This window comes from Hyla sarda, chromosome 3 (genome assembly GCF_029499605.1).
Source record: "Hyla sarda isolate aHylSar1 chromosome 3, aHylSar1.hap1, whole genome shotgun sequence".
NCBI lineage: Eukaryota > Metazoa > Chordata > Amphibia > Anura > Hylidae > Hyla > Hyla sarda.
Window position 1 is genome coordinate 342406410 of NC_079191.1, and position 144179 is coordinate 342550588.

Consider the following 144179-nt stretch of genomic DNA (forward strand, 5'->3'; position numbering starts at 1 on the left):
GTAACTGCCAGATGGTAATGGACATGCTTGGGAAGGATCTGTGCTTGTCTTTGGGCTAAATGGCTATGTTGTGAGATTACCATAAAGCTTAGGCTATCTTTTTGTGAACTAGCTGTTTCCAGTTGGAGTTGGTCCCCTAAAACTAAAAGTTCCATGATTCCTTGTTTGTATGTGTGAGGTCACTTTTTCCCTCCCACACATCAACCACTTCACCCATTGAAACCCACCTGTGATCCCTCTCATGCAATAGACCAGTGTTTTCTAACCAGGGTGCCTCCTGCTGTTGCAAAACTACAATATTTGCAGAATTATATTCCACCCACCCAGCGGTCACTTCACACATTGAAACAAAGACAGGCTCCCTCTGAACACCTGACTAGTGATGTAATGTCTTGGGATGCATTGCATTTTGCATATTGTGGAGAGTAAGCCTGAACTTCTCCCAGTGGCACAACAGGGCACCCTGAACTTATACACAAACAAAAGACCTTAATTTTAAGCGTACGCTGAGAGTTTCCATCCTCTGTGGAGCTGGACTTTGTTATGGGCACTGTCTATTTCATGTGCACTATCTGAAGGTACCCAGCGGGTACTAGGACGAACATTGAGGGGGGCCACAGGTGTTCTTCTGGGAGTCTCATATACATATTACATTTATCTGATTTTTGTGCTATACCGTACTGTTTGTTATGTTATGCATGGTTGTTTCTCAACGCAATACAAAGTTAGCTCTGTGTTGCTTTTAGTAATAATCTCAGAGATGTTCCCAAATCTATGCATTGGATGTTTTGTTGGGTGAAGGTACTGTTGCAATTATATACCCCAGCTCCCAGGTAGCAGAGTTAAAGGATTGGCCTGAAGAGTGCAATAAAGTAACTAAGGAAAGGAACCACATGGATATAGGTGAACACCTATACCACAACCTGTTACACATGCATTACAAATATATATAGATATCGAACACATAAGCGCATATTATACCCAAAAAGTACTTTGCACACACATACACATTCCTATATATTTGACACATATGTGTATTGCAGTTATATACACATATACTCATATACCACACTAATTTTAATGCAGAGTAACTGGATCAGTCATGTAGTGGCAAGGGAAGCCCAGAGGTTTCATGAAAAAGATCAGACTGAGGGGTGGGCACACAGCAGGACTTTGAGACGTCATGATGTGTCCTGTCGCTCCCCTCCTCTGTCCACCTCTACCGGCGGGGCTGGGAACCTCAGCCCATCACTCACCTCCTGTGTCAGCTGTCCTCTCGCAGCACTGGCGTGTGTGCCCCCACCTGCTAGGGCACGCACGCCGGTGCTCTAAGATTTAAAGGGCCAGTGCGCCTTTAATTATTAATTACACCTGCACATTTTCTATAAGTATCTGCACCTCCCACTAATCCCTGCCGGATCTTTGTTTGCCATTTGTGCCTTAGAGAAAGTGTTTTGTCCTTGTCTTGCTGTATTTCAGACCCCTTTTTTCCGTGACCTGACCTTGCTCCTGTGCCGCCTGCCCTTTGACCTCCTGCCACGTTCCTGACCTTGCACCTGTGCCACCATCCCTGACCTACTGCTTTCCTGACCACGACTTGCTGCATCCCTCCTGTGCCTCGTATCTCCTCAGTCGCCTGTGTGGTTGAGTCGTGCCAGGGGTAGTGACCTGGGTGCTGCCTGCCGCAGCAAGACCATCCCACTTTGTGGCGGGCTCTGGTGAAAACCTGCGGCACCTTAGACTACGCTCCCTGGCACTGCCCACGTTATCTACCACATAGGTCCAGCAGATCCACTACTTCCATGTGTGTTACAGCCTTCTGCCCTGAGTCATACAACCATAGTTAAAGGGCACAGTGCTCAGTTAAAGTACAGTAAACCCCTGACTTACAATAGCCCTGATATATGACAATTTCAACTTATTATGAACTCTCTTAGAGGAAGGGGGATATGGGTCTGAATGCCCCCACACCACTCTATCTCCAGAATGGGGCCCCCATGCTGTACTCGGGTATCTCTGGCACTCTTATAGACAATGTACAGAGCACATGCCAACACAGCACTCAATGCAGCGGGGGGAGTCCCAGCAGTCAGATTTCAGCACCATGATCAGATACTTAACCTCTGTTCTGTGGATAGGGGATAGTTGTTAAGTTCCTGAGTACCCATTGCAGAGCAGCAGGGCCGGCATAAGGGCGGGGCAAACCAGGCAATTGCCTAGGGCCCCCATCCCCATTTAACATACAATGGTCATCCCGGAACCAAATAATATTGTATGGTGAAGGATTACAGTATTAAAGTGGGCCCCTACCAGTTAACTGTGCAGAACCTTAAATTTTTAATGCCGACCTTGCCCTCAAGACATATCAATGCTGCCATACCAAACTACCATAGTGCTTTAGCCAGAAATATTGACCATTAACACATTTATTAAGAGTAGTGTTGCTGGTGAATATTCGCAATTCAAATTTTATTCGCAAATATCGCATATTTGCGAATTCGCAAATATTCGCGAATATAGCACTATATATTCGAAATTAGGAATATTCACTTTTTTTCACAGTACACATCACAGTGATCATCCCTCTCTGCTTCCAGCTTGTGTGGTCTAAAGAAGGCTCTAATACTACTGTGTGAGACCGCCAGGCGAATATTCGCATATGTGAATATTCGCGAATATTGATCCCTCCCTTCTTTTAGCTTGTGGGCCAATGAGAATGATGCAAATACAGTTGTCAGAGATTAGCAACATACCCAGCAATCAAGAGGAAAGTATCCCACCCCTTCGCTATGGGTGGGTTCACACCACTTTTTTACCCATACGGGAGCGCATACGGCTGCGGGGAGCTAAAACCGTGCGCTAACGTATCCCGGCCATACGCGCTGTATGGTGATTCATTTTAATGAGCCGACTGGTGTGAAACGTTCGCTCCGGTTGTTGGCTCATTTTTTCCCCGTATGCGATTTTCCAACCGGACCTGAAACCGTGGTCGACTATACAGTGGTCTCCAAACTGTAGCCCTCCAGATGTTGCACAACTACTATTCCCAGCATGCCCAGGCAGTCAGTGCATGCTGAAAGTTGTAGTTTTGCAACAGCTGGAGGCACACGGGTTGGAATCAATGAGCTAGAGTCTGTTTCCTAAATCAGTGGTTCCCCACCAGTGTGCCCACACCAGTGTGCCCAAAACTGCAACTCCCAGCATGTATGGTCTGTCAGTGCATTCTGTGAGTTGTAGTTTTGCAACAGCTGGAGGCACACTGGTTGAAAAACCTTCAGTTAGGTTCTGTTACCTGACTCAGTATTTTCCAACCAGTGTGCCTCCAGCTGTTGCAAAACTACAACTCCCAGCATGTACTGGGATATGTAGTTATGCAACAGCTGGAGGTACGCAACTACAACTCCCAGCATTTGGGCATGCTGGGATTTGCAGTTTTGCAACAGCTGGAGGGCTACAGTTTAGAGACCACTGCACAGTGGTCTCCAAACTGTGGCCCTCCAGATGTTGCAAAACTACAACTACCAGCATGCCCAGACAGCCGTTTGCTGTCTGGGCATTCTGGGAGTTGTAGTTTTGCAAGATTTTTTCATGCGCGAATATATCAAAAATAAATTCACAAGATACAACTACAAAAGTAATGCGAAAATACTTACACTGAAGATGATCCTTTCTTTCTTCCTCGCAAATTGGCTGCGAACCATGTTGATAGATGATACTTGTATGACTTGTACTTCTACTGCTTCTATCAAGTTACACTGGTATACTTGCTATAAAGTTCATAAATTTTCACATATGCAAATTTTCGCATATGCGAATAAAACGTGAATATTACAAATATGCGAATTTAGCGAATATATGACAAATATTCGTCCATATATTCGCGAAATATCAGGAATTCGAATATGGCCTATGCCACTCAACACTAATTAAGAGTAGCATTTCCTAAAACAGTCCTAAGGCAAATGGCACTGAAGAAAATGTGCCTCTTAATAAGTGCAGCTTGTTTGTGATTGTCCATGTTCAAAAATTAAAAATATAAATAACCCATATAAAAATTTAATTAACTCCTTTTTCTATTTTACTAATAAAACAAGTAAAAAACAAATGAAACACATTTGGTAGTGCTGCGTGTGGAAATGTTGGAACTATAAAAATATAATGTTAATGATCCCGTACGGGGAACAGCATAAATGTAAATAGAATAGTCCAAAAGTGCTTGGTTTTGGTCACATCACATCACAGAAAAAAAGGAAATAATAAGTAATCAAAAAGTCACAAATAGGCAAAAGTGCAAGATCATGGTGGAAAAAAATTAGCCCTCAAACAGCATAATATATGAAAATGTAAAAAAGTTATAGTCAGAATGGGGATTTTTTTTTAGCATACTCAAATTCTTACAAAATGTATTACTTTTTTTTTAAGTAGTACAGTAACAGACAAACATGTCTACATAGATATAATCTTTGTATTGAACCACAGAATAAACTAAAATGTGTAAAAAAAAATAAAACTCCCCCAAAATTAGCAAAATTGCTTTATTTTTAACAATTTCCCCCCTCAAAAAATAATTTTCTTGTTGTGCGTACATTTATAGGCAAAATGAAAAGTATTATTACAAAGTACAATTGGTCTATAATAGATGTATCTATGTTTTAATGTAAAATGTTCATTTAGGAGCCCCCCTCCCCCATCTGTTCTTACCCATCTTGCCCCCACCATCGTGTAGAGGAAGCAACATACCATTAGGACAAGGCTACTCCCCAATCTGCTCCTTCAGGTCTCCCTCCTCCCATCGTGTGAAGTCTTTGAACAAAAGAAGCCTGCAAAACAGTTCAGGAATGGCATATCTTTCCCCTAGCAGGGGGTGGGAATTTATGCTAATTACAGAGGTGATATAACCAAGTGAAGGACTGAATAAAGGCAGAGAAGCATTTGAAACATGGCTCTGTTTGATTTACTTCACTATACTTCGGTATATAAATTCTGTATACGGATTTGGCCGGGAGGAAGAGAGCTACAAGAACACTGATATTATCTATAGCAGGTGGTGCCCAATCACCGTGGGGCCTGGGCTATAGGCCTCATGTGCAAGTCGCAATACCCAGACCAAATGGATTGAACAATGGCGGACACAGACAGGATTTGATCAACTCCAGGCGTATGGTAGGACATACTTGTACCTAGCCAAAAGTACCCATGTCTACCCTTTGCTTTGTCTTGCTGATCTAGTCGACTTACACGTGATCTACCAGAGACAGACAGGTAAATTCTCGCCCAGAGCCAATTACCCATATACCTGTCATCATAAAGTAGCTAACTACTGCCCAAGTGTGTATGAAATGTAAGTGAGTGAGTTCGCAGGATCCTGGCGGGAGGGACTGGGTCATAATCGGGGAATGAATTGCAAAGTAAATTGGCGTAAGTAGCCAGTTGCGTATCTGAAGATTGTGTACTTTTTATGGTGCACAGGTAATAGGGATATTTCAGCGCTGTCCACAACCAAGGTAAATGGTAAAAGTATTTATTTTTTACATGTAACGCGTTTCAAGGACGCTCCGTCCTCTTCCTCAGACCTAGCAGGAAGATTGACAGAACAGCCTTGGTCTACTGAAACACAGTCACATTAGATTGAGGAAACTACATATCTACTGTTTAAACTTGAATGTGTTATAGTACCCGCATACAAAATGTGATATACCTATACATTCTACATTGTATTTATTTGAATAACATCTGTTTTGAGTGGATTACTTTATAATGATAATTTAGTGTAACACGAAGATGCTGATTGTCTTAAACTTATAAGGTAACAAAAAAAATTCAAGAGCCATGATAGGTAGAGATGTCACGAATTGTTCGCCGGTGAATAGTTCCCGGCGAATTTCGCATGTTCGCATTCGCATCGCCGGGCGAACATATGTGAAGTTCGATCCGCCCCCTATACTTTAACATTGCAGTAAACTTTGACCCTGTGAGTCAGAGTCAGCAGACACATTACAGCCAATCAGCATCAGTCCCTCCCTTCCTGACCCTCCTACCTCTTGCACGGATGCCATTTTTAGCCTCATTCAGCATGCTGCAGGCTTAGGAAGTGGAGGGTTTGAGAAGCTGCTCCTGCTGTATAGGTTGCTGCTAGGTGGTGTATTCAGGGTCCAGTTTAGCACTAGTGTAACATCTTCTTTAAGGACAGCACCCAAAAAAGCCCTTTTTAGGGCTGAAAGATATCAGTTCTGGTTGGGAGGGAACCGCTGGTTAAAAAAGGTACTCCAGAATCAAACTTAAGTTCCTTCAAGCAACTATCTACTACAGTATTCAAAGGGCTGAAAGAGATCAGTCCGTTAGTCTTGCAACAGCTGGAGGCACCCTGGTTGGGAGGGAACCGCTGGTTAAAAGGGGTACTCCAGAATCAAACTTAAGTTCCTTCAAGCAACTAACTACTACAGTATTCAAAGGGCTGAAAGATATCAGTCCGTGTGTTTTGCAACAGCTGTAGGCACCCTGGTTGGGGACCACTGCTTAAAAGGGGAACTCCGCTGGCAAGCTTTTTTTCTTTAAAGCAACTAACTACTACAGTATTCAAAGGGCTGAAAGATATCAGTCCATTAGTCTTGCAACAGCTGGAGGCACCCTGGTTGGGGACCACTGCATAAAAGGGGAACTCCGCTGGCAAGTTTTTTTGCTCATTGTCACACTAGTGCAAATCACATTAGGTGTGACAGTTGTGCAAATTAAAAAAAATTACCTTTTTTGGCTGTTAAATAAAATCACCCATCACTGTTAGTTCACGTCACAGTTGCCATTTTTCCTGCCTGCAGGGCAAATTGTGTCACCCTAGTGCAAATCACATTAGGTGTGACAGTTGTGCAAGTAAAAAAAAACACCTTTTTTGGCTGTTAAATAAAATTAGTCGTCACTGTTAGTTCACGTCACAGTTGCCATTTTTCCTGCCTGCAGGGCAAATTGTGTCACCCTAGTGCAAATCACATTAGGTGTGACAGTTGTGCAAATTTAAAAAAATACCTTTTTTGGCTGTTAAATAAAATCAGTCATCACTGTTAGTTCACGTCACAGTTGCCATTTTTCTTGCCTGCAGGGCCAATTGTGTCACCCTAGTGCAAATCACATTAGGTGTGACAGTTGTGCAAATGAAAAAAAAAAACTTTTTTGGCTGTTAAATAAAATCAGTCGTCACTGTTAGTTCACGTCACAGTTGCCATTTTTCCTGCCTGCAGGGCAAATTGTGTCACCCTAGTGCAAATCACATTATGTGTGACACTTGTGCAAATTTTACCAAAAAAATTACAGGCAGAGGAAGGCCACCCCGCAGGGGCCATCGTGGTGCTGGGATTCCCTTTGGCCCTAGAATGGCCAGTGTTCAGAGGCCACGTACCCTGAACCCCAAAGTTCTGAGGACTTAGTTGACTGCTATCACAAGACACCCAATCTACTACTAAAGCTTCTGCTCGGAACATTGACGCACCGTCCTTCACCTCCTCTAGCTTAGCCACCACCAACACTAGCACCACAGCAGCTTTACTTGATCCGTCAGAGGAGTTATTTACACATCAGTTTGAAGACATGAGTGATGCACAACCATTATTGGCAGAGGATGTAGTTAACAGGGATATGTCTCAGTCAGACAGCATTACACACATGGACGTACGGTGTGATGATGATGTTGTACCCGCTGCTGCTTCATTTCTTGAGGTGTCAGATAGCGGTGAAGGTGTTGATGATGACGATGTGTCCGTGGATGCCATGTGGGTGCCCGCTAGAAGAGAAGAAGAGGGGGAAAGTTCAGATGGGGAGACAAAGAGGAGGAGGAGACGAGTTGGAAGCAGGGGGAGGTCGTCGCAAGGAGCTAGTGGCACAGTCAGACAGTATGCATCGGCACCCGGGGTCAGCCAGACGGGACGCCAATCAACGCATGCTGTTGCCACCACCAGAATGCCGTCATCGCAGAGCTCAGCAGTGTGGCATTTTTTTTGTGTGTCTGCCTCTGACAACAGCGAGGCCATTTGCAACCTGTGCCAGAAGAAACTGAGTCATGGGAAGTCCAACACCCACCTAGGCACAACTGCTTTGCGAAGGCACATGATGCCACATCACAAACGCCTATGGGATCAACACGTCAGTACAAGCAGCACACAAAGTTAAAGCCGCCATCCTCCTCCGGGTCCAGCATCTTCAGCCAGGTCAACCACTGCTGCCCCCCTTGCCCCCTCTCAACCATCCGCCTCTCCGTCTCTCGCCTTGAGCAGTTCCTGCTCATCTGCCCACAGTCAGGTGTCTGTCAAGGAGATGTTTGAGCGCAAGAAGACAATGTCTCAAAGTCACCGCCTAGCCCGGCGTCTGACAGCTGGCTTGTCGGAACTGCTAGCCCGCCAGCTTTTACCATACAAGCTGGTGGAGTTTGAGGCCTTTAAAAAATTTGTAGCCATTGGGACACCGCAGTGGAAGGTACCCAGAATTTTTTTTTTGCACAAAAGGCAATCCCCAACCTTTACTCCATTGTGCAAAAGGAAATTATGGCATGTCTGGCACACAGTGTAGGGGCAAGGGTCCATCTGACCACTGATACCTGGTCTGCAAAGCATGGTCAGGGCAGGTATATCACCTACACTGCTCATTGGGTAAACCTGGTGACGGCTGCCAAGCATGGAATGCGTGGCTCTGCAGAGGAGTTGGTGACACCGCCACGACTTGCAGGCAGGCTTGCTGCCACCTCCTCTACTCCGCCTACTCCATCCTCTTCCATAAATTCCTCGGCCGAATCCTCTTCCCCGCTGCATCTTGCTCCACATCACCGGCACCCCCCCAGCTCCCCAGGTGCTATTCCACATCCCAGATACGGCAGTGTCACGCCATATTGGGGTTGACTTGCCTGAAAGCGGAGAGTCACACTGCACCAGCGCTCCTGTCGGCCCTGAACGCACAGGTCGACCAGTGGCTGACTCCGCACCAACTGGAGATTGGCAAGGTGGTTTGTGACAACGGAACAAATTTTTATTGCTGCCTTGAGGTTGGGCAAGTTGACACATGTGCCGTGCATGGCACATGTGTGTAATCTGATTGTACAACGCTTTGTGCTCAAGTACTCAGGCTTACAGGATGTCCTGAAGCAGTCCAGGAAGGTGTGTGGCCATTTCAGGCATTTCTACATGGCCATGGCGCACTTGTCAGATATTCAGCGGCGAAACAACATGACAGTGAGGCGCTTGATTTGCGACAGCCCGACACGTTGGAATTCAACACTCCTAATGTTCGACCGCCTGCTCCAACAAGAAAAAGCCATCAACGAATATTTGTATGACCGGGGTGCTAGGAAATCATCTGTGGAGCTGGGAATTTTTTGCCACTTTACTGGAGGCTCATGCGCAATGCATGTAGGCTCATGCGTCCTTTTGAGGAGGTGACAAACCTGGTCAGTCGCACCGAAGGCACCAACAGCGACATCATACCGTTTGTTTTCTTCCTGGAGCGTGCCCTGCGAAGAGTGCTGGATCAGGCAGTAGATGAGCGTGAAGAGGAAGAGTTGTGGACACCATCACCACCAGAAACAGCCTTATCAGCATCGCTTGCTGGACCTGCGGCAACGCTGGAAGAGGATTGTGAGGAAGAGGAGTCAGAGGAGGAATGTGGCTTTGAAGAGAAGGAGGAAGACCAACCACAGCAGGCATCGCAGGGTGCTCCTTGTCACCTATCTGGTTCCCGTGGTGTTGTACGTGGCTGGGGGGGGGAAGAAGATTATACCTTCCCTGACATCACTGAGGAGGAGGAACGGGACATGAGTAGCTCGGCATCCGTCCTTGTGCAAATGGGGTCTTTCATGCTGTCGTGCCTGTTGAGGGACCCTCGTATAAAAAGGATGAAGGAGAACGACCTTTACTGGGTGTCCATGCTACTAGACCCCCGGTAGAAACATAAAGTGCCTGACATGTTACCGCATTACAGCAAAGCGGAAAGGATTCAGCAGGTCCAAAATTAATTGAGAAGTATGCTGTACACAGCGTATAAGGGTCATGTCACAGCACAACACGGATCTAACAGGGGAAAAGGTGAAAGTAATCCTCCTCCTCCTCCCACGAACACGCCGGCAAGGACAGGAAGCTGTACAGACATGCTGTTGATGGAGGACATGCGGAGCTTTTTAAGTCCTATGCATCACCACAGCCCTTCTGGGTCCATCCTCAGAAAACGACTTGACCGACAGGTAGCAGACTACCTGGCCTTAACCGCAGATATCGACACTCTGAGGAGCGATGAATCCCTTGACTACTGGGTGTGACGGCTTGACCTGTGGCCTGAGCTATCCCAATTTGCGCTCGAACTTCTGGCCTGTCCCGCTTCAAGTGTCCTGTCAGAAAGGACCTTCAGTGCAGCAGGAGGTATTGTCACTGAGAAGAGGAGTCGTCTTGGTCAAAAAAAATTCTGGATTGCCTCACTTTTCTTAAGATGAAGGAGCTATGGATCCCAAAGGGACTGACACTGGGCGATACATTTGACTGAACAAGGCCTGATCAGATGAGCTGCCTTGGCCTAAAAAGGGTCCACACTCTGCTGTATTTGAACTCTGAATGCCGGATGACTTGCGTGACTTATCCGCCACCAACTAGGGTTCAAGCCGCAATGTTTTAGGGCACTTTCTGCCTGGCAAAACAAACAGAAATTTTTCAGCCAGATGCTACAGCAGCGGCTGCGACAATACCAAATTTTCCAGCCAGGTGCACATGCCTAATTTTTCTGGCCTCTGCTGCTGCACTTGTTATTGTGCTGCAATTTTTATTGCCCCTGCTACAGCTGCAACAATACCAAATTTTCCTGCCAGGTGTACATGCCTAATTTTTCTGTCCTCTGCTGCTGCACTTGTTATGGTGCTGCAATTTTTCTGGCTGCCGCTACAGATGCGGCTGCGACAATACCAAATTTTTCATCCATGTGTACATGCCTAATTTTTCTGGCCTCTGCTGCTGCACTTGTTATGGTGCTGCAATTTTTATGGCTGTTGCTACAGCTGCGACTGCGACAATTCCGAATTTTTCATCCATGTGTACATGCCTAATTATTCTGGCCTCTGCTGCTGCACTTGCTATGGTGCTGCAATTTTTATGGCCGCTGCTACAGCTGCGACAATACCAAATTTTCCAGCCAAGTGTACATGCCTAATTTTTCTGGCCTCTGCTACTGCACTTTTTCTGGTGCTGCAATTTTTCTGGCTGCTGCTACATATGCGGCTGCGACAATACCCAATTTTTTATCCATGTGTACAGGCCTAATTTTTCTGGCCTCTGCTGCTGCAATTGTTATGGTGCTGCAATTTTTCTGGCCGCTGCTACAGAAGCGGCTGCAACAATACCAGATTTTTCAGGCATGTGTACATGCATAATTTTTCAGGTACTCTCTGCTGACATCTCTGTCCATTTTTGCAACTGTGGATATTAGATGTATGCTAAGGGTAGCATGGTGGCTCAGAGGTTAGCACTGCTGCCTTGCAGCTCTGGGGCCTTGTTCAAATCCCACTATGTGCTGCCTCAAGGGGGGCTCTAACTATGTGCTGCCTAATATGGGGGAATCTTATGTGCTGCCCAGAGGGGAGCTCTAACTATGTGCTGCCTAAAGGGGGAATCTAACTATGTGATGCCTAAAGGGGGGATCTAACTATGTGCTGCCTAATGGGAGGCTCTAACTATGTGCTGCCTAATATGGGGGAATCTATGTGCTGTCTAAAGGGGGCTAAAGCACGTAATTCCAAACCATTTAGGAATAATAGGTGATTTATGCCCTTTATGGATTAAAACCAGACTCTGCATCAACTATGTAATTTTCCATGGGAGTTTTGCCATGGATCCCACTCCGGCACGCCACAGTCCAGGTATTAGTCCCCTTGAAACAACTTTTAACCCCTTAAGGACTCAGGGTTTTTCCATTTTTGCACTTTCGTTTTTTCCTCCTTACCTTTTAAAAATCATAACCCTTTCAATTTTCCACCTAAAAATCCATATTATGGCTTATTTTTTGCGTCGCCAATTCTACTTTGCAGTGACATTAGTTATTTTACCTAAAAATGCACGGCGAAACGGAAAAAAAATCATTGTGCAACAAAATCGAAAAAAAAAAACGCCATTTTGTAACTTTTGGGGGCTTCCGTTTCTACGCAGTGCATATTTCGGTAAAAATTACACCTTATAATTATTATGTAGGTCCATACGGTTAAAATGATACCCTACTTATATAGGTTTGATTTTGTCACACTCCTGGAAAAAATCATAACTACATGTAGGAAAATGTATACGTTTAAAAATGTCATCTTCTGACCCCTATAACTTTTTATTTTTCCACGTACGGGGCGGTATGAGGACTCATTTTTTGCGCCGTGATCTGAAGTTTTTATCAGTATGATTTTTGTTTTGATCGGACTTTTTGATCACTTTTTATTCATTTTTTAATGGTATAAAAAGTGACCAAAATACGCTTTTTTGGACTTTTGAATTTTTTTGCGCGTACGCCATTGACTGTACGGCTTAATTAATGATATATTTTTATAGTTCGGACATTTACACACGCGGCGATACCACATATGTTTATTTTTTATTTTTTTTTACACTGTTTTATTTTTTTATGGGAAAAGGGGGGTGATTCAAACTTTTATTAGGGAAGGGGTTAAATGACCTTTATTAACACTTTTTTTAACTTTTTTTTTTGCAGTGTTATAGCTCCCATAGGGACCTATAACACTGCACACACTGATCTTCTACACAGATCACAGGCGTGTATTAACATGCCTGTGATCAGTGTTATCGGCGCTTGACTGCTCCTGCCTGGATCTCAGGCACGGAGCAGTCATTCGCCGATCGGACACCGGGGAGGCAGGTAAGTTCCCTCCCGGTGTCCGGTCAGCTTTTCGGGACGCCGCGATTTCACCGCGGCGGTCCCGAACAGCCCGACTGAGCAGCCGGGTCACTTTCAGTTTCACTTTAGAAGCGGCGGTCAGCTTTGACCGCCGCTTCTAAAGGGTTAATACCGCACATCGCTGCGATCGGTGATGTGTGGTATTAGCCGCGGGTCCCGGCCGTTGATTAGCGCCGGGACCGACGCGATATGATGCGGGATCGCGGCGCGATCCCGCTTCATATCGCGGGAGCCGGCGCAGGACGTAAATATACGTCCTGCGTCGTTAAGGGGTTAAATCACTATTGTGGCCAGAAAGAGTCCCTGTGGGTTTTAAAATTCACCTGCCCATTGAAGTCAATGGCGGTTCGCCCGGTCCGCGGGTTCGCGGACGATCGCGTTCACTGTTTGCGAACCGAAAATTTTATGTTCGCTACATCACTAATGATAGGATATCAGAGAATCCATGGTTGATGCTGAGTTATAAATGTAAGCTTGTTCCAGGTAATGTAAAGATGTAATACATAAGACAGGATATATGTTGACTATACGCAGAATGAAGTTCTACTGCAATAAACCACTCGATCTGAGCTGGTGGTTCGGAGAAGTAGAGTTGAAAGTATTCACTGAGATGTGTAAGATATCTAAAGGTATGACACAATAAGTACGGGTACACTTTAATTACCGCCCACAAGTATGGCCCTATTGAAGTAAAAGTGTTATGAATCCTTGAGCGAACCAATCTGTAATTTGTAATTCAAGTGTTCAAAGTCTGAGAGCGGCCAGAGAAAGTGGCCATTGTAAAGATCAGAGCCCCATGAAGGAAACAGGCCCAGATGCCAAGGGGACTGAATGGTGAAGGACGCTGCCAAGACTGCAGCGCTCCTGTTCCCCCACAATGATGGTACAAAGTGTTGAGGTGGATGGGCAATGTGGAATTTTCTGGTTGGGTCTCTTGCAGGAACCAGCAATGCATGCTGAGAGAGACGAATGGTAGAAGAAAGAGGTGGTAAAGGGCAAAGACGGCATCCGGAGAGAGTTGGTAAGAAAATGTATGTGCCAGCAGTCTTGTTCCCCATGGTAACATATATTTGACCCCATACACTAAGCAACGGGGAGCTATGTGTGTAGTAATGTCAGTACATTGGGTCGTCTCAGGATTCAACAATTCAGAAAGAAGGTTTGTACAGACGTCATCATTTACATCTGACATGTGACCTAGGTAAAAACAATAAAGGTACCTGACCAACACGCTCCATAAACATCTTACCTGTTTCAGAGAATATGAGTAGACTTCATCTAACTGCCTGGGTTGAGCCAATATCAGTATCTCCTTGTCTGATTGTACTGATCCCTAACCATAGATACAGTGAAGTATATAATTAAGAATCTTTTGTAAAATTGTACCTAGTTCAGATTCTGTAATTGTCACCCATTTCTTCAAAACCTATGCAGGAAATAAGTGAGGAAAGAGACGATTGCATATGATGATCCCGTATAGATATATCTCTGACAACTGTTAAATCTATGCCTGTGCATAACCATGGATGTTCCAAAGGGAAAGATAATCACAACGGATTGTTAGGAGGGGACTTTGTATGAGGAGAATCAGTAGGTGAACATGTACAAATAGCGGGATGAGTAAATGGTAACTATCATAAAGTGTGGGATACTTGGTGATATGAAGCTAAGAGTCAAATTAGAAGGGGATTAAACTGGGGCATACCCATTAGTCAAGACATGCCTGCCCATACATACTTCCATTACCGAACCAACAAAGGAATCCAAACCGCACTCTAGAAGTAAACGTGCAGCCCCTGCTTGGAGTTTCTGATCCCTTTTTTGTATATTGATGTTATAAGAGTCCCAATTGGGGTTCCAGATGAGTTTAGAGCTATAGGTCAAGTAAAAGCCGGAGTTAAGTCAATAATATCCCAGATTTCCATGAGTAAAATTAATTATATCTATTATAACCAACAAAGATTAATACATTTCTTTGTAAATGCTCTTTAAGGTCAGGCCGAACAACTAAGAGCAACATCCGCTATAACATTCCAAAATGTTACGGCATTAGATATGATGTATGATGTAAGAGGAAAAGGGGGGTATATAAAATGTTTGGGAGACTTGTTGCGTATATATCTCAGCCAATATAGGACCGGTAAAATAACCATACTCATAATTCTAATAATCTTGCTTTGTTGTGTGTTGTGTTTTGCCTTGCCTAAAGAAGAAGTGTGAGACGACCGTCGAGAATGCCACACCAGTGATAACAAATGTGGACTTTGAGATTACAGATGAAGCCTATACCCCATTACAGAGCTTTAAGGCCATTTATTATACCAGTGACCCATAGGGACAGCATCTGACTCCATATGTGTAAATTCTGAGGCTAAGGGGGTCCATGGAAAAGCCATGGGTCGTCTAAAGTACAGTGAAGCGTTTGAGGAAACACATTGGGGCAGATGAGTTAGGATGATGGAAATTAGGGAAAGGGAAAATGATCATTTTAGGGGGGCTTGTAATAGATGTATCCCAGCGGCTAACGATAGCCGGGACCTGTGACTAATACCAGACATCACCGATTGCGGTGATGCCCGTTTTTAACCCTTCAGACGCGGTGATCAAAGTTGATAGCCGCGTCTAAAGTAAAAAAAAAGCATTCCAAGCAGCTCAGTTGGGCTGATTGGGACCACCACTGTGTCCCGATCAGCTGTTAGGATGCGAGGAGGGGCCCTACCTGCCTCCTCGCTGTCCGATCGTCGATTCACTGCTCCGTGCTTGAGATCCGGGCAGGAGCAGTGGAGCGCCAAAAACACTGGCATAGCATTGATCAGTTTCTGCAATTGATGTACTGCATGCCCCCCTATGGGGGTTATAACATTACAAAAAAAGTGTAAAAAAATTGTTAATAAATGTGACTTAATTGTTAATAAATGTGATTTAACCCCTTCCTTAATAAAAGTTTGAATCCCCCCTTTTCCCATAAAAAAAACTATGTAAATAAACATAAATATAAACATATGCCATATCACCGCATGTGTAAATGTCCAAACTGTAAAAATATATTGTTAATTAAACCACACGGTCAATGGCATACAAGTAAAAAAAATTCCATAGTCCAAAATAACGTATTTTGGTAACTTTTTATACTGTAAAAAAAAAAAAAAAAGCTATCAAAAAGTCTGATCAAAACAATAATGGTACCAATAAAAACTTCAGATCACGGCGCAATAAATGAGCCATCATACATCCCTGTATGCGGAAAAAAAAAGTTATAGAGGTCAGAAGATGACATTAATTTTCGTGCATGTAGTTATGATTTTTTCCAAAGTAAAACAAAATCAAACCTATATAAGTAGGGTATCGTTTTAATTGTAGGGACCTACGGAAGCCCCCAAAAGTTGCAAAAGGGCATTTTTATTTTTCAATTTTGTCCCACAAATATATATATTTTTTCGGTTACACCATAGATTTTTGGGTAAAATGACTGATTACAAAGTAGAATTGGTTGGACAAAAAAACAAGCCATCATATGGGTCTGTAGGTGCAAAATTGAAAAGGTTATGATTTTTAAAAGGTAAGGAGGAAAAAATGAAAGTGGAAAAACACTGAGTCCTTAAGGGGTTAAGGGTTAAAGGAGTATTCCGGGATAGAAACATTTATAAGGGTCAGATCACAGTGGGTATGTTTACCCCCCCCCCCCCCCCCCGCATCCTGGCTCTCCTCCTAAATGGGCCGTGTCAACATCTGCATAAAGCGATGGCTGGCATGCTCCCTCCATACATCTCTATGGAAGACAAGAGCACTGCACTCAGGTATCACTGGCGCTCTCATGGAGCAGCATGGAGGGGGCATGTCAGCTACAGCTTTGTTCGGTGGTCGACACAGGTCTTTTAATGCAGAGACCCGGGGCACCGTGCGGGAGATTGCGGGGTCCCAGCAGTCGGACCCCCGTTATCTGACACTTATCCCCATCCTAAGAATAGGGGGTGCATTTTTCTATCCCAATCACCACTTTAAGATAAAAATTCTGTTACAACACTTGACTTCTCTGTTTACTTCTAAAGATGAATCTATTGTGAATGTAACATGATAATAATAATTGCTAAGTGTATACAACATTCAATACAGCTTTTTGTTTGTCAGAAAAAATTTAATTGTCCAGTGGCTCCATTTATGAACCAAGACTAACTACAGGAAAACCTCAATTGAATTTTGTCTATCTGATTTTGCAATATGTTCATAACACTTATACGGCTGTTTTCCGCCAATGCATTTTGAGCAGTAAAATAAGTCAGATGCATGTCAGGTAGTAAATATTCTATTTGCTATTTGAAGCTGGCTAGCTGCATACAAAGAAGGTTCTTGGGGATATGATCAGTATATCATCCAATGTGAGTTCCTTCCCTGAAGCTGTTGATAAAAGGATTTCTGGTACAATTTAGCCAGGTGATATATTGCCCCAATTAATAACAAGAGCTGAAATTTAATTTGCCAGAAAAAGCACTCAAATTTTCTGTCATATTTTTTGCTGGGCTGTTAGGCAAAAAAATACTAATTTTTCAGATGACTAATCCTTATTGCTTTTTTAAATGTGTTGTGTATAAAGCATGAAATTCTTGTTTTTGCAAAAAGAAATAAAGCTTGCTCAGTGATTTATTTCATGAATGAATAAAATGTATGATGGTGTTTAAAGGTAGTATGATAGCTGAGATTTCCTACAATACATCATTAAAGAACAACTCCAGTGTGTTAACTTTGTCCAGAACACTGTATGTGTGGCACAATAAAGCTCTATTTCAAAGCGTAAAACGTTACTTTTGATACAATTTTATATAAAACCAGAAAAACATTTAAACACATTCTTGTTTAATTTATGCATCTTTTTTTTTATTTAGTTTTCTTTTAGCATGAGAGTTTCTTGAGTATTTTTTTAAACTTTTTCTATGATTTTTCAGATCGTTTCTGGGCTACAGTAAAAATTTCCAACATATTTATGTACCAGTGGATGTATTTTAGCGTAAAACAATCCAACAGAAATCCCTGGCACTTCATTTTACATTCATTACAATTACAGACATAAAATAACCCTTAAGGGCACATACCCTTTTGGCCTTAAAGGGGTACTCCGGCCCTAATACACCCTGGGGACCCCCACAATCTGTCACTCCCCACCTTTGTGAGCTCTCCGCGGTGCTGGAGGCTCCGAGTGTGAAGCGCGACGACCACGGGGCCGGAGTATTGTGATGTTACGACTCCGCCCCGTGGGAATTCACGCCCCGCCCCCTCTATACAAGTCTTTGGGAGGGGGCATGACCACAATTTAGCAAATTTTGGAAGGTTTTGTTTTAAGCTGTACACTTTATGATAAAAATTACATGTGTCTATGTCTCAACTGCTTCTCCTGGCAGTATAAAACATTTAGAGGGGGTCTGGACATTCAGTTTTTGTATTTTTTTTTGTTGTTGTTTTTTTTTTTCAAATTAGAATGAGACTTTGTGAAATGGCCTACCCTCAGGATAGGCATTCCACATCTAAATCTGGCACCCCCACCATTTAGCTGTTCATCAGAGCTACTGTGCCCAGATGTAGACAGTGAATAGAGTTGGAGACAAACAACAGGGTTACTGCAGAATTCTCTTTCGTTTCATTGTTAATAAATCTTGAAAAAATCCTATAGGGGATACAATTAAAATTAAACTTTTTATTACTAAAACAATGGGTTCAAGAAAACAACCATGTCTAAAAATGAAACTCTTTTTCTGTGAATTAATATAAAGGTTTTATTGACTTAAAGATATGGCTAAAATATATCTATTTCTATACTGAACACTCAATTATTCAAAACCACAACACCACATTGAAGGCTGCATAGAATATTAACACCAGAAAATGTCTGCCCTCAAGTAGGTTTCTTTGATTAATTTCAATGCACATAATCTGTTTCTAGCCATCGAATCTGAACTGTCCAGGAGAACAAAACACAGTGCTATTCATAAAGTGGATTATGGTATTTTATGTGCCAGTGCAACTCTTCTAAAAAAACAAATGCAATTCCAAGGTCACAGTACTGAAAATAAGTCATAATGTAATCTATATATGGTCATTTTGCTGCTGATGTTTTCTTCCCCCAAAAAACCCTCAAAATCTTCTTCAATCCCAAATACCTGATAAAAATATAAAATTGGCACTCTTCAAGCAGGTGTCTTTATGTGTCAACTGTTACTCACCTCTCACAGGTTTAAAAGGAGATCTGGTTCTTTTTCTATTGCCTGTGAATGATGGTAAGTTATGTCTTGTTTCTGGATTGTACCAGGGCTTTGTATTAGAAAGAGGCAAAGTTGAATAGACCTTTTATGCAATGTTACATGTATTTAATAGAAAAAAAAAAAGCATTTCTATTGATAAGAATGAAAGTTAAATGAGTCTATTTATGCCCCTGTTACTAGCAGTTTCTCCAGCACTTGACTACTTAATGATTGACAAAACACCCCAAAAACAGGAAAACCTCCAAATGCTTTTCAATTAAAACCTCCAAATACTTTTCAATTAAAACCTCCAAATACTTTTCAATTGAAACCTCCAAATCTTTTTTTATAAAAAGAAAAAGAAAAAAAAGTTCAATAAAGGAATGGTTAGACGAGGACAGGGTAGAGGAAAGAGCTGCCACCAACATGCTTACTGTTCTCTGCCAGTAAGCATGTTGGTGGTAGAATTATATTACTGAATAGCTACTTGGGTGTTACCAGTAGGGTGTGTGTCCCTACATAGTAAGGGTGCATTCACACAACGGAAATTTCACTTGCAGCTGATTTTATTGTTTTCAATGGGAGACTACTGCTCAGTCCATACAGCAGAATTTCAGCAACAGATTTACCACTGCAGATCGGAACAAAGTCCAATTAATAAATGGGACTTCTGGCGCTTTAATTTAGTGGCAAATGCCGATTCAAATGGCACAGATCCACTGTGGATATTCAGCAATATGAACATAGGCTAACAACCAGTTGGATATTTAGCCATATATTTCTAGTACGAATCACAGATGAATGGCAAAACACAGAGCTAAAAGAATTTGTAATCCCCATATTCATGGTGAATAAAATACTGACTAAAACAAACATGTTAAGAGTGGCCACAGGTCCTCTTTAAATTACATACCTCAATTAAACCAGCTTCAAATCATCCACTTCTCTGGTGGGAGATATCACGGGTCATTTTATGAGTCAAGCCACTCTGCAATTGTGTATCCAAGGACACTATTTTTTATCATTATTTTAAATGACTTACGTACAAAATACATCACATAAAAAATTATAAAACATGAATCATTTTAACATGAAAACATGAAACATGAAAACATGAAACAGAAATCACTTTACAAACAAGTGACAAAGTTGAAAGGACCTTAGAGTAGAAGCATCGTAGTTGTTCAACATTGCACAAACAGTATCTAGCAATGTATAATATGGGCTATAAAATTATTAACACCCATATTTAAACATAATACATAGGTAATCACAGTTATTTAGCATTATTTTGAAGGAAGAATATAAAGAAATAATAAAAAATTTGCATTATAAATTTCAGTAATTTGCTGGCATCTTGGATGTCACTAATATTAGATAGTAGCAATACTTTCATATCTACTAAGCTGAATATACATATTATTGAATATTAAGCCTGACCATGTATAATTTAATTTCTTACTTACTCTAACTTACTCTAAACAGTGACAAGACATTTCTAGCAGTGTAATATTATAATTTATTGTGGTTCATATGATAGAAGGAATAATAAATATATGTATATTTTTGTTATTTAAAAATACATGAATTATTCATTACTCTTTATACATAAATGAATCTGCTTTTGCTGGAGGCAATAAATTACTATGAAAAACTAAGAAAAATGACACCTTTGCAAACTTTTAATTAGCTTTAGTCTGCTCTGATGTTCGTGGTTACATGTCATAAATTTACAGATTATTACAGTTACTATTATTAGTGGTAAAATAACACCGCAACACTTGAAGGGATAAAACAAGAACACATTTATAAGCCTTACATGCCTAACTTCGCTTGTAAAGTTTGCATGGTACTGAAATACTATATATTTATGTTGACAGACCTAAATTTTTTACTTGCCACCTAAAGTGGCCTCAGGATACAATGGGGGGGGGGCAGGAATGAAAAAAATATATGAAAACAAAAAACAAAGAGTTTTTATTGAATGGGAAAGTGCTCTAGGCAAAACCAGACAGTTTTGGTTTTCACATACAATGGTCAATGGTCATACAATGGTCCCAGGACACAGTAAAGCCCCTTTACACAGGCCAATTATTGGGTGAATAAGCATTCATGGGAAGGTGTGCGTCTATTCTCCGCAGGCTCAGAGTCTTTGCCATTGAGTTGTTCTCCGAAGCATTGCAGCAAGTTTGCAATGTGATTAAAGGGAACCAATGGCAAGATTTTACCATATATAATGTGTGGCAAAGCATTATATATTGTAAAATCTGCTTCCTCGCCATCCTCTGGGAATCATTTCTGCTGGCAGTTATGAAGATATGAAGTTAGTAACTGTCCCCCACCGGCCCCGAAAGTAGTCCCTTGGGCAGAGAGCTATACTTACCTACTCCCATCTTCTCTTGCTGTAATCATGCCCCCAGCATGATTGACAGCCTGGACACCGTCCACGTCATCACTCTGCTCCGTCTGCTTAGAGAGCAGAGCAGTGACACGGGCTGTCAATCATGCTGAATGGGCATGATTTCAGCCGGAGAGGCTAGATAAGTATAGTTCTCTGCCCAGGGGACTACTTACAGGGCCGGCGGGGGGACTCTTATTAACTTCATATCCTCACCATCCCTGTAGGCAGGAACTTATCCTGGGGATGGTGAGGAAGAAGATTTTACCATAAATAATGCATTGTCACAGTTATATATGGTAAAATTTCATGATTAGTTAAATGAATAACAACAGGAAATACTCCCAAGGAGAGAATATATTCTTGATGAACTACAACATATAAAATGACAGGTTTCAGAATAGACGAGGGTAGGAAGAAAAATGCTGCGGTGGCACTGCCCAGTGGGCAGCGCCACTGCAGCATTTTTCTTCCTACCGTCATCTGGACCTCCACCGACTCCCGCAAAGAGCCCGGTTATCCCTGCAGGCTGCAGCCAAGGATTTCTCCGACCACCCCAGAATTCAGGGGTTCAATGCACAAAACCAAGTGTCACCTAAGGTGAGCAATATTTCTGGGCATACGGGACATTCAGCCCACGGAATTATACGAGGCGCCATCCTCTCTTTCGACCTAGGTTTCGGATTAGACTCCTTTGTCAAGGTCTATGGTAATTTTAACTCTCCAATTATATAAACATATTCCAATAATTCACTCTACAAGCAAGAAAAGCAAACGGACTGGGCACCGCCAGCAATAATAAATGCCTGTGTAACAGCAGATTGTAGACAAACGGAGATATGGAAGTCCCAATGCAGACCAGGGTAAAGGGAGGTGCTCACCGTATAAGAATACTGTATGTAACGAGAAAAAGAACAAAATAGGAGCACACACCTAAGTCCTGCTGCTGTGTCTTTTATTGTGTCAAACTTCACATAAAAGGAACATCATTCCGTAGATGGTATGCAGAGCGGATAGGCAGGAGCACACACCTCATATTCCTATAGTTCCACACTATATTCCTATAGTTCCCTATAGTACCACCCACTAACAACACCTGTCTAATAAATAACTTTGCCCTCCCCCCCCCCCCCCCCCCCCTTCCTTACTACTTGGAACCAACAATACTAATACTGAGGGTTAGACAGGCTAGACAGCACACAAAAGAATAGAAGAGCATCAGTATCTTGGCTATCTGATGTGCTGTTAACATGGCAATCCCTGTATAATGGAAGGTTGATGGGCCCATTGCAGTCACACAGGTCACTTCCCTAAGGGTAGCCCTCTTTTAAACCAGCAAATGTTAGTGTGTTGTTACAAAATGATGTATAAAAGACACATATTACTTATAATGCACTTTGTTTTCCAGTTTGTATATAGACATTTTGGCTGTCTGTGATTCTTGGCTAAGATGTCCAGAAAAAAACAAAAGGGAAGTTGGCAACCCTGCAAAGAACTGATCTGGGTTATGTAAACTGCATAAAACAGAATGAACAAGCAGAAAGCCAAGCAAATAATAACATACAGAAGCATCTTTAAATCACCCCTGAACAATAAAGAACCAAGATTTATGATCATACAGCTTTTAAAAACAAGGAAGATGAAGTGAAAAAGAGGCTTTTATATATAAGTTGGCCAGCACCATTGATTCCAAACTATTACATGGACCTGGCTTACAGGTGCAGGCTGCTGGGCTAAATATACAGCAACAGGAGAATACAGCAGCACACTGCTAGCACAACGATATAGATAAAACATGAGTATATAGATGAAACATGAGTATATAGATAAAACATGAAAAGCTATACAGCTGTAGTGCAACAAATGAAAATATGAAATTATGAAACAGGGAGGTACTTAGCTTGCAAATTTGGCAGCCAAATAGCTTGGACTGTCCCACCACGGTAAGGTGACCTCATTTTGGGACGGACCCTACACTATGAATATGCCTCTGTGTGAACAGTTCAGCAGGCATTGCAGGATCTGATACATCGAAGGCACCTTATATACACCTGATAGAGGTGGGTGGGGTGCAAGAGCCAACATGGAGGTAGCCACTCCCCCGTATGTGTAATACAACCAAAGAATAAGTTGGCCAGCACCATTGATTTCAAACTATAACATGGACCTGGCTTACAGGTGCAGGCTGCTGGGCTAAATATACAGCAACAGGAGAATACAGCAGCACACTGCTAGCACAAAGATATAGATAAAACATAAGTATATAGATGAAACATGAGTATATAGATAAAACATGAAAAGCTATACAGCTGTAGTGCAACAAATGAAAATATGAAATTATGAAACAGTGAGGTACTTAGCTTGCAAATGTGGCGGCCAAATAGCTTGGACTGTCCCACCACGTTAAGGTGACCTAATTTTGGGACGGACCCTACACTATGAATATGCCTCTGTGTGAACAGTTCAACAGGCATTGCCGGATCCAAGGCACCTTATAAACACCTGATAGAGGTGGGTGGAGTGCAAGAGCCAACATGGAGGTAGCCACTCCCCTGTATGTGTAATACAACCAAAGAATAAGTTGGCCAGCACCATTGATTCCAAACTATTACATGGACCTGGCTTACAGGTGCAGGCTGCTGGGCTAAATATACAGCAACAGGAGAATACAGCAGCACACTGCTAGCACAAAGATATAGATAAAACATTAGTATATAGATGAAACATGAGTATATAGATAAAACATGAAAAGCTATACAGCTGTAGTGCAACAAATGAAAATATGAAATTATGAAATTATGAAACAGTGAGGTACTTAGCTTGCAAATTTGGCAGCCAAATAGCTTGGAACGTACCTCCATGTTGGCTCTTGCACCCCACCGACCTCTATAAGGTGTATATAAGGTGCCTTGGATGTTTCAGATCCTGCAATGCCTGTTGAACTGTTTACACAGAGGCATATTCATAGTGTAGGGTCCGTCCCAAAATGAGGTCACCTTACTGTGGTGGGACTGTCCAAGCTATTTGGCCGCCAAATTTGCAAGCTAAGTACTTCACTGTTTCATAATTTCATCAAATTATAGTGACCAATCAGCGGAGAGCCGCTCGTAACGTCACTACTGCTAGAAGCCAATGGAGCATGTTATCGGCTGGGAGAATGTACGTCGTAATAGTCGCTCTTGGTTTGGTAGGTACGACGACCAATCACTATGAAGTATCAGAATCACTTGTATCATGTCAATGGAGAAGGACGCGAGCAATCGTGGAGATGCTGGTACGAGATCTTCTAGATCTAGTGCGAAATTCAAAAAAGTCCAGAGAAGGGCTCTTTGAGCCAATCAGATTTTGTGCCGGATTATTAGGTTCTCTTCTACGTGGAGCTCGTATGTGTACGCATCCAATCCTAGGTATGCGCCATTGGTTCAGGTGATTAGCCAATCAGTGACAAGCCGGCATCTGTATAGTTTTACCTACTAGAATGCACCTGCGGTACCCAATATGTTGGTAGAAAAACACAAATGCTCAGCACAAGACTCAATAACCATCGATCTAACGGGAAAAAAGGCTATCAACCTCCATGCCGCACTACGACATGAATGCAAATTTTCAGATTTTTCCGTAGTGCCTATAGAACATATTCCGGCCACCAGCCATCGTTGCTACACGCAGCTGTGTAGTAGGGAGAACTATTGGATTTTTAAATTGAAGACTTTAAATCCACTGGGCTTGAATTACTATATTGAGCACACGATATCATTCATCCAAGAAAGAATGCTCCTAACCCACTAGTCCCTGAAGAAAATTTCTTTCCTTCTATGGTCCCTCTGCAAAGTTTCAATCGGAATCCATTCCGATTGGTCGCTGCGGCAGGAGCAGCTCAGGGATTGGTCACCAGAATTACAAAACACCTAGTGTAGAGAAAGGAAGGAAGGCGCCTCATGTGCGGGATCAGTAGATCTTGCAGGTGGGGGTAGGGGAAGGTGATTCCCAAGCCGCTTACCGAAGTTGGTTGTGCGCCCACACACAACAAGGTTAGGAGCAGAAGAGATATGAAGGCAGGTCCACTGCAGCCCTCCTGGATAAGTGTAGAATCAAAGGCGAAGGGAGTCAGGAGTTTGTCTGGCGCAGAGAGGAACCATCAGACAGCGAAGTAAAATCAATGGATTTATTAGATGCAACGCGTTTCGCTGCGCATGCGCAGCTTCATCAGGCATGACAAGGGGAGGCTGATAACAGGTATATATACCTCCAGGAATTAACCATTAGAGTGCTTTTTGGAAAGAGTTGTTACATAGAATTACATATCCATATGACAATGTATGAAAAATATATAAATAAATATAAACAGAAATCACAAAAATAGTAATAAGACAGCAATATGAAAGCACAATGCAATCCTATAAACATATGTATATAAATATATATAATATAATATAATTGTAATTATCGCATGTGATGTGAATGTAACACCACAAACGACTCAAGAAATCGCACTGCTAAATCGCCGGTGCGGCATTCAACAACACAAGTTGGATATTATTTCAAAAAATATATATGATATAAAGAGTCATGTCAATTGATTCAAGAGATAGAAAAATTATTATTTAATTGTATATCGCTACCTTATTAAAAAATAAAATAGTGAAAAATAAATGACAGTGCGATAAACCAAACCGCAACTGATCAAAAAGGAAATGTATGAACACTACTTAGAGATTAAAATGAACTCAATTAAATAATGCGGTATTGAATACAGCAACCGGCGAAAACGCAGGGTGTGAATATTCGTACAAAAATCCAGATTAACAAACAATAAATAAATTAAAAATACAAAGATATTTATATGTAAAAAAGAAAGGAAAATAAACAAAACTTAGATAATAAAACATAAGGAATAAATAAATACACCGTGGGGCGCTCCAGGGTGAACAGTACAGAAGGAACAAAGAAAAAATCAAGGTATAATATTTTCGAAATTAATCCATATGGAAAGATGGGAAATTTTTAAATCCCAAATTATCACATTATTTAACTGTATCGATACATTCATTAAAACCTTGAGGGTGCAAAGTATGTAGTTTGTGAATCCAGAAGGATTCACGATTATTCAGTCTTTGTATTCTATTAGGTAAATGAATGGGGATAGTTTCTAAAATAATTAATTTTAAAGTTTCAGTGTTTTTTTGATGATAAAGAGTGAAGTGACGGGAAAGACTATGCAACAAAAAACCATGTTTTATGTTCCATCTGTGTTTGTTCATCCTGGAGCGCACCGTTTGTGTGGAACGGCCAACATATTGGCGATCGCAACCACAGGTTAATAAATAGATGGCAAAAGTGGCGTCGCAATTTAGTGAATCCTTAATTTTAAATGTTTGTTGTGTAAAAAAGGAAGAAAAAGTATCAGTTTGGATAATCCATTCACAACAGAGGCAGCGACTTTTTTTACACGGAAAACAATATGGTTTAATAGAACAGGAATTCTGTGGTGTACGATATTCGGAAAATCTGCTGGGAGCTAATAAATTGCTGAGATTTTTGGAACGTCTGTAGGTGACATTAGGGACTGGGGGAATTAATTGGTTTAGAATGTTATCATTTTGAATAATGGGCCAGTTTTTAGTTAATATTTTTCTAATATTAGATGCCTCAATATTGAAATTCGTAACAAAATTGTATCTAAAGGGATTATGAAGCTGATTAGAACTGGATTTTTTAGAAATAGATGTAACCAGATTTAGGATAGCCCTTTTGTATAAAGCGTTGTTTTAAAACCTCAGCTTGAGAGATAAAATCTGAATCAGAGGTGCAATTTCTACGAATTCGTAAATATTGGCCGAATGGCACCCCTCTTAGCCAGCTTGGATAATGTGCACTGTCGAACTGTAAAAAAACTGTTAATATCGACAGATTTGAAAAAAGTCTTCGTAGAAATAGTGCCATCGACTGTTTTATGGATGTCAAGGTCTAAAAATTGGATGGAATTTTCTGCATAATGCATGGTAAATTTTATACCCCATGTGTTAGTGTTCAACTCTTGTACAAAGAGGTCAGCTTCATGTTTGGTACCTACCCAGATCAAAAAAAGGTCGTCTATATAACGACGAAAGAAAAAAACGGACTTAAAATACAGGGACTGTGCCATGACAAGGGACTCGAATCGCCCCATGAACAAATTAGCGTAACTAGGGGCGAATCGAGTCCCCATGGCACAGCCCCTATTCTGCCGATAAATGGTATGATTGAATTCAAAAACATTATTGAGAAGAATAAATCTAATAGACTCCAGTAAAAATTCTGACTGACTGGGGTTAAGTGAAGGGTCCTCTTGTAAAAAATGTTTAATTGCAGGAACACCTAAATCAGTGGAGATGTTAGAATAAAGGGAGCACACATCCAGGGTAAGAAAACTATAATAAGGGGGTAGGGATAGAGCATGTAATTCGGAAATAAGTTGGGCTGAATCTCTCAGATAAGATGGTAATTGTAAAACAAAGGGTTGAAGAAATAGATCTATAAAGTGAGAAAGGTTTGCAGTAATCAAACCAATACCTGAAATAATAGGTCTACCAGGGGGATTGGTTAAACATTTATGTAATTTGGGTAGATAATAAAAAATAGGTAAATTATAATTTTTAATATTGAGAAATGTGTGCTCCCTTTTATATCCAAAACAATTGTTGGATAAAAGGGAGCACACATTTCTCAATATTAAAAATTATAATTTACCTATTTTTTATTATCTACCCAAATTACATAAATGTTTAACCAATCCCCCTGGTAGACCTATTATTTCAGGTATTGGTTCGATTACTGCAAACCTTTCTCACTTTATAGATCTATTTCTTCAACCCTTTGTTTTACAATTACCATCTTATCTGAGAGATTCAGCCCAACTTATTTCCGAATTACATGCGCTATCCCTACCCCCTTATTATAGTTTTCTTACCCTGGATGTGTGCTCCCTTTATTCTAACATCTCCACTGATTTAGGTGTTCCTGCAATTAAACATTTTTTACAAGAGGACCCTTCACTTAACCCCAGTCAGTCAGAATTTTTACTGGAGTCTATTAGATTTATTCTTCTCAATAATGTTTTTGAATTCAATCATACCATTTATCGGCAGAATAGGGGCTGTGCCATGGGGACTCGATTCGCCCCTAGTTACGCTAATTTGTTCATGGGGCGATTCGAGTCCCTTGTCATGGCACAGTCCCTGTATTTTAAGTCCGTTTTTTTCTTTCGTCGTTATATAGACGACCTTTTTTTGATCTGGGTAGGTACCAAACATGAAGCTGACCTCTTTGTACAAGAGTTGAACACTAACACATGGGGTATAAAATTTACCATGCATTATGCAGAAAATTCCATCCAATTTTTAGACCTTGACATCCATAAAACAGTCGATGGCACTATTTCTACGAAGACTTTTTTCAAATCTGTCGATATTAACAGTTTTTTACAGTTCGACAGTGCACATTATCCAAGCTGGCTAAGAGGGGTGCCATTCGGCCAATATTTACGAATTCGTAGAAATTGCACCTCTGATTCAGATTTTATCTCTCAAGCTGAGGTTTTAAAACAACGCTTTATACAAAAGGGCTATCCTAAATCTGGTTACATCTATTTCTAAAAAATCCAGTTCTAATCAGCTTCATAATCCCTTTAGATACAATTTTGTTACGAATTTCAATATTGAGGCATCTAATATTAGAAAAATATTAACTAAAAACTGGCCCATTATTCAAAATGATAAAATTCTAAACCAATTAATTCCCCCAGTCCCTAATGTCACCTACAGACGTTCCAAAAATCTCAGCAATTTATTAGCTCCCAGCAGATTTTCCGAATATCGTACACCACAGAATTCCTGTTCTATTAAACCATATTGTTTTCCGTGTAAAAAAAGTCGCTGCCTCTGTTGTGAATGGATTATCCAAACTGATACTTTTTCTTCCTTTTTTACACAACAAACATTTAAAATTAAGGATTCACTAAATTGCGACGCCACTTTTGCCATCTATTTATTAACCTGTGGTTGCGATCGCCAATATGTTGGCCGTACTACACAAACGGTGCGCTCCAGGATGAACAAACACAGATGGAACATAAAACATGGTTTTTTGTTGCATAGTCTTTCCCGTCACTTCACTCTTTATCATCAAAAAAACACTGAAACTTTAAAATTAATTATTTTAGAAACTATCCCCATTCATTTACCTAATAGAATACAAAGACTGAATAATCGTGAATCCTTCTGGATTCACAAACTACATACTTTGCACCCTCAAGGTTTTAATGAATGTATCGATACAGTTAAATAATTTGATAATTTGGGATTTAAACATTTCCCATCTTTCCATATGGATTAATTTCGAAAATATTATACCTTGATCTTTTCTTTGTTCCTTCTGTACTGTTCACCCTGGAGCGCCCCACAGTGTATTTATTTATTCCTTATGTTTTATTATCTAGGTTTTGTTTATTTTCCTTTCTTTTTTACATATAAATATCTTTGTATTTTTAATTTATTTATTGTTTGTTAATCTGGATTTTTGTACGAATATTCACACCCTGCGTTTTCGCCGGTTGCTGTATTCAATACCGCATTATTTAATTGAGTTAATTTTAATCTCTAAGTAGTGTTCATACATTTCCTTTTTGATCAGTTGCGGTTTGGTTTATCGCACTGTCATTTATTTTTCACAATTTTATTTTTTAATAAGGTAGCGATATACAATTAAATAATAATTTTTCTATCTCTTGAATCAATTGACATGACTCTTTATATCATATATATTTTTTGAAATAATATCCAACTTGTGTTGTTGAATGCCGCACCGGCGATTTAGCAGTGCGATTTCTTGAGTCGTTTGTGGTGTTACATTCACATCACATGCGATAATTACAATTATATTATATTATATATATTTATATACATATGTTTATAGGATTGCATTGTGCTTTCATATTGCTGTCTTATTACTATTTTTGTGATTTCTGTTTATATTTATTTATATATTTTTCATACATTGTCATATGGATATGTAATTCTATGTAACAACTCTTTCCAAAAAGCACTCTAATGGTTAATTCCTGGAGGTATATATACCTGTTATCAGCCTCCCCTTGTCATGCCTGATGAAGCTGCGCATGCGCAGCGAAACGCGTTGCATCTAATAAATCCATTGATTTTACTTGGCTGTCTGATGGTTCCTCTCTGCGCCAGACAAACTCCTGACTCCCTGGTCATTCGCCTTTGATAAAACACCTAGTGGGAATCATCACTATATACTACTATGTATTCTCCCATTGAAAAACTATACAGATGCCGGCTTGTCACTGATTGGCTAATCGCCTGAACCAATGGCGCATACCTAGGATTGGATGCGTACACATACGAGCTCCACATAGAAGAGAACCTAATAATCCGGTGCAAAATCTGATTGGCTCAAAGAGCTCTTCTCTGGACTTTTTTGAATTTCGCACCATCTAGGAGATCCCGTACCGGCATTTCCACGATTGCTCGCATCCTTCTCCATTGACATGATACCAGTGATTCTGAATGGCCACTTCACCCCGTACTTCATAGTGATTGGTCGTCGTACCTACCAAACAAAGAGCGATTATTACGACGTACATTCCCCCAGCAGATAACATGCTCCATTGGCTACTAGCAGTAGTGACGTTACGAGCAGCTCTCCACTGATTGGTCACTATAATTTGTGAATGAACCAGCGTACCAGCACCAAGTATGACGTACACATCCGACTCCAAGCCTCGTCTTGGTTAATCCAGAGTCCAACCCTGTTCTTTGGATCTATATACTGTAATACAATGTACGCTCAAAAAAGACTATATAAACCTATACAATATATACATGATTTTGTTTAACTACATGGTTTTTATACATGTCTTTGTTTTTATACATGTCTTTGTAAAATATGCTTAGGGAATTGCTCATATGCAATTCTAACAGTTTATGTGATTTTATTTGCAACGCCCCTTTGTGGGCAGTACTGAGTTTGGTTTTAGCGCCTTTTTTTCTTGTATAAATGGCGCCTCACTGTATGCACCTTATACTGTAATTCCTGCAATTGAGAAAGGGAGAACTTAACCTCGAAACGCGTTTTGCATGTCCATATCTCAGTTTATGTTACAATAAATGAGATTTTAATTATAAGACTGAACCTTCATTCCGATCTCTACAAGGCAACACCACCGCAGACCAATTTTTTTGCAATCTTTTTTGCACTATTCTCAAGTCTACTGCCGACCTCTTATCGAGTACCCGGCTGGATCCTGCAGGCTGCAGCCAGAGACCATCTGACCCCACACGGAGGGGTGATATGCACATATCGAGCCATACCCCAGGTGAGTACCACTAGCATTGGGGTTGTGGACCGGGATTATCCCACTGAATTACGCGAGGCGCTATCCTCTCCCTGTCTCTTTTTTCTGTTTTCTACATTTCACAACTCAGATGTGACAAACTCCTCCAAGATAGTTTTACCAAATGCTACTCTTTATTACCTCATGTTGGGTCAAATTTTCTGGGCTGTTATATTTTAAAATTTGCGATGTTGTGAATACCAAGACTCATTTCAAGTATGCTTGTGTTGGAGAAGTTGTACATCTTACAGCTGATCATGACTGCTCAGCCCAGGGTTTGCTTAGAGTAGGAGTTCCTGATTTATTACCCTTTCTTTAAAAATCCCCAACTATGGGGTGTTGATATATATTCTCTAGTACCTTGTTCTAAACTAGTTTGGTTTCTCCTCAGCCTCATTGGTTCTAATTATTTATTTCTGTGTAGTCCTTGTTTCTGCATCTTACAGTTTCTGTTCTGTTTTAACTGGTTTGATCTTGTTACTTTTAGCAGTTTAATACTGCTCAGACTTGATTCTTGTGTCCACCTGTTGCTTTTTTTTTCGGTCAGTTTAAAAAATTTGGGTTATTTGCAGTAACAATGAGAATCAGAGGTGTCCAGTGTCAGGGTCAGTGTTCAGGGATAGATCTAGGGAAAGAATTACAGATAGCTTGTTAGGGTCAGTATTCGTAATTTGCTCCTTGGTAACACGTTCTTGCTTCAATTCCTTACGGTCAGCTTCCTAGTTAGTGCCATCATCCATTCTTATCATCATTAAGTTACTGTCATCAATTGATTCATATTCTTATTTGTTACCCCCTTGCATTGATTTGTGTTTTCATGTATCAGTTATTGCAACTGGCTGGTTGTGATACATTTCAATCCTGCTGTATGTCCTTATTTATATACAAGGAGGTACTGTCAGGACCCAGGAATGGAGACTCCACTCATGGCCACACTTCCCCCTATCTCCCAGTGAACACACAAGGGAGAGTATTTTGCATGGATTTGTTGTGGTGATCCCTACCATTATGTTAGTTGGTGCCATCACCTGTATCTTTCAGATATGCTACTTGGTTTCCATGTTTTTTATGTACAACATGAAGCCTTTATCATTTTCTGGAAAGTTCCCTATAGGTTTCTCTTAAAACTAGATCTATAGATCTATAGGCAGGTGGTCATTTAACATCTCTTGTCAAAATTAAAGCAAAACTGGCATCCGTTTCACCCACACTTAACCCAATACACAGGGTTATAGTGTGTGAATAGGATTTAAATGAGGTATAACTTACCCAGATCCGTGGTCCAGTTCCAGAGACAGACCCATTATTATCCTCTAATGCTAATATATTAATCACTGAATGTGTGCAATGAAGGCGGAACCTGGCATACCCAGCATCCCTGTCTCTACCCCCTCTGCTCTGTTATTCCCCCCAACAGAACGCTCACATGTGCAAAGGGCTCATTATTAATATTCATGAGGTGGGATCAGTGGAGAGGGGATGAAGACAGGGTTGCTGAGTATGCCAAAGAAAGACCTACTAACAATGGGAATCGGACCACCAATCTGGGTAAATAATATATCATTTTCATCCGGTTCACCTGCACTATAACCCTGTGTATTGGGTTTAGTGTGGGAGATCCAGCTTTCAGTTTCACTTTGACAAGGCTCAAAGATAAGGGATCCAGATGTTTCTTGTAGAGCTAAACATGTATGGTTTTCAACAGCACTAAAATTTAGATGCCTTTGACAACCAATGGCACATGGTTAAACAAAACACAATTTCCTTCATAGATATTTTTAAAAACAGCATCAAAAAATAATTAAAGGCAACTGAATGTTTCTATGAATTAAAATATCTCTGTCTAACACCATATGAATATTCTGAGAAACTCTTCATATACTGCATGACATATTTATTACAATCATAGTCATTCGACTGCCGGCCTTTCTCGCAGTCTATTAGAGTTAATCATTTTGTACACTGCTAAGTTACTGGAGTTTCCTTGTGGGCATTCATTTAACTCCCTATCCTTGTGTACACATGGATGCCCCAGGCCCAATACATTTTTACTGTATGTAGCAGTATTGTTTATTTATTTTGTTGCAATATTGAATGCTGTTTAGCATCCTCTCCTTTGGTTTCTTTTGTTAACATTTTGGATGCCATCCAACAGTCCCACAGATGCTCGGAATGAACATAATTGTTTTTTTTATCTCTATCAACCAGCTTACTGCATTTATGGTATCATTCCTCAACCCCTGAGATCTGTGATCAGGATAATATGGCTGCAATGTACTAAAATCAAAGAACATTTCCCCCCTAATTATAAAATCACCAGTAAATATAATCTGGATTGTGTTCTATTAAGTTGTTACAATCAACCCTTATTAATTTCTTTGTTATATGTATTTGCAGTAAAACAGCATGATACCCTGCATGTCCAACATTACAGCTCTCCTAAATGTTTTGCTTGTTTAGCACTGAAGAATATTGGGGGTTTAATGGAGACTGCTTACAAAAAAACATGTGACATCTGATTGTAGGGCTTAGTTTAGCAATGCTGATATAAACTATATGATCCCTTTAAAATAATTCCCCTTGCAAATGACTTGGCTCTTTAGGTGCAGTGTCAGCTAGCATCACCACTAAACACTGACATTATTACATTTTATAAGAATTGTTCTTTACTTGCCTGCTCCAAATGACTGCTTTTTATCTTTCCTGTTGTTTTATTCAGGAGCAGCATAGTCAATGAGATCAGGAGCTGAACATGTTCTGAAGTTTAAAATATTGTGTCTAAATCGCTGCAGAAAACTCTTTGTTAATTATCTGTGCAAATGTCTTCAAATTAGTTATGTATCTACACCACTCCGAAGAACCTTTATTCACTGAAAAGTGCACGCTTGTTTAGAAAGATTGAAGACAATAGACACATTTTTATGCAGAGTTTTGTTTCAGCTTTGTGGAGCTGAACAGTATTATGTATGCACCGTTATCCAAGAGTACCTGCAAAATTCCCAGAAGGTGTAGTCCCTGAGACAGTGTTTACTCCTCATACTAAAATGGAAAGGCTAATTTAAATGATACTAGTGAATGCCTTGTAGCCAGATGTGGGTTATATGACTGAAACATCTGTTACACTTGACTATGCCTCGTATAAACACTGAAACATAGAGAGAATTAACAAGGAAGCCATATCCCATATCAACCACTATACTAAGAAGATTGCCTGAATTACTAAACAGCAGTTGGCCATTTAATGCCTGGTGTCAGAAGATAATAATAAAACTAAAAGAGTTCCCTGTCCTGTAACAGCAAGTTATAACATATTGGCTTTGTATTTTTTATCGGCATGCAATTAATATAAAACAAAAGTTTACTCTAAGTCAAGTTTGACTGCACTAAGACTAGAAATTATGATTTTAAAGTGACATAGAAATGTAAATAGTTAATCTTATCTGCGTTATAAATGAGTGGCCAATCATGTAAGTTGTTGATGGACCAGATTTGTCCCAGCAGTTTTTACAAAGCAAGTGAGGGCCCCCACATGAGGGCCCCCATATACTCTTTTTGGGCAATTGATTTTAAAAATAGGAGAAAGAGAAGAGCATAGTTCCATTAGTGCAGTGGATTTGTAAAGGTCAGGTCAGATGAATTGCATCCATGTGTGAAGAGTAGAGTACATCCATAGGTCATGTACAGAGGTTGTGTCACAATCAGTGCTTAATACAGATGAAACTCTGTAGGCTTAATGGGATTTGTAGTGCCACAGTTGTCATGATCAGGTGAGCTCAAGTGATTCCACAGGCTTTCACACACTGGCCCAGCAACAAAGTGGGGGTGCACTACTGGTGCTGATCTTGGTTACCCTTAGGCACAACCTAGTGCGGCTGTCAAGTATGATACAAGTTGGGTTACCCCAATGTACCTTAAATGGGTACCTTAAATCAACTGGTGCCAGAAAGTTAAATAGATTTGTAAATCCCTTCTATTAAAAAAATCTTAATCCTTCCAGTAATTTTTAGGGGCTGTATACTAAAGAGAAATCTGCAGCTGCCCTCTGCTGTCCATTTTAGGAACTGTCCAGAGCAGCATATGTTTGCTATGGGGATTTTCTCCTTCTCTGGACAGTTCCTAAAATGGGCAGCAGAGGTCAGCAGAGAGTACTGTGGTCATGACATCAGAGGAAATGCATTTCTTTTTTGGATTTCTCTTTAGCATACAGCGCCTATTAAGATTTTTTAATAGAAGTGATTTACAAATCAGTTTAACTTTCTGGCATCAGTTGATTTGAAAAAAAAAGTTTTCCATGGGAGTACCCCTTTAAGATATGGATAGAAACACCAGACACTTGTCTCAAGACCTGAGTATTCTCAAAACTTTGCAGGGCTTCAGCTCCAAACTTACTGGTGGTCTGAAGCCTGCCTTAAGGGAGGGGAAGCAAGGCTGTTCCACTCACTCCTTACATTTCCCTAAGCTGCCCAATTCTACACAGACTAGTTCAAAACCGGATTCCCTCTTTTAGGCTTAGGAAAGGATGGGCTTCAGCATTGGGCAAATGCAAGTTTATAGTTAATATTCTGACAGTTTAAACACATGCAAACAGTGGGTGACAGTATCTTTCAAATGCAGAGAGAATAACCTAAATAGCGTAGCAGTTTGAGGGGATATGGTACTTGTTCAAAATGGAACAACCCCTTTAATTTTTTTAAAGTAATAAAACATAATTTTTTTTTGCATTACATTTTATTGTAAAATTAAGCCCTCCTATGGCTCCATTACTGAAAAAAAGAGTTATGACTCTTACAACTCAAAGAAAAATTACATTGACCTGGTCTTAGACTTGGTTCACATTACGTTTTCAGAAATACAGGGCCGTATACGGCTGGGGGGAGCGAAAACCAGGCGCTCCTGTATCCCAGCCATATGTAATTAATTTCAATGAGCCGACCGGAGTGAAACGCTGACACGCTGATTTTTGCAAATGAGCCAACCAGAGTCAGCATTTCACTCCGGTTGGCTCATTAAAATGAATTAAATACGGAGCGCATACGGCTGGGATATGGGAGCGCCCGGTTTGCTGTATATGGTCCCTTATTGCTGAAAACGTAATGTGAACCCAGCCTACAAGAAGAAAACAAGATTTAAAAAAAAAAAGTATAAGAGAAAACTTACATATCTAATGTTACATAGTGTGTGTGTGTGTGTGTGTGTGTGTGTACAAACAATTATTGGGAAAGAGCCCTCTGTGGATGACAAAAATACAATTACTCTAAATACTGCATCACATACCACACTACCAAAATAGGCTAAAAATAGTCAGCCAATTAGTCAGGCAGTGTCAGGCCCCAGCCTCCTGAACCCCAGATGATCAAACCATCAGCAGAAAAACAAATCTGCACCACCATATTGTTGACGCAGTAATAACTACATGGATCTTTATTTTCACTGTGTTATAACAATTTAACAGTACTTTATGTAGGATTTGGTGATAGCTTTTATTGCATCAACAATAATGGGGTGCTGTGTTTTTTTTTCAGTACACCAATAACAAAAGAACTGGGGTTTATGTGTAGCAGATTGCAGCAGACAAATAGTTTCTCTAAATTTAAAACTTTTTCTATTCTACAGGGTGGCACACCAGAGAACAAGTGTATTGATCAATAGGCTCTTGCTGTGACCCATTCAAGAGAGCCTGCAATGAAATCCAATACAATATGAATTGAAGATATAATATGAAGATGACTTTGAGGGTGAATGAACCACGACTTCAGGTTTGCAACTTTTTGGATACTTTACAAACAAACTGTCAAGCTTCAAGGTTGGCCATCAGAGCTTTTTCCTTTGATACATCCTGTATATAAATATACAGTATCTGACATAAGTAAGCCTCTTACATTTTATAAATATTTTGTCTTATCTTTTATCTTGTGTCAACACTGAAGAAATAACACTCTGCTACAATGAAAAGTAGTGAGTGCACAGCCTGCATAAAAGTGTTTTATACACTCAAAGTACAAAGTACATAAAGTACACCGCCATTAATGTTTAAACCTTGACAACAAAAATGAGTACACCCCAAAGTGGAAATGTTTAAATTTGTCCATTTTCCTTCCTCAGTATCATGTCAAGCATTAGTGTTACAAGATCTTAGATGTAAATGGGGAGCAGAAATCTTATCGCTTTCACACTCTCGAATACTGGTCATTTTTTTTTTTGTTTGTTTTATTATTAAATTGTTTCTCTTTCAATGTATTTATATAAACAAAACAAGGCAAAAGAGTGAGGAAATTACATAAGAAGAAATGTTTATGGTACACAGCGTACGGTAGTATCATAGAAAGGACTAAACCTAGGACACTAACAAATAAGTGTAAGCCTGTGTGCACAAGGGGGGACATGTATCAAAGATTTTACCTCTGTTTTGTGTTTGCAAAATTTTCCACAAGCTGTTTTTTGTGTGTCTTTTTTTGCGTACATTCTAGTGGAGCATTTCCTCCAGATGTGTATGTTTCGGTGTACCTTGTAGTGAAATATTTAGTACGCACAAATTTATTAACTGCGTACCTTTCATTTACCTGAAGAAATCTGGCATAATGACCATATTTTTTACGCAAATATAAGCCATCTTGGACAGCACGAAGCAAGATGCTCTAAATCATCGATTAAATTTTTCTAAGAGTGGCGGTATGAGGAGATTACTATATTTGCCCTCAATTTATGAAACTCATTGCGCATCTGCGCATAATTTAGAATTCGGCAAAAGGGGTAAACTGCTTCTACCATACACAAATAATGATACATGTCCCCCAAGATGTATGTGCATGGCAACCTGTAGAAGCTATGTACGTGGGTCAATTGCTTGTGTACAAGAATGGCCAGGCCCCAAACCAATATGGTAACAATAGTTGACATTTACACAGAAGAACATGAGAGAGGGTAAGAACAAAGGTGGAGAAAAGAAAAGCAGAAAGAAAAAGAAGAACATCCCACTCAGATTGCCATTTGCCTGGCACTAATAGAAGAACTATTCTAGGTCAGGGTAGATCGATCTTGGCATACTATATCACATGAAAACATTCCAGCCAGTTATTAACACCAGTCAAAAGGTACTCCATGTGACGGGCTGCAGAAATCCACTCTACTAGCTCAAGAGTTGTAGGTATATCAGTATGCTTTCACCAAGATGCTATGAGACATTTGGTTGCCATGAAGAGGTGCATGGACAACTGGAAAGAAACCTTGCCAAAAGTTTGGGACAAAACATTGAAGAGGAACACCATGGGATATTTTTTTCTAATTTTGTAAATAACTGATAAGAGTACTCTTTAATCTTTAAACTGTGTCACAATGTGAGCTGTCTAAGGACTAGTTCTATGGGTAAAACTCCTGGGGTTTTAAAATTTAATTCACCCTGATTTCTGCATTTAAAAATGTATGGCCTTACATTGAAAACCATCTCATGCTGACTTTCAGTGGGAGACATGGAAAAAAATATGTTTAAAATTTTTTTTTCCTTTGTAAAAAAAAAGTAATATTTTTTCCTTTGTGGAAAAGTATTTGACTAAAGATATGCGAACCAAACTATAGAACCCGAATTTAGTCAGAACTTTGCAAAAAGTTTGGTTCTGCAAGAACCTGATAAAATAACCTAAGTCACATGCAGAAAGAAGAAGGAGGAAGGATTACATAACCTCAAGGAATACCATAATGTCTTTTTTAAAAACTAGCATAGAGGGTTATGTGTCATGTTTGTGCACTTTCTAGGATGCCAATTGTTGCTACGATGCTATATGTTGGAAACAGCTCAGAAGTACATAGATACTCTCCTACATGACCTAACAGTGTTACAAAGGTCTTTTAGGGCTCCTAAACAGTGTTCTGCACACATTTTGGGATATTGGTCAAGTATAGGTTCAGCAAGAACTAGTTCGGTCAAAACCAGAACTTTTTGCCAGAGTTTGACCAAAGGCAATACCGGACTTTTAAAAACTTCACTCATCTCTATAAGCAACATGTCCCATCTTCCATGTGAGCTTCATAAAGGCCCCATTGAAAAATCTACATCCAAAACAGCACCAATATCTGCATTGTGGATTTTGAGCAGTTTTTCATGAGTAATTTTCAGCACAGTTTTAGTCCAAGCCATAACCCATGTTACAAAAAACACACATACTTAAAAACAATCAATAAATACAGCTACAGAACAGCAGAATTTGTATTTTACACTCTTGGGTGATTACAGCTAGAAGCTGTTCTACATGGCCTGCACATGTATTTATCACTTGTTGTATATTGTAACATTTCTTTGTTACTCGGGTTCCTTCAGCAGTTCAAGAATTTTTACAGCTAAGTGATAACTCTTGTAAGGTACTTTCATTCTGAAATCTGTTCTGGGACACACTCCGAAATCATGTATTTTTGTTTTTTTTACTTATTCTATACTGTGTCAAAATATGTTTTTATTTTATTTATTTTATAATATCAGTATAAGCCATCTCAAATAAGCCTGAAGTACAATACTGTAGCTGCCTTTACAACTCATATCTTGGGAAAACAAAAGAGAGATTTAATAGTATTTTAAAACAATTCCAATCATATAAAATAAAACATGGGATTCCTTAAGTACCAATTCTTTCAATTATCATCAACATTATTATTTATACTTTTCCCAAAATATATTCACTTTTACTAGAAATAGATAGCAAACTTTAGAAAGCTGTTTCATGGTCTACTCACCAAGGAGTACAGTTAGATACAAGTAAGCTAAGGGCTTATGGCCTGATATGGGTCGATACTGTTGGGTCAATAGGATATGGGTCCATACTGTATGCTCCCAGCTTTATACTGAAAGACATGGATATTCTTTTCATAGATTCTGAGATTGGGGGAGCCTATAGGTCTGCAATACAGATGTAAATACTTCTTGTGCAGGGGCTATGATGATATTTGCCAATTGAAATTATAAATCATTACTAGTGATGAGCGGCATTGCCCATTTGTGATATTTCATGAATATATAGACGAATATTCATCCTATATACGCGAATATTTGCTTATTCGTTATATTCGCATATTTGAATATTTACATATTCGCGTATTCTAGGAAGAAAACAATGAGGGGGTGGGCAAATGTACTATCGGTTGCTAGGGATTTTGTTGATAACCTCTGAAAAGTATATTTGCATCATTCTAATTGGCCCACAAGTGAAAAGAAGGAATATGTGAATATTCACATATGCGAATATGCGCATATACGAATATTCACATAAGCGAATATGCGCAAATGTGGGAAAAAAGCAAATATTCACAAATTCAAATATATAGCAAAAATATTTGCAATATTCGCGAGTTCGCGAATTTGCGATATTTGCAATAAAAATTTCAAATGCAAATATTCGCGCCCAACACTAATCATTACTTAGATTAAGTGTCCATTAATACCTTAATAACAAGGACACTAATATCAACTAACCTACACATGTAAACTTATTAGTCATTACAATTAATGTATTTAAAGGTCATTCAACTACACACATTTTTCTTATTATTTATCATTAAAGTATAAATACACATTACACAATATCAGCGGCTCTCCCAGAGAAAGATATCCACTCCACTATAATAATGGAACAAATATCAGGGTATCATTCATCTCAATGACACAACAATAATGCATGGAATGAGCCTTTCCACTTCTAAAATACTGGAATAAGATAAATATACATAAGATCCCATAAACACAATGTAAAACAGTTTACATTATTTAACCATTTGTCTGAATAAACCATTATTACAGCCCCTCTAAAAGGGGCTGTACTAAAAGGGGCTGTAACCATTATTACAGCCCCTCTGTGTTTCACAGCTGCTTTTTCAGAGGGCATGGGTAAGAACTGCCCAGTGTGAATGTTCTGTCAAATAGTCTCACACCTTTACGCTGATATTATCTTTAAGTGCTTAACTATGAATTCCAGTTTGCATTGAGTTCCTTCAGGCTTGTTAATCATTATCAGTGTAAGGAATAAACATTGTTTCTGATTTGTATGATCACATTTATCATGCAAAACAAATAAACTGTCGTCTTTAGAACTTCAACACATAGCAAGACCTTTGTGGGCCATAAACTTTTCACATAAGAAAACATGCAACCATTAAAACGCAAGTTCAGGATTGCTCCCCCGTCAGCTCTGAAAAGTTCAGCGTGAGGAGGCGCTGGGCAGTTCCCAAGGCAACCATACCAATGCTCTGTAGGTTTCGTGCACAAGCCCTTTTCCAACTTATATGCATTAGACTTGCTGAGCGTCGGTACAGTGTCTGTACCACCCAGCATCTCTTCACTCCAAACTTTACAGAACTTTCAGGAGAGCAAGACTGAGCTGTATACCTGTTGTTACGTAGTTATATAGTAACTTAGTTCATAACGTTGAAAAAAGACCTGAGTCCATCAAGTTCAACCTGTATTACTATTGAGTATTTACTGTGTTTATCCAGTAACATTATTTGCCCCATTATTTGCCCCATTTCCTTCCCATTTCCAAATATGCCAATTAGAATAAATCCCTGGATGAACATTTTATTCCCATAAATCTAGTATCCATAACCTATAGTATTATTACCCTCCAAAAATGCATCCATGCCCCCTCACCATGACTACTTCCTCTGGCAGAGAATTCCACAGTCTCACTGCTCTTACAGTAAAGAATCCCAGTCTGTGCTGGTGTAGAAACCTTCTTACCTCTAGACATAGAGGATGCCCCCTTGTTATAGATACAGTCCTGGCTATAAATAGGTCATGTGAGAGATCTCTGTACTGTCCCCTGATATACCTTTACATAGGTGATAAATCGCCCCTAAGCAGTCTGTTTCTAAAATGAATAACCCTAATTCTGATATTCTTTCTGGGTACTGTAGTCCTCCCATTCTTCTTATTACTCTGGTTGCCCGTCTTTTAACCCTCCATGGGTCCACTATATCTTTATTGTACACTGGTGCTCAGTTCTGTACACAGTATTGTATGTATGGTCTGACTAGTGATTTGTACAGCGGTAGAATTATTTCCTTGTCATGGGCATCTATGCCCCTATTGATGCACACTACGATTTTATTTGCCTTGGCAGCAGCTGCCCGACACTGGTCACTGTCAGGATCCGGATAGGTAGTGGGAAGAACACGGGAGTGGATCCTCTGTGTCAGTGAGGCGATGGCGTGGGCCGTACCAGGGGAACGGTATCTAAGGGGTTGCTGGTATTCACAAAGCGGGATGGACTTGCTGCGGCAGGTAACCCCGAGGTCGTTCCACCCGGTAGCGACTCAACCTCACTGACTGCTGAGACAGGCATGGTACACAAGGACTAGACAGAGGCGAGGTCAGACGTAGCAGAAGGTCAGGGCAGGCGGCAAGGTTCGTAGTCAGGGGCAACGGCAGAAGATCTGGAAACACAGGCAAGGGAACACAGAAACGCTTTCTCAGGGCACTAGGCAACAAGATCCGACAAGAACAGGAAGGGGAAGTGGGTTTTTATGTGTAGGGAGTGATTAGGAACTGATTGGGCCAGGCACCAATTAATGGTGCAGTGGCCCTTTAAATCTGAGAGACCCGTGGCCATGCGTGCCGGGACTGAGCAGGAGGACAGGGCAGGTGATACGATCGGGACGCGACCCCCGGGCAGGCACATCCCGCCGCGCAGATCGTGTCCCCACCGGGGGACACAGAGCAGCGCTCCCGGCCAGCGAGTCTGACCGGGGCGCTGCAAGGATGAACCGGACGCTGCGAGCGCTCTGGGGGAGGACAGCTAAATTTACTGTTAACTCAGACTCCTAAGTCCTTTTCTACGTCAGTCTTCCCAAGTGTGCTCCCATTTAATACATAATCCCAGCCCGGATGTGCATTACCTAACATTTATCAGTTTTCAACCTCATCTGACACTTCCCAGCTCAAACCTCCCACCTATCCAGATCCATTTGTAACAGGTCACTGTCCTCTATTGTGTTTACCGCTTTACAGAGTTTAGTATCATCTGCAAAGATTGCTACTTTACTATTCAACCAATCTACAAGGTCATTAATAAATATATTAACTAGAACAGGACCCAAGACTTACCCCTGTGGTACCCCACTAGTAACAGTCACCCAAACAGAATAAGTACCATTAATAACCACCCTCTGTTTCCTTTCACTGAGCCAGTTACTTACCCACTTACACACATCTTCCCCAGCCCAATCCTTCTCATCCTTTATGCACCAACCTTTTATGTGGCACCATATCAAATGCTTTGAAAAAATCAGCGATTCCCCCTGGTCCAATCTGGAGCTCACCTTCTCATAAAAGCTGATAAGGTTAGTTTGATAGGACCGATCCTTCATAAAGCAATGCTGATATGGAGTCATATATTACATTTTATCAAGATACTCCAAAATAGCATCTCTTAGAAAACCCTTAAGCGATTTACATACAACAGAGGTTAAACTAACAGGTCTATAATTCCCGGGCTCACCTTTTGTCCCCTATTTAAATATTGGCACCACATTTGCCATGTGCCAGTCCTGGGGAACAGTCCCTGTTACTATAGAGTCCCTGAAAATAAAAAATAGAGGTCTGTCTATTACATTACTTAATTCCTTTAGAACACAAAGGTGAATGCCATCTGGACGTGGTGATTTGTCTATTTTGATTTTTTGTATGCGGTACTGTACTTCTTCCTGTGTTAGATAGGTGACCTGTACAGGGGAGTTTACGTTATTTTGCTATGTTTCACCTGGCATTTCATTTTCCTCGGTGAATGCAGTGAAGAAGAATTTGTTTAACTCCTTAAGGACTTAGGACGTATGAGTACGTCCTAAGTCCAGTCCCTGTCTATAACGTCATAGCGGGATGGTCCCGGCGCCTATTCACAGCCGGGACCCGCGGCTAATAGCGTGATAAAATCGCGATGCCCCGATCAGCTACCCGAAGAGAAGAAGGTCCCTACCTTCTTCCGTTGGCGTCCCGGCTCTGATTGATTGCTCCATGCCTGAGTTACAGGCTGGAGCAATCAACCGCCGATTACACAGCTTGTTGTCATGCAACGGCAAGGCAACAATCTGTGTATGCAATCAGCCATTGCAAGCTCATAGGTCCGTATAGGAACTATGAGCTCACAAAAAAAAAAGTGTAAAAAAAGTTAACCCTTTCAGGTATTCCCTTCTGAATTAAAAGTTTAAATCACCCGGCATTTCCTAGTAACAAAATAAAACAGTGTAAATAAAAATAAACATATGTGGTATTGCCACGTGCGGCAATGTCCAAATTATAAAAATATACCGCAAAAAAATTCCAAAGTCCAAAATAGCGCATTTTTGATCTCTTTTTATACCACAAAAAAGTGAATAAAAAGTTACCAAAAAGTCTGATCAGAACAAAAGAAAAATGTAAAAGTTATAGGGCTCAGAAAATGACAATTTTAAACGTATACATTTTCCTGCATGTATTTATGATTTTTTTCTGAAGTAATATAAATTCAAACCTATACAAGTAGGGTATCATTTTAACCGTGTGGACCTACAGAATAAAGATAAGGGGTCATTTTTACCGAAAAATGTACTACATAGAAACGTAAGCCCCCAAAATGTAAAAAATTGCATTTTTTCTTCAAGTTTGCTGCACAATTAATTTTTTTTCCGTTTTGCCGTGGATTTTTCGGTAAAATGACTAATGTCACTGTAAAGTAGACTTGGTAGCGCAAAAAAAATAAGCCATAATACAGATTTTTAGGTGCAAAATTGAAAGGGTTATGATTTTTTTTGAAGGCAAGGAGAAAATGCAAAAACGTGAAATCGCTGTCCTTAATGGGTTAATATATTTGCTTTTTCCTGATCCCCATTTATAATTTCTTCCTCATCATTTTTTAAAGGGCCTACACTTTCATTTTTGATCTTTTTGCTATTTACATAGTTAAAGAACATTTTGGGGTTAGTATTACTCTCTTTTGCAATGAGTCTTTCTGTCTCTATTTTTGCGGCATTTATCAGTTTTTTTTTACATATTTTACATTTTTCTCTATAGCTTTTTAATGCTTCTTCACTGCTATCTTGTTTTAGTAGTTTAAATGCTTTATTTTTGTCATTTATTGCCCCCTTAACCTTTTTATTCATCCATATTGGTTTTCTTTTATTTCTAACCCTTTTATTCCCATTAGGTGCATACATCTTACAGTGAGAATTTAAGATATTTTTGAAAGTCCCCCATTAAGTGTCAGTATTTTGTTTTTGAGGACACTATCCCATTTTATATTGCTAAGGGCTATACTGAGTTGATCAAACTTTGCCTTCCTAAAGTTCATTGTATTTGTGGCCCCTCGCGAGATTCCCTAATTGAAGAACAAGTTATAATGTATTATATTATGATCACTTTTTCCTAGGTATCCTTTTACTTGCACATTAGTTACTCTGTCAGGTCTGTTGGTGAATATTAAGTCTAGTAGGGCGCCCCCTCTGGTCAGGCCATGCACCATTTGAGACAGATAATTGTCTTTAGCCCTAGTCAGAAACCTGTGTCCTTTATGAGATTCACAGATCTCAGTCTCCCAGTTCATATCAGGAAAGTCCCCCATAATTATCATCACATCATTTTGATTTGCTGCCTTGTTAATTTGCCTCAGTAATTAAAGGGGTATTCCAGGAAAAAACTTTTTTTTTTATATCAACTGGCTCCAGAAAGTTAAACAGATTTGTAAATTACTTCTATTAAAAAATCTTAATCGTTTCAGTACTTATGAGCTTCTGAAGTTAAGGTTGTTCTCGGGAAACGCCCGGTTTAAAAGAGGTTTGCTATGGGGATTTTATTCTAAACTGGGCGTTTCCCGAGATACGTGTCATCAGAGAGCACTTGGACAGAAAAGAACAACCTTAACTTCAGAAGCTCATAAGTACTGAAAGGATTAAGATTTTTTATTAGAAGTAATTTACAAATCTGTTTAACTTTCTGGAGCCAGTTGATATATAAAAAAAAGTTTTTTCCTGGATAACCCCTTTAATCTTCTGCCTCTCTCATTATGTTTGGTGGCTTATAACAAACCCCTATCAGAATTTTTTATCTTCATCTCCATATATTTCTACACATAATGATTCCACATGATTGTTTCCCTCCCGTATATTTTCCCGCAATGTGGCCTTCAGACTGAACTTTACATGAAGACTAACTCCTCCCCCTTTCCGTTTTGTCCCATCCTTCCTGAATAGACTCTAACCGTGTATGTTGACCGCCCAGTTACAGCAATTATTGAGCCAAGTTTCTGTTATACCCACTATGTCGTAATCCTCCTCAGACATTTTTAACTCCAGTTCATCAGTTTTATTGGTCAGACTTCTGGCATGAGTAAACGTGCAATTCAAAGGTGTATGTTTTTTCTTCCTGTGAAGCCTATCCCTATTAACTATTTTAACCCCTCCCTCTGCTCCACCCCCAAGGATATTAATAAGTTCCCCCCTCTCTATCTATGCTATCTTCCCCCTCTATGTTGTAGGTTCCCTCCCCCCAGTACCTAGTTTTAACACTCCTCCACCCTTCTAGCCATCTTCTCCCCAAGCACAGCTGCACTCTCCCCATTGAGGTGCAGCCCGTCCCTACGGTAGAGCCGGAAACCAACAGCGAAGTCGGCCCAGTTCTCCATGAACCCAAACCCCTCCTTCCTACACCAGCTTCTGAGCCACTTGTTTACCTCCCTGATCTCCCACTGCCTCTCTGGTGTGGCTCATGGTACAGGTAATATTTCAGAAAATATTACCTTGGAGGTTCTTGTCTTAAGCTTGCAGCCTAAGTCCCTGAAATAATTTTTAAGGACATTCCACCTACCTCTTACTTTGTCATTAGTGCCAATATGTTCCATGACTGCTGGGTCCTCTCCAGCCCCACCCAGCAACCTGTCAACCCAATCCGGGATGTGCCGAATTCGAGCGCCAGGAAGACAACACACTGTTCGGCGATCCTGGTCTTTTTGACAGATCGCCCTGTCTGTCCCCCTAATAATTGAGTCCCCCAATATCAGTACCTGTCTGGCCTGCCCTGCACTCCCCCCCCCCCCCCTCCTTACTGGAGAAGACACCCCCCTGGCGGTCAGAGGCAGTATCTTGCTGCAGTACTGCTAGCTATGAAATGGCATCCCCCTCATCTGCAAACCGGGCAAACTTGTTGGGGTGTGCCAGTTCAGGACTAGCCTCCCAGACTTTTTTCCCTCAACCCCATTTTCTAACTGTAACCCAGCTAACTGCCTGACTGTCCTGCACCTCCGTCCCACCATCCTCCCCCACCTTTACCCCAGAGAGTACTTGCTCCAAGTTGTCCATACATCTGAGTATTGCCAGTTTCTTCTCTAGATCCAGGATCTGGGCTGCCAAATGAACAACTCGCACACATCCTGCACAACAATATGCACCCTCAAACTGCTGTTCAAGAATTGCGTACATTGAACAGGATGTACACTGGTCTGCATTTTCCAACATGGAGGCCATACTATGTCATGCATTTTGTGACACCCCAAAAATGAATCACTATGTTTAATATGTTTCATAGCAATGATGTCAGCCATTTTGCGTATAATCAAAATAGGCCAATTTCTGAAGTTTCATCTCTACTGCATCTCTAATAACTGGGAGTACAATGCTCCTTGTATCTGTAGTTTATTTATGGTGTTTGATATAAGGGACTAATAAGGGGTCTGGTAACACTCTCTCTAGACATCACTACTAAAATTCACCCAAGTAAAGGGGGGTGAGACAACGACTAGTGGAGTATTCCTAAGACTTTGTGAATGTTATCCTGTTTAACAGTTAATTACCCATTTGACTGGACATAAACATTCACACATCTGTGTTAGAGACCTCCATGATTTTTATCTTTCCAATAAATTTTGGATGTCTAATGGCGACTCCATGTCTATGAGAATCCAGGGTTTGATTACTTTATAGATGTCAAAAGTAAGACCTGTCTGTTATTTATTGGTCCATTTGTCAAAGTGTGGAATGTTGTTTAAGACCAATTATTTACAGTTAACCCTTAATGGTAATGATGCTAATTGCTTATGCAATAGCAACCCCTAGTGTATGGGTAGGGGACATTACACCACAGGAAAGGCATTATGGGTAATGTGCTCAATGCATTCTGGGTAGTATAGTGATGTCATAATCATTACCATATGTACAAGCCCAACCTACATTTATTGGGGAATTACAATTTAGGAGGGTTTGTCTAACTAATTAAAAAGTCTGGTAAACCAGATGTTAGCTCTCTGAGAGCTAATACTGAACTGGAGGCTGAACTGCTGTAACTGAGAACACAAAGACAAAGGGAAGAGGTCCACAAGATGGATGCCATGGAAGCCATGTGAGATTCCAGATGCCGGACTGATTACCAACCCAATGGCTGTCCCTGATGTTCAGTGTTCCTCAGAGCAGAATTAAGGTTCATACAACGTTTTGATAAGAGACACAAAAATGGTATTCCATTTAATTAAGACTAATTGGGATAATGTGGATGGAATTATACCATTTAGATTGGCGACTAAATTAATTAAATAAAATAATGAATTATCTCGATATTGAGATTATAGTTCTACGATATTGTGAGATTTCATTCTACCTGCAGAAGAATCAAGGATCATAATCTATCAAAGCATTAAATAATTGCTTATACATATTGATAGAATTCCTACTCGCCAAGCTAAATGTTATAACAATATTTCCCACACAGGAAACTGGTTTCAAGTTCTTCCTCCTAAAATATAGAGCAAGATCATGTATCTCTGCTAATTGTCTTACTGTCTTACCAAAATAATGTATAGAAAATAGTCCAGAATGGGGGGAAGTATATCATAATTTTTCCATATTTATATCCTTAGATGATTTCCCCATTCATGGAGTCATGTGATTTGTAGTGGTTAGAAGGGGGCGGGGAGTGAATTTAGCATTCCATATTGATGTCTAATGATTAGATATTGCCCACCTTAATATCATGAGGTTCCTCTAAATAGAGTGATATGTAACCTTTTTAAATGATATTCTAACCTGGTAGCTTTTGTTTATTGTAACAAGATACTAACTACTTCCATGTATTGTTCTACTAAATGTAGTCAATTAATCTTATACTGTTTACTAATATCTAATTGATATTCATTTGCATATATCATTGTGTTTATTACTCATTTATGTTTATAATCTTATAACCAATAAATTTGCATACTTTATAATACCTGTGTATTACTGTATATTGCAAAACTACATCCTTAAGCGTTACTGTCATCCCATCATAAAAATAACTTGTTAATATCTGAGGAACTAGTCGGACTCAGATGTGAATTGTATTGATTAGCTTTGTCTACAATTCCCCAGGTCAAAATTTTTAGATTTTTAATAATTTTCATAATTTAAAATTTTTCATAATCATTTTTATGCCCATAATTCATAATTGAGTTATTACCGCACGACAACTAGTTATGGGTATTTCAAACTCTCAGTTTTCTAACTCTTTTACAAGTGCCTCTCTTTCCAAAGCCCACTCAGAGCATGCTCAGAACTGAGTCCCAAACTAAGATTTAAGCATCTGTGTGGGACCAATCTACCCCTCCTGCTAGAGGCAGAGTGGAGAAACAAAGGTGAAAAGTCTGTTTAAAATTCTAGCAGTTATCCCTAGTACTCACACAAATCACTCCAGCTTCACAAATTCATGCCGCACAGCAGATATCTCTCAGTTTTCTAACTCTCTTGCAAGTGCCTCTCTTTCCAAAGCCCACTCAGACAGAGCACACTCAGAACTGAGTCCCAAACTAATATTTAAGCACCTTGTGTGTGACCAATCTACCCCTCCCCCTAGAGGCAGAGTGGAAAGCATATAGAGATCCTTCCTATCTGCCAATATCCACACCCCTAGCAGTTTTACAGCTTGTTTAGCCCAGCTAAGTTTAAAGGACCCCTGCAAAAGGCTACTGTTGCCTTCGCTAGAGATATATTCAGTGCTACTGATTTTTCAAGATTAACTTTAAAATCTGACTGGGCGGGTATATTTTTCAAATTTCTGCATCAGTATGGGTAGTGTAACTGATGGCTCTGTAATAAAAAAAATAGCAACAGCTGCTACTTTGTGTATTGTTCCTTGTACTGTTATTCGCCCAAGATCTCCATTCGCTCTAATTCTGCATAAAAAGGACTCCAAAACCAGAATCCTCCAGAAGATCAGGAGGGAACAAGGGCACCCTTGTCTAGTTACATTTCGTATCTCTAGCTCTTTTGATAGAATGCCATTTACCCGGATTCTCGTGGGATATCTATATAGCTCCAAAATCAAGTTTAAAAAGTTGTTCCTTAGCCAGATGCCTTAGTGTTGCTGTCATATAGATCCAGTTCACCCGGTCAAAACCTTTCTTTGTGTTTGTGGACAGCAGCATTGATGGAATCATTCTAGTCCGGGTGAACTGGATCAGATCTATTACCCTGGTGGTATTATCCTTTGCCTCTCTGGAGGCCATAAAATCCACTTGGTCCATGTGGATCACTTTCCCCAGCACAGAGGACAATCTACATTTAATAATGAAATTGGCCTGTAGTTTGCGCACTGAGCTGTATCTTTCCCCTCTTTGGGGATCCCAACAATAGTTGCTCTACTCGCGTCCTTGGGCAAAGGCACTCCTTGGCTAACCGCATTGACCGCTTTTAGAAAATAGGGGGCCAGAATATCTTTAATAGTTTGTAGTACTCCAGCAAGAACCCATCGAGACCTGGAGCTTTTCTAACCGAGGTTGTCCTTATTCCGAATTTTAACTCCTCTAGGGTTATTTCTTTCTCCAGTGTCTCCACTTCTTCCTTATCCAGCTGCGACAAACCTGATTCTGCGATGTATGTTTTAACCTTCTCTCTAAACTTCTTGCACAGTGTTATGGGGTTATGTTTATCAATATTATATAGATCTTCATAAAATTTTCTGAAGGTCTCAGCAATCTCAGAGGGGCAATACCTTATACCATGTGTTTTTTTTCTGGATCTTTAGTATGTAAGAACCTCATTTGCCTCTTCTCAGCCCAAACCTCCAACCTATCCAAATACATTTGTAACAGTGCACTGTCCTTTACTGTGTTAAGGGTGTACTCCAGTGCAATAAAAAATATCCGCGATCTCCTGCATGGCACCCTGGCAGTCACGCCCCCCTTGCTGGGGCTGCCGGAGTGCTTTTCTGTAGATTGTGGGGGTCCCAGAGGTTTAACCTTCCTGCAGTCTAAAATTCCTGCCCTATCCTTTGGATAGTGGATAAGTGTTATTTTACTGGAGTACTTCTTTAATTACTTTTCAAAGCTTAGTATTACCTGCAAAGATTGACACTTTACTATATAATCCATCTATAAGATCATTAATACATATATTTAAAAAAAAGACACCAAGCCGACCCCTATAGTATTAGTAACAGTCACCCAATCAGAGTTAGTACCATTAATAATCACCCGCTGATTCCTATGACTGAGCCATTTACTTACCCACTCACATACATTTTTCTCCAACCCAATTGTTCTTATTGTATGTGCCAACCTTTTTTGTGGCATTGTAACAAATGCTTCAAAAGAAGAATGCTTCAAGGTATATGAAATGATATGCAATTTACCCTAGTCTAGTCTTGAGCTCACCTCCTTATAAAAGCTGATCAGGTAAGTTTGACAGGACTTTTCCCTCATAAACCCATGCTGACATGGCATCATACATTTGTTTCCATTAAGATACTCCAAAATAGCATCTCTTTGAAAACTCTCAAACAATTTACATACAACGGAGGTTAAAATAACAGGCCTATAATTCCTGATGCCATTCCTCGACATGTCCTCTTTGTCCAGCTATCACCCGTCTTCACTATTCCCACTTTCCCCAAACACCTCTTGCGACATGTCTACCTTGAATTGTCCTCCCACATGTTATCCAACTTACTATTAACCAGCTGAAATCTGGCTTCTGATCTGATCAAGGAGTGCCTATGATCTATATTATCCTTCTCCTCCAACTTTTTAAAACTCAACATGAAGAAAACAAAATTAATAAAATTTCAACCAACTCACTCAACACCACAAAAAAACTTTAAAGGACTGTCAATGGCACTATACTTTCTCCAATCCCACAAGTCTATTGCCCTTAATTCTGCCATGTTTCCAACCACACATCCAAGCTGTTCCAACTCAAAAACATTTAAAAAATCCACTCATTTCATAGACTTGACTCACCAAATTTTAGTGCATCAATATACACATTCAAATTTTTTTGAAATTTTTGAAATTCAGATAGATTCTATTTTTTGCTGAATAAGTTTACTCATTTCTAATCACATAGTTGATCACTCGGGGATTAGAAATACGTAAACTTATTCAGCAAAAAATTGAATCTATCTGAATTTAAAAAATAAATAAATTTTTAAAATGTATTTGGCGGTTAATCTGGTTTGTTTCATCCCTGCACTTGTAAACTAAGTGTCCCAGAGGTAAGCATTGATGTTATTTGCCACACAGCTTACACTCACTACATTCACTGAGCAAAGTGCTCTGCACCCAGCCCAGCCACTTAGTGTACTGTACAGAAACAAGAGCCCCTGCCCCTGACAGGAGTCCCTTCTCCTGTAAATACTTTGCATGGGCTATCACATGGTAATCAAGGCACTTCCAATTCTGAATCGGGATCCAAATCCAAAACAAATTTGACAGTAAAATTTACTGAATTAGAAACTGAACAAATCTATGGAGATTCATTCATCTCTATCTGTAACCTCCTATCTAATAATCCTCCACTTCAATTCACCCACAACGCATATTAACAACAATCTCCAAAAACTCCTTCTTTGCTCTTCTGTTGTCCAAGATTGTTCCTGTGCATTCCCCATACTCACTACTGACATCTGACTCTAACCTACCTTTGAAACCTCCAGAAACCTCCAAAAAGTCCATTGCTGTAGCATCCAAAGCAGAAATACAAAAATAATAGTTTATAGTTGCTGTTAATATAGTTCTAGATATATTTCTGTGTGTCTGATATTCACATGCACACAGTTGCTTAATTTCCTTCTGTTTACAAAAATAGTGGTCAAATACTTCCCAGAAGCCAACAGATTAAATGAAGTACACGCCTTTCAGTTAGGCTCTGGTGTTTTAATTTTTTTGGTAAACAAGTTGACAATAAACACATCCGTGAGACAATTATATCACTCATGTACTAATTGAAAGTCGGTGCTTTCCACTTGCCCATATGCTACATGAATTCCATATGTTGCTAGCTTGCAGCAATAACAGGAAAAATTCTTTGGGGCATAATGACTACGGATGAGTTAACAAGCCATGTCAGAGATACACACCCTGTGTTCCAGGGATTTTGTACTTAAAGTTAACATCTACTATATTAATCTAAGCTGTATTTGTTTTAGCCGGTTACTGCACTCAAATAAACAGCTGCATTGTATTCTTCGCAATGTTAGAATAGCTCCCACCATCCTTTTTGGTGGGAGTACGCATAGATGAGCAACCGATAGCATGGGGTCTCCTCCGCCCTGATTAGCAGTGCGAGTGCTATCCAGGGAGGAGGAGTATAGGAGCATCGTCCACCTGTCATGCTATTCTACGCCGCCGAGACCCGGGAACGAAATGAAATGTAATATGCTTTGTTTTTAAAACAAAAACTATATAAAAAAAAACTCTGCGTGCACCCTCTGTATGCCGCAGTGTAGTATAGTAACAGGTGGAAGCATACTGTTAGTTCCAATCCTCAGTGTGCCTCCAGCTGTTGCTAAACTACAACTCCCAGCATTCCCTGACAGCCAATAGATGTCAAGGCATGCTGGGAATTGTAGTTTAGCAACAGACTGCCGCCAGACTGTACATGCCGGGGTGGGGGGACGGCTGCCCCGGCTTTCTGATTTACAGGGAGGGACTGACTGAATTCGGACTGATTCCCCGGCCGGTATCAGTCCTAATACAGCTGTGACATCACCCATTCTGCAGCTGGCCACTAGGTGGTAGTGTTGAGCGGCATAGGCCATATTCGAATTCGCGAATATTCGCGAATATATGGACGAATATTCGTCATATATTCGCATATTCATAATATTCTCGTTTTATTTTCGCATATGCAAAAATTCGCAAATGCGTAAATTACCATATACGAAAATTAGTATATATAAAATTAACATAAGCGAAAATTCGTATATGCGAAAATTAGCATATGCTAATCTTCGCATATGCGAAAATTCGCACGCCAGTCTCACACAGTAGTATTAGAGCCTTCTTTACACCACACAAGCTGGAAGAAGAGAGGGATGATCACTGTGATGTGTACTGTGAAAAAATAAAAATTATAAAAAAAAAACAAAAAAAAAAGAATATTCGTAATTCCGAATATATAGTGCTATATTCGCGAATATTCGCGGATTCGCGAATATGCGATATTCGCGAATAAAATTCGCATTGCGAATATTCGCGAGCAACACTACTAGGTGGGAGACCCCAAGTGGCCAGATTTTCAAGAGGGAATTAAAATAATTTATACACAGAAAAAAAAATAGAAGTATAGTTGCGATATGGTGTAGTACATAAAAAAAAGATGATGACAGTGCCCATTTAAAGACAAAATTCTGAATAAAAGCTGAGAATCACTGTGAATGTAGTACCTGTAGTGAGTGAAGTACATGATAAAACTCAAATTAATGGAATACAAGATTTATATGTGTTATTAGATATTTTTTATGGTAGATAGATAGATAGTAATCCAAAGAGAAACAGCACTCCCTTGAGCTCAATATCTGTGGGTGCACGCAGAATCAGACCTTGGTCAGGGGTCCCAATTCACAGAAAGTTCATATAAATCTGCAGCACACAGGTCCAATATGGTGAAAAAGAAAAAACTTTATTCCATCATGTGAATGTCATACAGCTACGTTTCTGCTGGCTCTCCCAGCCTTTCTCAAGCTCGAGAAGCTTGAGAAAGGCTGGGAGAGCCAGCAGAAAAGTAGCTGTATGACATTCACATGATGGAATAAAGTTTTTTCTTTTTCACCATATTGGACCTGTGTGCTGCAGATTTATATGAACTTTCTTAGATAGATAGATAGATAGATAGATAGATATGGTAACACCAAGGTTGGGTCTGTTAGCTTGCAGCAGCAATTTCAGACAAAACAGAGTCTGATCTCTTTAATATACAGTTGCATAAAAGGTAAAACTACAAAAGGTTTTGTTGATTTGTGACAGCCGGACTATATCATACCATCTACCTTAACAATGTTTAGGTAGATGGTATGTGACAAAGTAACATCCACATGAATAAAGGAACAAATAAAGTTTTGCCTAAAGCATCACAATCCTTGCCTTCTTCCCAAGGTGAATCTCTGTGCCATCTCTTACCAAGCTAAGTAATATACACTAATCTAACCATCTAGGTCATGTAAAAGAAATGTGATTCATAAGACCAGGGCATGTTCTCATATTCCATTATCTAGTTTTTATGCTGTGTTTCCATTGTAGGCACTTTCAACAGTGGACAGGGTCCAGTGTGGGCCATTTTTTAACAGTGTTCAGCTACACAGCAGGCGCATAATGTCCAAGCCCTTCTATTTTTTCTAGATAAGAAGAATCAACCTCAGCTGTTTTAGGTTCGGATTTGACTTTTCATACCGCCCCGTATGCAGAAAAATGTAAAAGTTATAGGGGTCAGAAGATGACAATTTTAAACATACTAATTTTGGTACATGCAGTTAAGATTTTTTTAAAGTAGTAAAATAAAATAAAACCTACATAAATTTGATATTCTGTATGGACCTACAGATTAAAGATCAGGTGTCATTTTTACCGAAAATTGCACGGTGTAGAAACGGAAGCCCCCAAAAGTTACAAAATGGCGTATTTGTTTTCAATTTCACCCCACAAATATATATTTTTGGTTTTGCAGAAGATTTTGTTATTAAATTATTGATGTCATTACAAAGTACAATTGGTGGTGCAAAAAACAAGCCCTTATATGGGTCTGTAGGTGCAAAATTGAAAGAAGTATGATTTTTAGAAGGAGAGGAGGAAAAAAATGAAAGTGCAAAAACAAAAATTGGCCTAGTCTTTAAGGTCAAAATGGTCTTGGTCCTTAACCCCTTAAGGACCCAGCCCATTTTCACCTTAAGGACCCGGCATTTTTTGCACCTCTGACCACTGTCAATTTAAGCATTAATAATCTGGGAGGCTTTTACTTTTCATTCTGATTCCGAGAATGTTTTTTCGTGACTTATTCTGCTTTATGTTAGTGGTAAATTTTCGTCGATACTTGCATCATTTCTTGGTGAAAAATTCCAAAATTTGATGAAAAAATTTAGCATTTTTTTTTTACTTTGAAGCTCTCTACTTATAAGGAAAATGGATATTCCAAATACATTTTATATTGATTCACTTATACAATATGTCTACTTTATGTTTGCATCATAAAGTTGACATGTTTTTACTTTTGGAAGACATCAGATGGCTTCAAAATTCAGCAGCAATTTTCCACAACATTTTAAAAATCGAAATTTTTCAGGGACCAGTTCACTTTTGAAGTGGATTTGAGGGGGCTTCATATTAGAAATATCCTATGAATGATCCTGTTATAAAAACTGCACCCCTCAAAGTATTCAAAATGACATTCTAAAAGTTTTTTTTAACCCTTTAGGTGTTTCACAGGAATAGCATCAAAGTGAAGGAGAAATTTCAAAATTTTCATTTTTTACACTCGCATGTTCTTGTAGAAGCAGTTTTTGAATTTTTACAAGGGGTAAAAGGAGAGAAATCTTCCTAAAATTTGTAAAACAATTTCTCTCAAGTAAGGAAATGCCTCATATGTGTATGTCAAGCGACAAAGGGATTTTGGAGAGTGAGTTTTTCTGAAATGGTTTTTGGGGGGCATGTCACATTTAAGAAGCCAGAACAGCAAAAAAAAAAAAAAAAAAAAAACACATGGCATACTATTTTGGAAACTACACCCCCCAAGGAATGTAACAAGGGGTACAGTGAGCCTTAACACCCCACAGGTGTTTGACGACTTTTCCTTAAAGTTGGATGTGTAAATGATTTATTTTTTCACAAAAATGCTAGTTTTACCCCAATTTTATAATTTTTACAAGGGGTAATAGAAGAAAATGCCACCCAAAATTTGTAACCCCATCTCTTCTGAGTATGGAAATACCCCATGTGTGGACGTCAAGTGCACTGTGGGCGCACTACAATGCTCAGAAGAGAAGGAGTCACATTTGGCTTTTGGAAAGTAAATTTTGCTGAAATGGTGTTTGGGGGGCATGTCGCATTTAGGAAGCCCCTATGGTGCCAGAACAGCAAAAAAAAAAACATGGCATACTATTTTGGAAAATACACCCCTCAAGGAACGTAACAAGTGGTACAGTGAGCTTTACACTCCACAGGTGTTTGACGACTTTTCGTTAAAGTTGGATGTGTAAATTAAATTAAATACCACATGTGTGGATGTCAAGTGCACTGCGGGCGCACTACAATGCTCAGAAGAGAAGCAAATTTTGCTGAAATGGGGGGGCATGTCACATTTTGGAAGCCCCTATAATGCCAGAACAGCAAAAAAAAAAAAAAAACACATGGCATACTATTTTGGAAACTACACCCCTCAAGGCAATATAACAAGGGGTACAATGAGCCTTAACACCCCACAGGTGTTTGAGAAATGTTCATTTAAGTGGGATGTGAAAAGGAAAAATTTGATTTTTTACACTAAAATGCTGGGGTTACCCCAAATTTTTCATTTTCACAAGTGGTAACAGGAGAAAATGTCACCGTAAATTTGTGAATACATTTCTTTGGAGTAAGGACATACCTCATATCTGGACATAAACAGCTCTGTGGGTGCACACCGGTCTCCAAAGAGCAGAAGTGCAGTCAGGGGCCTTGAGCATTTACATAGCTGCCTATGGAGCCCCCATCATGCGGGACCCCCCATCAAGGAGAGTTACATGGGATAAATTACTAAAATGGGGTACAGTGGGACGTAAAATGATAAAACGGGTTATGTTCCCAGAATGATGACCCAGAGCATAGCCAAAACTATAAAATATACCCACCCCAAACTCTGAATCATCATTCTGGGAATGTGATGTGTGTGGCCAACCCTAACCTGGTGCCTCAAATTTGCACCCTGCTCAGGTGCAGAGAGAGCGCTGCGCATTTGAGGCCACATAAAGAAGTCCCCGATGATAGTGACTCAGTGACCCATGACCCATTTATGGAAAAAATACCCCCAGAGGTCTTATTGTTTTTTTTTTTGTTTGTTTGTTTTTTGATGAAAGAGTTTTTTGGGCAATTTAGTGGTTTTATGGGGTTAAAACTTGGAATGTACTCTGGACTTGGTACATTGGGGTCAAATTATGGAAAATGAAAAATTTAGTACTGCATGGAAGTGTGATACTCCCTGAAGCAGTTTTTAATGCAAAGGCCCGTGTGATCGGGGCATGTCACATTGAGTGGTGGTGTCCTTCCGTATCCCCTTGTGACACACTCTGCATGTTTTCTGGGATTGTCCCTTCTTTCCAGTGTGGGGGACCTCACCTGGAAAGTGTTGGCCGGGGACGATCCTGCCACTTATATTTCCAGTTTCTTGGGAAGTCCGGCCTGCTCTTTCCTGGTCGCCAAAGATCAGGGCCCTTAGGACTTCTTCTTGGAACTGGAGAAATGTCCCTGTGTTGCCAGCATACTGGGACAGTACAAAAGAGTTGTACATAGCAACCTGTACCAAGTAGACCGCAACTTTTTTATACCATACCCGTGTTTTCTGCATGGCCATGTATGGCTTGAGGACTTGATCAGAGAGATCAACTCCCCCCATATACTGATTGTAGTCCAGAATACAATCAGGCTTGAGGACCGTTGTTGTGGTACCTCGCACAGGGACAGGTGAGCTGCCGTTACCATGAATTGTGGTCAGCATGAGGACATCCCTCATATCCTTATACCTGACCAGCAACAAATTTTCATGGGTAAGGGCACGGGACTCACCCTTGGGCATCGGTGTCTGCAGAAAATTTTGAGGGAGGCCTCTCTGGTTCTTCTGCACAGTCCCACAAGCAGACTTGGATCTGGCAGCAAGGGATGTGAACAGAGGGATGCTGGTATAAAAGTTGTCCACGTACACATGGTAACCCTTATCCAGCAATGGTTGCACAAGGTCCCAAATGAGTTTCCCGCTAACACCCAGAGCGGAGAGACATTCTGGTGGTTCAATACAGAAATCTTGTCCCTCATATTCTCTAAACTTGTAAGTGTTCCCAGAGGTACTCTCACAAAGTTTGTAGAGTTTCACGCCATACTGTGCCGGCTTCGAGGGAATATACTGCCAGAAGATGAGTCTCCCCTTAAAACTTATAAGAGACTCATCTACCGAGAGCTCCCTGAGGGGTACGTAGGCCTCCAAAAATTTGGCCCCAAAGAGATCGATGACCGGCCTCACTCTGTAAAGCCGGTCATAGGTGGCCGGTTCTGAATGGCCTTGAACCGCTTCCGTGCCATGACCATACTGTATAGCGGGGTCTGGTAGAGGACGTCACTGCTCCAGTACTGCCTGACATTGGGTTTTTTGGCAGGCCCATATGCAGCACAAGGCCCCAAATTATGTAGGGATTATGTAGTGTGTGTGCTTAGAGTAACTTTTGTATATAACGATGTGTGATTATAAGTCACACACCGTTATATGGAAAGAAAAAATGCTGTGGGCAAAAAAATGGGGGCAAATGCAGTGCCCTGAACCCGGGCCCGCATCACGCTGAAAAATGTGCGGCGGACCCTTGAGGACCTATTAGGGAGTCGGATGGGGGGGGATTTTTAACTTTTTTTAACCTCCAACCTGTCCCTTTACTGTAAACTCTACACTACGTAAACCCTGCCCTACAGACAGTTCTTCAGCCCTGAGGGGCACAGATCTCGGCAGAGGAGGGGTCACTGGCTCTCTGTCACAGCTCTGCCCACTGACTGAATGCAGTGGGCGAGCTGAGCTGAAAGAAGGGGACATTAACCCCTCCTCTGCCGGCTACTATTGGTCGGACCAATAGCAGCACTACTGGGGGGGTGATGGGATCGCCACCTCCCCCTAGCTACAGGAGGTGATTAGCGGTATATAGTACACCACCGATCACCTTTTAATTCCTGGTCATCGGGTCACACGTGACCCGTATGACCGGAATCGCCGCAGATTGCCGGTGTGAATTTGCCAACATGGGGGGTCCCAGGACCCCCCTGGGCATTGTCACGGGATGCCTGCTGATAGATATCCCACTGTGCTATTCAACCTATTTGACTTTGAGCTTAACTCAGGAGCGGAGTCTAAGCACCCTCTAGGTACTTATTATCGCCAGGATGTAGGCGTTGAACTTCTGCTGCTAGATGGTACCAGATTTCTACCCAAAGAGTGTTCCTGTTATCGTTAGCAGTCTCAGTGTCAGGCTCTGGTGATATAAGCAGAGATGGAGACTAGTGCAGGCATTAATGGTAGGCAGGCAGCCAAGTAGCAGGAGTCAGGTCCAGGCAGAAAAGCCATCAGGCTTTGCAAATGAGTCATGACTGGTGGCACAGGTTCAGCATCAATGATTCAGGTCATACACAGGAGAGTCAGTGTCACGATTCGGCTGGCTGGAGGTGGATCCTCTGTGCCAGAGAGGGATTGGCGTGGACCGTGTTGGTGGACCGGTTCTAAGTTGCTACTGGTATTCACCAGAGCCCGCCGCAAAGCGGGATGGTCTTGCAGCGGCGGTAGCAACCAGGTCGTATCCACCAGCAACGGCTCAACCTCTCTGACTGCTGAAGATAAGCGCGGTACAAGGGAGTAGACAAGAGCAAGGTCGGACGTAGCAGAAGGTCAGGGCAGGCAGCAAGGATCGTAGTCAGGGGCAACGGCAGGAGGTCTGGAACACAGGCTAGGAACACACAAGGGAACGCTTTCACTGGCACAATGGCAACAAGATCCGGCGAGGGAGTGCAGGGGAAGTGAGGTATAAGTAGGGAGTGCACAGGTGAGAATACTGATTAGGCCTGCTGCGCCAATCAGTGGCGCAGCGGCCCTTTAAATGGCAGAGACCCGGCGCGCGCGCGCCCTAAGGAGCGGGGCCGCGCGCGCCGGGACAACACAGACGGGGAACGGGTCAGGTATGGGAGCCGAGATGCGCATCGCGAGCGGGCGCGTCCCGCATCGCGAATCGCATCCCGGCTGGGAGTAATATCGCAGCGCACCCGGTCAGCAGGTCTGACCGGGGCGCTGCAAATGAGAGAACGCTGCGAGCGCTCCGGGGAGGAGCGGGGACCCGGAGCGCTCGGCGTAACAGTACCCCCCCCTTGGGTCTCCCCCTCTTTTTGGAGCCTGAGAACCTGAGGATAAGACTTTTGTCCAGGATGTTGTCCTCAGGTTCCCAGGATCTCTCCTCAGGGCCGCAATTCTCCCAGTCAACCAAGAAGAATCTTTTACCTCTGACCGTCTTGGATGCTAGAATCTCCTTCACAGAAAAGACGTCAGAAGATCCGGAAACTGGAGTGGGAGAAACAACTTTGGGAGAGAAGCGGTTAAGGATGAGTGGTTTAAGGAGAGAGACATGGAAGGCATTGGGAATACGGAGAGAAGGAGGAAGAAGGAGTTTGTAAGAGACAGGGTTGATCTGGCACTTGATTTTGAAAGGACCAAGATAGCGTGGTCCCAGTTTATAACTGGGGACACGAAAGCGGACATATTTAGCGGAGAGCAGTACCTTGTCTCCGGGAGCAAAAATGGGGGGAGTTCTTCTTTTTCTATCAGCAAATCTTTTCATCCGGGATGAAGCCTGTAAAAGAGAATTTTGGGTCTCTTTCCATATGGTGGAAAGATCACGAGTCACTTCATCCACAGCGGGCAAACCAGAGGGCAAGGGAGTAGGGAGGGGAGGAAGAGGGTGACGGCCGTACACCACGAAGATTCGGAGACTCTGAAGTTGTATGAGAATTCGGCCCATGGTAGAAGATCTGCCCAGTCATCCTGGCGGGAGGAAACAAAATGCCGTAAATAGTCACCCAGGACCTGATTAACTCTTTCTACTTGCCCATTGGATTGGGGATGATAAGAAGAAGAGAAGTTTAATTTGATCTTGAGCTGTTTACAGAGGGCCCTCCAGAATTTAGACACGAATTGGACGCCTCTATCCGAGACGATATGCGTGGGCAAACCGTGAAGGCGAAAAATGTGTACAAAAAATTGCTTTGCCAACTGAGGCGCTGAAGGAAGACCAGGAAGAGGAATAAAATGTGCCATCTTGGAAAATCGATCAACGACCACCCAAACAACTGTGTTGCCACGGGATGAGGGCAAGTCTGTAATAAAGTCCATACCAATCTGTGACCAAGGCTGTTCAGGAACAGGCAGAGGATGAAGGAGACCAGCAGGCTTCTGGCGAGGAGTCTTATCCCGGGCACAGACAGTACAGGCCCGCACGAAATCAATAACATCAGTCTCCAGAGTCGGCCACCAATAAAATCGAGAGATGAGTTGCAAGGATTTTTTGATGCCCGCATGGCCTGCGAGGTGGGAGGAGTGTCCCCATTTGAGAATCCCGAGACGCTGGCGTGGAGAAACGAAGGTCTTCCCTGGAGGAGTTTGCCTGATGGAAGCTGGAGAAGTGGAGATCAGACAGTCCGGAGGTATGATGTGTTGCGGAGAGACCTCTACTTCAGAGGCATCAGAAGAACGAGAGAGGGCATCGGCCCTAATGTTCTTGTCAGCAGGGCGAAAATGGATTTCAAAGTTAAAACGGGCAAAGAACAACGACCACCTAGCCTGGCGAGGGTTCAGTCGTTGGGCAGACTGGAGATAGGAGAGATTCTTGTGATCAGTGTATATGATAACTGGAAATTTTGATCCCTCCAGCAGGTGCCTCCATTCCTCGAGCGCCAATTTAATGGCCAGTAGTTCTCGATCACCAATGGAGTAGTTTCTCTCCGCCGGAGAGAAGGTCCTAGAAAAAAAAACACAAGTAACAGCATGCCCGGAAGAATTTTTTTGTAGAAGGACAGCTCCAGCTCCCACAGAGGAGGCATCTACCTCCAATAGAAAGGGTTTAGATGGGTCAGGTCTGGAGAGCACGGGAGCAGAAGAAAAGGCAGACTTGAGATGTTTAAATGCGTCTTCCGCTTGGGGAGACCAGGACTTAGGATTGGCATTTTTCTTGGTTAAAGCCACGATAGGGGCCACAATAGTGGAGAAGTGTGGAATGAATTGTCTGTAATAATTGGCGAACCCCAAAAAACGTTGGATAGCACGGAGTCCGGAGGGGCGTGGCCAATCTAACACGGCAGATAGTTTATCTGGGTCCATTTGTAGTCCCTGGCCAGAGACCAAGTATCCTAGGAAAGGAAGAGATTGACATTCAAAAAGACATTTCTCCATTTTGGCATAAAGTTGATTGTCCCGAAGTCTCTGAAGAACCATGCGGACATGCTGGCGGTGTTCTTATAAGTTGGCAGAGAAAATCAGAATATCGTCCAGGTAAACCACAACACAGGTATATAGGAGATCACGAAAAATTTCATTAACAAAGTCTTGGAAGACGGCAGGGGCGTTGCACAGGCCAAAGGGCATGACCAGATACTCAAAGTGTCCATCTCTAGTGTTAGATGCAGTCTTCCATTCGTCCCCCTCTCTGATGCGGATGAGATTATAAGCACCTCTTAAGTCCAGCTTGGTAAAGATGTGGGCGCCTTGTAGGCGATCAAAGAGTTCCGAGATAAGAGGTAAGGGGTAGCGGTTTTTTACCGTGATTTTATTAAGTCCGCGGTAATCAATGCAAGGGCGTAGGGAGCCATCTTTTTTGGACACAAAAAAAAATCCAGCTCCGGTAGGAGAGGAGGACTTGCGGATAAACCCCTTTTTTAAATTCTCCTGGATGTACTCCGACATGGCTTGGGTCTCTGGAGCAGACAGAGGATAGATTCTGCCCCGGGGTGGAGTAGTACCCGGGAGGAGGTCAATAGGACAGTCATAAGGCCTGTGAGGAGGTAAAGTCTCTGCTTGCTTTTTGCAAAAAACATCAGCATAGTCCAGATAAGCCTTAGGAAGACCAGATACCGGGGGAACCACAGGGTCACGACTGTGAGTACTGGGAACCGGTTTAAGACAGTCCTTGTGACAAGAAGTACCCCAGTTCTTGATTTCTCCTGTGGACCAATCAAGGGTTGGGGAATGGCGTTGAAGCCACGGTAATCCAAGAAGAATTTCTGAAGTGCAGTTGGAGAGGACCAAAAATTCAATTTTTTCGTGATGGGGTCCGATGCACATTAGGAGAGGTTCCGTGCGGTAACGCACGGTACAGTCCAATCTTTCATTGTTAACAGAATTGATGTAGAGGGGTCTGGCGAGACTGGTCACCGGGATGTTGAACCTGTTGATGAGAGAGGCCAAAATAAAATTTCCTGCAGATCCGGAATCCAAGAAGGCCATAGCAGAGAAGGAGAAGGTAGAAGAAGATATCCGCACAGGCACAGTAAGGCGTGGAGAAGCAGAGTTCACACCTAGAGCTGTCTTATCTTTGTGCGGAGTCAGCGTACGTCTTTCCAGGTGGGGAGGACGGATAGGACAATCCTTCAAGAAATGTTCGGTACCGGCACAGTACAGGCAAAGATTCTCCATGCGGCGTCGTGTCCTCTCTTGAGGTGTCAAGCGAGACCGGTCAACTTGCATAGCCTCCACGGCGGAAGGCACAGGAACGGATTGCAGAGGACCAGAGGAGAGAGGAGCCGGGGAGAAAAACCGCCTCATATCCTGGCGGAGCTCCTGACGCCTTTCGGAAAAACGCATGTCAATGCGGGTGGCAAGATGAATAAGTTCATGCAGGTTAGCAGGAATTTCTCGTGCGGCCAGCACATCTTTATTGTTACTGGATAGGCCTTTTTTAAAGGTCGCGCAGAGGGCCTCGTTATTCCAGGATAATTTGGAGGCAAGAGTACGGAATTGGATGGCGTACTCGCCAACAGAAGAATTACCCTGGACCAGGTTCAGCAGGGCAGTCTCAGCAGAAGAGGCTCGGGCAGGTTCCTCAAAGACACTTCGAATCTCCGTGAAGAAGGAGTGTACAGAGGCAGTGACAGGGTCATTGCGGTCCCAGAGCGGTGTGGCCCATGACAGAGCTTTCCCAGACAGAAGGCTGACTACGAAAGCCACCTTAGACCTTTCAGTAGGAAACTGGTCCGACATCATCTCCAAGTGCAGGGAACATTGCGAAAGAAAGCCACGGCAAAACTTAGAGTCCCCATCAAATTTATCCGGCAAGGATAATCGAAGGCTGGAAGCGGCCACTCGCTGCGGAGGAGGTGCAGGAGCTGGCGGAGGAGAAGGTTGCTGGAGCTGTGGTATTAGTTGCTGTAGCATCACGGTCAGTTGAGACAGCTGGTGGCCTTGTTGCGCTATCTGTTGCGACTGCTGGGCGACCACCGTGGTGAGGTCGGCGACAACTGGCAGCGGGACTTCAGCGGGATCCATGGCCGGATCTACTGTCACGATTCGGCTGGCTGGAGGTGGATCCTCTGTGCCAGAGAGGGATTGGCGTGGACCGTGTTGGTGGACCGGTTCTAAGTTGCTACTGGTATTCGCCAGAGCCCGCCGCAAAGCGGGATGGTCTTGCAGCGGCGGTAGCAACCAGGTCGTATCCACCAGCAACGGCTCAACCTCTCTGACTGCTGAAGATAAGCGCGGTACAAGGGAGTAGACAAGAGCAAGGTCGAACGTAGCAGAAGGTCAGGGCAGGCAGCAAGGATCGTAGTCAGGGGCAACGGCAGGAGGTCTGGAACACAGGCTAGGAACACACAAGGGAACGCTTTCACTGGCACAATGGCAACAAGATCCGGCGAGGGAGTGCAGGGGAAGTGAGGTATAAGTAGGGAGTGCACAGGTGAGAATACTGATTAGGCCTGCTGCGCCAATCAGTGGCGCAGCGGGCCTTTAAATGGCAGAGACCCGGCGCGCGCGCGCCCTAAGGAGCGGGGCCGCGCACTCCGGGACAACACAGACGGGGAACGGGTCAGGTACGGGAGCCGAGATGCGCATCGCGAGCGGGCGCGTCCCGCATCGCGAATCGCATCCCGGCTGGGAGTAATATCGCAGCGCACCCGGTCAGACCTGCTGCGAATGAGAGAACGCTGCGAGCGCTCCGGGGAGGAGCGGGGACCCGGAGCGCTCGGCGTAACAGTCAGCATAGTAGATAAGGGTCAGATATGGGCAATGACATGCAAACAGCCACAGGTCAGACACTTTTGCTCAGGCACAGGTGAGTCTAAAGAGTTTAGAGAATGACAGTGAGGTATACAGTCATGCAGGGCTGCCATCAGAAATTGTGGGGCCAGTATTGTTACTATTAATAATGATATTAATAGTAATAATATTATTACCATACATATTACCATCATATTGTTGCTGACATAATCCTGTATTCTGAGACCAATGTTACCAATAATAATACCAGTATAAAAGTGAGAATAATACTGCCACACTATGACAATCACATAGTGATTGAAATTAAACTACTGAACATAGACCAATATCCCCCCATACAAAGCCCACATAGTAGTGACCCTGGCTCTGCAGTCCCTGTGATTACAGTGCAGTAACATCTACTGGTTCACAGGAGGCTTCTTCTTGGAGTCACTCTCTTTCCTTCTCTCTCTTGCTCAGACCATCATGAAGTCTTCCAACCATGACTCATCTTCACAGAATTTGCACTTTTTTAGGAAAAAAAAGGTAGGAAAAAAAAGCTAATTGGACATAATGTCTCACCAAACTCCCAAAATTGGCTGGAGAAAATAATTGGCACCCTTAACTTAATATTTGGTTGCATACCCTTTGGAAAAAATAACTGAAATCAGTCACTTCCTATAACCATCAATAAGCTTCTTACACCTCTCAGCTGGAGTGTTGGACCACTCTTCCTTTGCAAACTGCCCCAGGTCTCTCTTATTGGAAGGGCGTCTTTTCCCAACAACAATTTTAAGACCTCTCCACAGGTGTTCAATGGGATTTAGATCTGGACTCATTGTTGGCCACTTTAGAACTCTCCAGCGCTTTGTTGCCATCCATTTCTGGGTGCTTTTTGATGTATGTTTGGGGTCATTGTCCTGGTGGAAGACCCAAGATCTCGTCCACAAACCCAGCTTTCTGACACTGGGCTGTACAGTGCTACCCAAAATCCTCAGATTTCATGATGCTTTGCACAAATTCAAGGCACCCAGTGCCAGAGGCAGCAAAACAACCCCACAACATCATTGAACCTCCACCATACTTCACTGTAGGTACTGTGTTCTTTTCTTTGTAGGACTCCTTCTGTTTTCGGTAAACAGTAGAATGATGTGATTTACCAAAAAGCTCTATCTTGGGCTCATCTGTTCCCAGCAGGAGTACTCAAGTTCATTTTGGCAAATTTTTTTTTATGTCTCTGTGTCAGCAGTGGGGTCTCCCTGGGTCTCCTGCCATAGCGTCTCATTTAATTTAAATGTCAACGGATAGTTCGCGTTGACACAGTTGCTCCCTGAGTCTGCAGGACAGCTTGAATATCTTTGGAACTTGTTTGGGGCTGCTTATCCTCCATCCGGACTATCCTGCGTTGATACCTTTCATCAATTTTTCTCTTCCGTCCATGCCCAGGGAGATTAGCTACAGTGCCATGGGTTGCAAACTTCTCGATAATGTTGCGCACTATGGACAAAGGCAAATCTATATCTCAGGAGATGGACTTGTAACCTTGAGACCTTGTTGATATTTTTCCATAATTTTGGTTCTCAAATCCTCAGACAGTTCTCATCTCCTCTTTTTTGTTGTCCATGCTTAGTGTGGCACACAGAGGCATACAATGCAAAGACTAAGTGAACTTCTCTCCGTTTTATCTGCTTTCAGGTGTGATTTTTATATTGCCCACACCTGTTACTTGCCCCAGGTGAGTTTAAAGGAGCATCACATGCTTGAAACAATCTTATTTTTCCACAATTTTGAAAGGGTGACAATAATTTTGTACAACCCATTATTGGAGTTTGGTGTGACATTATGTCCAATTTGCTTTTTTTCCTCCCTTTTTTGGTTTAGTTCCAATACACACAAAGGGAATAAACATGTGTATAGCAAAACATGTGTTACTGCAATCCTTTTCTGTGAGAAATATTTCATTTTCTTGAAAAATTTCAGGGGTGACAACATTTACGGCCATGACTGTAGGGATGGGACACACTAGAGACACGTGCACTGGCCCTTTCAACTGCAAACTGTGCATGGGCATGGTCCCAATGAGGTACTTACATAATAGAACAAAGGAGTACAAAGCACTGCTGCAGCTCTCAACATCGAGCAAGGGAGGTCCATGTATAGGCTCTGGAGTTGCTGCATTTATAGGCAGTTTAGTGGATGCCATTGGGAAGGTGTTTATATTTTATCAAGTATTGTATTGCGAAGCTATATATTTTTCAAAAATAAGAGGGCTGACAACGATACATCCCAAAGAACCTAAAGGGGTATACCGGCCACAGACATCTTATCCCCTATCCAAAGAATAGGGAATAAGATGTTTGATCGCAGGGGGGCCTGCCGCTGAGACCCCCTGCATTCTCCGTGCAGCACTCGCATTCTGTGGACATAGGATAAGATGTCTTTGCTGGAATACCCCTTTAATATGTTTGTTTCTATTGAAAGGAGAGGCCATACATGTTTCCACCCACCACTACAAATGAAACTTTTTACATTTTTGATGTGTGTTCATGTAACCTAGGAGGCGTCTATACCTGGTTGGATACCAATGTCTAGTTTGAAATCTTTGGGTTATAATAGCATAATAACACTGAATCCAATACATAAATTAAATATATACAGTAGCTGTGTATTAACCAATGGAGTTGCAGTGCCCAAAGCTGTAAACTGTCCTTGTAGCTGCAAGATTTTTTCATGATGAATACATAGAGAAAGAAATGAGCAGACCTTCATGATGCTAAAAAAAAAAAAAAAAAAGCCGGAAAATTACATGGAGAAAAGTACTCCAATGGGTTCTGATTATTCCAAAGAATAAATGATAACCAAATCGTTCCAATCACACATACACTGAATACAGGAAAAACAATATCCAGACATAACAGAATTTTCTATGAAAAGAAGCAATCAGTATTGAATGACAAAATGTTAAATAGTAGCATTATACTTATAAGAGATATATTATCTTCCTTTTTTACAATAAAGAACTTAAAGAAAATGGGCCCCAGGCAAAGTAGTGATATGCAGCTATGCTATAAATATTATAGAGTATTATATTTAATAGATACATATATATATATATATATATATATATATATATATATATATATATATCACATTAACATTGTAAGGTTTGTCGCTGGTATATGTCAAATTACTAGCATAAATGTATGCACCCCCCCATTAAGTTTAACACCTCCCTACCACAGTAATTGTTCGCTTTAATTTCATCTCCTCGGCTTTTGATGGATAGTGTGTACTTTCATTTTGCCTTATAACTTATTGAAAAACCAAAACATTTTGGAAATAAAACAATGCAGCCATTTGGGTAGATTATTATGTTAACTTTATTCTGTCAGACCTTCTGGAAGTTCCTTCCACCTGCAAACAGTATCTCTGGAGTGCTGCCAGAGTGACCATAGGCCCTTTTCCCTTAGTTACTTAGTTTGGTGTGGCATCCACCTTCGGGAAGAGTTCTGGTTGTTCCATACTTCTTCCATTTAAGTATTTTTTAATGCTCATTTTTCCTTTGGGAACATTTAGTGCAGCTGACATTTTTTTAATCCTTTTTCAGATCTGTTAACCCACTCAATCCTGTTTCTGAGCTCTACAAGTAGTTCTTTCAGCCTTGTGGCTTTGTTTTTGCTTTAATGCAGTGTCAGCTGTGAGACTGGATGTTTCGTTCTAAATCATGTCCAACCAACTGAATTAACCACAGATGACTCGGATCAAGGTGTAGAAACATCTCAGAGATGATCAATAGAAATTGGAGTCTCCCCAGAACTAAATTCCAGATGCCATAGCAAAGGGTGTGAATACTTATGTCAATTTCCTTTGCAATTTGCAGAAAAGTTCACATTCTCATTATTAAGTATTGAGGTCAGAATGCTGGGTAAAAACTTGATTTCTTTTTATTTTAGCACAAGGCCTCAACATATTAAAATATGTGAAAAAGAGAAAGGATCGAAAGACTTTCCTAATGCATTGTTATGGTGTCCGTTTTAGGACATCGTCAGTCATCAGCCGTAACTCCGTCCTCTGTCAGGTGAAACAGCATCTTCCCTTGGGCCAATGTCGGTCAGGCGTCAGCCACAACTCCCTCCTTTGTCATCCTAAAGTCTCTCATTCTAAACTCCGTCATCCCTCAGTCGAAAAACGTTCCTGCCGTGTAGCAGAGCCAAGTGAATGTCGGCTCTGCTATACAGACTCTGTAGCACATGTAGTGTCTGTAGTACACGTGCAAGTTTTACAGTTTCGACTCTGCTATACATGCTGTGCAGCGTCGGCTCTGCCATGCGGCAGGAAATTGCGCCTGAGGGAGAATCGTCTGAGGCATGACGGCGTTTTGGACGAGGGAGTTTCGGATGAGGGAGTTGTGGCTGAAGGATGACGGCGATTGGTGTGAGGGAGGAGGCGAGATGCCGTTTCACCTGACTCAGAACGGAGTTGCGGCAGACGACTAATGGGGATTGGTCCAAGGGAGTAGGAGGGACGCCATTTCACCTGACAAAGGACGGAATTGCAGCTGACGACTGACGGTGATTGGTCTGAGGGAGGAGGTGGGACGCCATTTCACCTGACGGAGGACGGAGTTACAGCTGACGACTGGCAATGTCCTAAAATGGACACCGCAAATTGTATATTACATAAACTGTGTTTCTTAATATTGTATTTAAAATAATTTATTTTAAAACATAAACACAAAGATTTAACACAAAGAGCAGTATAGGAAAAGCCGTATATTGTACATGTGTTACAACCCTGTTAAAAAATGCAGGCCTGGGACATGTAGTAGTATCTGGGGAAATACACTGAGGAGCAAAGGGTTCAATGAAAAATTGGGAGTTCCCCTTTTGCATTTGGAGAGATGACAAATATCCTATCGAAACCACAATTCTTCTTGTAAGTAATGCCAAGAGGCTTGTCTTGGCTTTTAAAGGAAAAAAAAACTTGCTCTAAGTATTAGTTAACCATGCAACATCTGTTCTCCCTGTAAAACTTCATGATTATTTCTGCATTATTTGATGTTCTTTCAGTTGGCAAATCACAAAATAGCGCATCTAAGTAAAGCATGTGCTTTTGAAGGGGCTATAACAAATAAAGCAAAGCATTTATGTTTTTATCTAAAGATATATTATGTACAGCCGCAGTCCTCCTCTGTCAAATTGTTAAAACCTTACTTAGCTATTTGTAGGGGCAGAAAAGTTGAACCACTACTGTGTCTGTAAGACTGCACAAAACAAATACAATAAAACATCATATTTACTATTTCATCATTACTAGAAATACTAGTAATAATACTAAAACTTACTAATGTAATGCATGAAAAGAAAAACAATTGGAGCTTAAATGTCATCATTACTTACATTAAAAATCAGCAATAATGAAAATGTATTTATTAAACAAATGCCCCCCTTATGTCCATTTGAGGGGCACTATATATAAAATACAAGAATATACCTGTCCTTAAAAGTGAAAAATCCAACAAAATAAATAAATATAGGACAATGAAAATCAAAGGACTTTAACTTTGCCCCTATCCTTGCCTCTTATAAACACTCCCTATACTTTTTTATGTTAAAGGGGTTTTCCACCATAAGGTCATTTTGGCACTTACCTGCCACACAGTAATAGACATGCTTAGGAAGGATCTGCGCTTATCTTTAGGTTAACCCCTTAAGGACTCAGGGTTTTTCCGTTTTTGCACTTTTGTTTTTTCCTCCTTACCTTTTAAAAATCATAACCCTTTCAATTTTCCACCTAAAAATCCATATTATGGCTTATTTTTTGCGTTGCCAATTCTACTTTGCAGTGACATTAGTCATTTTACCCAAAAATGCACGGCGAAACGGAAAAAAAAATCATTGTGCGACAAAATCGGAAAAAAAACGCCATTTTGTAACTTTTGGGGGCTTCCGTTTCTACGCAGTGCATATTTCGGTAAAAATTACACATTATCATTATTCTGTAGGTCCATACGGTTAAAATGATACCCTACTTATATAGGTTTGATTTTGTCGCACTTCTGGAAAAAGTCATAACTACATGCAGGAAAATTTATACTGTCACGATTCGGCTTACAGGTAGTGGATCCACTGTGTCAGCGAGGGATTGGCGTGGACCGTGCTGGTGGACCGGTTCTAAGAGGCTACTCGTGTTCACCAGAGCCCGCCGCAAAGCGGGATGGTCTTGCTGCGGCAGTAGCAACCAGGTCGTATCCACTAGCAACGGCTCAACCTAGCTGACTGCTGAGAAGGCGTGGGAAAGAAGGACTAGGCAGAGGCAAGGTCAGACGTAGCAGAAGGTCGGGGCAGGCGGCAAGGATCGTAGTCAATATGGATAGCAGGAGATCAGGTAACACAGGCTTGGACAACACTAAACGCTTTCACTGGCACAAGGTAACAAGATCCGGCAAGGGAGTGCAGGGGAAGTGATGTGATATAGCCAGGGAGCAGGTGGAAGCCAATTATGATATTTGGGCCAGGCACCAATCATTGGTGCACTGGCCCTTTAAGTCTCAGAGAGCTGGCGCGCGCGCGCCCTAGAGAGCGGAGCCGCGCGCGCCAACACATGACAGCCGGGGACCGGGACGGGTAAGTGACTTGGGATGCGATTCGCGAGCGGGCGCGTCCCGCTGTGCGAATCGCATCCCCGCCGGCAATGTCAGTGCAGCGCTCCCGGTCAGCGGGTCTGACCAGGGCGCTGCAGGGAGAGAGACGCCGTGAGCGCTCCGGGGAGGAGCAGGGACCCGGAGCGCTCGGCGTAACAGTACCCCCCCCCCCCCTTAGGTCTCCCCCTTTCTTTGTCCAGCAACTGCTTCCCATGGGATGAGGACACCGGGAGTGATTGAAGGGTTTCCTCAAAGGCAGGCCGTACAGCAGGAGTGGGAATGGGGAGGGAGGGCAGAGGGTGAAGCTTGGCACGGGGCAGGGTGTCACCAGGACGGGGGCCATGAGGAGGCAAGGCACAGTCCAGATAAGCCTTGGGGGAACCAGGTGTAGGAAGAGGCAGAAGTTGCTGTAACATGGCGGTCAACTGCGACAGTTGCTGTCCTTGTTGGGCAATCTGCTGCGATTGCTGAGCGACCACCGTGGGAAGGTCAGCGAGACTTGGCAGCGGCACCTCAGCGGGCTCCATGGCAGGATCTACTGTCACGATTCGGCTTACAGGTAGTGGATCCACTGTGTCAGCGAGGGATTGGCGTGGACCGTGCTGGTGGACCGGTTCTAAGAGGCTACTGGTGTTCACCAGAGCCCACCGCAAAGCGGGATGGTCTTGCTGCGGCAGTAGCAACCAGGTCGTATCCACTAGCAACGGCTCAACCTCGCTGACTGCTGAGAAGGCGTGGGACAGAAGGACTAGGCAGAGGCAAGGTCAGACGTAGCAGAAGGTTGGGGCAGGCAGCAAGGATCGTAGTCAATATGGATAGCAGGAGATCAGGTAACACAGGCTTGGACAACACTAAACGCTTTCACTGGCACAAGGCAACAAGATCCGGCAAGGGAGTGCAGGGGAAGTGATGTGATATAGCCAGGGAGCAGGTGGAAGCCAATTAAGATAATTGGGCCAGGCACCAATCATTGGTGCACTGGCCCTTTAAGTCTCAGAGAGCTGGCGCGCGCGCGCCCTAGAGAGCGGAGCCGCGCGCGCCAGCACATGACAGCCGGGGACCGGGACGGGTAAGTGACTTGGGATGCGATTCGCGAGCGGGCGCGTCCCGCTGTGCGAATCGCATCCCCGCCGGCAATGTCAGTGCAGTGCTCCCGGTCAGCGGGTCTGACCGGGGCGCTGCACGGAGAGAGACGCCGTGAGCGCTCCGGGGAGGAGCAGGGACCCGGAGCGCTCGGCGTAACATATACGTTTAAAAATGTCATCTTCTGACCCCTATAACTTTTTTATTTTTCCACGTACGGGGCGGTATGAGGACTCATTTTTTGCGCCGTGATCTGAAGTTTTTATCGGTATGATTTTTGTTTTGATCGGACTTTTTGATCACTTTTTATTCATTTTTTAATGTTATAAAAAGTGACCAAAATACGCTTTTTTGGACTTTGGAATTTTTTTGCGCGTACGTCATTGACCGTACGGCTTAATTAATGATATATTTTTATAGTTCGGACATTTACGCACGCGGCGATACCACATATGTTTATTTATTTATTTTTTTACACTGTTTTATTTTTTTTTATGGAAAAAGGGGGTTGATTCTAACATTTATTAGGGAAGGGGTTAAATGACCTTTATTAACCCTTTTTTTTAACTTTTTTTTGCAGTGTTATAGGTCCCATAGGGACCTATAACACTGCATACACTGATCTCTCATCCTGATCACAGGCGTGTATTAACACGCCTGTGATCAGCATTATCGGCGCTTGACTGCTCCTGCCTGGATCTCAGGCACGGAGCAGTCATTCGTCGATCGGACACCGAGGAGGCAGGTAAGAGCCCTCCCGGTGTCCGATCAGCTGTTCGGGACGCCGCGATTTCACCGCGGCGGTCCCGAACAGCCCGACTGAGCAGCCGGGATACTTTCAGTTTCACTTTAGAAGCGGCGGTCAGCTTTGACCGCCGCTTCTAAAGGGTTAATACCGCACATCGCCGCGATCGGCGATGTGTGGTATTAGCCGCGGGTCCCGGCCGTTGATTAGCGCCGGGACCGACGCGATATGATGCGGGATCGCGGCGCGATCCCGCTTCATATCGCGGGAGCCGGCGCAGGACGTAAATATACGTCCTGCGTCGTTAAGGGGTTAAATGGCTATGTTGTAAGATTATTGTTAGGATTCGGCTGGCTGGATGTGGATCCTCTGTGTCAGCGAGGGATTGGCGTTGACCGTGTCGGTGGACCGGTTCTAGGGATGCTACTGGTTTTCACCAGAGCCCGCCGCAAAGCGGGATGGTCTTGCTGCGGCGGTAGCAACCAGGTCGTATCCACCGGCAACGGCTCAACCTCGCTGACTGCTGAGAAGGCGTGGGACAGAAGGACTAGGCAGAGGCAAGGTCAGACGTAGCAGAAGGTCGGGGCAGGCGGCAAGGTTCGTAGTCAAAGAGGATAGCAGGATGGCTGAAGGATGACGGCGATTGGTGTGAGGGAGGAGGCGAGATGCCGTTTCACCTGACTGAGAACGGAATTGCGGCAGACGACTAATGGGGATTGGTCCTAGGGAGGAGGAGCACAGGCTTTGGAACACAGGCTTTGGACAACACTAAACGCTTTCACTGGCACAAGGCAACAAGATCCGGCCAGGAAGTGCAGGGGAAGTGAGGTAATATGGACAGGGATCAGGTGGAAGCTAATTAGGCTGATTGGGCCAGGCACAAATCATTGGTGCACTGGCCCTTTAAATCTTAGAGAGCTGGCGCGCGCGCGCCCTAAGGAGCGGAGCCGCGTGCGCCAGGACGTGACAGCCGGGGACCTGGACAGGTTAGTGACTTGGGATGCGATTCGCGAGCGGGCGCGTCCCGCTATGCGAATCGCATCCCCGCCGGCAATGTCAGTGCAGCGCTCCCGGTCAGCGGGTCTGACCGGGGCGCTGCAGAGAGAGGAACGCCGCGAGCGCTCTAGGGAGGAGCAGGGACCCGGAGCGCTCGGCGTAACAATTATCATAATGCTGTGGCTTTCTATTTGTGTACTGGCTTTTTCCTGTTGGAGTTTTCTCTTTTACTACAAATCCCATAATCCACTTTCCTTCCTCCCACACAGCCACCCCACCCATTGAACCACTAACTAGCTGAATTGCATGCAAAAGGCCAGTGCTTTCTAACCAGGGTGCCTGTGGTTGCTCCATCCATTGAAGCAGAACAGGCTCCCTGGCATCACCTGACTAGTGAGGTAGTGTCTCAGCTGCACTGCATCCTGGGAATACCTGAGACAGGAGTCATTTCATATGTTGTTAAAAATGAACATTCAGAGCAAAGATTACATAAGAATGCAAAACCAGCCATCAGAGACAGGTCCAGACACTATGTTATGAACTACACCAACTTTACAGCACCTGTAGCATAGTCAAATAAAACAAATAAAAACAATCATGAAATACCCCTTTTATTACTGTCACAGAAAGGGGACATAGTTTAAAACATTATTTTTGTGTAAATTTGTGCTAGTATTTAAAAAAAAAAAACACTTATTTCTGTGTTTAGCCTTTTTTGTTTGTTTGTTTGTTTGTTTGTTTGTTGCATGTACTAAAGAATCAGAAAATGTCTCTGGTCCGAAAAGAGTGTAACAGGCCTGATCTGGAAGTTGTTAAACAAATTCTTTAGATTTAAATATATTGCTGCAAAAATATCCAACATACCCTTAAAGGGGATATGCGGTACTAGACATCTTATCCTCTACCCCCAGAATAGGGGATAAGTGTCTAATTGCAGGGAGTCCCCGATACCCCCCACCCCCCAACCCCCCATGATCACCTGCCTGAGATTACTGCTGACCACAGCCCAAGTAAATGTTCAGAATACCGGGGTGCTGGGCCAGAGATCGCGGGTGTCCCTGTGGTCGGACCCCCCATGATCAGGCATCTTATCCCCTATTCTGTGGATAGGAGATAAGATGTCTAGTACCTGAATTTCCCTTTAAGCAACAAAGCACCAATATGAAGTCCATGAAAAAAGTCACCCATCTACTATGTACCATTTATAATTCTGCTGCCTTATTATTTGGCAGGAGGGCCTATGAGCCCCCCTCAGGCTCTGAAGTGGTTAACATTGTTATCTTTCCATTCTACCTATTCTCTTACATACAATTTAGTTTCCCTTTTGTATATCCAACAAGCTGCAGTTAGTCATGTCAAATCTTTCTAGGTCTGTGAGACTGTTGGTATAACTCACCAGAGTTAGATTACACCTATTAAATGCTGGAGCACCATAAAAATCCTAAACAAAAGTGACAAACAGTCTGGCAAAAATTAATTTTGAGTAAGGCTAAAAAAGTAGAAATCACAGGTGACTCCTGGAGTTTTCCTTTATTTAGATAATTGAATTACTGCCACTTTTATAGCACGGGCATAAAAAGATCCAGACATCTGTGTTTATCATCTGCAAATATTTGCTTTTCCTTAAAATATCCAAAAAGCAGTTTGTATCATGAGCAGGTGTGTGAATCTTCTGCAAATTAATTTTTATTTTTATGTGCATCTAGTCAGAACAACTGTAGACACTTTTTCCCTAAAATTTATTGCTAGGTCCATGTAGTCAATTTCAGTGTTGTATTTTGCAACTAAATTGCTGAAAAGCCATAAAATCTGGTTTTATTTTAACTGAAGAAAGAGAAAGAGTAAAAAGGCTGTTTTTCAACACCATAACTAAATAATCTTGTTTAGTCTTAGGACATAAACAAGCCTATACCAATGGTTGTATGCCCCAGATTTGCTCTAGTCTAGCATCTTGTGGCCCTGTTTTTGTAGAGTTAAGGGGTTTGCCTATAAATTACATTTATCCCCTATTCACAGCATACAGGACAAATGTATGATTAATGGGGACCCCAAATCTAGTATCTTCACCTATCTCTAGAACCATACTTGTATGAGGCCAAGGACTTCCCCGAGAAGGATGGGCCACTGAACTAGAATTGGAATCCCCTATATCTGGCATAGAAGTTCTGATACTACTGATTATTGAATAATCAGTAATAAAAAAAAAAATTATTAAAATTCTATGGACCCATCAATGAAGAGATGAAACACCTGGCCACTGTTCAGACTTATATATCCCTACACAGATTTCCAAATTTTGACTAGCTACTATTATTAAATCCTCTAGTGGTGCTGCACACACAGCATACAGTTCTTACAGATATAGATGAATAGAAGAACGGAGCACTCACCATCCCGGATTTGCTAGTAGACACTTTATTTCATGTCACACGAAACATCAAGGAACAGTAGGGGCAGAGGGAGCGGGGAGGTAAGGAGCACTTCACCAGGTGGGTGACAGCAGCCGTTTCACGCACAGCTGCCTATCATCAGGCCCATCGGTGACCGATGGGCCTGATGATACACCGCTGTACGTGAAACATTTGTTACGCCTAGCGCTCCGGGTCCCCGCTCCTCCCCGGAGCGCTCACGGCGTCTCTCTCCCTGCAGCGCCCTGGTCAGTCCCGCTGACCGGGAGCGCTGCACTGACATGGCCGTCGGGGATGCGATTCGCACAGCGGGACGCGCCCGCTCGCGAATCGCATCCCAAGTCACTTACCCGTCCCGGGCCCCTCCTGTCATGTGCTGGCGCGCGCGGCTCCGCTCTCTAGGGCGCGCGCGCGCCAGCTCTCTGAGACTTAAAGGGCCAGTGCACCAATGATTGGTGCCTGGCCCAATTAGCTTAATTGGCTTCCACCTGCTCCCTGGCTATATCTGATCACTTCCCCTGCACTCCCTTGCCGGATCTTGTTGCCATTGTGCCAGTGAAAGCGTTCCCTTGTGTGTTCCTAGCCTGTGTTCCAGACCTCCTGCCGTTGCCTCTGACTACGATCCTTGCTGCCTGCCCTGACCTTCTGCTACGTCCGACCTTGCTCTTGTCTACTCCCTTGTACCGCGCCTATCTTCAGCAGTCAGAGAGGTTGAGCCGTTGCTGGTGGATACGACCTGGTTGCTACCGCCGCTGCAAGACCATCCCGCTTTGCGGCGGGCTCTGGTGAATACCAGTAGCAACTTAGAACCGGTCCACCAGCACGGTCCACGCCAATCCCTCTCTGGCATAGAGGATCCACCTCCAGCCAGCCGAATCGTGACAACATTAAAATAGTGCTGTGACTTCCACACCATTTCAGTGACCTGTTCTGCTCAGTAAGGCCCTTGACTTTGTAAAACAAGTATACCAACTGACTATTCTTCAAGTGAGACCTAGGTGGGTCAAGGCAGCAGATGTCCATTTGGACCCTGGAACTATTAATTTATTACATTACTGATCCTCCAGATTTTTTTGTCACATGACATTACAGGAAAAAATTTTAAAAAGTGATCAAAAAGTCAATCCTAGACAAATGTGGTACAGGTAAAAGTTACAACTCATGATCCAAAAAATATGCTAATTTTCGTATATGCGAATTTTCGCACGCCAGTCTCACACAGTAGTATTGCAGCCTTCTTTACACCACACAAGCTGGAAGCAGAGAGGGATGATCACTGTGATGTGTACTGTGAAAAAAAAAAAAAAATGAATATTCGTAATTACGAATATATAGCGCTATATTCGCGAAATTCGCGAATTTGCGATATTCGCGAATAATATTCGAATTGCGAATATTCGTGAGCAACACTATTAATTATATATCTATATATATAAAACTCAACGTGTGTGTGTATGTATGTATGTATGTATGTGTGTATGTTCCAGCATCACATCCAAGCGGCTAAAGATATTAACATGAAACTTGGCACACATGTTACTTATATGTCAACAACAAACATAGGATAGGTGATTTAACCCTTACCCACCCCAATTTGCCAGGGGCGAAGTTTATGTTTAAAGTCCCATACAAGTCAATGGGAAATATATGTTACTGCATAAGTTCCAAACGGCTGGAGATATTTCGATAATACTTGGTCACATGTTACTTATATGTCCACTTAAAATATAGGATAGTTAATTTAACCCTCAACTACCTCCATTTGTAAGGGTCAGGGTTTTTGTGTAAAGTCCCATGCAAATCAATGGGAAATGTATGTTCCCCCATAACTTCCGTACGGCTGGAGATATTTCAATACCTGGTACACATATTAAGGGTCGGGATAGGAGGAGGGGATAGGAGGACGGGATAGGAGGACGGGATAGGAGGTCGGGATAGGAGGATGGGATAGGAGGACGGATAGGAGGTTGAGATAGGAGGACGGGATAGGAGGTCGGGATAAGAGGATGGGATAGGAGGACTGGATAGGAGGACGGGATAGGAGGTCAGGATAGGAGGACGGGATAGGAGGTCAGAATTGGAGGTCGAGATAGGAGGTTGGGATAGATGGACTGGATAGGAGGTCGGGATAGGAGGTCGAGATAGGAGGTCGAAATAGGAGCACGGGATATGAGGACGGCATAGGAGGTCGAGATAGGAGGTTGCGATAGATGTATTGGATAGGAGGAGGGGATAGGAGGTCGGGGTAGAAGGTCAAGATAGGAGGACGGGATAGGAGGTCGGGATAGGAGGTCGGGATAGGAGGTCGGGATAGGAGGTCGGGATAGGAGGTCGGGATATGAGGATGGGATATGAGGACGGGATGTGAGGATGGGATATAAGGTCGAGATAGGATGACGGGATAGGAGGTCGGGATGTGAGGACAGGATATGGGGTTGGGATATGACAACAATATATGAGGATGGGATATGAAGTCAAAAGCTTCCTCCTTTGTTTATTTTCCTCCTAAACAAGGATTAGGAAGGAAAAACCGGGCAACGCCGGGTATTCAGCTAGTTATACAATAAAATAAAGAAAGTCAGTAAAGAGTACAACTTGTCCTGTAAAAAAAAAAAAAAAGCCCAAATACAACAGTTGAAAAATGAAAAAGTTATGAGCTTTGGAAAGTGAAGGACGGAAGAAAACATAATCCAATCAAAAACGTAATCCATCAAAGTGTAATATGGGAAGATTTACGTGGTCAGAAAGGTTTTAAAACAAGGAGGAGTATAGCAAAAGCTGAATACCATATACATGTTACAACCTTGTTAAGGATGAGTAAATCAATTGAGAACTATTTAAATTCAATCTGACAATCTGACTTTTCCTAAAAAATTAAAGTGAGTTAATCTAAATCAAATGTATTTGGGAATTCACTTTGGGCAAATTTAATAAAGAAGCAGGAATTCAAAAACAGGAATCTCTGTTTTTGTACACTGTGTGGCAATGCATACACTTGCCACTTAGTTTAGATCTACTGGGCAGGGTATTAAGCTGTATACATTGCTGCTAACTCTTTGCTTGGCATTGTGCACCAAGCCCAGCAAATGTTAACTGAGAATTAGGCATGTAGTGAATGCCTCTTTGCTAAGAGTGTACAGGAACAGGAATCCAGGAGTGCCTGCTCCTGTGCATATTTTCTGTGGGAGATGATGATACCAAATGTATGGTTAGGAGCAGAGAAGCCTTTAAAGGGTACTCCGGGGGAAAACAAATGTTTTGAAATCAACTGGTGCCAGAAAGTTATACAGATTTGTTAATTACATCTATTACAAAATCATAATCCTTCAAGTACTTATCAGCTGCCAAATGCTCCAGAGAAAGTTGTGTAGTTCTTTTCAGTCTGACCACAGTGCTCTCTGCTGACACCTATGTCCATGTCAGGAACTGTCCAGAGCAGGAGATGTTTGCTCTGGGCAGTACCTGACACAGACAGAGGTGGCAGCAGAGAGCACTGTGGTCAGACTGGAAAGAACTACACAACTTTCTCTGGAGCATTCGGCAGCTGATAAGTACTGGAAGGCTTAAGCTTTTTTTTAACAGAAATAATTTACAAATCTGTTTAACTCTCTGGCACCAGATGATTTGAAAACATTTTTTTCCTCACTGAAGTACCCCTTAGAGAACTTAGAGAAGCCGGGGATCTTGTCTTACCTCTGTGCAATACCACTTGTACTCACTACTACAGTCACAGAGCTGGGCTCTTTGCACTCAGGCCACTGAGTGCAAAGCCAAATATGAATCTGCTGTCAAAATTAAATTGGATCAATAGCCAATTCACAGTAAATCCTCCCACAATTCACTCCTATCTAGTTGTATTGTTAGAGGAGTTGCACCCCTGTACCCTAGCTGCCCTGTCCGGCAGACTCCATACAGTGACCCCTGGGCCCCCTGCTCTTGTGTTCTACCTACTCCTTTAAAGGGGTACTCCGCACCTAGACATCTTATCCCCTATCCAAAGGATAGGGGATAAGATGTCAGATCGCCGGGATCCCGCTGCTGGGGACCCCGGGGATCGCTGCTGCAGCACCCCGCTTTAATTACTGTGCAGAGCGAGATCGCTCTGCACGTAATGACGGGCAATACAGGGGCCGGAGCATCGTTACGTCACGGCTCTGCCCCTCTTGATGTCACGGCCCACCCCCGTCAATTCAAGTCTATGGGAGGGGGCGTGGCAGTCGTCACGCCCCCTGCCATAGACTTGCATTAGGGGACAGGCCGTGGTGTCATGATGGGCGGAGCCATGACGTCATGCTGCTCCGGCCCCCGAACTCGCTCTGTGCAGTAATGATGGCGGAGTGCCGCAGCGGCGATCCCCGGGGTCCCCAGCAGCGGGACCGTGGCGATCTAACATCTTATCCCCTATCCAAAGGAATCCATAAGATGCCAGGGGCGGAGTACCCCTTTAATTGCCTTTATTATGCAGTATGATGTACATACTGGATGTACTGGATGGAGTTAGCTCACTCTCTCAGCTCATAGCTCTCTCTTGCTGCTTAGCTGAGTTGCAGTGAGGTCAAGTCCAAGGTGTGTGTCTGGAGACTAGATGAGGCCTAAAGTCAGTCAAGCAGCCATGGATTCTCAAGTCCCCTGCCCCACAGGTCAAGTCAAAGCCTGGTAAGCTACAGAACATAGTCTGTCATATTCGTCAGTCCAAGTCATCCTGTCTCAAGTCAGCTTGGCCTGCGTCCAAATTGTTCAAGTCAGCTATAAGTCCCAGCAAGCCGTAAGGTTTCTTAGCCAAGCTGTATAGACTGTTAAACCTGTCTGACTCACTAAAGCTGTTGTTGTTCCGTAACTTGGCGTCGGAGTCATTATTTGCCCCTGTCTAGCCCAGGATCCAGCGGTATTTCTTCGGGTGGTGTAGAGCATAAACCATGCCCTGGCGTCACAAACACAAGAGGTTAATGTCATCTGCTCCTAGGGTAATTCCATCTGCCCTCATAATACCCTCACCACATTAGTAAGGTACACTTTGAACTACAATGTTAAACTCAGAAAAAACAGGCTCTAGTTAATTTTGCATTAAGATGATGTGACTTTTGAAAAGCTTTTGTCAGGAATTTGACTTTAGTGCTTTTGCTTGAATATGTCAAAAGGCAGATGTAGACAGATGTATGATTTTACCACAACTTAACAAGTGGGCACTGGTCTGCACAGGACTGGAGGCAAAATAAGATTCAGTGTGAAAACAGTGAAGTCCTTGTGCAACTTAACTTTGCTAATCTCCTTGAAAATTATGGTGTGAAGAGCTCAACAATCTTTGCAGTGGGACTTACAGCTAGGCAACAGGGTTGAACTTGCTTAGGAAATGAACTAGTGACAATGTGACCTATTTGTGCTCAGCCAAAGCTCTGACTGGACTAAAGGAAGAACAAGTTCCACCTCCTTTCCTATGCTAGGTGGGTGGTGTTGGGATAACTCCATTAGCTATCGGCTAGAAGTCTTTGCTGTGATAAGTATTTGCTTTCTGCTACAGAAAAAATACTTTTGCCAATGCAACGTGAGGCATGTAAGAGCAAGACCTATCTCTCTGCACACTGGAGAACTCAGTGTATACATAATATTACAGGAATATACACATGCAGTGCAGAAAACACAGATATATAGACCTTCAGCATTTGAAATACACACTTTATTGTCCAGCACACATTTTAATACCTCAGCCACCCAACTAAGTTTGGTACAGTTTTGCTGGTCCACCACATTTTTGCTGGCCATGATAAAACACTGGTCACCATGTAGCACATTGAGCTTTCTGTTATCAAATACATGACTACTTATTCTAAAACGAAGAGATATCCTGGAACTATCTATCTGCTCAGCTCCTCCTGCTTTACAAAATGCTGCATGTAAGATTGAATTTTATTTTTAACATGACAGGTTCTCTGGTATTCCAGAGAAAAATATATTCAAATCAACTGGTGCCATAAAGGTATGCATATTTGTAAATTGTATATAAAAAATAGTCTTCCATTACTTATCAACTGTTGTAATGTCCTGAAGGAAGTCATGCAGTTCATTCTAATTGGACACCGTGCTCCTTCTTTCAGGGCATACAGAAGTTAAAAAGCTCTGAAAGGCTTGATTTTTTAATAGAAATATTTTACAAATCTGCCAAAAAATCAAGGGTGCTTCAGGTGTCGTACAATGTTAACCTTGCAAGTAAAAGAGAGAGTGCAAACTAACTAAACGAACATTTAAATGGGTTTCCAGTGGCCGGGGTTTTTCAAGGTGACTGTGCCGCTCGCCAATCACTGGCTGAGGCGGGACTCGTTGTGGCTGAGCGGCACTTCAACTTCTACAGCTCTGGACGGCTCTGGCAAAGCAGACTGTCAATAGAGACCAGCCAGAGACAGAGTGTCCTAAGCCCAAAGCTATGAGGGAGCATAGGAAGGTGAGTTAAAGTTTTTATTACTTTTTAGGTAGCCTGGGGACAAAAGCAAAATAAAACATTCTACCAGACAACCCCCTTTAATGTTGTGAATACATAAGGGATACTAGGGTGTGATTCATAGCAACAGCCTTTGTTAATATAATTTCTATTTTGAAATGTCTTTGATCAACTGATAACACTTGAATCCTTATAATAGCAATTTCTAGGTCAGCTTATTCAAAGATCTGCAGTAAATTGAAGTGATTTATACAGTACAGCAAATTTGATTTGATCTATAGGGTAATGAGATTTTTTTTTTGCTGACCTGCAAATTAGCTTGATCTATTGCAGATCATGTAGATAATTTGTGTATCTCTAATCGTGATTCATGACTAATTATTTTTCTAGATCTTGATCCAAGCTTACTCATAACTAACTGTGTTATCTGGAATAAATGCCCTTTTTAAAAAGCACTTAACTAACATGTTACTGTATTTCATTGTCTGAGATAAGTAACCTTTTCCACAACCAAGATTAGTGCAAACATTCTAATTTTACATGGGGCAAAAATAATTTCCTTTGTGAATGTGCTGAATCAATGTCATAAGTTGGAATGCATTGCATTTTTCAAAGGTCCTTACTAGGTTTGTTTCATTTACAAAACCCATTTCTAAATACTGTATTAGGAAATATATGAGTTGAATGGCATTCTATTTTCCTCCTGAACAGCTGCACCATTTTAGAGAACCCATTGTTATGCATTTTACCATGAACAGGCTTTCTTGTTACACTGTTGTATAATTCACTCTGAAGGGCTGTGTGTTTGAAAGCACGCATCATTATAAAGTTGGCCAGCAACAGGGCCTCGGTCCTCTAAACCCGATTGACAGATTTTTCCCATGTCAATTGGGTTTAGAGGACCGTGGCCCTGTTGCTGGCCAACTCTATAATGATGCTTGCTTTACAACACACAGCCCTTTAGAGCGACTTATACAACATTGTAATAAGGGAGCCTGTCGCTATGTCATATTGTCATATAAGAGTGGAAGTAGGGGGGGGGGGAAACAGCAATGGCGCTGCTCGATCAGGTAAAATTCACTATGTCCATATGTAAAGAGTATCAAATTTTAATGACACAAAATACAGTAGGACAGAATATGACAGAGAACAAGACACGTTTGGGGAGTAACTTCTCCCTTTTTCAATTGTGAGGAATAGCTGTCTGATGGGATAGTATCATGTACAGGTATATGTACAGTTGAATTTGGCGCCAAGGGGGAGGTCAGAGTTCACATGGGTAATCATATGTGTGATTGTCACATAGGTAAAATAGGGCTTTTACAGAGAATTTAATGATGGTACCATGTACTGTGATTATAAACATACGGGGGGACATATATTTAATGAAATGATTTGAAATAAGCATAGGTGAATTTTTTTGTATTGATTCCATGGAGTTTTTTTTTCTCTCTGTTATGGAAATCTCAGAGCAAGGCTTGATTCTGCTCATACTGGGGCAAAGCTTTGGTTATCCAGGTGTGTTTACCGGAGAATACCCGCCTTTTCATTCATAGGAAGAGCGACCAATGAGATCGCGCGACCAGACTGGTGTTATGAAGTGTAAGGAACAATGCTCAGCATATGGGAGTCACAAGGTGGTCGAGGGCGACCAATCGGGAAGCTTGTAGAGCGGACGTATGGCCACTCAAACGTGTTCTCTACGATGTAGTAGAAATGATACCGGTCGGCAAATAGTATTTTCAAAGGATGGATTCAGAACCAATTACCAGCTCTCCTTTTATCATCAGTGATAGTCTAAGACGCGTTCACTGAGCAACAATCAGATAAACGCCTATCTCACAATAGAAGACTATGGGATGACTATACATAGCGTAGGCTAATATGTAATAGGTGGTGACATTATGTGCAAAGAGCCAATTAGGATGAAGCCTACTCTAGACTTCAAAAGACCGGCATTTTATGATACGGCTGAGACGAAGTGATGGAGGCTGGTGACATACAGTGGCCATGATTGGTGAATGTTTGATGTGGGCTGAGCCTATCAGGATGGCGCCTGCTCAGGGTGTGATGTATCAAGGATTATTTCAGGCTGTATTCTTGATACATTCATTTAACCCCTGGGGGACCAAAGTTTTCTGTTTAAATATCCACCACCTACAATTTGCGCAAAAAGCACAAGAAAAAAACCTCCGAACAACAATAAATATGAAAATATTAAAAATTCTTTATTGGTGTGCAAGCAACATTTAAAAATACATTTTACATTATTTTACATTATTACTTATTTTACATTAATTATTTTACAATATTACTGTACCTCAGATTATACTTACTTACTGTGAAGCTGATCTGCACTCTTTTATTGATGCTTTTTTTTTTTTTTGTATTACCTTGAAAAATGTTTAATAAACTTTAAGTTTAAAAAAAAGAAAAAATACATATAGGGAATCACACAAAGAGACAATAATGAAAAACCAGGATACTGGGGTGAAGGTCCTGATCGCATAGTAAACTGTATGTCTGTTTAAATATTACGCCACAAGAGTAAATCACAGATGTGCACGAATCATGCATATATAACTGTGGTGAAAAATAACTGGAAATGGAATATACGGTGCCACAGTGCAAAGATATACTGTTAAGGGCCAAAGCAGCTCCCAAAGTTTAACATGTATAGAAGAATGAGACTGAAGGGAGAATAAAGCGCAGTAGTGCAAACATAAAAGCCACCTTAGGAAGGGAGTGTAGCAGCAGACACCTACAGTAGACAGGACTCACCCCAGCTCCACACCAAACCTCCGGCGCGTTTCCCGGGATAAGCTTTATCCAGGAGTGGTGTGGCACTGGGGGAGCATGGTATATATACAAAAAGTAGCCAATAGTACCTGCGAACGTCCCCACATTGCCTTAACCCTCGGGGATGTCGAATTGGCACGTTCTGCTGTCTTGATCAGTTAGGAGATTGCGAAGGAGGAGACCCTACTGGATGGCACGGTACGTATGTGAACTCACTTCTACTTTAACTACACCTTCCTTCCTACCCTCCCTCTTCTCTTACTTTCTCTTTACTTTTCCCCCTAGGCTACTTTCCGTTTCTGTCCTTGTTGGTGACCACCTTTTCCAGACCAGCTCTCTCTTGACAATGGCTCTATCTACAACGCTATCTACCCTTTATACTGTTATTGGAGTATTGCTTACCTGTGTCGAGAGCATGGTATTACTTGTTATGCTATTACTATATAATGTCGTCCTGTAATGCAAGAGAATGTCGCTTTGTTACTACATTTATACTTCTTCTGCTCCCTGCATGGAGCGTGTTGTGGTGGTCTCCATTGTTTGACCTGATTTTCTGTTTTCTGAGACAAACAGGTTTTTGTATGTTTTCCATAACTCAATAAAAAATTATTTTGAAAAAAAAAGTAGCCAATAGGAGGATAGCATGCAGAATGTACGCACCTGTTAACATGGCCCCCAGTGTTACTTAGCTGCGTCCAGAAGTTGTGCGCTTATGGGTAATCACATGACGGCTACGTCATGTGAGTGCACTGCTGGGTATTGTGTGTGTGCGCGCATAGCACTGTTCCTGCACTGGAGGGTGGCCGGGCGGGAGCCTAATTAGGCTTCCAGAAGATGGTCACTGTAGTTTGTCTGAGCCCTGGAGGTAAAACTGTAGGGGCACTGCAAACGGGGTTCGCCAAAATGGCTGCCCCGATGATGTATGTGCATGTCCGTGCACTACACTGCTAAATTAATGTTCTGGACCAGAGCGATTCACATCTGGGGGGGGGGGGGGTTTAAAGTGACAGTGCCCCAAAAATTGTTCATATATAAAAGAAGTAAACAATGAATGAATCTATATATATATATAAAACTCAACGTGTGTGTGTGTTTGTGTGTGTGTATGTATGTATGTGTGTATGTTCCACAAAAACTTTCAAACGGCTAAAGATATTAACATGAAACTTGGCACACGTTACTTATATGTCAACAACAAACATAGAATAGGTGATTTAACCCTTACTCATCCCCATTTGCCAGGGGCTGGGCTTATGTTTAAAGTCCCTTGCAAGTCAATAGGAAATATATGTTACCGCATAACTTCCAAACGGCTGGAGATATTTCGATAATACTTGGTCACATGTTACTTATATGTCCACTTAAAATATAGGATAGTTAATTTAACCCTTAACTACCCCCATTTGTGAGGGTCGGGTTTTTGTTTAAAGTCCCATGCAAGTCAATGGGAAATGTATGTTCCCATATCATTTCCGTACGGCTGGAGATATTTCAATACCTGGTACACATATTACAGGTCGGGATATGAAGACGGGATGGGAGGTCGGGATAGGAGGTCAGGATAGGAGGTCGGGATAGGAGGTCAGGTAGGAGGTCGGGATAGGAGGACGGGATATGAGGACAGGATATGAGGACGGGATAGGAGGTCGAGATATGAGGACGGGAAAGGAGGACGGGATAGGAGGACGGGATAGAAGGACAGGATAGGAGATCGGGATAGGAGGTCGGGATAGGGGGTTGAGATAGGAGGTCGAGAAAGGAGGACGGGATTGGAGGTCGGGATAGGAGCTCGAGATTGGAGGACAGGATAGGAGGTGGGGATAGGAGGATGGGATAGGAGGTCGAGATAGGAAGACAGGATAGGAGGATGGGATAGGAGGTTGAGATAGGAGGACGGGATAGGAGGACGGGATAGGAGGATGCCATAGGAGATCGGGATAGGAGGTCGGGAGAGGAGGTCGGGATAGGAGGACGGGATAGGAGGACGGTATAGGAGGTCGGGACAGGAGGTTGAGATAGGAGGACAGGATAAGAGGTACGGGTCGGGATATGAGGACGGGATGGGAAGTCGGGATAGGAGGTCGGGATAGGAGGTCAGGTAGGAGGTCGGGATAGGAAGACAGGATAGGAGGACGGGATATGAGGATGGGATAGGAGGTCTGGATAGGAGGTCGAGATATGAGGATGGGAAAGGAGGATGGGATAGGAGGACAGGATAGGAGGACGGGATAGGAGGTCGGGATAGGAGGTCGAGATAGGAGGTCGAGATAGGAGGTCAGGATAGGAGGTCGGGATAGGAGCTTGAGATTGGAGGACAGGATAGGAGGTGGGGATAGGAGGACTAGATAGGAGGATGGCATAGGAGGACGGGATAGGAGGTCGGGATAGGAGGTCGGGATAGGAGGTCGAGATAGGAGGACGGGATAGGAGGTCGGGATGTGGGGTTGGGATATGACAACAATATATGAGGACGGGATATGAAGTCAAAATCTTCCTCCTTTGTTTATTTTCCTCCCCAACAAGGATTAGGAAGGAAAAACCGGGCAACGCCGGGTACTCAGCTAGTAATTGATAAATAATGGGTAGAACTGGGAACAATGAATGCATATTAAAATATATATATGTTCAATAATTCATAGGTAATAGGTAGAATAGCTATAAAGGTATATATATATATATATATATATATATATATATATATATATATATATATATATGTATGTGTGTGTGTGTGTGTGTGTGTGTGTATCCATTAGTATGGGGACATTCTGTTAAATAAAATGTGAGCAAAATAAATAAATAAAATAAATAATACTATTTAATTCATGGGGAATCAATTCATAATGTGTGTATGTGAATATATGATGGTATGACAATATGGACTCACAGGTGGAGCACAAAAACAAAGGAGGAGAGGTGTGAAAGTAGTGGAAAATCTTGCAACCTAAAAGACACATACATCAATGATTGGACGTAGTGTGACAATATGTAGAAAGTGGTGACAGATACATACAAAAAGTGAATAAATAATTGTGTACATGCATCAAAACACTACATCAATGAATTATTATAATGCATCAAAACGCAGTGTGACCGTGAATCAATACAAAAAAGTGATAAAAACGTGATTTAAAAAAAGGTGCATAAATCAGGGGGCCCCTGGTGCATAAAGTGAATAGAAGTGCTTAATTTCTATTATCAAGGAATAAATAGACAGACATTTACAAGGAGAACATAATGGGCCTCATTTACTAAGCTGAAACTGACAAGTTTTTGCCAGGTTTTTTTGGCGCAGAGTGTCTGAGACATGTCTGCACCAGTCTTCACCAGTGTGCGACAGTGTGCTCCAGGAAAATCCGACAAACCCGACATTGCACTGTTAAAAGCTGAAAAGGGGGCATGGTAAGTCGCAGAGGGGGCACAACAGACTCAAAAGGGGCATGGTTTCATAACCCGGCCTATTAACTATTGAATTCCCCGAAAATCCTGTGGATAAATAGCTGGAAATTTCCACCTAGAAAAAGCTGGTCAGAAAATGTTCCCAACTTTTCCCTATCTTATAAATAAAAGGAGAAGATCTGACTCACTGACTCATCAACGCCCAGCCTAAACCCTTGGACCTAGAAACCTGAATTTTTGCACAGGTGTTGTTTTTAAGACGTAGACAAGAAATAAGAAAGGATTTTTCTAAATTCCACCCATAAGGGGGTGAAAAAGGGGTTGTTGTTTTTTATGTCTATGGGAAATATACTGTTACTGCATAACTTCCAAACGGCTGGAGATATTTCGATAATACTTGGTCACATGTTACTTATATGTTGTCCACATAAAATATAGGATAGTTAATTTAACCCTTAACTACCCCCATTTGTGTGGGTCGGGGTTTTTGTTTAAAGTCCCATGCAAATCAATGGGAAATGTATGTTCCCACGTAACTTCCGTACGGCTGGAGATATTTCAATAATACTTGGTCACATGTTACTTATATGTCCGCTTAATAAATAGGATAGTTAATTTAACCCTTAACTACCCCCATTTGTGAAGGTCTGGGTTTTTGTTTAAAGTCCCATGCAAATTAATGGGAAATGTATGTTCCCACATAACGTCTGTACGGCTGGAGATATTTCAATACCTGGTACACATATTACAGGTCGGGATATAAGGACGGGATGGAAGGTAGGGATAGCAGGTCGAGATAGCAGGTCGAAATAGGAGGTCGAGTTAGGAGGATGGGATATGATATCGAGATATGAGGACGGGATAGGAGGTAGTGATAGGAGATCGGGATAGGAGGTAGAGATAGGAGGACAGGATAGGAGGTCGGGATAGAAGGTCGGGATAGGAGGTCAGGATAGGAGGTCGGGATTGGAGGTCGAGATAGGAGGTCGATATAGGAGGATGGGATAGGAGGACGGGATAGGAGGTCAGGATAGGAGGTCGGGATAGGAGGTCAGGATAGGAGGTCGGGATAGGAGGTCGAGATAGGGGGACGGGATGGTCGGGATAGGAGGTCGAGATAGGATGAGATAGCAGGATGGGATAGGAGGATGGGATAGGAGGTCGGGATAGGAGGACAAGATAGCAGGACGGGATAGGAGGTTGGAATAGGAGGTCGGGATAGGAGGACAGGATATGGGGACAGGATAGGAGGTCGGGATAGGAGGTCAGGATAGGAGGTCGAGATAGGAGGATGGTATAGGAGGATGGGATAGGAGGTCAAAATAGGAGATGGAGATAGGAGGACGGGATAGGATGTCGGGATATGAGGGACAGGAGGAAGGGATATGAGGACGGCATAGGAGGTCGGGATAGGAGGTCGGGATAGGTGATCGGGATAGGAAGTCGAGATAGGAGGACAGGATAGGAGGTCGGAATAGGAGGACAGTATAGGAGGTCAGGATAGGAGGTCGGGATAGGAGGTAGAGATAGGAGAACGGGATAGGAGGTCGGGATAGAAGGTCGGGATAGGAGGTCAGGATAGGAGGTCGGGATTGGAGGTCGAGATAGGAGGTCGATATAGGAGGATGGGATAGGAGGACGGGATAGGAGGTCGGGATAGGAGGACAGTATAGGAGGTCAGGATAGGAGGTAAAGATAGGAGGTCGAGATAGGAGGTCGAGATAGGAGGAAGGGATAGGAGGACATGATAGGAGGTCGGCATAGGAGGTCAGGATAGGAGGTCGTGTTAGGAGGTCAAGAAAGGAGGTCAAGAATTGGAGGATTGGATAGGAGGATGGGATATGAGGACAGGATATGAGGACGGGATAGGAGGTCGGGATAGGCGGTCGAGATAGGCGGTCGAGATAGGATTTCGGGGAGGACAGGATAGGAGGTCGGTATAGGAGGTCGGGATAGGAGGTCGGGATAGGAGGTCGAGATAGGAGGACGGGATAGGAGAACAGGATATGAGGACGGGATAGGAGGTCGGGATAGGAGGACGGGATAAGAGGTTGGGATAGGAGGTCGGGATAGGAGAACAGGATATGAGGACAGGATAGGAGGTCGGGATAGGAGGACGGGATAAGAGGTTGGGATAGGAGGTCGGGATAGGAGAACAGGATAGGAGGTCGAGATAGGAGGACGGGATAGGTGGACGGGATAAGAGGACGGGATAGTAGGATGGGATAGGAGGTCGAGATAGGAGGTCGAGATAGGAGGACGGGATATGAGGTCGGGATAGGAGGGATAGGAGGACTTGATATGAGGACAGGATAGGAGGTCAGGATAGGAGGTCAGGATAGGAGGTCGGGATAGGAGGTCGGGATAGGAGGTCAGGATAGGAGTAGTGTTGAGCGGCATAGGCCATATTCAAATTCGCAAATATTCGCGAATATATGGACGAATATTTGTCATATATTCGCTAAATTATCTTATGCGAAAATTAGCATACACAATAAGTAGCATAAGCGAAAATTCGCATATGCGAAAATTTACATATACTGATTTTCGCATATGCGAAAATTTGCACGCCAGTCTCACACAGTAGTATTAGAGCCTTCATTACACAACACAAGCTGGAAGCAGAGAGGGATGATCACTGTGATGTGTACTGTGATAAAAAAAAAAAGAATATTCGTAATTACGAATATATAGTGCTATATTCGCGAATATTTGCGAATTCGCGAATATGCGATATTTGCGAATAAAATTCGCATTGCGAATATTCGGGAGCAACACTAGATAGGAGGTCGAGATAGGAGGTCGAGATAGGAGGAGATAGGAGGACGGGATATTAGGTTGGGATATGAGGACTGTTGGCAGTATATAAGCAGCGCGAGAAGGCGGGTTCCCCTGCGCACAGACTCGGTAAAAGTCCTCAAAGGATGTCGATCTTCAATTCCATGAAACAGCAGATGTAATGTTTCGGGTTGTTTGGGTGCCCGTAGACTTTACCTAGAGCAGCCTCATTACAATAGGATCCTAAAAAGTAAATCTATGTTACCCCAAATTTAACGCGAGCGAAGCCGCGGGCAAAAGCTAGTAGTAAATAAAGAGGAATCCTGCAAGTCTGAAACAACATTTTCCACTAGTAAAAACCCGACACTCTTAGTAAATGAGGCCCAATATATATAAATATATATATATATATATATATACATATACCTGTGTGCACATCTGTACACACACAAATAAACATACAAGACAGACGTAATGTGCGTGTGAATATGAATGGATTTCATTCCAGTGACGGGAGAGAACAAAGAGGCAAGAAAAGGAAAGTCGATGAACTCTGTTTAGTTGAAAAATTTCCGACGAGCACTGACAGTTGATAGGAGAGAAAGGGGAAGGGGAGGAGAGGGGGGAAAGGAAAAGGGGGGAGGGGAGAAGGGGAAAGGGAGGAAAGTGGGGAGAAGGGAAAGAGAGGGCAAAAGAGGGTGGAAAACAGAAATGGAGAGAAAGAAAAAATTAATTGATGAACAATATAAGATAACAAATTTTGAAATAATGGCATACCATGCCCAAAACAAATTGCCGAACACACAAGTGAGTCTATGAATAAAACATAATATGCTAAAAAGTATATGTGTGTGAACATGCTCACAAAATACTGTTGTACAGTATAGCTGACTGCTGGGTTTAAGGGGAAAAAAATTATAACAATATTTTGTCTATAAAAATATTACTATATATCTTCATGTATTGGTGGAACAAAATACTTACAATAAAGGAACAAAACTGTTCACTTCGGTTAAACCATCTGGGGTCTATGACCCCAGTACTTCAATCCATCTTCTTTCCTTCTATACCAACAGTCTTTTCCAGTTGCCGCCACGCATCCCCACATAGACCCTATCAATTCCTCTGACCTGTAAAAGAGTGCTGTCACAACTGTGGTACTTCTAGCTAATGTTTTTTTGAGCGGGTACCTCTTTACCTGTTGGGCCGATATGATGTCAAGTACGTGCTCTCTGACACGTCTACGAAATTCGCAGGATGTTAAGCCCACATAGATTTTCTGGCAAGGGCACTTGGCATCATATATGACCCCTTTTGTGGCACAATCAATGTGGTGTGTGATGGTATAGGTCTTTTTTTTTCCTTTTGCATCATTGTGTTTCTTTCAATGTTTGTACAGGCTACACATTGGCCACAGGTAAAAGTACCCCACTTGGGTCCTCTGGACCCAAAAGCTTACATAGGGGTTATTCCGCGGTGGTAGCTATGTACAAGTGTATACTTGATATTTTTAGACCTTTTATATGTTATTTAGGGTTTGTCAGATATTTCTGAAGTGCCTGATCCCTTTTGAGGATAGGCCAGTATTTCTCCATGGCTTGGGTCATTTCCTTGGTACGTAAGTGGAAGTTGGTAATGAATCTAGCTGACTCGTACGGTTACTTCCCTTTGCTCAGTCATATGCTCTCTTCAAAGATCTGTCATCATATTCTCTTTCTTTGAATCTTGCCAGGATATCCATAGCTTGTGTTTCAAAGGTGTTGTCATCTGAGCATATGCGGCGAGCCCTCAAAAATTGACTTGTAGGTATGTTTCTTATCAGATGTTTGGGGTGTCCTGAGGATGCATGCAGAATCGTGTTTGCTGACATACTTTTTCTGTACAAATTGTTGTAATCGCTTGTTGTTCTTTCAACAGATTTGTACATGAAAAGTACATTCTGTGCATTTAACAGTAGCATGACCTTGCATAAGTACAAATGGATAGGTGGACACCTACAGCGGAGCGAGGTCCCTGCAGTTCTGGTCCTTTTGGGATCAGACAGCCAAGATCAGGTATCACAGGTATGGTTCTGTGAACGGATTCCGTTCCTTTGTGGGCTACAGACACGCTGCCTCTGTGCCACCCATCCCTGAGCCGATACTGTACCTGCCCGGTCATTTGCCAACACTCTAGGCATATATTCACTGTAATGCCCTTACTTAAAATGGGGCTGTGCGCTTCTTGCAGCTAGCGCGCATGCGCTAATACACGCTGACAGGTCATGTGACCTGTGTGTACCAATGTCACTTCCGGGACGCCGCAAACTCTCTTGGAGGATACGGAGACGTGGGTAAGTTCATATACAGTAGCCATGTGGTTCCATATTAATTGCTTGTGCATGTAAACACCATTTATGTTAACCCTTTCTGCGCCTTTGAGACATACAGCTATTTAGTTATATACTGCGCACTGTATAACACCTGCACCTTTAGATAAGTAATATCATGAGCTGTACAGCTAGTGCTTCCAATTAAATATACAGACACTTACTGTTAGATGCTTGGCAACTGTTCTTTCTTTATTCGATCATTTTCATGAAAGTTCAGGACTGTAACATTTCGAAGCTTGCAGATGTTATACATTCGGCATACAACCGTCCCAGCAGAGATGTAATTGCCTAGTCTGGAGCCATCAGGGTCTGACGCCACGTTTTGTGGGAGCACCCCCTTACTCATGCGTGCTAGAGCCTGGAAATCCAAGGTATTTGAAGTCTTACTGTCGCAAGACATTTTTTAGAAAAACAGCATAATGTGAACGAACTAAGGTGTCAAATTTTAGAACAAATCTACATAGAAGCGAATGAGAATATAAACCGCATGCGTCTCTTGCAAAGAGAAGCATATTGAATAACTTACCTGGAAACGATTTCCCCATCAGGCTTGAATGAAGTCTGTAGTTTGAAAGCTTATCTGTGAATAATAGTGCAATCCATGATATTTGGTATAATGCACACTACATACAAATTTAAATGAACATTTTCTGATGCTTCAGATAATTGCAAATGTTGCTTTAAGGAAAATCTTTGCTTAAAACAAGGTGTGCATTCTTCTTCAAATATCTTGGAATTCCAGGCTCTAGCACGCATGAGTATGGGGGAGTTTCCCCGAAACGTCGCATCAGACCCTGATGGCTCCCGACTAGTGAATTACATCTCTGCTGGGACGGTTGTATGCCGAATGTATAACATCTGCAAGCTTCAAAATGTTACAGTCCTGAACTTTCATGAAAATGATCGAATAAAGAAAGAACAGTTGCCAAGCATCTAACAGTGAGTGTCTGTATATTTCATTGGAAGCACTAGCTGTACAGCTCATGGTATTACTTATCTAGACTAGCATTGGGGATTAGGTGAATACCCACACCTGAGCACAGCATTGGAGTGTGCACAGGACTTTTTCTTTACTATAACACCTGCACCTGATGTATGTGAATATTTTATATGCTTGCTGTGCATCACTTGTGTCTTGTTACCTGTACCCATATGAACTATTTTTTGGGGGACTGTCACTTTAAACCACCCCCAGATATGACCTCCAGGGCTCAGACAAACCACGGTGGCCAACTTCTGGAATCCTAATTAGGCTCCCTCCCAGCCACCCTGCAGTGCACAAACAGTGCTATGCGCGCGCACACACAATACCCAGCAGCGCACTCACATGACATAGTTGTCATGTGATTACCAATGAGCGCACATCTTCCGGACGCAGCTAACTAACACTGGGGCCCATGTTAACAGGTGCGTACTTTCTGCATGCTATCCTCCTATTGGCTACTTTCTGTATATACCATGCTCCCCGAGTCCCACACCACTCCTGGATAAAGCCTATGCCGGCAAAACGCTCCAGGGGTTTGGTGTGGAGCTGGGGTGAGTCCTGTCTACTGTATGTGTCTGCTGCTACATTCCCTTCCTAAGATGGCTTTCATGTTTGCACTACTGCGCTTTATTCTCCCTTCAGTCTCAGTCTTCTATACATGTTAAACTTTGGGAGCTGCTTTGGCCCTTAACATTATATCTTTGCACTGTGGCACCTTATATTCCACTTCCAATTATTTTTCACCACAGTTATATATGCATGATTCGTGCACATCTGTGATTTACTCTTGTGGCATAATATTTAAACAGACATACAGTTTACTAGGCGATCAGGACCTTCACCCCAGTATCCTCGTTTTTCATTATTGTCTCTTTGTGTGATTCCCTATATGTATTTTTAAATGTTGCTTGCATACCAATAAAGAATTTTCCATATTTTCATATTTATTGTTGTTCGGAGGTTTTTTTCTTGTGCTTTTTGCGCAAATTGTAGGTGGTATATTCATATTTTAGCAAACCTCAATTTCCTCTATACATTTTCTTTGTTGGAGCCTTCATAGGGGAAGTGGTTCTTTAGATTCACAGTTTAAATATCCAGTAGCTTTATCTCCTACACAGCAGTGTGTACTGACGATGGCAAGCTGACAGAATCTGTTCAATGGAAATCACTGTGAAGTGGGAGAAATCGCAGTCGTGTTGGATGGAGGCGTGCCATGATACGCTGTCATTGGTACCCGGTTTTGACGTTAAAACGGTGTTTATTTAATCTTACGTTCAGTGAGTGGGTGGTATGGCCTACATATTGGAGGCCACAGGAGCTTTCCAGGAGATAATTGCCGAACGATGATTTTCAGGACAACATATTTTTGATCTGGTAGGTTTCTCCTGTGGATTTTTAAGTGAATGCTTTACAAAGTTTTTTTATGCTTGAACAGCACTTGCAAGTTGAGATGCTGCATCTAAAAGAGCCCATTAATCCTTCACTTAGCAAGGTGTTTTTTGGGGGGATATGAGCTTACTTGGGGTGAGGATGTTTTTGAGGGATTTGTTCTTTCTGAATGTTACTTGGGGATGTTGAGGCATTACATCCTTTAGAAATGGTCCATCATCAGGATCTTCCAATGTTCTTGCAGGATTTTTTCGATGGCTTTGTGATCTGTGGAGTAGGTGGTTAAAAAATTATAGGCATAATGTTAGTTTGTAGGTTCCGGTTCATCTGGCTCTTTGATTTTGGGATGTAGGCATCTTTTCTGGTCCAGTCTGCTGGCTTTTAGTATACTTTTTCTGATTAGTGATTTGGGGTAGCCTTTTGCTTTGAACCTTGTGTTGTGTCCAGTATCTGGCTTTGGAAGTCTTTCTGTACAATTGCAGCGGATACACTTATATTTTCCATATGGGACATTATGGATCCAATTTTGGAAATGGCAGCTTGAATAATCTAGAAAGCTGTTTCCATCAACTGTTTTGAAGAAGGTTTTTGTGTTAATTTTCATGTTTTCATCATGTGATACTATAACGTCCAGGAATTCCGCATCATTTTTGTAATGGTGGTGGGTAAAATGTACATTCCAGGTGTTACTGTTTAGGGATGTGATGAATTCAATGGGATCTATGGTGATGTTGTCCCAGATGATGAATATACCGTCAATGTATCTCCGGTATGAAATTCAATGGTGGAAAAGTGGGTCCTGGTAAAGTACTTGTTCTTCAAACGCACCCATAAAAAGGTTTGCGAAACTGCATGCGAATCGCATTCCCATCACAGTTACGGAGTGCTGCCTTCGAGTTATCCATTGAATTGAAAGTAGTTGTGTCCAGTAAGAATTTGATTGCATCAAGGAGAAACTGTTGCTGGGGTTTGGGCATCTGTTCATCTTTTTTTAGGAAAAATGATACTGCAGCTAGACCCAGGTCATGTTGAATTATGGTATATAAAGATGTAATGTCCATGGTGAAAAAGGAATATTGTTCTTTCCATTTCAGGTCAGATATGTATAATATGAAATCACTAGTGTCACGGGTGTAGAATGGTAGGTTATGCACATATTTTTTTAGGTTAAAATCAATATATTGTGATAGGTTCGAGGTCAGTGAGGTCAATATTGTAATAAAATCAGTAGTCAAAGGAGGAGGGATAGTAATTCTAGATGGCGACGTTTGGCATTTGCCAGAGAACACCAAGATAGGCAAATTCGCCCCTGATCCCCTATGCTCTTCATAGATGAAAGCAGGTTCACACTGAGCACATCTGACAGACGTGACAGAGTCTGAAGATAGAGAACGTTCTGCTGCTTGCAACATCCTAGCAGACTGGTTTGGCGGTGGGTCACCAGTGGTGTGGAGTGGCATTTCTTTGGGGGGGGGGGCAGACAGCCCTCCATGTGCTTGCCAGAGGTAGCCTGACTGCCACTAGGTACTGAGATGAGATCCTCAGACCCCTTGTGAGACCATAACCTGGTGCGGTTGACCCTGGGTTCCTCCTAATGCAAGACAATGCTAGACCTCATGTGGCTGGAGTGTGTCAGCAGTTCCTGCAAGAGAAAGGCATTGATTTTATGGACTGGCCCACCCATTCCCCAGACCTGAATTCGATTGAGCACATCTGGGACATCATGTCTCGCTCCATCCACCAATGCCACATTGCACCACAGACTGTCCAGGAGTTGGCGGATGCTTTAGTCCAGGTCTGGGAGAACATCCCTCAGGAGACCATCCACCACCTCATCAGGAGCATGCCCAGGTGTTTTAGGGAGGTCATACGGGCATGTGGAGGCCACAGACATTGCTGAGCCTCATTTTGACTTGTTTTAAGGACTGTAGATCAAAGTTGGATCAGCCTGTAGTGTGGTCTTCCACTTTGATTTTGAGTGTGACTCCATATCCAGACCTCAAAGGGTTGATAAATTTGATTTCCATCGATAATTTTTGTGGGATTTTGTTGTCAACACATTCAACTATGTAAAGACGAAGTATTTTATATTAGTTCATTCATTCAGATCAGGATGTGTTATCTTAGTGTTCCCTTTATTTTTTTAGGCAGTATATATATATATAAATATATATATATATATATATATATATATGTACCAGGTAAGATACAGCGGTCGGCGCTACTGTTATAAATTATTAAGGTGATTGCTTTCTTCCCTTGTACGGTAAACGTTTCTCTTTTCAGACGCGCACCTGTGAGTGTCCGTACTGTGCTCAACCGCGTGCAGGCAGAGTCCATAAGCATTGAAAGTTACAGCAAAGGAAAAAAGGGGGGCACTTACGAGTCGGAGTCTCTTGGAGGGTGCAGACTGTGTCTTTATTTGGTGCAGTAAAATTCCATTGCGCAGGACGCCAGGGTTCGCAGCGTGGTGGTTGTGAACAGCTGCTTTCGCGCCGTAACCTGGCGCTTCTTCAGACTACGCCCCTTCCATCACCTGGATCAAGGTAAGTACACCTCTGTGTCCACGTCACGGAAGATGGGGGTTCACATAAAAACAATCGCAAATAATCACAAATAACATTTTTACAAACATGCAAAGAACAGAAACCAGTATATTTGATCCCAATACTTGAATCATAAAAAGACACTCATGTCTAATTTGTCGTTAAGACCAAGACCTCCCTGTGCGTTAGTTCTTAAGATCCATTTCCCTCCTTTTTGTACGCCGCTCCCTGTCATTGCCCGTTCTATCCCCAAAAAACACATAACCTTTGGATTGCTTTCATGTTCATCTCTAATATGTGCAATGAGTCTCGGGGACCCCTTGCCTGTACGTATAGAATTAAAATGTTCTCTAAACCTTATATTCATGGGGCGGGTCGTACATCCTATATAGAATCTATTGCAAGGACAGCGAACGGCGTAGATAACATTCTTAGTTCGACAGCAGATAAAATCTTTGCACACTACATCTATTCCTCCTAGCTGTACATATTTGTACAACAGAAGCTACACCAATTGCAGCTCCCGCATTTAAAGGTACCTTTCGGTGTATCCTTATTTAGCCAGGTTTTATTAAGTGCAGAATTTTTCAAAAGAACTGCTGACTAGAACGTTTTTTAGATTTTTACATTTTTTTAAAGTGACTAGCGGTCGATTATTAGTCAGTTCTTTTAGATTAGGATCGGTCTGCAATATTGACCAATTCTCATTAATAGAATTTTTTCATCTTATTAGCTACTGGACTGAATACAAATGAGAAGGAAAATCTCTGGGAATTTTCTCTATTACTTTTAGATTTGTGTGAGTGTTTGATTCCTCTATTTTTAAGTAAAGTTCCACATTATACATTATTAACTTTTTTTTATAGCTAGATCTAACATGTCAGTGGAGTAACCTCTTTGGGTTAATCTTGCATACAACTCTCCCGCCTGCATTAGATAGTCTTCCTCTCTACTGCTAATTCTTTTCAATCTAAGAAATTGTCCATATGGGACAGCCCTTTTAGTATGTTCTGGATGGTAGCTATCATAATGCAGGAGGGAGTTGAATGCCGTTGGTTTTTGGTAACCCCTGGTAACTATTTCTCCATCTTTAATTCCTACTTTTACATCAAGGAATTCTAAATCTTGTTCCCCCACTTTCCAAGTGAAGCAGAGATTCATATAATTTCAATCGTTGAGGACGGAGACAAAATCCGCAAAAGCTGATTCTGACCACGTCCACACCATGAAAATGTTGTCCACGAATCTGTGGTAACTTGAAACAAATTTAAGGAATCTATTTTTATCAGAAAAAAACGTAATCCTTCTCAAAACCTGCCACATACAAGTATGCCAGTGTACATGCCACTGGAGTCCCCATAGCCACTCCGCCAGTCTGGGTATACCATTCGTTATTGAATTTGAAGGAGTTATTATACAGGATAAATTGTAGGGAATCACAAAGAAAATTAATATAGCCAATGCTTTTATCGGATCCCTCCAGGAACTTTCTAATAACGGAAATACTGTTTTCTTGGGGAATACTAGTGTAAAGACTTTCGATATCAATGGAAACAAGAATGCTGTTTTTGGTACTTGTAGTCCCTCGAGGGATTCGAGAAAAGCATTGGTATCTTTAACTAGTGCCGGAATTGTTGTGAGTAAAGGATGCAGCAGCCAGTCAATATACTGTGACAATGGCTCCGTTGCTGGGAGACAATAGGTCTCACGGGTGGGGACTCTAAGGTTTTATGGACTTTTGGAAGAAAATACCAAGCTGCCTCTCGGGGTTCTTTAGGGAGGAGTATTTCTGCTAGTTTTTTGGAGATAATACATTTTTCAAAGTTTGCTCTAAGGAGGGACTGAAGTTTACTTTTTTGATGGAGAATAGGATTTTTAGATAATTTAGTATAGTGTGAAGGGTTACTTAATTGGCGATTTGCCTCTTCAATGTATCTTTCTCTATTCATTATAACTATATTTCCTCCTTTAGCTGATTTTTTTTTCTATATTCTCACATTTTCTTAGTCTCTCTAGAGCAACTTTTTCTTCACTGGATAAATTATCGGTATCTTTAGGATGGCATAGTGCTTTGATCTCTTCCAGGATTTTCCTCTGAAAGAGATCAAGGCTACTGCCTGGTGCCACTTGTGGACAAAATGTAGAACGTGTGCCTCCTGTAAATTCGGGGACCTCTAGTTCTGTTGGACCAAAATCATTATCTCCGGGCAATAAGTCCATTAACCCCTTAAGGACCAAGGACGTATCGGTACGTCCTTGGTCCTGCTCTTCTGATATAACGCGGGGTTACACAGTATAAAAATATATCATTAATTAAACCGCTTGGTCAATGGCGTGCGCGCAAAAAAATTCCAAAGTCCAAAATAGTGCATTTTTGGTCACTTTTTATATCATTTAAAAATGAATAATCAATATCAATAAGTCCTATCAATGCAAAAATGGTACCGTTAAAAACTTCAGATCACGGCGCAAAAAATGAGCCCTCATACCGCCCCATACACAGAAAAATAAAAAAGTTATAGGGGTCAGAAGATGACAATTTTAAACATATTAATTTTCCTGCATATAGTTATGATTTTTTCTAGAAGTCCGACAAAATCAAACCGATATAAGTAGGGTATCATTTTAATCGTATGGACCTACAGAATAAATATCAGGTGTAATTTTTACCGAAAAGTGTACTACGTAGAAACGGAAGCCCCCAAAAGTTACAAAACAGCGTTTTTTATTTTATTTTGTCGCACAATGATTTTTTTTCCCGTTTCACCCTAGCTTTTTGGGCAAAATGACTGACGTCATTACAAAGTAGAATTGGTGGCGCAAAAAATAAGCCATCATATGGATTTTTAGGTGCAAAATTGAAAGAGTTATGATTTTTTAAAGGCAAGGAGCAAAAAACCAAAATGCAAAAACGGAAAAAACCCTGGTCCTTAAGGGGTTAATGTATATAAGCAGTCCAGCTCAGCCTCAGGAGCCTCATTGAGGGCGCTAAACCCTAGTGGCCCAATATTAACAGGGACTTCTCCCTCTGGCCTAATTCTTTTATCTGCACCATTATCTTTATTACAGAAAAACTTTTTAAGGCTGATTTTTCGTATTGCCCGAAATAAATCAATCTCGAAAGCTACTTGGTTAAATTCTTCGACTATGCAGAATTTTTTTTTTGTTTTACACAGTACACATCATTGTTGTCTTGTGTACTGTGAAAACAAAACAAGAAAACATTTATATTCGTCATTACAATTATACATCGCTATATTCAAAATTTTAGCGAAATCGCGAAATACCAATATTCGCGGTAAAAATTCACATTTTTAATATTTACGCCGCTCAACACTAGTCTATACTTGGTACAACCATCTTTTATTCTTGCCACTCTTCCATAAAGGCCAGATTTGTTGAGTGCAGGGCTAATAGTTCCCACCTCTGCTGTTGTTACAACCCCTTGAGCCATTTATTCAAGTCTTCAAAGAGAAATCATCTCCAGTCAATATTGTGAGTAGAGATGAGCGAACTTATGAAAAATTTGATTTGGCTGATTTGCCGGATTTTCAGAAAAAAAAATTTTGGCTCGAATTTATTTGGGGCGAATCTATATTATAAACGGCTATTTCTGGCCTACAGAGAGCCTCAGTAGGGATGTAGAACACTTGGTTTTATTCCAACACGCATATGGAGTGAAATAATACTGTTATTCCATATGAAATGCAGATTACAGGCATCGCTATTAGAATACCGGCTGCAGAGTGGCACAATGACAGAACCTGGAGGTGGCATCAAAATGAGGAGACCACATAGTGGCTGAATGACACAGCGTGGAAGTGTTGGCAGCATGAGTAGACCATATAGTGGCTGAATGGCACAGCGTGGAGGTGTTGGCAGCATGAGGAGACCATATAATGGCTGAATGACACAGCATTGAGGTGTTGGCAGCATGAGGAGACCATATAGTGGCTGAATGACACAGCATTGAGGTGTTGGCAGCATGAGGAGACCATATAGTGGCTGAATGACACAGTGTGGAGGTGTTGGCAGCATGAGGAGACCATGTAGTGGCTAAATGACACAGTGTGGAGGTGTTGGCAGCATGAGGAGACCATATAGTGGCTTAATGACACAGTGTGGAGGTATTGGCAGCATGAGGAGACCATAAAGTTGCTAAATTACACAGTGTGAAGGTGTGTTGGCAGCATGAGTAGACCATATAGTGGCTGAAGGACACAGCGTGGAGGTGTTGGCAGCATGAGGAGACCATATAGTGGCTGAATGACACAGCCTGGAGGTGGCTGAAGCATGAGGAGAGCACATAGTCGCTTAATGACACAGACAGCTTAGATGTGGCTGAAGCATGAGGAGACCATATAGTGGGTTAACAGCATATTCCCGCAGCTCCCGCCGCTGGCTGAGTTCAGTGAGCGGTCAGAGCTGCTGGAGGATCTACCGAGATCGGAGCCCCCACAGAAGAAAAGAAGCCCCCCATAGATCAGGGAAAGAATACAATCCAGGGAAAGGTAGGGTAAAAAGTAAAAAAAAAAAAAGTAAAAAAAAAAATTCCCCCCGACCCCCTAATAGGTCCTCAAGGGTCTTCTGCAGCTTTTCAGTGTGACCCGGGCCCTTTTAGGGGTTCAGGGTGCTGCATTAGCCCCCCAATTTTTTATTTTTTTTTTGGCTGCAGCATTTTTCCCCCCCCATATAACGGTGTGGGGTTTCTAATCACACACCGTTATATATAGTATACACCAAGCACACACAGTACATACCCCACCCACACACACACACTCCCATCCCCCCCCCCCCCCCGGCCACCGTAGAAAAAAGGCGATGGCTTGCCGGGCATTTTCGGTAGCGGAGGCATACGCTTTTCTTGCCTCCGACTCTGAATCTGTCAGTGAGGACGATGAAGATCCAACATTCCTGTGTTCTTCATCGTCCTCATCATCATCTAGCAGTGATGATGAGCCCCCTGCACAGTGGCGGAGATGCCACTAGGCGAGGCCACACACCCCCCATGATAGTGGCCCAGTGGCCGGCACTAGTGCGAGTGGTGATGCCGCTCGTACTAGGAGTCCGACCCCCCAGTTTACCGGAGCCCCCTTCCGATGAACCTGTCTGGAGACCCCCAGAGGCTTATCAGCCACGGATTCCGGAGTTTGTTGGCGACTCCGGAATCCAGATTGACAATTCCGGATTCACTGATATTGACTATTTCAGTTATTTTTTCAGTGACAGTTTTGTCAATCTGATGGTGGAGCAGACGAATCTGTATGTTCATCGCCCACCACCCTGATTCTTTTTTGGCCAGGTCCAATGAATGGTACGCCGTCAGTGCAGCAGAAATGAGGACATTTTGAGGCCTCTTGCTGCATATGGGCCTGGTCAAAAAGCCCAGCGTCAGACAGTACTGGAGCGGGGACGTGCTTTACCAGACCCCGCTTTACAGTATGGTCATGACATGAAAGCGATTCAAGGCCATTTGGAAATGCCTGCATCATGCAGATAATGCAGCATGTCCACCCCGAAGTGATCCCGCCTATGACAGGCTTTACAAAGTGAGGCCGGTCATCAATCACTTTCGGGCCAAATTTTTGGAGGCCTACGTACCGCTCAGGGAGCTCTCGGCTGATGAGTCTCTTATCAGTTTTAAGGGGAGACTCATCTTCCGCCAATATATTCCCTCGAAGCGGGCGCGATATGGCGTGAAGCTCTATAAACTTTGTGAGAGTACCTCCGGGTACATTTACAAGTTTAGAGTGTATGAGGGACGAGATTCCCATATTGAACCCCCAGATTGTTCCCCCACTCTGGGTGTTAGCGGGAAAATCGTTTGGGAGCTTGTGCACCCATTGCTGGATAAGGGTTACCACGTGTACGTGGACAACTCTTATACTAGCATCCCTCTGTTCACATCCCTTGCCGCCAGATTGACGTCCGCTTGTGGGACTGTGCGGAAAAACCAGAGAGGCCTCCCTCTAAATTTTGTTAAGACACCTATTCCCAAGGGTGAGTCCCGTGCCCTTACCCATGAAAACCTGTTACTGGTCAAGTATAAGGATAAGAGGGATGTCCTTCTGATGACCACTGTTCATGGTAACGGCAGCTCACCTGTCCCTGTGCGAGGTACCACAACAACGGTCCTCAAGCCCAATTGTATTCTGAACCAAAATCGGTATATGGGGGGAGTTGATCTTACTGATCAAGTCCTCAAGCCATATAACGCCATGTGGAAAACACGGATATGGTTCAAGAAAGTTGCGCTCTACATGGTACAGGTTGCCATGTACAACTCTTTTGTACTGTCTCAGTACGCTGGCAACACAGGGACATTCCTCCAGTTCCAAGAAGAAGTCCTAAAGGTCCTGATCTTTGGCGACCGGGAAAGAGCAGGCCGGACTTCCCAAGGAACTGGAAATATAGGTGCCAGATCGTCCCAGGGCAACACTTTCCAGGTGAGGTCCCCCACACTGGAAAAAAGGGACGAGCCCAGAAAAGATGCAGAGTGTGTTACAAGAGGGGGATTCGGAAGGATACTATCACTCAATGTGACACTTGCCCCGATCAGCCAGGCCTCTGCATTAAGGATTTCTTCAGGGATTATCACACGTCATACGTTCCTTTAGGGGTGTAGTTTCCATTTTAGTGCGCCCACAGTGCACTTGACATCCACATATAGGGTGTTTCCATGCTCAGAAGAGATGGGGTTACAAATTTTTGGGGGCATTTTCTCCTTTTACCCCTTGCAAAAATTGTAAATTTGGGGGAAAACTAGCATTTTAGTGAAAAAAAAGAAAAACTAATTTACACATCCAAATTTAACGAAAAGTCATCAAACACCTGTGGGGTGTTAAGGCTCACCGTACCCCTTGTTACGTTCCTTGAGGGGTGTAGTTTCCAAAATAGTATGCCATGTGGGTTTTTTTTTTGCTGTCCTGGCACCATAGGGGCTTCCTAAATGGGACATGCCCCCCAAATACCATTTCAGGAAAAATTGCTTTGCAAAAGCCAGATGTGACTTCTTCTCTTCTGAGCATTTTAGTGCACCCGCAGTGCACTTGACATCCACATATGGGGTGTTTCCATGCTCAGAAGAGATGGGGTTACAAATTTTTGGGGGCATTTTCTCCTTTTACCCCTTGCAAAAATTGTAAATTTGGGGGAAAACTAGCATTTTAGTGAAAAAAAAGAAAAACTAATTTACACATCCAACTTTAACGAAAAGTCGTCAAACACCTGTGGGGTGTTAAGGCTCACTGTACCCCTTGTTACGTTCCTTGAGGGGTGTAGTTTCCAAAATAGTATGCCATGTGGTTTTTTTTTTGCTGTCCTGGCACCATAGGGGCTTCCTAAATGGGACATGCCCCCCAAAAACCATTTCAGGAAAAATTGCTTTCAAAAGCCAGATGTGACTCCTTCTCTTCTGAGCATTGTAGTGCACCCGCAGTGCACTTGACGTCCACATATGGGGTGTTTCCATACTCAGAAGAGATGGGGTTACACATTTTGGCGGGCATTTTCTTCTTTTACCCCTTGCAAAAATTGTAAATTTGGGGGAAAACTAGCATTTTAGTTAAAAAAAATTTTTTTACACATCCTATTTTAACGAAAAGTCAAACACCTGTGGGGTGTTGAGGCTCACTGTACTCCTTGTTACGTTCCTTGAGGGGCGAAGTCTCCAAAATAGTATGCCATGTGTTGTTTTTTTTTTGCTGTGCTGGCACCATAGGGGCTTCCTAAATGCAACATGCCCCCCAAAAACCATTTTAGAAAAACTCACTCTCCAAAATCCCACTGTCGCTCCTTCCCTTCTGAGCGCTCTAGTGCACCCGCCGAATACTTGACATACACATATGAGGTATTTCCTTACTCAAGAAAAATTGGGTTATACATTTTAGGAAGATTTCTCTCCTTTTACCACTTTGAAGGGTTTAGTTTTTATAACGGGGTCATTTATGGGGTATTTCTAATAAGAAGGCCCTTCAAATCCACTTCAAAACAGAACTGGACCCTGAAAAATTTTGATTTTGAAAATTTTGTGAAAAATTTGAAAATTGCTGCTATACTTTGAAGCCCTCTGATGTCTTCCAAAAGTAAAAACATGTCAACTTTATGATGTAATCATAAAGTAGACATGTTGTATATGTGAATCAATATATCATTTATTTGGAATATTCATTTTCCTTATAAGCAGAGAGCTTTAAAGTAAAAAAAATGCAAAATTTTTTCATAAAATTTTGGAATTTCTTCACCAAGAAATGATGCAAGTATCGACAAAATTCAGAATGGAATCAGAATGAAAGGTAAAAGCATCCCAGAGTTATTAATGTTTAAAGTGAAAGTGGTCAGATGTTCAAAAAATGGCCAGGTCCTACAGTGAAAATTGGTTAAGTCCTTAACCCCTTAACGACGCAGGACGTATATTTACGTCCTGCGCCGGCTCCCGCGATATGAAGCGGGATCGCACCGCGATCCCGCATCATATCGCGTGGGTCCCGGCGCTAATCAACGGCCGGGACCCGCGGCTAATACCACACATCGCCGATCGCGGCGATGTGCGGTATTAACCCTTTAGAAGCGGCGGTCAAAGCTGACCGCCACTTCTAAAGTGAAACTGAAAGTATCCCGGCTGCTCAGGCGGGCTGTTCGGGACCGCCGCGGTGAAATCGCGGCGTCCCGAACAGCTGATCGGACACCGGGAGGGCTCTTACCTGCCTCCTCGGTGTCCGATCGATGAATGACAGCTCCGTGCCTGAGATCCAGGCAGGAGCAGTCAAGCGCCGATAATGCTGATCACAGGCGTGTTAATACACGCCTGTGATCAGGATGAGAGATCAGTGTGTGCAGTGTTATAGGTCCCTATGGGACCTATAACACTGCAAAAAAAAAGTAAAAAAAAAGTGTTAATAAAGGTCATTTAACCCCTTCCCTAATAAAAGTTTGAATCACCCCCCTTTTCCCATAAAAAAAATAAAACAGTGTAAAAAAAAATAAAAATAAACATATGTGGTATCGCCGCGTGCGTAAATGTCCGAACTATAAAAATATATCATTAATTAAGCCGTACGGTCAATGGCGTACGCGCAAAAAAATTCCAAAGTCCAAAAAAGTGTATTTTGGTAACTTTTTATAACATTAAAAAATGAATAAAAAGTGATCAAAAAGTCAGATCAAAACAAAAATCAAAGCAATAAAAACTTCAGATCACGGCGCAAAAAATGAGTCCTCATACCGCCCCGTATGTGGAAAAATAAAAAAGTTATAGTGGTCAGAAGATGACATTTTTAAACGTATAAATTTTCCTGCATGTAGTTATGATTTTTTCCAGAAGTGCGACAAAATCAAACCTATATAAGTAGGGTATCATTTTAACCGTATGGACCTACAGAATAATGATAAGGTGTAATTTTTTACAAAATATGCACTGCGTAGAAACGGAAGCCCCCAAAAGTTACAAAATGGCGTTTTTTTTTTCGATTTTGTCGCACAATGATTTTTTTTTCCGTTTCACCGTGCATTTTTGGGCAAAATGACTGACGTCACTGCAAAGTAGAATTGGTGACGCAAAAATTAAGCCATAATATGGATTTTTAGGTGGAAAATTGAAAGGGTTATGATTTTTAAAAGGTAAGGAGGAAAAAACGAAAGTGCAAAAACGGAAAAACCCTGAGTCCTTAAGGGGTTAAGGGGTCCTTAAGGCGTTTTTGCATTTTCGTTTTTTCCTCCTTACCTTTAAAAAATCATAACTCTTTCAATTTTGCACCTACAAATCGATATGTTGGCTTATTTTTTGTGCCACCAATTCTACTTTGTAATGACCAGTCATTTTACCCAAAAATCTATGACGAAACGGGAAAAAAATCATTGTGAGACAAAATTGAAAAAAAAAAAAGCCGTTTTGTAACTTTTGGGGGCTTCTGTTTCTACGTAGTAAATTTTTCGGTAAAAATTACACCTTATCTTTATTTTGTAGGTCTACACAATTAAAATGATACCCTACTTATATAGGTTTGATTTTGTCGTACTTCTGGAAAAAATCATAACGACATGCAGGAAAATTAATATGTTTAAAATTGTCATATTCTGACCCCTATAACTTTTATATTTTTCCGCGTATGGGCTGGTATGAGGGCTCATTTTTTGCACCGTGATCTGATGTTTTTAGCGGTACCATTTTTGCATTGATAGGACTTATTGATTAATTTTTTCATGATATAAAAAGTGACCAAAAATGCAAATTTTGGACTTTGGAATTTCTTTGCTCATGCGCCATTGATCGTGCAGTCTAATTAACAATATATTTTTATAAATCAGACATTTCCGCATGTGGCGATACCATATATGTTTATTTTTAATTTATTTACACTGTTTTTTTATGGGAAAAGGGGGTGATTCAAACTTTTAATAGGGGAGGTGTTAAATGATCTTTATTCACTTTTTTTTTTCACTTAATTTTTGCTGTGTTATAGCTCCCATAAGGACCTATATCACTGCACACACTGATCTTTCACAGTGATCTGTGGTTTCACATAAGAAACCACTGATCGATGATTCTGCCACTTGACTGCTCATGCCTGGATCTCAGGCACTGAGCAGTCATTCGGCGATCGGACAGTGAGGAAGCAGGTAGGGATCCTCTGGCTGTCTTGTAAGCTGTTAGGGATGCCGCAATTTTGCCGCGGCTATCCCGAACAGCTCCCTGAGCTAACCGGCATGCTTTTACTTTCACTTTGGACACGGAATTCAACTTTGAATGATGCGTCTAAAGGGTTAATAGCACGCGGCACCGCGATCAATGCCACGCACTATTAGCCACGGGTCCCGGCTGTTGTTGGAGGCCGGGCCCAATCTGCTATGACGCGGGGCCACGCCGTGGCCCCGCGTTATAGATCGGGAGCGGACTCATGACGTACGTGTATGTCATGGGTCCTTAAGAGGTTAATGACACAGCTTAGATGTTGCTGAAGCATGAGGAGACCATATAGTGGCTGAATGACACAGTGTGGAGGTGTTGGCAGCATGAGGAGACCATATTATGGCTGAATGACACAGCATGGAGGTGTTGGCAGCATGAGGAGACCATATAGTTGCTGAATGACACAGTGCCTGAAGCATGAGGAGACGATATAGTGGCTGAATGGCACAGCCTGGAGTTGGCTGAAGCATGAGAAGAGACCATATTGTGACTGAATGGCACAGCCTGGAGGTAGCTGAAGCAGGAGGAGACCATATAGTGGCTTAATGGCACAGCCTGGAGGTGGCTGAAGCATGAGGATACCATATAATGGCTGAATGGCACAACCTGGAGTTGGCTGAAGCATGAGGAGGCGATATAGTGTTTGTATGGTACATCCTGGAGTTGGCTGAAGCATGAGGAGTCCATATAGTGGCTGAATGGCACAGCCTGGAGTTTGTGCCCACATGAAGAGACCATATAGTGGCTGAACTGTACAGCCTGGAGGTGGCTGAAGCATGAAGAGACCATATAGTGGCTGAATGGCACAGCCTGGAGTTTGCGGCAGCATGAAGAGACCATATAGTGGCTTAATGAGACAGCCTGAAGGTGGCAGCAGCAGCACCAGGAGTCCTGAGGTGACCCGGTGACAGAGTGGTGCGGTGGGTGGCAATACGAGTTCCCGGTGACGTAGGTGGGTGAAAAAAGTTCTGATACGGAGGAATGTTTGTAACTGGGGAGCAGCGCCTTAAATCTGTTTGGTACTAGCCATATTGGTGGTGTTGGTGTGCCACCAAAGTCAATCTACTCTGATGCATCAGGCATTGGTGGGTAGAAATGCTGGCTGATCCATGCCTGATTCATCTTCACAAACCTCAGTCTCTCCACATATTTCATGGACAGACGAGTTCTCCTTGTGGTGACTATGGCCCCCACCGCACTAAACACCCGCTCTGATGGCACACTACTTGCCGGGCAGGACAGCTTTTCCAGGGCAAACTCTGCTAAATCAAGTGTGGCTGCCCAGAAGTCCAGCGGATCTTCATGGTGTGTTTGCATGGGCATGTCAAGGTAAGCCACCACCTGCTGGTTCAGGTCCTCCAGGTCTACCTGCTGGTGATGAGTTGCTTCACTATGCAGGTGAAGAAAGCTACTCAGCGACTGTAGACTCAGGCTGCTGCTGATGGAGCTGGTTCTGCTCCTGCCACCTCACCCCTCCCCAGCAGCCATGGCAGTGGAAGTTGAGTGCAGGGGGCCCCACGATTCAGACCTGCGAGAGGATGGACGATGGCGCCGATAGGCATTGGCCAACTGACTACATAGGATGCCTCTGTAGTAGGTCAGTTTGTCCTCCCTCTCAGTGGGTGTAAAAAGGCCCCTATTTTGTGGCGGTAGCGAGGGTCCAATAAGGTGGAGATCCAGAAGTCATCCTGCTGCCGAATGTTGAAAATTCAGTCACCATTCAATACCTGTAGGTCACACAGTGCCCCAATCAATACCTGTACACAGTGACCCTGTGAGCAAGCATAATGCAAAACGCGTGTTAGGGTGGCATTGTTCTGTGTGACCTATAGGTATTGATTGGGGTCTGGGGGAGGCATACTTTTGCCAGGCCTTTTACTGTGGCTTCAAAATCTCCATATATTTTACGCTGGGAAGGGAAGCTCCCATATCTTGGGTCAAGGGAATGTGCAATATACCATTGTGCAATCATGTGCAGTATACCACTGTGCAATAATATTTGATGTACTGTACTTTGACACATTTAACCCATTACTTTGCACAGGTGCACGAAGATACTTTATGGACTTGGAGTGTTTTTTGCCATGCATACTATGCTGTTTTGACCCCTTTTACAATATATTACCGTGCAATATTATTTGATGTACTGTACTTTGATGTATTTAACCCCCTTTATTTTACATTGGTGCACTTAGTCACTTTATGAAACAGGAGTGTTTTTTGCAATATACATCATGCTGCTTTGACCCCCCCCCCCCTTCTTTTGCATATGTAGCATTTTTTTGCATGTGGCACTTTATCCCACATACTTATATACATATCCCAAGAGGGAAGAAATTGCTCTTTCTAACCAGTCGACCCAGTCATATCCTGTAGGTACTATTTGTTGCCATGTTCTTTGTGCTGTTTTATGTGATTTTATTCTTGTTTTTTTGTTTAATGTGATATCAATAAAGAATACAGCATTTTATATACATTTGAGTCTACCATTTTCTTTGTAGGATTTATACTTAGATGTAGGTATGTGGTATGCACTTATGAGGGCAGAAAAATGTGCTACAATACACTTAAAAAGTATCTGAGTACAACAGCAGCCAGTGAGTACTTTTGCCTTGACTTTCACAGTATCTAGGCCCTTGGCAGATTAAAATGTACAACATAGTACACTACTTAGATGTACGTATGTGGTATGCACTTATGAGGGCAGAAACATGCGGTACAGTATGCTTAAAAAAACATATTTTAGTAAAACACCAGTCGGTTAATTAATTTTGCCTGGACTTTCACAGTATCTAGGCCCTTGACAGATTAACAGGTACAAAATAGTACACGCTTAGATGTAGGTATATGGTATGCACTTATGAGGCCAGAAAAATGCGCTACGGTACACTGAAAAAAGTATCTGAGTACCACTCCAGCCGGTGAGTACTTTTGCCTGGACTTTCACAGTATTTAAACCCTTGACAGATTAACAGGTACAAAATAGTACACTACTTATATGTACATATGTGGTATGCACTTATGAGGGCAGAAAAATGTGCTACAGTACACTTAAAAAAGAATCTGAGTACAATACAAGCCAGTGTTTATTTTTGCCTGGACTTTCACAGTATCTAGGCCCTTAACAGATTAACAGGTGCAAAATAGTACACTACTTAGATGTACGTATGTGGTATGCACTTATGAGGGCAGAATAATGTGCTACAGTACACTTAAAAAAGTATCTGAGTAAAATACCAGCTAGTGATTACGTTTGCCTGGACTTTCACAGCATCTAGGCCCTTGACAGATTAACAGGTACAAAATAATACACTACTTAGACGTACGTATGTGGTATGCACTTATGAGGACAGAAAAATGCGGTATAGTATGCTTAAAAAAAAATTATTTTAGTTATACACCAGCCGGTGAGTACTTTTGCCTGGACTTTCACAGTAACTAGCCTTTCACAAATTAACAGGTACAAAATAGTACACTACTTAGATGAACGTATGTGGTATGCACTCATGAGGGCAGAAAAGTGCGGTACTGTACACTTTAAAAATGATTTGAGTAAAACACCAGCCGGTGATTACGTTAGGCTGTCCTTTCACAGTATGTAGGGCCTTGACAGATTAACAGGTACAAAATAGTACACTACTTAGATGTAGGTATGTGGTATGCACTAATGAGGGCAGAAAAATGCCCCACAGTACGCAACACTAGCAGTACACAACAGTGCTGAAGACACAATCACTAAACCCAAAATAGCAAAAAGCCTCTCTCTCAAATACTATTAGGAATGGACTACTGGATATGGATTATACCGTCTACAGACTAGCATAACCAGCAGACCAGTTGTTGTGGAACAAAGATGCAGATTTGCCCTAAAAAAATTATTTCTCCCTCCTGTGAAAGCATTTCTGCAGCTGAGGCAACACACAGCTCTCTGCCCCTCTCTGTAATACAATGCTGTTCCCAGTGACTGAGGGGTTAATCGCGGCAGTAAGAATAAATTTCTGTGCAAAAACGCTGTGCTCTGTGTCCTACAGAAGGCTAAGTTGACTAAGAGGTGAAATGCTGCTGCAACAAGCTTTTCTGTGTAACACACACAGTGATGTCTGTCCTATCTCTCTGCAGTGTAATGAATGAAATGACGAGCCGCAAAATGGCTGCCGAATATATAGGGCTGTGACATCACAGGGGTGACTGGCTGCTGGTAGGCTACATCCTGCATGTGATTCAGGGTCATCCCGCTTACTTGCCTTCCCAGCGTTCCTTGTCCCATGTCCTCACAAGTGGATCCACCATTTTAGATGCCCTGGAGCCTGGACCACAGTAAATGGAGTGTAATGAAGCGATTTGCGCAATAGAATCATGGTGATATTCGTTTTCATTGCGAATCAAATTTTTCATGAAATTCGTAAAGAATTCTGGTTCTTCAGCTTCGATTCACTCATCTCTAGCTGTAAGGGAATCTTTCTTCAAGAATCCTAATTACAACTCAAAGAAAGAGAATTGACTTGTCAGTGGAGAACCAGCTGAGCAAGGAACCTTCTGCTTACAATAATCTCTTTGTGGGCTTCAAGGCAGAGTCAGTGCTGCGTGACTAAATACGTCACATAAAAAATAATTCTTCAGCGCACATTCTGCGCATAGGGTATTGTGCTGCCAAACGTGAGTAGTTTTCAAGTATCTGCACCACAGTAACCCAATATGTGTAGGCCCTGCATAGTAGAGCTGGACCTATTTGGACAGCATTTACATTTGCAACTGCATTTGTTCCTGTGGCTTACTTCACTACTCGCCACTATCCTAAAGTGTTAAAAGTACGCTAGAGACTTTAAAGCGTACCTGTCATAGTGCAAAAAAAAAAGAAAAAAAAGTGATATGTTACTCAGGACCCAATCCTGATCATGTGCATATAATTTTCACGTTTTATATGTCTCGGACCTATATATCCAGAGATATAAGCATTTATCTGCTAGTGAGTTACTTTTTCATTGTGCAGGCTGGAGGGGGCGTGTTAGTCTGTCTCCCTCACAGGAGCAAGCCTGTGCAGTCAGCCAATCAGTACTCTCTACTCTGTAACCCTTTCTTCTCTGGTTTTATGCTGTGTCATGTGTCAGAGGAAGATACTTGGAGCTTGCCTGCAGTAATCAGAAGACATTATGGTGAATTCATAACAGGATAAAATGTATAAATATAAGAATAGATCTTTATAAAATTAGTGCAAGGATTTTTTTAGATAAAGCATTTATACAGCATTTTTATGAATACATGTTCTATCTGTTTTATCTTCTCCTAGTAAAGCAGGATGCTAATCAGCATAGCTGTCACTATGTGTGTAATTCATCTTTCACAGACTCCTGAATGTCTGATTAACTTCTTTGTCATTCTGGAGTCCGAGAAAGCTTTGACTATTTCAGCATGCTGGGAGTTGTAGTTTAGTAACAACTCAAGCTGCAATGTTTGTAAGTAACTGTGTTAGAGCAGTGTTGCCTCCAGCTGTTTTAAAACTACAGCTCCCAGCATGTCCACACATCCTTTATCTGTAGTTTTGCATACACAATAGAAATCTCCTATACTGGATACCGGTATGCTTTACGGGCAGTATCCAGTATGCTGTAAAATCTAGACTAGTCTGTCTGGCTAAAAGACAGGCAACCCCTAGTGGTGGTTATTTTGAGCTTGATTTCAGGTGAAAATTTAATTTTTTTTAACAGGTGTATATTGTGAAATGTCATAGTATAATGAGTCCTGCAATATAGAAAAAGTTTTTAACAATGACAGTGCCTCTTTAAGTCAATATATCATATCTGCTTCCAAAGCTTTTGTAAAGGGAACAGTGATCAACGTTCTATGCATCTACTTAAGAGTTGTATATTTGCAAACCTGTGCCAAGGGGACTTTGGGATTTGGATTCTGCACAGTGACTTTGAGTAAAGTTGTACTTTGTTTACAAGCGACTATAGTGTCTCGAGCTTCATTGCTACACTTAACATCACAGATAAAATTGCAGGAAAAAAAAACAGTGACCCCAGGGTCAAGGACTGCCTAAATTGTACTAGACCACCAATTAAGAAGTTGTGCAGGCTCATATGTCATCTTTTAGGTCATCAAGACTATCATGCTACATGTGACACTATAAAAGAGGGGCTACTACCCTCAGCTAGCCTAAACTACCAAACCCATCCTCTTCTATATTCTTTGAGTTGCCAGGTCTTTGTTGGTTGTAGATACCATTAATACGGCACCCTTTTCCACTTTGTTTATGTGCTCATATATTGGGTGACTAAACATATCATAGGGTCCAAATTTAAGTTTCTATAGAGAATAGATCCACCCCCCCCCCACCTCATTGTATATTATTTCCATCCTAGTTCTACTGACAATACTGTGGCTGCTGCTACCCCATGTGCCCCCATTATCGTACCTACAGTACACTCCAATATCCCCATATAGTTCTGGATATAATAGCACCTGAGGACAGGGATAAAGATAATTTCAGATGTGTAACTACTAAGTAATGGTCCCCAGACCAAAGTGCAACATTAATTCAGACCCCAGATTGGATTAAACAACCCCCCCCCTTACATACTCTGCCCTCCCATCACAGATACTGTTCATCATAGCCCCCCACTCCATTGTCACACTAACTCCTGCTCATGGGCCCCCTTCTAGTATACATGGACACTCATAGTCTTCTCTTTCTCTCCATTTATATAGAATGCAGCTTAGGGCTCCCACGTGCTTCTCCCTATTACCTCTTCCTCCTCATGAAGTATCTAGAGCTGCCTGCAGGACCTTTGTTGACATCACCAGGAAGGTCCTGCAGCCAGCTCTTGTATGGTCTCTGCTCAGCTCCAGCAGCTAAGAGGCTGCATTTTTCTGTAATTCCAAATTGCCACATTTTTACAATCATTTTGTGTAAATCATTGCAAAGGGCTAAAGCTTGCCTATAGAATCCTAATAGATTGGAGCCCAGTAGTGTATCAATCTGCTCCTAAGCCGGTCAGTCTAAGCCTGGCAGCCATTTTGGCCCTCATATCATGTTTGTATTGATAATACTAGCCTTGAAACTGTTTTATTCAGTTACAGTCACATTACTGATTTCAACAAGCCCTTTTAATGAGGTCCGTCAGGACCCTATAGTTTTCAAAGTATGAATAGCCCTGCATGCAGTGCTATTCTTGCTGTCAAATCTGACAGAACGGCCACTACAGCCCCTAGATCACGGGTGAGTAAAGACATATTTTAAGATAGACGGATATTATTTCAGTCTCGTTTTGAAATAACGCAGCCAACAGGGAGCAACAGAAAACTATACTATTGCAGAAGATATTAGTGCCATTACAGGTTATTTCTGCGGAAATGTAAAGTATCATCCTCAATATGTCTTCATTTATAGTGTTTTAATGCATTTTTTCTTATGCATTTTGCAGTGTAATTGGAAAACATTAAAATGAGGCATTATTACATCTGTAAGACGAAATTTCTAAGAGATCAAACACAGTGTTTCTAATGCGAAATATGTCACTTTCTCATTTCTATACTGTAAAGTTAATTACAAGAAGGGACGATTTCTAGAGACATCTGCTTTAGTAAGCTGCACAGGCAAATTAAGGTATGCAACAGCATGTATTTAACCTCCAATGTCACAGTAAGCCACTCTTACACACAAAATCTTTAATTAGGCAGAATCACTGCCTCTGTATTAAAATGAGACTCAGAGGGATACAATATCAATTCTATGGTTTTATGCCCATGAGCTGTAATGCATAAGGATGTAATGCATTTTAAATGACTAATTTAGCCTGGAATTTGCTGTAGCTTTTTGACATAACGGTATTTTCACAATTTACAGTAATGCATGCATTTGTTGGCAAATCTTCCTCCGCTGTGCACTGGTTCTCAACAGAGCTGTTTCAGAAATGATTATAGTAAATCCAGATCCTGAATGAACATTACAGAGAGATAACAAACAGAAATGTGTTACATTTGGGTAATAATGGAAAAACAAAATAATTTGCAGGTATTATCATATTTTTTTAATAAGCTAGGCCTGTTAGTAAGAGGGGAAAAAAAGATCTGAACTTTGGTTAGTTCAGAAATGTAATAAAAAATTGCATTTATTAAAGTGAATGTCCACCGTCATAATCTGCAGCTAAAAGTAATCTACATATAAAGTTTACTAACCTTATAAATACATTATTTTACTTGGTGTATGGGTTCTAAGCATTATATTTAGTTCCACTGTGATCCAATGTAGACGTTCCAGCATTTGCCCATTCTTTTAATACTCGCAGTTGGTATGAAACTGCTGCAGCCAATAGGTGGAATATGTGTATCACATGCTTCACTACTGGCATCACATTCACCCCTAAATCCTCAGATTGGAAGAGCCAGTTGGGGTTAAAGGGGTACTCCGCCCCTAGACACTTATCCCCTATCGAAAGGATAGGGGATAAGATGTCAGATCGCCGGGGTCCCGCTGCTGAGGACCCCCGGGGATCGATGCTGCGGCACTGCGCTATCATTACTGCGCAGAGCGAGATCGCTCTGCACGTAATGACGGGCAATACAGGGGCCGGAGCATCGTTACGTCACGGCTCCGCCCCTCGTGACATCATGGCCCGCCCCCGTCAATACAAGTCTATGGGAAGGGGTCACGCCCCCCTGCCATAGACTTGCATTAAGGGGACTGGCCGTGATGTCATGAGGGGCGGAGCCATGACGTCACGCTGCTCCGGCCCCTGTATCGCCCATCATTACGCACAGAGCGAACTCGCTCTGTGCAGTAATGATGGCGGGGTACCGCAGCGACGATCCCCGGGGTCCCCAGCAGCGGGACCACGGCGATCTAACATCTTATCCCCTATCCTTTGGATAGGGGATAAGATGCTAGGGGCTGAGTACCCCTTTAAACAAAGACAAAGGAGACTAGCAGAGCCTCTATACTGGATTACTGTTAGATTGGAGATGTAAGCAGTTTTGTTACTTTACTACAGTTGCAGCCCCTTTTACTTTTAGATTTTTTTTTCAAAGTTAAATAACCCGTTCACCTCTGTATTTGATGACACCACGCTAAGTGGTAAACCATGTCAGGCAGGTAGAGCCACTAGTATTGTGTTTGTATTATCGACCCTCAAAGTGATACATATGTCAAAAATAGCTGTAAAAGAAGACCTATGAGAAGGGCACTCGTGTACTTATTGAGCTCGGTGCTCACAGACTGATACGATATGTTATGAGCACACTGCCAAGCAAGTATCTAACATCCCTAAGTGTTAAGGAGGTTATGTCGTGTTTATTGTTGGCCCAAAAGGAATCACTATGGGGGACATTTATCAATGTTTGCTTATGTATTCCTTTTTTTCGTATTTTTTTTTTTCTTACAATTTTTTTTGCTTATGTGCGACGTATTTATCAACTGGTTTCAGCCTGTTGATAAATTTCTTTCAAATAAGCAATTTTTTTATTAATTTTTTTGCTTTGGTTGTGGCTTTTTCTGCTCCATGTCTGAGCTGGAGTAAATTTAGTACGTTTTTTCATGCCATGCGACTTTTTTTGCGACTTTCGCACTTGATAAATCTCTGACCACTGCAAGTCAAAAATCACTTTTTACTTTGGCAAGCAAGATTTTTTTTTTTTTGCTTAGGACACTGCACAATCAAAAAGTCGCAGAAAAAAGAGAGTAGTCGCACTTGCGCGACTATTTTAAGCAAAAAAAATCTACTAAATGCTTTGATAAATCTCCCCCCTATCCGCCATTTTGTGTATATTCTAAGTAGTCTATTCTCTACAAAAGTGCCAGTCTGAGAAGAATACTTCATGTCTCCTTAGAAGTTATAGTCTTGTGATAAGACGTAGGAGTTTGTTTATATTAACTCTGAAGAGGGGAGCAGACACTGGCACAATTCACCCAAAAGAAGGGAGGTTGAGATGGAGAAACTGTGAAACAGAAATGTTTGTCCCATATAATGAACCTTAGTTCTTTATATATAAGGTTTGGGTATTCTGTTATAATTGGAATTTTTCATTTGTATTTACACACACCCAACCTACATTCATCGGTAAATTCCAATTTAGGAAGTGTGTCTAACTAATTAGAAAGTTTGTTTAAACACATGGTCACAGACAAAGACTCTCACACACAAGAAACACAGAGAACAAAGGAAAGCGTCCACCATTTTGAGAGATCATCTGCCTCAGAAAGAGGTCTAACAAGATATGAGAGCAGAGTAGATCCCGGCAAACCAGACTGATCACTCTGTACAGAACAATGGCTACCCATGAGCAGAAGTGAGATTCTTAAATGGACTTGGTAAGAGACACAAAAATGGGAAATCTTTTAATTAAGACTAATTTGGATAATGTAGGTAAAATTATACCATTTAGATTGGCAAATTAATAAATTAATTTGTTATCTTCATATTGAGATTATAGTCTTAGGATGTTCTGTATTCTAACTGCAGAATAATTCACTTTCCAGAATTACATGAAAGCATTGAACTATTGCTTTAGATGATAGAACTCCTATTTCTCAAAACTGTTATAAGTAAAATTCCCGCGTCGGGTGCAGCGTCAGAGCACCAGAGGCTTGTGACGTCACAGCCTCGCCCCCTCAATGCAATTCTATGGGAGGGGGTGTGATGGCTGTCATGCCCTCTCCCATAGACTTGCATTTAGGGGGCATGGCTGTGATGTTACGAGTGGACAACCCCCCCCCCCCCCTTTCAGACAAGTAATAAATCCAACTCAGTGAGACTATGGAACTCTCTGATGCATGATGTTGTCATGTCCGACTCGCTAAACATGTTTAAGGGGGGGCCTAGATGTTTTTCTAGTAAATAATAATATTACAGGTTATGGATACTAGATTAATGGGGATATAACCATAATCCAGGGATTTATTCTGATCGCCATATTAGGGTCGGGAAGACATTTTTCCTCTGTCATGGGGGAATTGGCATCAGCCTCAAGGTGGGTTTTTGCCTTCCTCTGGATCAACACAGTAGGGTTTTAGGTTGAACTCAATAGACTCTTTTTGTGGACTTGTCTTTTTTCAACCTTACAAACTATGTTACTATTTTACTATTTGAAGGACTTCGTTAGCACTTACTCACATGGACAGGCATGGGAGCACCAGTAAATGAAATGAAAAAAATTAAGGGCCAGCATAGAATGAGGTGAGAAACGTAATGCTTTTTTTTTTTAAATGTTCATAAATAAATTTCCCAATAATCCATGTTGGCACATAGTTCATTCTGTTGATTTGTATTGTGGATGGCGGGGCTGGTACATTGGATTGCACTCAGTGCTTTAACTTCTTTTGGTGCCTCTCTTACATAGTCTACTATCCAGGCTCATATTCAAGAAGAGACTACAAGGGTTCTTTTATTCACTTGATTGATAACTATTGATTTATACTAAGCCTATTGAAATGATAGTGACATTTCAAACCTTAAGGTTAATGGACATAAATGTACGTCCTGGTGCCCTGGTACTTAACACACCAGGAAGTACATTTTCGTCCTATACATGAAGCAACCCCAGGAGCTGCTGCTGTTTCATGCACATCAGATATTAGCATTCACACTGATGCCCATCATTAACTCTTTAGATGTCATAATCAATACTGATCACAGCATCTGCAGCATTATTGGTGCTTAGGGAGGAGTCATCGGACCGCTTGTGGCATAATCACAGGGGTCTGATGAGTGAAGATGGCTGCTGGAGTGTCAATTATCAGCTCCCAACTGGTTCCAGTGACTGCTTTCTGGCAAACCAGAAAAGTAGATGGCTAATAGTGCTCAGCAATGCATAATAACGTTGAGAGGATGGGCAGGAGAGGCTATAAATATCTATTTTTGTGCCAGATTGCAGTGTGCATGACTTAACTTTATAGAGTGCCTAAAGCAAATAGGACTGAGTGCACCCACTGTGAGATGTATCAGTGGGAAGAGAAAGAAGATAAGAAGCATGGAGTTCCTAAGTGGAACTGTGCAGCATGTGCATGTCGGAGCTACCATAAGACAAGCTGGCAGGCTGGGAGCAGAGACTGAAAAACCTAAAGAGCTTGCTGTACTACTAGACCCATTTGTAACTTCTAGAAGAATAGCTGTTTAAGAGACTGAGACACTCTGAGAGCCACTGCGGTGTCAGTGTGAACTGTGGAAGCATTAGCCCTGGGTGGGAGATACCAGCACATAGTGAGAGACTGTCTGCCCTAAGGCCTGGTGAGGGACTTGCTAATAGATCAATTGAACATATTCTTATAACACACCAACCTTTTAAAGGGTGCCTCTCATCAAATACATTTTTGATATATTTTAGATTAATGAATGCTTGTAGTGAGAAACAGCGTTCGGCACAGCCAACCATGCAGCCTGATATTCGCTCTTGATGGAACAGGTGTGTATGTGTGTCGTTGCTTGTGGGGTGCTCAGCCAGGACAGAATCATGGATCAAACATTTGAGAGAGCATGGAAAATAAGCGGCACTCACCACAACCAGCTAGCGACAACTTCTTTATTTCTTAGGCGTGCAGTAAAACATGCAGGTGCAGGGAGACAAGGACGCCGGGGAATCCGGCTGACTGGTCACAGCCGTATCGTGCTTCCGCACTTCGTCAGACCATCTCATCCACTGGGAGCTCACCAGGTAAATACCTGCCGGGCTCCACCCATGGGCGGTCATTTCTGTTACATACAAGTGCAAGTGCAAAAATACAAAAACGTAGAAAACGTATAAAAACATTTAAAAACAGAAACTTAACCGGAATTCGTGTCACCGCATTAAGGACAGGATTAAAGAAATATACTTAGATCTAGTTTATCGTTCAAGCCGAGGTCTCCTTGTGCGTTCGTGCGCATTATCCATCGGGCCTCGGCTTGAACTAGCAATTTGCGCCTGTCTGAACCGTCTGTACTATCAATTCTTTCAATACCAAAGAATTTTAATGATTTTGGGTCCCCTGCATGCATATTAATTACATGATCGATCACCCTTGGTGATCCTTTCCTCGATTTAATCGAGTAAAGATGTTCCCGAAATCTGTGGTGCATTGGTCTGGTAGTGCTGCCGACGTAAAATCGGCCGCAATCGCACACCAGGCCATATACCACAAATTTCGTCTTGCAGCAAAAGAGATCCCTGCACTTAATATCCACACCTCCAATGGTTGACGAAGTTGTCGCTAGCTGGTTGTGGTGAGTGCCGCTTATTTTCCATGCTCTCTCAAATGTTAGATTAATGAATGTTGAATAACTTTCCAATAGCATGTTAATGAAAAATATGCTTCTTTCTATTGTATTTTTCCCGATCAGTCCTGTCAGCAAGCATTTCTGACTCATGCTGGAGTCCTAAACACTCAGAGCTGCCAGTATGCTTTGTTCACAGCCAAACAGGCTGTGAACAAAGCAGGCTGGCATCTCTGAGTGTTCTCCTTTGTGAACAAAGCAGACTGGCAGCTCGTAGTGTTTAGGACTCCAGCATGAGTCTGAAACGCTTGCTGCCAGGACTGGTAGGGAGACCCCTAGTGGTCATTTCTTCAAAGTGGAAAATTAAATAGAAAGAAGCATATTTTTTAATAACATGCAATTGTAAAGTTATTCTGCATACATTAATCTATAATATATCAAAAGGTTTTTTTGATGAGAGGTACCCTTTAATCAAAATATTGCTGGAAATACTATAGGCTGAACTGAATGTCTTTTTAGCCTTCTAAGACTATGTCACCGTGTGACTATGTTAAACCTCAAGAGGGTATGATGGTTATTAGGAAACATGCAGGGTGAATCAATGAAATATCCACATTCACCAATTATGTTGAATGATCCAGAATGCATTCAGGAAGTATAAGTTTCCATGATGGTTTATATTGACCCCAGACTATAGTAAATACATTGTAATGGGTTAATATCAGCTGTACTGTCAGTACTTTTAGTAAAAGTGTACATTCTCCATTATACACCTTCTTGATATATGATTACAACATGCTGACAATGTGTCACATAGATATTAAATTTTCAGCACTAAAGGGCAATTAAATTTTAACTATATTTGAAAGCTATAATTCATGTTTTTTCCCACATTTTGATGGAAACTATTTATTACCATAGTTACTTTATTTTGTTGGCACCTTTCCTCCTTCTATGTTCCTCTGAAGCTCTGAACACTTCACTAACTTGTTCAGACTTTGCTGAATGAAAGCCAGAAGAAAAAGCACAATCTCTCTTTGGGATAATACATTTGAAGTTGCAGCATAAAGCCACTCTCTAGCCCCACTCCAAAATCTCACATTCTTTCAGAAATGAACAAACATTGCTTTGAGCCAAGAAATCATACAAGACTTAAGGGAATACTCAAGGGAGCAGCTCCTCCTAGTTTTTTCCTTGTTTGTTGTTTTATTAATGATGAAATACAGAAACCGAGTTACTATTCAGACTTGGCCTTATCCTACATAAATAAGGCTAAAACTGAAATAAATATTTTGTTTACTTCCATTTGGCATAGGGCACAAAAACAGCTGCCAAGTATGCCTAAAATCCCAGTCTAGAGCATTGTGCGTGACTAGAGATGTTCCTTCCCAGCAGCAACGTATCCCTAGGGATTACTTTCAGATGCTGGCAGTTTTGCCTTATGCCAAGTTCCAGGGAGCAATGATGTAAATAATGTATATTCAGCACCAGTTGTGTTATCATGAAACATATATTATTGATTACGTAGAACAATGAACAGATTGACTCTGCCAAAAAGTATAATTCAGATACCATATCAACCTTGAAACTTTTTTACCTCTACTTTTAAACAGTCACAATTTGGCAGTTCAGATATGTGATAGGTATAACCAAGACTCCCACCCAGCTTATCTACATATATGCGGGGCATAAAATTGTTGGTTGGTTTTGATCGGAGTCATGTGTAAAATCATTAATAACATTATGAAATCACATGTTAAGTCAAATGATGAAGTTAGTTTTGACATACTGATAAAGTTTTATATATTCATGTGTATCTTACTAATGAGTAAACTTTGAGGTTAAATTCCGCAACAAAAATGTATGCAAATTATATGTCCTACAAAAGTGAGAAAACTTTCTCTCAAAAGCAAAGTTTAGAGAGCTACCAGTGCCACCCATAACTTTCCTCTCTACTGATGGGGGGCAAGAACTCCAAAATAGCTGTCTTCAGATGGGTGTTTCTTTAATTTGGAGCAGACTGTAGCTTGGTTTTATTACCTAGTTATTTTTCAAGGCTCTATAATAGATCAGACATTGACTTACAGAGCAGCTACCATTTTCCCCTTAAAGGGGTACTCTGCCCCTAGACACTTATCCCCTATCCAAAGGAGAGGGGATAAGATGTCAGATCGCCGCGGTCCCGCTGCTGGGGACCCCCGGGATCCCCGCTGCGGCACTGCGCTATCATTACAGCACAGAGCAAGTTCGCTCTGCACATAATGACGGGCAGTACAGGGGCCGGAGCATCGTGACGTCACGGCTCCGCCCCTTGTGACGTCACAGCACGCCCCTTTCAATACAAGTGGGCGGGGCGTGGTGGTTGTCATGCCCCCTGCCATAGACTTGCATTAATTTGACAGGCCGTGATGTCACGAGGGGCGGAGCCATGACATCACGCTGCTCCGTCCCCTGTATCGCCCGTCATTACACACAGAGCAAACTCGCTCTGTGCTGTAAGGATAACGGGGTGCCGCAGCGGGGATCCCGGTGATCTGACATCCTTTGGATAGGGGATAAGATGTCTAGGGGCGGAGTACCCCTTTAAGGACCTGACAGTGGTCAGACCATTTTTTGCACATCTGACAACTGTAACTTTAAGCATTAATAACTCTGGAATGCTTTTACTTTTCATTCTGATTCCGAGACTGTTTTTTTTGTGATATATTCTACTTTATGTCAGTGGTAAATTTTCATCGATACTTGTAGCATTTCTTGGTGAAAATTTCCAAAATTTGATAAAAAATAATTTGCATTTTTTTAACTTTGAAACTCTTTGTTTATGAGGAAAATAGACATAACAAATAAATTATACATTGATTAATATATACAATATGTCTACTTTATATTTGCATCATAAAGTTGACATGTTTTTACTTTTGGAAGACATCAGAGGGCTTCAAAGTATAGCAGCAATTTTCCAATTTTTCACAAAATTTTAAAAATTGGAATTTTTCAGGGACCAGTTCAGTTTTGAAGTGGATTTGAAGGGCCTTCATATTAGAAATACCCCATAAATTACCCCATTATAAAAATGCACAAGTATTCAAAATGACATTCAGGAAGCGTGTTAACCCTTTAGGTGTTTCACAGGAATAGCAGCAAAGTGAAGGAGAAAATTCAAAATCTTCATTTTTTACACTTACATGTTCTTGTAGACCCAGTTTTTGAAATTTTTAAAAGGTGTGAAAGGAGAAAATCCCCCCAAAATTTGTAACCCAATTTCTCTTGAGTAAGGAAATACCTCATATGTGTATGTTAAGTGTTTTTGGCAGGCGCAGTAGAGGGCTCGGAAGAAAAGGAGCGACAATGGGATTTTGGAGAGTTTTTCTGAAAAGGTTTTTGGGGGGCATGTCACATTTAGGAAGCCCTATGGTATGCAAAAAAACAAAACAATATGGCATACTATTGTGGAAACTATACCCCTCAAGAAACGTAACAAGGGGTTCAGTGAGCCTTAACACCCCACAGGTGTTTCACGACCTTTCATTACAGTCGGATGTGTAAATGAATTTTTTTTTCACTAAAATGCTGGTGTCAGGCCCAAGGCCTGATTATGGAATCATACATGTGTATTATAATTGTATTTGTGTATAATGTATAATTCAAGACATGGGTGAGGGTTCATTCAGAATGTGCATCTATTTTGTGTATTACAGTTTTATTGGGGGGGGGGGCTGTTGGTGGTATACTTCTTTTAAAGTCAGGCACTGTGGCCATCATAAAACAAACTAAGATAAGGGACCAGGAAAGAGGGATGGCAGCCCTAGAGATGAATTCCCTTTTCCCTTCTAAAAATTAAAACACTATAAAACTGAAATGCTGGACAAACCTTTGGTCAAGCTTGTTGCAAAAGCTGACAAGATCCTAAGATACAGCTGGACTCTCACTCATAAGAACTGCTATACCATTATGCTTTCAGGACTTTTTGTTTTCTGAACTTGTCTTGCCGAACTATTTAATATATTTTTGTACCTGTTTGATACCTTTTTTCAGATTAAAGGTTTAATTAACCAGTTCTGGTCTTTGATCTCTAAATATAGGAGCTCACCTTTTTGAAGGAAGCTCTGGTGAAACACGTTTATGAAAGGGTTAATTTGGTGACTTGCTGGAACTAGTAGTGGATACCCAGAGGTCTGGTGGCTTTAACCCTTGCACCATCACACTCTCTCTAGCGTCTTGGCTTGACTGATAGGGTGTGATTGTGACAACTGGTGGCAGCGTCGGGATATATTTAGAGATTTTCAGTGCTTGCTGGATTTTACCTGTAAGGAAATCTTAGGACTAAAAGAAATTGCATACACATTCTTGTGTGTAAATTCCAAAGACAGAGCTCAGTGCTTGTTTAAAAGACATACAAAAAGAGTGCAAGACAGTTCTGCCCTCCCCATCTCCATCTGTTTTACCTCCTCTGTCTCCTCTTCGTAATATGGAGGCATATCGCAAGCAGTCCAAGCCTGTATTGGAGCTAATGTGCCAAGAAAAGGAGATCCCTACTGCGGGAAAGAACAAGGAACAACTTATTGCTGATCTTGTGGAGTTTGATGCCCATTCAGAAGAGCTGAGTGACATGAGAAAAAGTCCTACAGCTGGAACTTCCTTCCAAGGACTGGTATCTCCTGGGGAACGCAGCAACATTACTCCCTATGAGGACAGTACTCCACATGAGGCCTTGGACTCTTATATGCGGAGTGCCTTACAACAACTTGGGAATATGGATGCTAATATGAAACTCCAACTGCTTCTCCAGTACCAAAAGGCAGAGAAAGAGGCACAAGCCGCAGAGAGAAAGGTACAAGCCACAGAGAGAGGCGGCAGAAAGAGAGGCCCAGCGGAGGTATGAATTGGAGGTTCTGAGGCTGAGAGGGATGCCTTATCTGCACGCAGTGATGTGCAAGATCAAGGAGACCACAAACCCTCGCTTGGAACATTTTTCCATGTTGGAGAAAGATGGTCATCTGGATGTGTTCCTGAGGGGATTTGAAAAGGTTTGCTGGCAGTTCCATCTATCTAAGGAACGATATCCAACCCCATGGTTGCGAGGGAAAGCTCTGGATGTGTTTGCTTCTCTTCCCTCTGAAATTGACCAGGACAATGAGGCAATAAAATCTGCCCTGTTAAAAAGTTTATCGGAAAAGAGGCTTATCGGAAAAGATTTCGGACTTTGCAACAAAGCACCACAGAAAGCTGCACTGAACATGCAGGTCATCTAAGGACTGCATTCAGGCAATGGACTGGGGGCCTACAAGTCACTACTTATGAGGCCCTGGAGGACTTGATGGTCCTGGATTAGTTTCTCCAAAGACAGAGCTTTGAAGCCACAGAGTGGATTTTGGACCGCAAGCCCAAGACAAGAAGCGGAAGCAGCAGAACCAGAAGATGACTTTGCCAATAACCGAGCGCCAGCAGCAAAGCGTGGATCTGCACAAGCTGGAGAAAGAGGAAGGGAGTCACACAACGACAAAGCACCACCAGGCCAGCCAGGAAATTCTTGCCATCATCACCTTCACATTGGGTCAGGGGGACATCCGCCGATGTTGCAGATGCAATAAGACAGGGCACCTTGCCACTTGCCCCAACAAGAAGAATTCTCCACCGGCAGCTGGACTACACAGATGTTCTTCTGGAGTTAGGAGCCTTGGAGAAAAGAGGGAATAGCCTACAGATTGTAACTCTGGGTGACTGGGTGATAGTGGGTTTACGAGATTCTGGAGCCTCATTTACCTTGGTGCGGCCTGAAGTGGTGGATACATAGGACATCCTCCCTGGAAGAACCATGGCTTTAAAAGGAATTGGAGGTGTGCGACCTGCTGTGCCCATGGCCCGTGTGTACCTGGATTGGGGTACAGGCAAAGGTTTGCGGGAGGTGGGGGTCTCTGAGCACATCCCTGTTAATGTTCTGCTGGGGAATGATTTGGGTCGGATGCTCCATCATTATGCTCCAGAGGACACTACCTGCACACCAGATGGGCTAGGAGAGAGCCCGGTTCATTCTGAGGTACTGTGCGAGACTTTGGGAGACACTGTGAAATGTGATATCTGGGAGGGAGTGCAGGGGACTGATAAATGTCTACCTGTGACTGAACCACTGATGTTTTCCAAAAGTGAAATGGGGGTGTATTGTAAAATGTGATAACAATGAATTACTAATGCTAAAACCTAGTGGAGATGGGCTAGGGGGAGGGTTTGGTGTGCCCCTGGTGACATGTAAGGATGAAGGACCAGCAGTGAGTGATATGTCCCAATCATGTGAGCCTAAGATGACTGAGGAGTAGGGGGAGGGAAGGAGTGATGGGCCTGTGTATGATGCCTGTAACATTGTTATGTCTGGGACTGAGGGGGAGGAAGGTAAACCCCAGGGAGGCATACCAATGATGGCAGTGGTAACACATCAGCAGCATGCCAGGGCTGCAGCTGTAAAAAAAAAAAAGGGAGGATGATGATGAAAGGGGCAAGCTGTGTGACTTGCAAGCCAAAGCAGAGGAAGGTGGAGATGCTAGTTCACCTAAGGGAAATGTGCTCCCTGATGCCATGAGATGTGGGGAGGGCAATGAGCATTTCCAAGAAGCTCTGCGCAGTGACCCTTTCCTTGAAGGGCTGAGACAATGTGCTGAACAGCCAGGTGTTGACACAGATGGGCATCGGGTATATTGGGAAAACAATTTCTTGTACTGGGAGTCCCTTTCCAAAGGCATGCTAGGGCCCCAGGAGAGAGACAGGCAGTTAGTAGTTCCTAGGCAGTACAGGAAAGAGCTGCTGAGGTTAGCCCATGAGACCCCCCTGACAGGACATTTGGGAGTGGCCAAGACAAAGTCCAGGTTGGCACACAATTTCTACTGCCAGGTATGGGTACGGCTGTTGCAAAGGACTGTAGATCCTGTCATGTCTGCCAGAGGGTGGATAAGTCTGGGGATGTTACTCGTGTTCACTTAGTGCCCCTACCAGTCATATCTGTACCTTTTGAATGAGTGGCAGAGGATATTTTGGGGCCTCTAGCTATACCCAGCATCACAGGGAAACAATGTATTGGTGGATTATGCAACCAGGTACCCTGAGGCTGTTGCCTTATCCTCCATCTGGGCAGATAAGGTGGCAGATGCACTGATATTCTGTATATTCTACAGGGTGGGGTTCCCCAGAGAAATGCTTACTGATCAGGGCACACAGTTCATGTCCAATCTAATGCAAAGTCTCTGTATGAAGGTAAATGAACAGTACTTGGTAGCTTTTGTGGTGGAGTATGTTCTGAGATTCAGGGACAGGATGCAGGCACCGACTGGGCTGGTACATGATAACCTCACAGCAGCACAGTCCAGGCAGAAGTACTGATATGATTGCAATGCAAGGGTCCGGGTCTATCAAGTGAGACAGAAGATAATGGTTCTTAACCCCATCAGGCAGAATAAGTTGCAGGCTGCCTGGGAGGGTCCCTTCCCCATTTTGCAGTGCCAAGAACCCACCACATAGTTGCCCTTGATGAGAAAGGTCAGAGGCAGAGATTGTATCACATTCTTATAGCATACTATGACCCAGAGGAGGTGGTACTCAGTGTATGTAGTGCATCAGAGGAAGGGCTGGGTAGTGATACCCTATTGGACCTATTGGAGGAAGCTAAGAGCCAGGGATCCCATCAGGATGTGGACATCAATTCACAGCTCTCAGCTGCAAAGAAAAGGCAGCTAAATGAGGAAATAGGCCCCTTCAGTGCCAACTTTGCCTGGGAATGCAGGGCCTGTGGTGTCAAGAAAAGAAATAGACGGTTAATGGAGACCGATCTATAAGCCTGGAGAGGTAAGATCTCTCTGTCGCCATCTTAAGGGGGAGGTGTCTGGCCCAAGGCCTGATTATGGAATCATACTGTTGCGTTATGCACTTTGGTCGCACACACTGGCCGTGAGCGCATGGTCCCGTTACCTGATACTGCCGGCAGGGTGGTAACCCTTATCCAGCAATGGGTGCACAAGGTCCCAAATGATTTTCCCACTAACACCCAGAGTGGGGGGACATTCTGGGGGTTCAATACGGGAATCCCATCCCTCAAATACACTAAACTTGTAAGTGTTCCCGGAGGTACTCACAAAGTTTGTAGAGTTTCACGCCCTACCGTGCCCACTTCGAGGGAATATACTGGCAGAAGACGAGTCTCCCCTTAAAACTGATAAAAGACTCCCTAAGCGGTACATAGGCCTTCAAAAATTTGGGAGGGACATGCTGCATTATCAGTGTAATGCAGGTATTTGCAAATGGCCTTGAACCGCCTCCGTGTCAAGGCCATACTGTAGAGTGGGGTCTGGTAGAGGACTCCCCACTCCAGTACTGCCTGACACTTGGTTTTTCGACTAGGCCCATATGCAGCACGAGGCCCCAAAATGTCCTCATTTCTACTGCATTAAAGGCGTACCATTCATTGGGCCTAGCCAAAAACGAATCTGGGTGGAGGGCAATGAACTGTTGGGCGTACAAGTTTGTTTGCTCCACCATTAGATTGACAAAGTCATCACTGAAATAAAAACTAAAATAGTCAATTTCAGTGTACCCAACTATGTCAATCTGGACTTCCGCCAACAAACTCAGGAATCCATTTCTGATATCCCTCTGGGGGTCTCCAGACAGGATCACCAGAAGGGAGCTCCGGTACGCTTGTTTGGGGGATGGGACTCCTATTAAGAGCGCCATGGCCACTCATATTAGTGTTGCCCACTGGGTCACTATCATGGGGGGGGTGGCCTCGCCTGGCGGTGTCTCTGCTGCCATGCAGAGGGCTCATAATCACCGCTAGATGATGAGGAGGATGAGGAAGAGCACAGAAAAGTAGGATTTACCTTGTCCTCACTGGCAGATTCGGTGTTGGAGGCAAGTAAAGTCTGTGCCTACGCCTACTCCACCGAATATGCCCACCGGGCCATCACTTGTTTTTTCTACGGTGGCTTGAGAAGTGTGTATGTTTGTGTGCTTGGGTGCAAATTACATAACAGTGTGTGATTATAAGTAACACACCGTTATTTTTCAACAGAAAAAAAAACGCTGCGGCCCAAAAAAAAAAAAGGGTTGCAAATCGACTTGCCACCCTGAACCCCTAATGGGGCCTGGGTCACACTAAAAAGAGGGGTAGTGGATACTTAAGGGCCTATTAGGGGCCTATTTCTTTCCCTCGCTTTATCTGTCCCTAGTAGAATTCCTGGAAGAAACTTTATTTCATAAAAGCAAAAGATGTACGTAAGGTAAGATCAGTGGAGCAAACCCTCTGTCCCTGCACTAAGGAGGCCACTTTCTCTGCCCTGAGGGACACAGATCTTCACAGAGGGGGGGTTCCTGGCACCTTCTCTCAGCTCTACCCACTGACTGAGATCGGTGGGCTGGCAAAGTTAGGAGAAGGGGGACATTAACCCCTCTTCTGCCAGCTGCTATTGGTCAGACATGAATAGCAGCGCTCCTGGGGAGGTGACATAATTGCCAGCCCCCCCCCAGCCACAGGAGGTTATTAGCTGTGTATAGTACACCGCCGATCACCTTCTAATTCCGGGTCATCGGGTCACACGTGCCCCATATGAACGGAATCGCCGCAGATCGCCTGTGTGAATTCATCGCCGACATGGGGGGGTCTCAGAACAATTTCAGCAGGCATCCCGGTCCGGTCCTCGCCACTCACCATGGGCGTACAGGTACGCCCCATGTCCTTTAATGGTTAAGGTCCTTTTTCACAAACTAAATGGGTCCCTTCCCTAAAACAGTTGCAGAAATGATTGATGTATGATTTGTGAGACTCTTTATGTCATAATTTTGGCTTCAGAGGCCCATTTATACAGGGTGATGTGTGTTTGAAAACAATGATTTAAAGGGGTACTCCACTGCAAAACATCTTATCCACTATCCACAGGATAGGGGATAAGTGTCTGATCGTGGAGGATTCGACCGCTGGGACTCCCTGTAATCTCCTTCCCAGCACCCAGTCTCTCTCTGTAAATGGAGCAATCTCTGCTCTGTGCGCGGATTACTGACAACCACCGAACAAAGCGGTGGCCAATACGCCCCTTCTTGTATCTCTATGGGAGAGCCAGAGATACAGCATTTGGGTATCTCCATGCATGGAGAGAGAAGAGGTGCCGAGCAGGAGATTGCAGGTGGTCCCAGTGGTCGGACCCCCACGATCAGACATTTATCCCCTATCCTGTTGATAAGGGATAAGATGATCAGCCGGTAAGTGTTTTCTCATTGGTTGGCTAATTGCTGAACTTTTACAAGGGAGAAATAACATAACAAGAACAAGTGTTCTTTTAAATGCCGCAAGGTTTGCTCCACTGATCTTACCTTACGTACATCTTTTGCTTTTATGAAATAAAGTTTCTTCCAGGAATTCTACTATGGTTGAGTGCAACATTTCTTCTCTTGATACTGTATTGGACTTATGTACTCCCATTTTTTGGCACCCCCTGTAATGATGTTGGAAGCCAGGTTTACTCAGTCCCTCTAATTTGTGCACCTGGTAATACAGAAGCGGTGACGGACCAATTTCTTTGATAGTTGTCAGGATCTGGACTGGTATGCGGGGAGGACACAGGAAGTGGATCCTCTGTGCCAGAGAGGCGATGGCGTGGGCCGTACCAGGGGAACGGAATCTAAGGGATTACTGGTTTTCACCAGAGCCCGCCGCAAAGCGGGATGGACTTGCTGCGGCAGGTAACCCCCAGATCATTTTACCCGGTAGCGACTCGACCTCTCTGACAGCTGAGACAGGCGTGGGAACACAAGGACAAGGCAAAGGCAAGGCCGGACATAGCAAAAGGTCAGGGCAGGTGGCAACGGTTCGTAGTCAGGGGCAACAGCAAGGGTCTGGATACACAGGCAATAGGCTCACAATAAACGCTTTCACTGGCACAAGGAAACAAGATCCGGCGAGGACAGGAAGGGGAAGTGGGTTTTTATGTGTTAGGATTGATTGGAAACTGATTGGGCCAGGCACCAATTAATGGTGCACTGGCCCTTTAAATCTGAGAGACCCGGCGCGTGTGCCCTAGAGAGCAGGAGCCGTGCGCGCTGGGGCTGAGCAGACAGAGGACGGGGCAGGTAAACAGAACGGGATGCGACCCGCGGACAGGCAAGTCCCGCCGTGTGGATCGCATCCCCACCGGGGGAATCATAGCAGCCCTCCCGGTCAGCGAGTCTGACCGGGGCACTGCGAACAGGAGGAGAACACCGCGAGCGCTCCGGGGGAGGAGAGGGACCCGGAGCGATCGGCGTTACAGTACCCCCCCTTAGGTCTCCCCCTCTTTTTGGAACCAAGGAATTTATGGATGAGCTCCTTGTCCAAAATATTGGTCTCAGGCTCCCAGGACCTCTCTTCAGGACCACAATTCTCCCAGTCAATTAGAAAAAATCTTTTACCTTGGACAACTAGAGAGGCGAGGATCTCCTTCACAGAGAATACATCGGAGGAGCCAGAGACAGGAGCAGGAATAGTGACCTTGGGAGACTAACAGTTAAAAACAACAGGCTTGAGAAAAGAAACATGGAAAGAATTAGGGATACGGAGAGGGAGGAAGATGAAGTTGATAAGAGACAGGGTTAATTTGTTTTTTTACTTTGAATGGACCTAAAAATCGAAGGCCCAACTTGTAACTGGGTACCTGGAATCGTATGTACTTGGTAGAAAGCCATACCTTATCACCGGGGGGAAAAACAGGAGGAACCCTTCTCTTTTAATAGAGGAAAAATTTTGAGTCAGCTCATCCACGGCAGGAACTCCAGAAGAAGTAAGCATGGGGGGGGGGGGGAGGGTGACAGCCGCACACCACAAAAAATGGAGACTTAGAAGAGGATTCAGAGTTTTTAAAATTGTAAGAGAATTCGGCCCAAGGCAGAAGGTCGACCCAATCATCTTGACGGGAAGAAACAAAATGTCGCAGGTAGTCACCAAGAATCTGATTCACTCTTTCCACTTGACCGTTGGATTGTGGGTGGTAAGCACATGAAAAAATGTATTTGATTTTTAATTGACTGCAGAGTGCCCTCCAGAATTTAGAAACAAATTGGATGCCTCTGTCAGAGAAGATGTGCGTGGGAAGCCCGTGGAGACGAAAAATTTGAAGAAAAAATTGTTTTGCCAACTGTAGCGCAGTGGGAAGACCTGGCAGAGGGACAAAATGAGCCATTTTAGAAAAACAATCAACGACCACCCAAATGACTTTGTTGCTGTGAGAAGATGGAATGTCAGTGATGAAGTCCATAGCAATGTGGGACCATGGCAGTTCAGGCACTGGCAGAGGAAGGAGAAGACCTGCAGGCTTCTGGCGAGGAGTTTTATCACGGGAACAAACTGTACAAGCCCGAACGAAATCAGTCACATCCTTCTCAAAGGAAGACCACCAATATTGTCGGGAAATTAACTGAATGGATTTTTTGATTCCAGCGTGGCCAGCCAAAAGAGAGGAGTGGCCCCATTTGAGGATCTTGAGGCGAAGACGTGGAGGGACAAAAGTCTTTCCAGGAGGAATTTGCACCAGAGAGGCTGGGGCAGAGGAGATCAGGCACTCAGGAGGTATAATGTGTTGTAGAGGAGCTTCAGACTCAGAGTCATCAGTGGAACATGATAGAGCATCAGCCCTGACATTCTTGTCAGCAGGACGGAAGTGTATTTAAAAAAACAACGACCATCTAGCCTGGCGAGGATTTAATCGCTGGGCGGACTGGAGGTAAGATGCATTTTTATGATCCGTGTAGATGGTGATGGGACGAATGGATCCTTCCAATAGATGTCTCCACTCCTCAAAAGCCAACTTAACGGTCAAAAGTTCACGATCTCCAATAGAATAGTTTTTCTCTGCAGGAGAGAAGGTTTTGGAGAAAAAACCACAAGTGATATTTTTTCCAGAAGCGTTTTTTTGAAGAAGAATGGCTCCAGCTCCGATCGAGGAGGCGTCAACCTCAAGGAAAAAAGGCTTCATAGGATCAGGCCTGGACAGGACCGGTGCAGAGGCGAAGGCAGCCTTGAGTCGGTTAAAAGCTTCTTCTGCTTGAGGAGGCCAAGATCTTGGATTCGCGTGTTTCTTAGTCAGTGCCACAATAGGAGCAATGATGGGGAATGAATTGACGATAATAGTTAGCGAATCCAAGAAAGCGTTGGATAGCACGGAGTCCAGAGGGGCATGGCCAATCCAACACCGCGGAGATTTTATCAGGATCCATTTGAAGACCTTGACTAGAGACTAAGTATCCCAGGAAAGGAAGGTTGCTGCGTTCAAAAAGACATTTTTCAAATTTGGCATACTGATGATTTTCACAAAGACCCTGGAGCACTTGACGGACATGGAGACTGTGTTCCCGTAGGTTGGAGCAAAAAATTAGAATGTCGTCTAAGTAGACTACAACGCAAATATACAGCAAGTCCCGAAAAATGTCATTAACAAAATCTTGAAAGACTGCAGGGGCATTGCAAAGTCCAAACGGCATGACGAGATATTCAAAGTGTCCATCTCTAGTGTTAAATGCGGTTTTCCACTCATCCCCCTCACGAATTCGAATGAGGTTATATGCGCCCATTAGATCAAGTTTGGTAAAAATGTTTGCTCCGCGCAGTCGGTCAAAGAGTTCAGAGATAAGTGGCAGAGGATAGCGGTTTTCCCTGTAATTTTATTAAGACCGCGGTAGTCTATGCAAGGGCATAGACATCCGTCCTTTCTGGCAACGAAGAAGAATCCAGCTCCGGCTGGGGAAAAAGATTTCTGGATAAAACGCTTTTTAGGTTTTCCTGAATGTACTCAGTCATGGCTTGCGTTTCAGGAGCGGAGAGGGGGTAAATCCTGCCACGGGGCGGTGTGGTACCAGGAAGAAAGTCAATAGGGCAGTCGTAGGGTCTGTGTGGTGGTAAGACCTCTGCTTGCTTTTTACAAAAAACGTCAGAATAGTCCTGATAGGCCTTAGGAAGGCCTGGCAATGGTGTTGCGATGGAGACTTGGCGGGTAGGAACAGACTTGAGACATTGCTGGTGGCAGGAAGATCCCCAACTTTTAATGTCCCCAGAGGTCCAGTCAAGAGTAGGTGCGTGACGCTGGAGCCAAGGCAAGCCAACAAGAATTTCAGAGGTACAGTTAGGCAATACAAAAAATGCAATATTTTCATGATGGAGAACTCCAACGCTCATGAGCAGAGGTTCTGTGCTGTAACGCACGGTGCAGTCCAATTTTTCTGCATTCACTAATGAAATAAAGAAAGGTTTGACGAGACGGGTAACAGGAATATTGAATCTGTTGATGAGTGAGGCTTCAATGAAATTTACTGCTGAACCTGAGTCCAGAAAGGCCACAGCAAAAAAGAAAGTATTTGCGGGTAGAGAAATCCGCACAGTCGTGGAGAGGATGAATTCACATATAGTAACGCCTCTCCCACGTTAACTAGGTGCGTGCGTTTCCCTGACATGGAGGACGAATAGGACAATCCTTCTGGAAATGTTCGGTACTAGCACAGTACAGGCACAAATTTTCGTTCCTGCGGCGAGTCCTCTCTTGTTGGGTCAGGCGAGACTGATCCACTTGCATAGCCTCCTCGGCGGAAGGCACAGGAATAGGTTGCAAAGGACTCTGGAAGAGAGGTGCCAAGCGAGGAAACCTCCTGGTGCGAACAAGATCCTTTTCCTGGCGAAGCTCCTGGTGTCTTTCTGAGAAACGCATGTCAATGCAGGTGGCCAAATGGATGAGTTCAGACAGAGTAGCAGGAATCTCTCGTGCGGCCAGAACATCTTTGATGTGGCTGGATAAACCTTTCTTGAAGGACGCGCAGAGGACCTCATTGTTCCAGGCTAGCTCAGAGGCGAGGGTGCGGAACTGTATGGTGTATTTGCCCACTGAAGAGCTCCCTTGAACGAGATTCAATAGAGCCGTCTCGGCTGAGGAAGCCCGGGCTGGGTCCTCAAAGACACTGCGTACTTCGGAGAAGAAGGACTGAATGGTAGCAGTGGCAGGATCGTTGCGGTCCCAAAGCGGTGTGGCCCAGGACAAGGCCTTTCCAGACAGCAGGCTGACCACGAACACCACCTTAGAACGTTCTGTGGGGAACTGGTCCAACATCATCTCAAGGTGTAGGGAACACTGGGACAGGAACCCACGGCACAGCTTAGAGTCCCCATCAAACTTATCAGCTAGGAACAGGCGGAGTCTCGAAGTGGCAACTCGCTGCAGAGGAGAAGCTGGAGCTGGCGGAGGAGATGGTTGCTGCTGTTGAGGCAGAAGCTGCTGTAGCATGGCAGTCAACTGAGTCAGCTGTTGTCCTTGTTGGGCGATCTGCTGAGATTGCTGGGCGACCACAGTGGTGAGGTCAGCAATACTGGGCAGCGGCACCTCAGCGGGATCCATGGCCGGATCTACTGTCAGGATCTGGACTGGTATGCGGGTTCCTCTGTGCCAGAGAGGCAATGACGTGGGCCGTACCAGGGGAATGGAATCTAAGGGGTTACTGGTTTTCACCAGAGCTTGCCGCAAAGCGGGATGGACTTACTGCGGCAGGTAACCCCCAGGTCGTTCCACCCGGTAGCGACTCGACCTCTCTGACAGCTGAGATGGGCAGGGGAACACAAGGACAAGGCAAAGGCAAGGTCGGACGTAGCAGAAGGTCAGGGCAGGTGGCAACGGTTTGTAGTCAGGGCCAACAGCAAGGGTCTGGATACACAGGCAATAGGCTCACAATAAACGCTTTCACTGGCACAAGGAAACAAGATCCGTCGAGGACAGGAAGGGGAAGTGGGTTTTTATGTGTAGGGAGTGATTGGAAACTGATTGGGCCAGGCACCAATTAATGGTACACTGGCCCTTTAAATCTGAGAGACTCGGCGCAGACAGAGGGACTGAGCAGACAGAGGACGGGGCAGGTAAACAGAACGGGATGTGACCCGCGGGCAGGCACGTCCCGCCACGTGGATCGCATCCCCGCCAGGGGAATCAGAGCAGCGCTCCCGGTCAGCGAGTCTGACCAGGGCGCTGCGATCAGGAGGAGAACACCGCGAGCGCTCACCGTTACAATAGTGAACATTGTGTTCTTTTGAATGTTCATGCAGTAAATAATTGGCCCATGCAGTAGACCTCTTTCTGTCTAGAGGAGAGCTTATTTGCATGATCTATTACAGGGAGAAACAAAATTCCTGAGAGTTGTGAACTGGTACAAACAAAAAAGAATAAAATTGATCAGTCTAGATAAGAATTATACTTTGTTTCAGGTAAACCACTGTACAGAAAACAGGAAGAAACAAAAATTTATAGTGATAATATTTATTTATTCAACATCAATTTATGCTATTTAAGAGGCATAATAACCCTTCTCACAAAAGCAAGGAAATAGGAGTGATATAAAAAGGTACAGTAATAAAAATATAAAAAAGGGTACTGTACATAAAGGCTCGTGAGTGTATATACACATATGAACTTCATTAGGGCACAAGTAATAAGAGCGATACTGTTAAATGAAGGGCCGATGAAATGTACAGATGTCACTTCACTGTGTTCTTTACTTTTTTAGATAAAAGATTATTGTACCATAAATATTTATACAGGCGCACACATACATATTTATATTTGCATTTATCACATAAAATCGGATTCCAGAATTACCTAAATCAGCCTTCCTGTGAGGAAACATTGTTTTCTTCAAACTCAAAAGGAGTTTAAAAAATGCAACAATTGGTCTATGTATAATGCATCATATATAATACTGGATTATGGTTCAATCCTTCCACAGATGTGGTTGTTGGAGGGGGATGAAGCTAATCTCTCCCAATGGTTTAGGCTTTCAAGCTTTGATTTAAATGAACAACAAAAGAAAAATAGCAGTTGGAATGGTGTTAGCCATGATGACCAAGGTCTCGATCTCATGAGATTCTGAGGTTAGAATGAAGCAAATAACCAGTGACATGATTTTGGTCTAAATGAGTAAGAAAGCATTCACAGCTGAATTGCTTAAAACTGGTTCAGTTCTTTCGTCCCAGCTAGGACATTTTAAGAGCCAGTTGGACTGTAGCGTTAACCCAATATTAAACACTTCAATGAATGGAAGCGCCTGCAATACTTCAGTTTTATGTTTCTTGGCACCTATTTTGCACTGTACCTTTTGATGTGCTTGCAAAGAACAAATTTTCCAGAATCTCAGACAAAGAAACACTTATTTATATCAATGCTAAATGTACAAACATTTTACATAACAACATGTGGCACAAACAACCCTTGCATTCCTGATACTTACACAATCCGTATTTTGTAAGAAAGGATAATGAGGCCCTGCACCAGAGGGTTATGTAAGGACTTCTTGGTTGGAATAAACAAGATCAGAGTTAAGATCTATGGTACATCATGTTTGTTAGTGGTGCATTTAGTCATTTAATTAGCATTAGCAAAGTTATGCCCTACCAGAGACACCTGCTTACAGCCACATCATTGAAAGGTCAACACGATATAAATAAAAGAGATTTAGCCTAGTTAATTGACATCTTTGTACACAGAAAATAGAACATCTTAGGAGTCAATAACAGATGACAGAGAGTTTGCATTGACTTCAGTTTTATAATAGTTTAAATGGGCACTGTCAGATACAAAAACTTTTGATATGTTGTAAAGCATGCAAAACCAATAGGTTTTGCAATTGCTTTCATTAGAACATTTTCAGTACTTCATACTGAAAAAGCCAGTCAAACAACTGCCCCCCACCTGCTTGGACACATACTAGTCCTGCTGTGTCCATGCATCATCACCTATGTCATGGACACACTTCCTTGATTGACAGCTGTGAACGCAGGGCTCACAACTGGAGGAAAAATCCTCCTACTGTCAGCTTGTGTCCCACTACTGTCAGTGAGGACAAGCTGGGAGTTGTAGTTTTGCTAATGCTAGGGGAGATGTGAGAAGACAGCATACTGAGGGAGAGGGCGGAGACCTGCACAGGGAGGCCACACCCCCTCCCTTTGAGAGGAATGCAGAATAGTGAGCTAAATTAAAAGTGTAATAAAAAAAAATAAAGGTGCTAGACACAAAACAATTTGATGTACATGGTCAGGATTAGGTACTGTGTGATATGTTAAAAAAAAATGTTGTTGGATCTGACGGGTACGCTTTAAGTGTGGTATAATAATAAGAAGATACCACTGAAATGTAATTGGTTTAACAGTCATTAACTATTGTGTATACAATAGTTTTTGTTAGGCCTCGTGCACACGGATGTATGAAAACACAGTAAAAACACAGCATTGTACACTCAATGTCTACTTTAAAGGGAGCAATCTCCGCTCTGTTTGCCCAAATATCCTCGTGAGGACGGTGCTGAGGCTAGTAGAGGGGGGGCAAATTCTGTGATTTTAATCTGTGTCACAGTTACCAGAGATGGGGGAAACTGCAGTTTCCCACAAACTAATTACTTGGGGTTTATCCCCACCTATATGTACAACTGGGTCTGTGACATATAAGTTTTAATCATTGTCACATGATATATATAATTTTTAAATAATTACATACAATAAAAGTTAAATTTTAAAAGGGTCGTCCCTAAAGGGATCTTGTGCACCGGGCTTTATGCCCTGGGGTTTTGGTATTTGGTTTATTAAGTG